This window comes from Anabrus simplex, chromosome 1 (genome assembly GCF_040414725.1).
Source record: "Anabrus simplex isolate iqAnaSimp1 chromosome 1, ASM4041472v1, whole genome shotgun sequence".
In the NCBI taxonomy this organism is placed as follows: domain Eukaryota; kingdom Metazoa; phylum Arthropoda; class Insecta; order Orthoptera; family Tettigoniidae; genus Anabrus; species Anabrus simplex.
In genome coordinates this window covers 1,095,636,746-1,095,780,924 of record NC_090265.1, presented here as the reverse complement: position 1 = coordinate 1,095,780,924, position 144,179 = coordinate 1,095,636,746, and the positions used below count along the sequence as shown (strand labels likewise).

Genomic DNA, 144,179 nt, shown 5'->3' with positions numbered 1-144,179 from the left:
TCAGTAGAAACACAATTAATTTTAAAATGCCACACCGGCTAAGGAACGGACCGAAGTAGGTGCAGGTTACATTACGAGTGACAACTCGCGACACAACTGCCAACTCAAGACAGACACATTCACGACTAACGACTGACGATACAAGACTGACTATACAAGACTGCCTATGCAAGACTGACAGGAGATAGAGGGAAGGCTGCGGCTGGGGTTGGGCGAGAGGGGAGTAGCCAATGCGGTGCTTTATTGAACCACATGACTTATGACGTATACAACGTATACACTATTACAGCTGTTTGTACGCGCAATGTTACATTTGTACTTTCTAGAAATAATATGAACACTTAACTGAATATATTACAAAAACCAAATGAGCCCTATAGAGAAACTGAAGTAATAGATGGTATTACTGATCATGAAGCAGTTTTCGTCGTAGTTAAAAATAAATGTGATAGAAAGGAAGGTCTTAAATGTAGGACTATCAGGCAGTACCATATGGCTGATAAAGTAGGCATGAGGCAGTTTCTAAAAAGTAACTATGATCGGTGGAAAACGGTAAATAAAAATGTAAACAGACTCTGGGATGGATTTAAAGAAATTGTTGAGGAATGCGAAAACAGATTTGTACCTTTAACCTTATTATAATAGAGAAATAAAGAGACTAAAAAGGAGATGCAAAAAGGAAAGAAATAGAGTTGGAAATGGCTGTGGAAGTAAAGAGAAATTGAAGGAACTTACTAAGAAATTGAATCTACCAAAGAAGTCAGCTAAGGATAACATGATGTCAAGCATAATAAGCAGTCATACAAATTTTAGTGAAAAATGGAAGAGTATGTATAGGTATTTTAAGGCAGAAACAGGTTCCAAGAAGGACATTCCAGGAATAAATGAACAAGGGGAGTGTGCATTTGTGATGATCTTCAAAAGGCAGAAGTATTCAATCAGCAGTATGTAAAGATTGTTGGTTACAAGGATAATTTCCAGATAGAGGAGGAGACATATGATAACAATGACTTTCACAATAAGATACAAAGTTGAAAACTAGAAAATCAGCTGGAATTGATAAGATTTCTGGGGTATAATAAAGACAATGGGTTGGGATATAGTACCATATCTGAAGTACATATTTGATTATTGTTTGGCAGGAGGAGCTATACCAGATGAATGGAGAGTTGCTATAGTAGCCCCTGTGTATAAAGGAAAGGGTGATAGACATAAAGCTGAAAATTACAGGCCAGTAAGTTTGACATGCATTGTATGTAACTTTTTGGAAAGCATTCTTTCTGATTATATTAGATATGTTTGTGAAATTAATAACTGGTTCGATAGATGGCAGTTCGGTTTTAGGAAAGGTTATTCCACTGAAGCTCAACTTGTAGGATTTCAGCAAGATATAGCAGATATCTTGTATTCTGGAGGTCAAATGGACTGTATTGCGATTTACCTGTCTAAAGCATTTGATAGGGTGGATCATGGGAGACTACTGACAAAAATGAGTGCAGTTGGACTAGACAAAAGAGTAACTGAATGGGTTGCTATATTTCTAGAAAATAGATCTCAGAGAATTAGAGTAGGTGGAGTTTTATCTGACCCTGTAATAATTAAGAATTCCTCAAGACAGTATTATCGGACTTTTATGTTTTCTTATATATATACATGATACGAGTAAAGGAGTGGAATCAGAGGTAAGGCTTTTTTGCGGATGATGGTATTCTCTATAGAGTAAGAAATAAAGTTACAAGATTGTGAGCAACTGCAACGTGACCTCGAAAATGTTGTGAGATGGACAGCAGGCAATGGTATGTTGATAAACATGGTTAAAATTCAGGTTGTGAGTTTCAAAAATAGGAAAAGTCCTCTCAGTTTTAATTACTGTGTTGATGGGGTGAATGTTTCTTTTGGGGATCATTGTAAGTATCTCGGTGTTAATATAAGGAAGAATCTGCATTGGGGTAATCACATAAATGGGATTGTAAATAAAGGTTACAGATCTCTGCACATTGTTATGAGAGTGTTTAGGGGTTGTAGCAAGGATGTAAAGGGGAGGGCATATAAGTCTCTGGTAAGACCCCAACTAGAGTATGGTCCCAGTGTATGGGACCCTCACCAGGATTACCTGATTCAAGAACTGGAAAAATCCGTAGAAAAGCAGCTCGGTTTGTTCTGGTTGTTTTCCGACAAAAGAGTAGCGTTACAAAAATGTTGCAAAGTTTGGGCTGGGATGAATTGAGAGAATGAAGAAGAGTTGCTCGACTAAGTGGTATGTTCCGATCTGTCAGCGGAGAGATATCGTGGAACGAAATTAGTAGACGAATGCGTTTGGGTGGCGTTTATAAAAGTAGGAAAGATCACAATATGAAGATAAAGTTGGAATTCAAGAGGACAAACTGGGGCAAATATTCATTTATAGGAAGGGGAGTTAGGGATTGGAATAACTTACCAAGGGAGATGTTCAAAAAATTCCAATTTCTTTGTAATCATTTAGGAAAAGGCTAGGAAAACAACAGATAGGAAATCTGTCACCTGGACGACCGTCCTAAATGCAGATCAGTATTGATTGATTGATTGATTGATTGATTGATTGATTGATTGATTGACTGATTGTTTGTTTGTTTTTGATTGATTGATTGATTGATTGATTACTAGTAATGAAGTTAGACACAACGAATAAATTATATAAAATATCAAGGAAGTTGAGAGTAGCGCAAAGTCGGAATGAATAAGATCGCAGTGGAAGTGACCAAGACAAAATAGATATTCGAATTGTTAAGATCAATATTGTTTAAATCACACAAATGAAAGTCTAACTCAAGCGAGTGGACGTGTTCCGATCAAGAGGCTGTAAATATCGAATAAAAATTGCTGAACGAGGAAAACTATTTATAGCATATAAATACACATACAATAGAAGAAGATATGAAGGATTAATCAAATACGCGTAAATATAAAATACGTGACATAAATTGATTCGCAGCGGCATATGAAAAGTGTAACGGCAACGCCGTGACTGCCAGAAAGAATATTCAATATATCGCAATATAAACGATTAACAACTAGTAAACCCATTCTGTACGAGAACAAATTGAAATAGTTTCAGACATATTGGATATCTAATAGAGACACTGATATATATGAAGCAATACTAAGCGGAATCAAGTAGGTAAATCATGTTAGAAGGCTTTGAAAATGTTATTATTTTACGGCTGATTTCATGAATGTACTTTGCTTTTCAATCGAGTTTTGGATGGAAACCATTGCTTGCTAAGAAGATTTGAAATCGGCTATCTAGATGATTCCGAGCTGGAACCACAAGGCAGAGATGACCCTTGGTTCCCGATGACATCACGATGACCGGCCAAGCAGAATGACCAGAATCCTGAGATGTGAATATGATGACCAAATGATAGATATCATTCCGGAAAGCGACGGAAAAGGATAGGTGTCTTTAATAAAGTGTATATATATCGATAAATAGCAAGGAGAGAACATTTGTAGATAAATCCTACATTAATAGGTATGTGTTTAGAATCTTCAGAATGAGTTAAATTACATTAGATTCCCGCGAGTGATAAGTCATGCCAGTGACATTAGGGAATAGGTACCGGTAGTCTTCATATAAAATAAGACAAACCCAGTTAGGAAATGTAATATGATAATAATATTCCAATGAAAGCAAGGAATCCCAATTAGTCATGTTATATTGTACCATATATGAAATGTTCATAAGATGGATAATTTTAGGATCTTCTATACTCTACCGTCATAAATTAGGATCTGTATTAAGCACGGATATGATGACAGATTGAAGATACGTTAATATTATTTGAGAATATATTGATCCGATACTACGAATATTTGGAAATAAGATTATTTTAATAAATTATAATAGATTTATTTATCATCAACAGGTTGTTTCCCAATTAAAGATGATTCAATAAACATAATATACTACAAATGCACCTTAAATAAATAACACAAATTTCCTAAAATAATAACCAAGTACAAACTAAATCTAGAGATCTTTATATATATATATGCAAATTTAAAACACCTTAAATAAATTAATTAATTAATTAATTAAATTCAGTGATGTTAGTGCCCTCACAAGAAAAGAGTTAGCCCGAGCCACAGTTCTCACTTTAGGCAGATGAAAAATATACCTTTGCCTAGTATTGCGACGAGGAACATGTAATGGAATCAGCTCCAGTAATGTTGAACAATCCACTCTATTCGTCAGACACTTATAAAGAAAGAGGGCACTGGCACATCTGCGGCGTGAGTGCAATGTCCTCATGCTCATAGTCTCACAAAAAGACTCGTAATCGGAAGAAGAGAGAGAAATACCCAAACCCTTGTAGCTGATCCATTTCATGAACCTTATTTGGACTCTTTCCAAGTTTTGTATTAAATACTGCTGAGAAGGTAGCCCCACCTCGCAACAGAATTCTAACGATGGCCTGATTAGAATACAAACCAAAGTTATTAGAGTTCTAGGAGAGACATATTCGGCACAGTTTCTTTTCAGAAATCCTGGTAACTTAAACCCTTTCCTAGAAATCTTATCTAAATGTTTCTCGAAGTAGAGAACCGTAGCAGTTTGAAAGTGTCACACCAAGATCATTTATTTCGTTCACACGAGACATTTGGAAATTGCATAAATGGTAAGGGTAATTTAAACGTTACAACTTACGTGAAAATGTAATTGCGTTGCACTTTGAAGTATTCAAACTAAGCAGCCATTTTTTTAAACCAGTTACTTAGGAGGTTTAAGACAGATTGTAGCAACTTACAGTCCAACTCACTATTGATAACCTTAAGATCTGTAGATCGTCAGCATAGAGAAAGCAATTACTGTGTTGTATAACTGATGTTATATCATTTATGAATATGGCAAAGAAAAGAGGGCCCAGTAAAGAGCCTTGGGGGACTCCTGAAGTAGGGTGGTCCAGCTTTGACATAATACCATCAGCTTTTACTACGAAAACCCTATTAGTGAGATAGCTTCTAATCCACTCCAGAGCATTTCCTCCTATCCCATATGCTTACAATTTGATGAGTAGAGCATCATGTTGGACTGAATCAACGGCCTTGGGGAAGTCCGTGTAAACAACATCCACTTGTTGCTTCCTATTCAGAGATTCTGAAATGAAATTGATATACACCGCCACATTGGACGCGGTAGAGCGTTTCTGTACAAAGCCGTTCTGCGCTATATTAATATACTGTGAAACTGAACTGTACAATCTCGTATACACGATCTTCTCCGCCACCTTTGAAATCAGGGACAATAACACAACAGGCCTATAGTTGAAAAATGAAAACCTACAACCTGTTTTCCAGCCATTGACCGGGTCATTGATGTAATGAAATGAATCATATATAGGCTATTAGTACGATGGGGTCGCCACTCCCAAAGTGATTTATTAATGACGGATAGATACTATGAAATGAGAATGGATTGAAAGCTGACAGGAAAAACTGAAGTACCCGGGGAAAAGCCTGTCCCGCCTCCGCATTGTCCAGCAATAATCTCACGTGGAGTGACCGAGGTTTGAACCACGGTATCCAGCGGTGAGAGGCCGACGCGCTGCCGTCTGAGCCACGGGGGCTAGACCTATAGTTATCATTATCAAACACAATTTTGTCTCCTTTCTTGAACACTGGTATGACGTAACCTTTATTCCACTCACACGGAGAATACTCTGACGAGAATGACATATTTGTTATGATGCTAAGTGGCCTACCTAGCTCAGATGCACATCCTTTCAATACAATTGCGGTTACGTCATCTGGACCACATCATTTGAGGTATCCAAAGATGCAAGAATTGAAGATACTTCTGCTGGAGAGGTCACTATTGAAGTTCGGCCTACATCCCACACAGACGTAGTAGATAGATTACACTGTATCAAAGGTATTTGCAAAACTGTCCAAGATGCTCCTCTTTCCTGTAATTCTTTCCCATCCTGAAGCATAGTAGATGACGTTTGTTGTTTAAAAACTTCGGGTTGGCAGCTAATTTCGATTCCATCGAAGTTATATAGTTTCTGTACGTTTTGAGCTGAAGACGCTTAAATTTACCGCGTATGGTCGAAAATTGCACATAATCACTACTATGGTCTGTTTTTTTTAATTTCCTTCTTGCCCTCTCCTTTTCTTTTAATTTATTTATTACCTCCGAGTCGTACCAGCATGGGTACTTCCAAGTATTTAACTATCTAGGACGGTACAGTGTTTTTTATTACAGCGCGAAGGAAGTCGTAGAAAAGTGTTAACGCCTCATCGACGGAGGGGGAGTCCTCGATTAAATTCCAGGGAGACAACGAAAGGAGATCTCTCATTTGAGGAAAATCGGCCTTAGTCCATGTGAACATAAACTTCCTCTGCGGTACGGGGCGCATAACTCGCGGTAAAGATAGAGTGAATTCTACAGCTCGATAGTCGGATGTAATTACCTTTTCCGTCTCAAGCCCAAGTGTCCACAGTATTAATCCGAGATTAGAGCAAGGTCCAGGAAGTTCCCGTTTCTTGTTTGGAAGTGACACATTTGTTGAAGTCCCAATTCACTGACGATTTCAAGAAGTAAGAAGACTTCCGTACATCTCTGTTTTATAACGGGACCTGGATTCCAAGCCAAATGCTTGATCTTAAAGTTTTCGCTGACTACAAGGATATCCTGCGGGTTTAAAACAGCTGTGATGTTGGCCAGTGTTGCTCGAAGATTACTCATCCTATCAGTCACTTCGTCCTGTGGCAGGTAGCAACACACTACAAACGCAGACCTTCCTGATGTTGGGGTTGTCTTGACACCGAGACACTCCCAGTCTCCCGCCAGCTCTAGCCGAGGAACTGGCCTTGGAGCAGAGTTCACCGCAATAATAGACCCCCCCCCCACTTTTCACTTTGCTACTTTGGACCTGATTTGAGCGTCAGATTAGATGTATATTTGAAATATATGAAATGATATGAAGTGACGTAAGGTAAAATGAGTTAGGATGAAGGCATAACGATGTTATATATTGAGAATGAAGAATGAATTGAATGCATATGTAATACTACGTCGAATTATGAGATATAAACGATTTATTTGAAGAGTAAGGATATTAATATTAACGTACAGTAGTATCATATATGTTTATTATGCAGTGACTGCGTATTGTCTGAGAATCCATATCCTATGTTTTGGTGACGTGATTATACATACAATAAATGATGTTGTAAATTAAGGTCGCCAAAGGAATTCTTATAAGATTTATTGATTATGCACTCGGATACTTTAACTCAACATTTCTATTTTGAAATCCAATATTCACCATGGATAATTATTATCATATTGTACGATAAATATAATTCAGAGTAGATATAACATAGTGTCTTCGAAAATGATTTTCCCTATGCAAGATACTCAGAATAACTACTCGTCCACGGTGCAACTAAAATGGCATACAAATTCGGTTTGAGCAAGAAAAGTTGAGTGACTTCGTGTAAACAGTCATGCAATTCGAAAAGTTGCACGTGCCACTCGAATTCTGCGCAACTTCCAAGTTGCTTGCAATGTCAAAAGTGGCATCGTGTACACAGCGGAAGAGAGGAAGTTGCGCCATCTGAAATTAGCGTGAAATATTTAGGTCATTATTGTTACGCAACTTTCACACGTGGTCGTCTGCTGTGGTATTATACTGGTGTTTGAGAGGTTCACAATCGGGAATAAATAAAGAAAAGTACATACCCTTATATTATTTATAGCAACTTATACATAAATAACAACACATAGTAACAATAAAGTAACATTTATATGCCTTTAAGTAGTATTCTTTCATCACGCTCTAAATAGCATCACAAACTTCATGTATTACACGTGAAACAGAGCACGTCGGTATCCGGAATAGTTACATCAATGAAAGGTAGCTCTCACCTGTAGAAAAAATGTAGGAAATAGTAATAAGCTAAAAGAAATGATTCCTTATGTTAAGCAAAGTAAAGCAAAGTCAGCTCCGTACATGCCATGACGGCCCTTGGAGGAATGAAAGGTAAAGCCTTCGACCATTTTTAACCTCCACACGTGAGATTCCTTATGTGTACTGTACAACATTAATATTTTTAAAAATCGGCTCACATGTTGCTATATATATATCAATGATATAGATGTTGATTCCCATAGAGAATCTGAAATATTTACCCTAAAGAGTACATTCATTATACCAATATAATTGGTCTGTTATTGTATATTATACATTTTCCGGCTAACCAATTCCTGGTTGCCAGCGTTTCGTCCACGTGTGCTGGGTTGGGCTCGTCAGTTGATACATAGCACACCTACCAAGACGCATGGCTAGTGCATACCTTGGAGGCCACTCCGTAGGCTACTTGAAGCCACCGGCGGTGCCAATGCACTATGAGAGACTTTGTCTAACTACCAAAAATTGATGCCTGGTTGGCCATCAGAGGATATAGATGTTGATTCCCATAGGGAATCTGAAATATTTGTCCCGAATGAGTAAATTTATAATACCAATATAAATGATCCGTTATTGGACATTATACATTTTTCCAGCTAACTCATACCTGGTTGCCAGCGTTTCGCCCCCGTGTGCAAGGTTGGGCTCGTCAGTTGGTACCTAGCTCAGATACCAAGACGCGTGGCTAGTGCATACCGTGGAGGCCACTGCGTAGGCTACTTGAAGCCACCGGCAGTGCCAATGCACTACGAGAGACATTGTCTTACTACCAAACATTGATGCCTGGTTGGCCATCAGAGGATATAGATGTTGATTCCCATAGGGAATCTGAAATATTCGTCCCGAATGAGTACATTTATTATACCAATATAAATGGTCCGCTATTGGACATTATAAATTTTCCAGCTAACTCATTCCTGGTTGCCAGCGTTTCGCCCTTGTGTGCTAGGTTGGCTCGTCAGTTTGTACCTAGCACACCTACCAAGACACTTGGCTAGTGGATACCGTTGAGGCCACTGCGTAGGCTACTTGAAGCCATCGGCATTGCCATTGCACTACGAGAGACTTCGTCTCACTACCACAAATTGATGCCTGCTTGGCCATCAGATGATATAGATGTTGATTTCCATAGGGAATCTGAAATATTTGTACCAAATGAGTAAATTTATAATACCAATATAAATGGTCCGTTATTGGCAATTATAAATTTTCCAGATAACTCATTCCTGGGAGCCAGCGTACCGCCCCCGAGTGCTAGGTTGGGTTCGTCAGGTGGTACCTAGCACACCTACCAAGACTCATGGCTAGTGCATACCTTGGAGGCCACTGCGTAGGCTACTTGAAGCCACCGGCGGTGCCAATGCACTATGAGAGACTTTGTCTAACTACCAAAAATTGATGCCTGGTTGGCCATCAGAGGATATAGATGTTGATTCCCATAGGGAATCTAAAATATTCGTCTCGAATGAGTACATTTATTATACCAATATAAATGGTCCGCTATTGGACATTGTAAATTTTCCAGCTAACTCATTCCTGGTTGCCAGCGTTTCGCCCCCGTGTGCTAGGTTGGCTCGTCAGTTTGAACCTAGCAGACCTACCAAGACACATGGCTATTGGATACCGTTGAGGCCACTGCGTAGGCTACTCGAAGCCATCGGCAGTGCCATTGCACTACGAGAGACTTCGTCTCACTACCACAAATTGATGCCTGCTTGGCCATCAGATTATATAGATGTTGCTTTCCATAGGGAATCTGAAATATTTGTACCAAATGAGTAAATTTATAATACCAGTATAAATGGTCCGTTATTGGCAATTACAAATTTTCGAGATAACTCATTCCTGGGAGCCAGCGTACCGCCCCCGTGTGCTAGGTTGGGTTCGTCAGGTGGTACCTAGCACACCTACCAAGACTCATGGCTAGAGGATACCGCGGAGACCACTGCGTAGGCTACATGAAGCCACCGACAGTGCCAATGCACTACGCAAGAGTTTGTCTCACTACCAAAAATTGATGCCTACTTGGACATCAGACGATATAGATGTTGATTCCCATACGGAATCTGAAATATTTATCCCGAATGAGTAAATTTATAATACCAATATAAATGGTCCGTAATAGGACATTATAAATTTTCCTGCTAACGCATTCCTGATTGCCAGCGTTTCGTCCCCGTCTGTTAAGTTGGGCTCGTCAGTTTGTATCTAGCACACCTACCAAGACGCATGGCTAGGGCATAGCGTGGAGGCCACTGCGAAGGCTACTTGAAGCCACCGGCAGTGCCAATGCACAATGAGAGACTTTGTCTCACTACCAAAAATTGATGCCTGCTTGGCCATCAGATGATATACATGTTGATTCCTACAGGGAATCTGAAATATTTGTCCCGAATGAGTAAATTTATAATACCAAAATAAATGGTACGTTATTGGACATTATAAATTTTGCAGCTAACTCATTCCTGGTTGCCAGCTTTTCGCCCCCGTGTACTAGGTTGGGCTCGTCAGTTGGTACCTAGCACACCTACACAGACGCACGGCTTGTGTATACCGTGAAGGCCACTGCGTAGGCTACTTGAAGCCATCGACAGTGCCAATTCACTACGCAAGACTTTGTCTCACTACCAAAAATTGATGCCTACTTGGACATCAGACGATATAGATGTTGATTCCCATAGGGAATCTGTAATATTTGTCCCGAATGAGTAAATTTATAATACCAATATAAATGGTCCGTTATTGGACATTATGAATTTTCCAGCTAACTCATTCTTGGTTGTCAGCGTTTCGCCCCCGTGCGCAAGGTTGGGCTCGTCAGTTGGTACCTAGCTCACCTACCAAGACGCATGTCTAGTACATACCGTGTAAACCACTGCGTAGGCTACATGAAGCCACCGGCAGTGCCAATGCACTATGAGAGACTTTGTCTCACTACCAAAATTTGATGTCTGCTTGACCATCAGATGATATACATGTTGATTCCCACAGGGAATCTGAGATATTTGTCCCGAATGAGTAAATTTATTTTACCAATATAAATGGTCCGTAATTGGACATCATAAATTTTGCAGCTAACTCATTCCTGGTTGCCAGCGTTTCGCCCTCGTTTGTTAAATTGGGCTCGTCAGTTGGTACCTAGCACACCTACCAAGACGCATAGCTAGTGCATAGCGTGGAGGCCACTGCGTAGGCTACTTGAAGCCAACGGCAGTGCCAATGCACTATGAGAGACTTTGTCTCACTACCAAAAATAATGCCTGCTTGGCCATCAGATGATATACATGTTGATTCCTATAGGGAAACTGAAATATTTGTCCCGAATGAGTAAATTTATAATACCAATATAAATGGTCCGTTGTTGGACATTATAAATTTTGCAGCTAACTCATTCCTGGTTGCCAGTTTTTCGCCCCCGTGTGCTAGGTTGGGCTCGTCAGTTGGTACCTAGCACACCTACACGAACGCATGGCTTGTGCATACCGTGCAGGCCACTGCGTAGGCCACTTGAAGCCATCGGCAGTGCCAATGCACTATGAGAGACTTTGTCTGACTACCAAAAATTGATGCCTGCTTTGTCATCAGATGATACAGATACTGATTCCCATAGGGAATCTGAAATATTTGTCCCGAATGAGTAAATTTATAATACCAATGTAAATGGTGTGCTAGGTCAAGGGAACATGCACTGAGAATAAAAACAATATCGTACAGTTATGTAATACGATTTCCAGTAATCGGGAAGGAATTCATAAGGTGGTCGAGAAAATGTTAGACAAGATCCATAGTGCAGTTGTGCAAGATACGGGGGGAATATATCAGTAGAATTGAACAGGTGGAAAAAGCTTTGGCTGATCGATGAACTACAGAACAAACAGGAAACTTTTTCACAGAAAGTGACAGAAAAAGAGAAGGAATTACAGGAATCAATCAATCAATCAATCAATCAATCAATCAATCAATCAATCAATACTGAATCAATCAATACTGATCTGCATTTAGGGCAGTCGCCCAGGTGGCAGATTCCCAATCTGTTGTTTTCCTAGCCTTTTCCTAAATGATTTCAAAGAAATTGGAAATTTATTGAACGTCTCCCTTGGTAAGTTATACCAATCCCTAACTCCCCTTCCTATAAATGAATATTTGCCCCAGTTTGTTCCCTTGAATTCCAACTTTATCTTCATATTGTGATCTTTCCTACTTTTATAAACGCCATTCAAACTTATTCGTCTACTAATCACATTCCACGCCAACACTCCGCTGACAGCTCGGAACACACCACTTAGTCGAGCAGCTCTTCTTCTTTCTCTCAATTCTTCCCAACCCAAACACTGCAACATTTTTGTAACGCTACTCTTTTGTCGGAAATCACCCAGAACAAATCGAGCTGCTTTTCTTTGGATTTTTTCCAGTTCTTGAATCAGGTAATCCTGGTGAGGGTCCCATACACTGGAACCATACTAAAGTTGGGGTCTTACCAGAGACTTATATGCCCTCTCCTTTACATCCTTACTACAACCCGTAAACACCCTCATAACCATGTGCAGAGATCTGTACCCTTTATTTACAATCCCATTTATGTGATTGCCCCAATGGAGATCTTTCCTTATAATAACACCTAGATACTTACAACCATCCCCAAAAGGAACTTTCACCCCATCAACGCAGTAATTAAAACTGAGAGTACTTTTCCTATTTGTGAAACTCACAACCTGACTTTTAACCCCGTTTATCATCATACCATTGCCTGCTGTCCATCTCACAACATTTTCGAGGTCACGCTGCAGTTGCTCACAATCTTGTAACTTATTTATCATTCTATAGAGAATAACATCATCCGCAAAGAGCCTTACCTCCGATTCCACTCCTTTACTCATATAATTTATATATATAAGAAAACATAAAGGTCCGATAATACTGCCTTGAGGAATTCCCCTCTTAATTATTACAGGGTCAGATAAAGCTTCACCTACCCTAATTCTCTGAGATCTATTTTCTAGAAATATAGCCACCCATTCAGTCACTCTTTTGTCTAGTCCAATTGCACTCATTTTTGCCAGTAGTCTCCCATGATCTACCCTATCAAATGCCTTAGGTAGATCAATCGCAATACAGTCCATCTGGCCTCCTGAATCCAGGATATCTGCTATATCGTGCTGAAATCATACAAGCTGAGCTTCAGTGGAATAACCTTTCCTAAACCCAAACTGCCTTCTATCAAACCAGTTATTAATTTCGCAAACATGTCCAATATAATCAGAAAGAATGCTTTCCCAATGCTTACATGCAATGCATGTCAAACTGACTGCCCTGTAACTTTGAGCTTTATGTCTATCACCCCTTCCTTTATACACAGAGGCTACTATATCAACTCTCCATTCATTTGGTATAGCCCCTTCAACCAAACAATAATCAAATAAGTACTTCAGATATGGTACTATATCCCAACCCATTGTCTTTAGTATATCCCCAGAAATCTGATAAATTCCAGCCGCTTTTCTAGTTTTCAACTTTTGTATCTTATTGTAAATGTCATTTTTGTCATATGTAAATTTTATTACTTCTTTGGCCTTAGTCTCCTCCTCTATCTCGACATTTTCTTTGTAACCAACAATCTTTACATACTGCTGACTGAATACTTCTGACTTTTGAAGATCCTCACATGCAATCTTCCCCTTGTTCATTAATTATTCCTGGAATTTCCTTCTTGGAACCTGTTTCTGCCTTAAGAGTTTTGAATTACCAGAGAGTACTACGGCAAGAAATTAGAGAAGGTCAAACTACAAGAGAAATAGTAGTAACGTGTGGTTTATTCAATAGGGACTAAGAATTCTCTTATTTTTCTGGAAAACAGTTCAATCCTATGGAAATTGTAAAATTCGTCGAGAAAAGATTTGCAAGTAAGTTGAGGGATAATATTATCGAATGGGAATACGTGTTGGAGATCTTCTCTATTGCCTTCATCGGTGAAAGTAAAACATTGTTTTAAGTGTACTATAATAATACGTGTAATTTAGAAGAAATTAAAGAGAAGTTCATTGACAAGTTTTGGGATGAAAATGTACAAGGTCGTGAGAGAGAACGTATTATGTTTGGTAAATATAGAAAACAGGAGGGAGTGTCCATGGTTGAATATTTTCTGCCACACGTGCTCATAAGAAAGAACCTCAATAGCACAGGGGCAGAAGTTGACATCTTAAGGATTATGTTAAAACAACACTCTGAGAGGATTAGGGAAGCTGGCTGTATGCAAAATGTCAGTACTATCAAATAAATTGTGGTATTATTAGACATTTTGAGGCTTTGAATAGTAGCGCAGGTAGTAATCGACCGCAATGTAGAACAATGGTAGAAGGTGGAAACAGGTCAGATAATGATCAAAGGAGAGGTAATAATTATGATCAGCAGAGGATTAATAAAAATTTCAGTAGTGATAGGAGTCAGCAAATTTACCAGAGACAATCCAAAACTGGATGTGTGAACATGTGAAATATGTGAGAAATTCTGGACAGAATAGTCAGAGAGATAATAATAGGCCTAATTCGAATGATATTCAGGAGTCATCATCGAGCCAGAGTACTTTAAACTGTTAGCGGACTGGAGTAGTAGGTCACGTGGACAGTCCGAATATGTAAGTTGTCAGAAATAGGTAGCTCGTGTAGGTAATTGTGGAATGAAAGTAGATTTAAGAGAACAACGTGATTGTAACCTAAGTAATGATAAGTCAAAAGTTTTTAAGTAATGACGTAGTCATGAATAATAAAGTAATTACTCGTAGTATAAATTTAGACATAAGGAGTGATCTGTTATTTATGTAAGTACTTATAATACTGAGGATATAACTAGTGAGGTAGTAACTCCGACGATAGAAATTAAATGGGGAGAAGGGAAGTGAAGGTACTATTAGATTCTGGTAGTGAAAGGTCATGTATTAGTTCAAAGCTTTACGAGGATGTTCTGAAAGAAAATCAGAATATAACGGAAATTCCTGTGAGGCAAACCTTCATTATAACAGCTGTTGGTAGTAAGTTACAGAGATTCAAAAAAATGATAGCGGTACCAATCACGATTGAGGACGAATGTAACTTTCAGCCATACCTTGTTGTACCTAGTCTTGTGGATTCGGTTATTTTCGGAGCTGATTGGCTTACAAATAGTGGAGCTAGATAACACTTATACTTTGATTTAGTTAGTGTTTGTTTGTCCTGGGAGAAAAGTAGCAAATATGTATATGAAAATTATGATGGGTCTGAGGTAGGTGTTGGTAACGTGTGTTCCATTAAAGATATAAGAGAGGTGAGTGAAGGAGTTCATAGTGAGAGGAAATGTTTTGATGTGTGCCACGTGTCCATACGACAGGATCCGAGGGATAGACTGTATGAGGCAGTGGCGTGAAATAATTTGAGTGAATTACAGGAAGAGCAATTGTGTTCGATGTTAGTTGTGCATCGGGACATATTTAGTGACAAGCCAGAAAGAGGATACGTATATGAACACAAATTTGTAGTACATGACCATTCATCATTTGTGGGAACTAAGTGCCCCCATTACACTTAAATATGCTAGAGCCGTCGAAGAATAAATAAACATTATGCTGGATTACGGAATTAATACTTTAATTGTTGTTGCCAAGAAGGATGGAGCTGTCAAGTTATGCATCGATGCCAGGCTGATGAATCAGAGAATTAAGGCAGACCAACAGAGGCCTGAAACAGTGGGAGAACTCATTCATCGATTTGAAGGAAAAAATCGTTTTCCATCATGGATTTATCTTCTTCATTTCGGTAAATTCCCCTCAGAAAAGAAGATAGGCCTCTCACAGACTTCGCATATAAGAACTATTTTTATCTATTTGCCCGGGGTTCCATTTCGGACAAAGACATCTTCCGCAGCGTTGATTCGTGCTATGTCTAGTGTTTCAGGTCGGGATACAGGGGATTTTATTACGATGTATATTGATGACGTGGTTATAGCATCTCACACTTTTGAGGAACTCATGGAACATTTGGTCATAGTTATGCAAAAAATTATAGAGGGGGCTTCACATTAAAACTGGATAAGTCAACATTTTTCACACAACATATTACATTTTTGGGGCACACTGTATCTGCACAGGGGGTGAAACCAAAACAAACGAGGTTAGAGAAGATTAACAACACGAGTACTCCACGTAATATTAAACAGTTAAAATCATTTTTGGGCGTTTGTAATTATTTTAGACGTTTTATTATTTAATATGTAGCGTTGTTAGGGCCATTTAGAGGATTATTGAAAGGCGGAGCTAAATAGAAGTGGACGGCTGAACATGATGGGGCATTTCTTAAGCTGAAGAAATGTTTTAATGAAGCCGTTATGTCAAAATACGATATGACTGATCGTGAGTTCGCACTCATGATTAATGCATCGGAAAAGGGTATTTCCGGATGTTTGGGTCATAGGGATGATGAAGGAAATTTTAGCACTGTTTTCTTGGCTAGTCGGGGTCTCAGCTTCACAGAAAAGGGGCATAGCATTACGGAAATTGAGTTCTTAGCTATATTTATTCATTGAGTAAGTTTAGGGTATATGTATTAGGAAATAAGTTTGAGATATGGACAGATCACTAGGCATGTAAGTTAACGAGTAATAGAAAGACAGGGTGGATTTTAGCTATCAGTGAATATGACTTTACTAGTCGACATATTAAGGGTAAAGATAACGTCTTGGCCGATTTCCTCAATAGGAATCTATCAGGTAATATGTAGTCCAGGTATGTACAGATAAGAGAAGGAATACTGATATGTGTGAGGATTGTAACAGACAATATGATAGATCAATTACGTCATCTCATGTTATAACAAGAGAGGGAGGATGAGATGTATGCTATTTTCACCTTGCTAAGAGTTAAGGAGGTAGATGTCGTGAAGGTAGGTAAACATGAGTACAAACTAAGAAGTGTTTCCTATCAACGAAGTGTCATTCTGATCAATGTAAAGTGTAACGTGCTCCCCTACGTCAAGATTTCTACTTTATCTTCTGCTCAACTTCTCCGGCCTGCTACAGCGTGTGCTTCGACCGCTTATCCAGCCCTCTATGCACTCGACTACTGCTTGCCCTCGGTCCCCACCCCCCTGCCGCTGCTTGTGTACGTCACGTCTGGTTCTCGTACTTTCAGGACTCTGCTCTTACGCTATAAATGGTCGCCCTGCCTCGAACTGGCAGTCAGATTTTCAGTGACGAGCTGTGTGGAGGGAGGCGTTCATATTCGCATTACGGCTGTCCTGTATGCGATATATTATCGTATGTACAACTTAACATCTGAACCTTCGACGGCTGGCTGGGTGAGCGAAAATTAATCCTATTGTGTTTCAATTTCTAATTCAGGAAACTATTATTTTCTTCCTATATGCCATTCTGGCTGAATATGCAGTGTTGCATTTGGTGTGGCTACTAAAATGTATCAACTAGTATCTTCATTTTGAACTTCACATGAAAATTTCCAAAACATTATTTAAAAACAACTAACTTCGTGAACAGACGTGAGAAGTGACAATCATACCTGGAATTTTCTGTATTTTGGAACTGTGTTTACGCCTGTTTGTGCACGTGACCTTACTGCTTTCTCAAAACTTATTTGCAGGGTGAACTTTTTCCTTTCCCTTCGCCAGCCCTTGGATTTCATTTTCTCCCTTATTGTTCCTTTATTCTCCTTTTTAGCCGTCCCTGGTGGTTTTCACATTTGTACAATGGCCTTCGTGGATCTTTCTGGATATAGTTCATATATTTTTGATAGGGTACTATTCATATTGCATGTAGTCAATCATTTGTTGTATCTAATCTTATTCATTATTTTGGTGTATAAACCTAGAATTAATATTTTTCTTCCCATCTTGTTTGAATTTATACTATTTAAAAATTGCCCCGTTTCATTGGTGTTACAATTTCTATATCGTTTGGTTTCAATTGAATATCGTCCTCTATCCTGTAATAATCAAAACATTGTCCATGTAATCACATTTTTTGTTTTATAATACATATTGCGCCGTTCCTGCGTCCAGGTAAGGACGCACAAGTTCCAGGCTAGCTTAAACTACAATAATACTTGCCGCTATTTTGTTATTTACGGGCTATGGATTCCGGTTGAATAGAAAGAATACCGAATTATGCTTGAGGAAACCTCTAACTCACGTAGAAGGACGTCTCCTACTCGCTTACTAGCTAGAATTCCCTATAGTTTACCAGATTGCCATGAATATAGGTGCTTATAACTAAGTCACTACTCTACAAAGTTATTAAAAGAAAGGTTGATGTTTTAACATACTACATTTTATTACAAGTTCTGTTCATTCCATAGAAAGGATATCATGATTTCATCTTTGGGAATAATAATAAAGACAAGTGAGCTATACCCTTATTCAAAAGTTCATCTTTGATAAAATTAAATTAACGTTCTCGAAAGAAATAAAATATCCAGTTAAGATGCTTGAAAAATTACATAATTACAATCTTAAAAGATCTCAATCACAAACAACTTGTCTGGAATGCATACTTTTGGAAAAGAAAGAAACTAAAATGAATGACGGTAACGGACAAAGAAATATTGGGTAATGATAACCTTAAGTAATTAATGTGTCCGATATTTGAAGTACTAAATGATAAAAATGTTGAACAAGTAAAACATTAGAAAATTAAAATATTCGCTGATTGAAATATTGATTAAGTAGAATATTAGATAATTAAAACATTCGATGATTAAAATATTGACTAGGTAAGATATTAGATGCATCTAATGAAGGAAAATAATATTTACAGTACAATATAATATATACAGTCTCGCAGATTGAGGGTGGTTTTAAAATATACAGGACGCTGGTTTGTATCTGGCATTAAACCCTTTTACGAAATTGGAATCACATCTTCTCTACATGAACTCTCACAACATTGAAGTTAACTGTTCTGTTTTTCTGATCTTATTTACGTTGATCTTCAGAAATGAAATAATTTTCCTTCCTTCTAATACTTTGTGTCTAAATACACAATCAGATTAACCTGGAAAATATCCTCGTAGTATTTATAACATTTGATAGGTGTTGTATTGCACGTAATGTTCATATTTCTTGACACATTCGGTTGCATAAACATCGATAAGTCCCTTTTAAATTAATGTATACTCTCAAAAAATGATCAAACATCACATTTAGAATATTAGGTAAATTACTCTCTTAACTTGAGTTTATTCATAAATTCAAGTGCGTATCCATGCTACTACACTATATTACCAAGTGTATATTATCATAAATCCATCAAAATATACGTCGCTTATATGGTCTACCTTGTGCGAAGACTCTACCTCAAAAATAGTTACTCATATTCCTGCAGTCAGTCATCAGTGATACTAGATAACGCCTTAGAAAGAACTTCAAAGTTCACCTAACACATGAGAAGAATCTTATAATTAGAAGATATATATGAAGGTGTCAGCTAGTTCAAATTCATCCTCCTTGTTAGAAATCATTTGGTGATTTTACGCATAACTGTCAGCATACGGATGTCATTTCGATCGCATTCTAACCTACCCTGTACTTACTCATGGGTAAATAATCAAATGAAAACAGAATAAGTCCACTAATACTTCATAATGCTCAACCTGGAATATTATGTCCACAACAACATGACCATGATTATATTCGCGAAGAATAACAACTACTACCAACGTTAATTACCAATCTCACATCATCACTTTCATTAAATAATCATTATTTCACATTTTAAATAAATAGCACACTTCAAATTACCACATATATATCTCATCATATTCTAATTCGACGTGTCTCTTACCTTTATCATGGTTCGTGAACTTACTTATTCAGTTATAGCTTTGATTCCTTCATAAATTTTTTTCAAAATGGCGCCCGGTAATGACGACGTAGTGTTTTATTCTCCGAGTAAATTAACCGTAAAATGTGACGAAAAGTGCGGAAAATGTCGAAGATTAGTGAAAAATGGAATGTTGTGTGATTCATGTGATCGATGGTGGCATTATAAGTGCGGAAATTGCCCTAGAGACGTAAAAACTAATGAAAATGTTGACTGGATTTGTGAGCAATGTGTTCGGAATGATGTTGTTGGGGACGGCGTTGATGAAGCACCGAAAACAGTCGATGAGGAATATAAAAGTGCATTAGAAATTATAAACATTCTAAAAAAGGACAATGAGAGTCTTAAAGTTGAAAATCAAGAATTAAAAGCAAGACTGCTATAGCTAGAATTTGGGACTGACCATTCTTCGAGTGATATACCAGTACAAGTAACAAACTCGAGCACGTGGTGTCAAGTAGTTCGTGGATGGCCGGCTAAGAAGAAATCTACAACTGAATTTCCGGAAATAAACATCAGAAATAGGTTTTCTGCCCTAAATAATTTAATTCTGGAAGAAAGTGATCGCGCGCGTGAAACCAAATCATCGCGATGCGCTGCCGTTGCCGTGCCGAGTTTAAAATTTAGGCCTAGAATTAAGATTCAAGACCCAGTTAGGCCTAAATCAGCGAGGGTAGCTGTGTTTGGCGATAGCCAAGGAAGGGGAATTGCGGGAGTGATTAACGACGAGAATATAGCAGCAACCGGAGAAATATATCCAGGAGCTTCTATCAGCAGTGTTCTGGAAAACGTAGAAGCAGCAACTAGGAACTTCGGGAGCGGCGATGCAGTGCTTATCATCGGTGGGACGAACGACGTAGCTCACGACGACGCCAAGAATGTAAGATCACAACTTAAACATACACTAGGGAAGCTGACCCACACTAACGTCTTTGTAGTGAACGTGCCCCACAGGCATGATTTGAGTAGAGACTCGTGTGTGAACATTGAAGTGGACAAGGTCAATACAGATATTGTTAAAATTTGTAAACATTTTCAGAATACTCAGGTTATTGAATGCAGCAGTTTTGAGAGATACTGTTATACAAAACATGGCCTCCATCTAAACAATTCAGGTAAACGAAAGATAGCAAATATTGTTCTAGATTTTATTAATCTTAAGATATGTACTGTAAAACAGGCAACTCCCTTGAGTTATAATACTGACCAGGAAAACTAGTAGAAAGAGCCAGCTGTACTTCAAGCTGGCTCAGTCAACTAGAAAAAGAAACTCAGGATAGTAAGGAATTTCAAGTTACCCAATTGCAACAGTCAAGTTTTAGGGAGGAAGGGGGTCTGAGATTGCTCTTGGTAAACTGTCAAAGTGTAGTAAATAAACAATTAAAATTCGGTACATTGATGGAATCTTATGAGACAGATGTGGTGATAGGAGTGGAATCGTGGTTGAAAGAAGGGGTGGGTAATAGAGAAGTATTTCCAGAAGGGTACACAGTCTATCGTAGAGACCGAGGAGATAAAAAGGGAGGGGGGTGTTTATTCTGGTGAAGGAAACTTACTGTTCACATGAATGGTTTACCGACGAAAGGGATGAAATATTAGGGATAAAATTAGTTTGTGATAATATGAAGGAGGTGGGAATTATAGGAACATACAGGCCTGGAAGAGAGGAAAAAGACATGGAAATCTTTGAGAAAATAATAGATTATACTCATAAAAACAATAATAATGATATGGTAATAATTGGGGGAGATCTAAATTTGCCTGAAGTTGAATGGAATGGAGCTGCAAGTGAAGCCCATGAACAGAAACTGGCAAATAAGTTAATTTGGGAGGGAGGATTTACACAAGTAGTACAAGAACCGACTCGTCTCAATAACTTACTAGATGTATTCTTGGTTAAACCATGGGAAATTGTTGATAAAACTGAGGTAATTGAAGGAATAGGAGACCATAAGGCTGTAATAATGGATGTAGTACTCGTACCAAAAAGGCTTAGTAAGAGGGTTACACAAGACAAGAAATTGTACAGAAAAACTAAAGTTGATGAATTTGGGACTTACCTTAAATCACAATTCAGTTGTTGGATAAGTGAAGGGAGTAACGTGGATACACTTTGGGCTAAATTTAAAGGAATCATTTGGGAAGGAGAGAAGAGATTTGTACCTGTTAAGGGTAAAATGACCTCAAACCCTGTTTATTATACAAAGGAAATAAGAAAATTAAAAAGAAAATGTAGAATAGGTAACAAGAAAATCAAAGAGGGTAGGGAGAGTAGAAAAACTAGAAAACAGCTAATGAGGGAACTGAATAGAGTGAAAAAGGAAGCAAAAGAGAATTATATGAATGGCATACTTCAAGAGGGTAATGACCACAAAGGGAAATGGAAAAAGCTGTATTCATATATCAGGAATCAAAAAGGAAAAGGAATCCAAATTCCTACAATGGTGGGAGAAGGGGGTGAACACTATTTAACAGATACTGAGAAAGCAAACCTATTTAGTAGGGAATTTAGAGATTCAGTAGATGATTGTCAAGAGTTGGAAACCAAAACAGAAGATAGCGAGGAAGACACACATAGGGAAACAAGAAGGTTCTCATTCACAAATGAAGATATTTTCAGAGAAATCCAACTGCTTCAGCAAGGAAAAGCAGCAGGAAGTGATCAAATTACTGGGGAGGTATTAAAGACAATGGGGTGGTACATAGTGCCTTATTTAAAATTTCTCTTTGACTATGTCATAAATAATAGTGTAATACCAAAGGAATGGAAGGAATCTATAATAATACCAATTTATAAAGGAAAGGGTGATAAAAGGAAACCAGAGAACTACAGACCAATCAGCCTGACCAGTATAGTTAGTAAAATACTGGAGAGTTTAATATCAAAGTACATCAGAGGGATATGTGATGATAAAAATTGGTTCATGAGGAGCCAGTATGGATTTAGAAAGAAATTTTCTTGCGAGGCACAACTGGTGGGATTTCAGCAGGACATATCAGATCAATTGGATTCAGGAGGTCAGTTAGATTGCATAGCCATGGATCTTTCCAAAGCCTTTGATAGAGTGGAACATGGAATATTATTAAAGAAATTGGAGGGAATAGGATTAGACGTAAGGGTTACACGTTGGATAAAAACATTTCTAAATTCAAGGGTTCAGAAAGTAGGAAATAATGTAGCTCAGGAAGAGAAAGTTTGGAAGGGAATTGCACAGGGTAGTATAATCGGTCCGTTACTTTTCTTAATATACACAAATGATTTAGGGAACAATATAACATCAAAAATGAGATTGTATGCAGATGACATAATTGTTTATGGGGAAATAAACAACATTGAGGATTGTTCAGAATTACAAAGGGACCTTAAAGGTATCCAACAATGGGTTGAAGAAAATAATATGAAGGTTAATGGAGGCAAATAAACTGTTACAACTTTTACAAACAGGAGCTTTAAAACTGAATTTGAATATACTTTGGATGAGGTAGTTATCCCAAAAGATGGCAAGTGCAAATACTTAGGTGTGAGATTTGAAAGTAAGTTACACTGGAAGGGTCATATTGATGACATTGTTGGGAAAGCATACAGATCGTTACATGTCATGAGGAGGCTACTTAAAGGATGCAACAAAGAATTAAAAGAAAAAAGTTACTTGAGTATGGTTCGTCCATTATTGGAATATGCAAACAGTGTTTGGGATCCTCACCAAGAATACCTAATAAAAGAAATAGATAGTGTGCAGAGGAAAGCAGCAAGATTTGTAACAGGGGATTTCAGGAGAAAGAGTAGTGTATCAGAAATATTAAAGGAACTTGTGTGGGAAACTTTAAGTAAGAGAAGAGAGAAAACTAGACTTATAGGATTATATAGAGCCTATACAGGAGAAGAAGCATGGGGAGATATCCGTGAGAGGCTTCAGTTGAAAAATAATTATATCGGCAGGACAGACCACAGGTACAAAATTAGAAGGAATTTTAGCAGAAGCGATTGGGGTAAATTTTCATTCATTGGGAAGGGTGTGAAGCAGTGGAACAGTTTACCAAGGGTAGTGTTTGATCCTTTTCCAAAATCTGTACAGATATTCAAGAAGAGAATAAACAGCAACAGAGAAAATAAATGAAGTGTTAGAGGGCATTCGACCAGTGCAGGTTATTGTAAATAAAAAAAAAATGTGTGTGAATAAATTAATTCCATCCCCTGGTCTAAGGAGTTCGGACAGCCAAAGTAGGGGACTGCTGTAGGGGTGAAGTACAGTGGGGACTTCGAGGGCCCTGGGACCGCTACGGTAGCTGTGAAGGCCCTTCAGGAACTCTGAAAAGTGGTGGCAAAAGGGGCTCTGGTTTAAGACGCAGCAGGTCGTTATGCTACTTAGGATCCAGAACGGGTAAAAAAATAGTAAATAAATAAATGCAATGTAAATATTAATCTTATACCAGTTGTATAGTATCATTTGAAGTAATTCCACATACTGTATATCAGTTGACTATATTTGTAAGTAGTACAGGAGATATTATAAGTAGAATTTTGTAAACAATATAAATTTATTTAGGATGAGCTGTGTGTTTAATAGAAAACATTGTTAGCGTAAATTGTATAATATTGTATTATAGGAAAATTTTCTTCTCTTGTTAATTTAATATTTAGTGCTTGACAATAATGTATTTTAGCGTACTATTTGCCACCGAGGTAGACACCTCATTTGCAAATAAAGAGATTTTGATTTGATTTGATTTTGAAAATAATACTACCACATTTATATAGCGAGCACTTCATATATACGACCTCTATCTTACAATTCTGCAGTCATATAACTTCTCACACGTGCCTAACTTCCATTCTGACGTCGTATAAAAATCACCAATATATTAAAAAGAACTAACCTTCTCTCACACTATATATGGCCAGCGTTACGAACGAAGGCTTTCTTATCACTGAATGACTGTTTCCTACATATGGATTTGATGTTTCAGGTCTGAAGATTACCTAACATCCTTTAACCTAACTTGTAATCCACTGCTCGTATTTCGTCGTCGCACTCATACTAGTTAGTTTAGCACTTTGATAAAAGGAAAAATGGATAATTTCTTACTTGTACATTGAATTTAAAACAGACTTATCTTTATTCAGCAACTCCTGTAGTCAACTCATGTCCGGGTGACTGGACATGCAGACATATCTCCTTTCGTTTCCCTAGGTATTTGGGAATGCTCGGGAACGTCTCATCTGGTTTCTGGTCATCCTGGGGCTGGCAACGTCATGCTACGGTGCGTTCATCTGTGTAGTCTCGCCTTCCATCTTCTTAGAACATCTTGATCATGGCTTGAGCAATTGGAACAGAATAATATGTGAATTTAGTCAACATCGTCATCTTAGGGCTATGTTATGTTATTGCCTGCTTATGTAGAATGAACGTCTTTCTTGGGACAGTTGATGCTAGAGATAATTAACAGTCTGGGATAGGTGAATATGATTATTATACTCAAAATGAGTAAATTGTGTTCTACATATCCCTTCTCAATATTCTTATCGAAATTCCAATCCTTTAGTTATCTAAAATTGGAAGTATCGTCTAAGACGTCGTCTAAGGAATGTCGTGACGTATCACCGTTGCAACTTCTGTATTTATTTTTGGAGTTCTTTAATTTCGCGGAGCGAAATAATATTTCTTGCAAAAATTGTGAAGTGTAGCCGTCAATGAAGTTTTCCTCTTGTCTTTAGTATGAAATACTGATACGCTGATATCTTCCTTTGGCGATCAACTATGTTGCTTCTCTTGTACGCAAGTTAAGTGAATGTAGTTTTTATAATTTTTTCTCAATAATAGCTCGTAACAATCTCCTTACTTCGTTCCTTTTTCCACTGCCTTCTATGTTTCGATCCTTTTCCGAGCGCTTGACGAAAATATTACCATCTTGGCATGTGGTAGTGTCTGACGTTTAAATATTCGTCGTTCTTGACAGTTCAGACTCCATTTTTGTTCCGGTCGTATCTTTAGGTAACAGTGAAATGGCACAATATATATTGTGCAAATCTAATTGGTTGTACCATCCTGATTGCCGTGTCACCTATCCTTAATTACTTGTCAACCTGTACCTACCACGTATGACTTCTGGAAGGGTCTCAGCATAATGCTTCGCGCCAGATTCTGCTCGTTCGCTGCGATTGGATTCTGAATACTATTTTGATGAAGAATTTTGTTAAATACTGGGCACGCATTATGTGAAGGTATGCATCGGTTTCCCTGTTTACATTACCTTGCTGATGTACTTCGCCCATGTTTGCTTGCGCCAACCACAATGGTCAGACTGGTGTCTTGATTTTTGAAGCATATTTCTGTCCTGTGCGTTATTTGGATTTTTGCTTATTTTGAGTACTCTATTTATCTACGATAACTAAACACTTCCTTATTTTTGAACAACACCAACGTGACAAAAGTTTGTATACCAAATTCGTTACTAAGAACTCGGTCATTTCGGGGCAAACAAGGTTATTTATGCAATTCAAGGGAATTTTATGTGGAAGAATATGGAAAGGAGTATTTGAAAATTACTTGCGACTTGTGATCTATGTCAACACAATAAGCATCCTAACAGGACGTTAGAGGGGTCACAGCAGGCCATCATTGTAGACAACCCAGGCCAACTTATATGCGTATATCTGTTCGGGATACTAGTAAAATTTCGGTATGGATACCGATATGAGTTCGTTTTGATTGATGTCTTCAGCAAATATGTCAAAATGTATCCCCTGAGAAAAGCTACTGGAAGGGGTTGCCTGAAGCAGGTTATTGACAGATATATTCCTGAGTTTGGATGTCCATTCAGAACATTATCAGATCATGGCAGTCAATTCAGTTCAAAGATATGGACTACCAAGTTAAATTAACCCGGTTTTAAGACCATGTATTCGTATATTCGATACCCACAAGGTAATAGGTCGCGCGGATCATGAGAGAGATCGGAAGAATATTTAGAGCCTACGTACACGACAAGCTCAGTTCGTGGTTTTTACGATTAGGAGATGTAGAACGATGCTGTAATACTACGATACATGTGTCTACGGGATGTACGCCTTATGAAATTCATTATTTTAGGAAGCCAACCAATCAAATTTGCAAGAATACTAGGTTTAGACTTGGGAGAGGGAAAATCTAAGGATTATTATATCCAGCTGGCCAGAAAAATTTCATCAAAGCAGGAAATGAACGCATTCGCCAGCAGAAAAGGGCAAACTTGGACGTATTATTCAGTTTGGGTGACAAGGTGCTACTCAGAGTTACATTTCCATCATCTACAGAGGAGTGAAATGAGTCTAAATTCTTTCTTTTGTGTCAGGGGTATTTCACGATTGAGAACCGTATCGGGAAGTGTACATATTCCTTAAAATATTAGGAAGGGAAGATTGTTGATACCTACAACATCAGAAATTTAAAGAAGTACGTCACGTGAGATTTGTTGAGATATTAGTAAGATCACTGTTTTTTCAAGAAGCTGGCATAAAATAAAGCTAACTTCTGTGAATTTGCGTGTGAATCAAGTGCCGTATTGGTGCACTGAATTCCAGTACGTGGAAAAATAAGTGCTATATTGTTGTGAATTGTATGATAAGGAGAGAACAGGATACTTAAGAGTTTTCTATGATAACGATGTGCGAGAAAAGTTCTCATGTAAGTGATGTTTTATAAAATGTATTGATGTGTTAAAAATAATTGTTGTATACTCATTTAACAGTGTTTTGTCAGTGTTACATATATAATGTTGCTCATGAATCAATCGATTCCTTGTTCTTCGATTTATTTATGAGGGAGGCGAATTGTAACGTTTCAAATCCCGTTACAAGCACTCATTATTATAATTATTATTATTATTATTTGTATTATTATTATTATTATTATTATTATTATTATTATTATTATTACGGTGATTCCGTGGTTGTTAGAGGTGACAGTGCGGGCATGAATGGATATATGTACGACAATCAAAAGATTAAATAAAAGTTTTTAATTCCGGGTTATATTTCTTTTCAACTGCTTTGTTTTTGGTTTTCAAATGCCATCTGTGAACAACCCACGTCGCTCAGCGACAGAACAAGATTTCAGGTACAGTAGTTCAAATACAAGGAAGGAGAAATAAGAAAATCAACAAAATTTGTCAATCATCTGAGATTCAATCTCCCAATCTTGCAAATGTTACTTGAGCACTATTGCTCCAAACACTCAAGAGTCGAGGAGATAGGTCTCCCAATTTCATTTACAGAGTATACTAATACCTCTACAAGAATAGAAAGAGCATCTATGCTCTATGAATTAATCTAGGAGACTGCGCTCCAAACACTTACTGCTTCATCAAGGCAACATTCAACAACCAGAGCATCTTTGCTCACTGAAATTTACAATTTCCAGTCCTCTCGAGGCATAACCTACATTTTATAATACAAACAGAATTCACTGTCTTAAACACTCAACAGTCTAACTACTTAACACACATGATAGAAATCTACAGAAGTATCGAATATTCAATCTACCGGGCCTTCGAAGGAAGAAAAAAAACACAGGTTAAAGTTACTGGCTCAAAAATCAAATTTCGTCGCCATAAGACCTATCTGTGTCGGCGCGACGTAAAGCCCCTAGCAAAAAAAATCAAATTGATGCGCAGGTGGACATTTGCACTTCTTGAAAAGTGCACAAAAGATTAAAACTCTATTTGGACTTCTGGCCCGAAGTTACAGAGGCTAACCCTATGCTTCTGGGATGACTAGATGGAGAAAATTTAAGTTACAAAACTACAGACAGAAAACGGTAACAAAAACATAGTCACCTCAAATACAAGTTGATAAGGAATTCGAGAGGGTGTCACACTCTCTATTGCCGAATTTCGGCTAAGGTTCTAGGCTAGTTTTGAGATTTACATTTGAAAATGAAGTTTACATTATTGAAGATTGGAAATTTAAGGTTACATTCTTAAAGACAGGAAACCTTCCCCACGAGCTAGCTTTCAGAGGCTTTCGCCTAGTTATTAAATGGCTGTCATTACCTTACTGCGCTGGACTGCTCAATGAAGGGTGAGACGCCCCCACCTCCACTCTTAGCTCACACGAAGTAGAGTGGACGATCAATAAGACTAGGTAGCTCGAAAAATTGCCTGTTTTTTATGCGAGAGGAAGGTTCCAGAGAGTTCTGGGCTAAGGCCCAACACCCCTACCCCAATTATTATTGAATAATTAAAGATGAACAAGAAAACGATGATTGGTGGAAAATTAAATACACAAAATTTCCTATTGGTTAATTTTGAAGTTGGCGGAAAGTGATCGAAGTATAGATAACTGTGATACACAAAAAGAACAAAGACAAATCAACTCAGTTTAGGAAACCTTAAAAGAACAAGTTATTTTGCAGTCTTAATCGTTCCTCTTCACACTAGAGTGCATAACATCAGTTTTTGGTAGTGATATCTGAAGAGAAAAGTCCAAACTCTTTGCACGAGTTGTTGCAAGCTTATATTGAAGATGACGTTTTTCAAGGCACTTCATTTGAATGAACGGGGCGGATGTACCCTCGCGGTGCAATTATTATTATTATTATTAGTAGTAGTAGTAGTAGTAGTAGTAGTAGTAGTAGTAGTAGTAGTATTGTACCTATATTACTATTATTACTATTATTGAAACTGTTATTATTGTGTGATTCTATTCTATAATCTGATTTCGCTATGTATGAATTAATTACCGCTTGATTTTTGGTATTTAATTTATTGTGTGTTGTCGTGAACGGCGGCTCACGACGCGCCTTCCGCGTATTAACGAGAGAGCGAACGGGTTCGAATGGGATTCGAATCCGCGAACTCCAGGATAGAAAGCCTCTGATTTAAAAGTAGCAGGCATATGAACGCATGTATATATGAAGGGAAATGATAGGAGAGTTTGTGTATATTCATAACTCATAATTCATAAATGACAGTAATAATAATAAGAGAAATAACAGAATATTTCAAAGAAGGATTTAGAATATTCGATGTCGCTTTGGGAGCTCGTAAGCCAAGAGCTTTGTGTCTCAATATTGTGAAACATTGTGTAAGTCAAATGCGCACTTCTTTTGGGTTAGAAATATACAGAGTCACGTGTAAGAGACGTAGAAACAGCTTCCAAATGTTCTAGAACAATGTGTGTAATGCAACGTGACAGGGTGGTTCCGTGCGCAACAACCAATCGGAGAACAGTGCAGTTGTGACGTGAACTAGTGACTTGTGGTGGTGGTATATGAATCAGTAGGATTATTCGAGAAAGAATAGAAGAAACTATATAACTGGGTAACTTGTAAACAACAGGGCTTTTTGACTCACGACACTCGAAGAAGGCTTTTTGACTGTGATCCCTCGAAGAAGACTTTTGGACTAGCTGACCTCAAAGGAGGCTTTTCGACAGTAGGCAGTATCGCGCAGAAGAGTGAATAGTTAATTAGGGAGAACTGTTGGAGTACTGGTAGACTTAGCATTCAGTCGCAGACGCAGTAAAGTGATAGTAAGATAGAGGGGTATCAGGCTCTTGAACTGAGTGTGACTTGTTGCTGAACAATCACAAAGATTCTCCACACCGATTGTCAAAGTAGGTGTTGGAATATCAGCTTATAGACTAGCAGCTTAATTGTAATTGGGATAATTCACGTCGCCGCGAAGATTAACGAGTTCCAGGGATACCTACGCAGAAGAGGAGAAGACAAGAAGAGAAGAGTGAAGACGTCAGCTGTACAAGAATCAGCTGTACTCCGTAGTTAAGTATTCAACAGTAAATATATGCATTATAAGTATTCTTGTGTGTACTAGGAACAAGACTTAAAGACATTCTCATAGATCTGAAGTTGAGAAGGGATTGAGAGTAAATGGTGTCAGAGATTTTATATTGTATGTATTATTGTATATATTGATGTGTGAATATCCTGGGTGTAGAATATAATTAGTGTTTAAACTTTCCCAATCTGACTATACGCTCCCAGAACTCCGAACCCAAGTCCTCAGCCTGTTGTACATCCCTTAGGGTCACGACAGTGTATATATATATATATATATGGGTGTGTATATTAGCATCAAAATAATGTAAAGTGAGACTTAATGCCTAATATCAGATATGGATATATTATTTGTGATAGTGCCTCATGTTGGAATACTGCTACCGTAACTGTCGAGTCGCCGTTCTGTCATTGTGTGCATTTAACGATGAGATCATAAATAAGGATTTCCTAGTTCGCTTCAGGCTATTTCACCACAGCCTCTAACACTTTGAGTTGGATGGGAGTGACATCATTGTTATTTTTTGAGGTTACGTATGTGTGACAAGTAGTGTCTATATATACAAGGAGCAGACTTCTCAGTCTGTCATTTGGAGAGTGAGGCCAAAAATGGTCAGTGAAGTCAGATGGATGGAGCCTTGGTCGATGAATAGTCATTTGGATGGAGAGGCCTCAGTCGGTCAGTCAGTAGGATAGTTCAGTTGCTTGTACAACAGAATGATCATTCATTGTGGACTGAGAAGCTACCACTCTACCAAGTATTCAAGGACAGATGGAAGTAGCCGCAACATTTAGCAGACGTAAACTCGGGGTAGGAAGATTTCATTAATTTTTAAGATACGCTAATTTTAATAAATTGATTATATTTGTAGGTAATGGACAAGGTTGACATTTTAATAAGACTGTAAATACAATAGTGTAGTTTTGAGTTTATTTATGACACATATTATATATCAGTTAAGAGATATTTAGAATTATATATGCGGTATAGGTTACAAGAAGACTTGTTAAGCATGTCATTTGTGTTTAATAATAAGTAAATAGGTCCTAGAGATATGTGGGTAGTATGAGAAAACCACTGAGAAAGAGGACAATAAAATCCTCATAACATGTACAGTACTGTGTATTATGTGATAATAAATAATTAATTAAAAACTATATATATTGACAAGGCTGTTTTCAAACATCAAAGTGTATTTATTGGAGTAGTGGTACATTAGTCATATTTATAATACTGCAATGTATTTAAAAGCTTGGTAACCAGAAAGCACCTACATGGTTCAACCTGGAAAATTAAGTTAATATTGTAGAAACTATGAAATGGCGTATGGCCTTTAGTGCCGGGAGTGTCCGAGGACAAGTTCGGCTCGCCAGACGCAGGTCTTTTGATTTGCCGTCCGGAGGCTATCTGCGCGTCGTGATGAGGATGCAGTGATGATGAAGACGACACATACACCCAGCCCCGTGCCAGCGAAGTTAACCAATTAAGGTTAAAATTCCCGACCCTGCCGGGATTCGAACCCGGGACCCCTGTGACCAAAGGCCAGCACCCTAACCATTTAGCCATGGAGCCAGACGTAGAAACATGGTAACTGAGTGACTTTGTCTCTGTGGTTTTAATTCCATGTTAAACTAGAGGTTGCATGACTGTGATCATGATATCAGCAGTCACGTAAAACAACTACAAGTTTGTTATCTTTTTATATTGATTAATGCGAGCTATCCACATTACTTTTTACAATTTGCTTTACGTCGCACCGATACTAATAATTCTTATGGCGACGTTGGGATAGGAAGGCCTATGAGTGGGAAGGAAGCAGCCATGTCCTTAATTAAGATACCAACCCAGCATTTGTCCAGATTGAAAATGGAAAACCATGGAAAACAATCTTCAGGGCTGCCAACAGTGGGGTTTAAACCCGTATCCACAGTATTGTATTAGCTATTGAACATATTCAATAGAATCTAGAAGAATATGATATTTGCTATTCCAACCCCTTCTCTTAAGTATTATATTTTTGCCACTGTAAAACGTTTTTCTTATAATGTGTGACTTTTGGTTTCCTATGAGGTCTGGGAAGTAGAATATGAGCTTTCTGCAAAGTTGGCTCTCCTTTAATTCCTTGGTTTGAAACAGAAGGCACTTAGCTTTGTATGTACAGTTGACAAGACAGGTGAGTTTTAAGTGCTCTCTTGGGTCATCCTTGAGGTTTTACCGTTTGAACTCCAGATAATCCTGGACCTAATTAATTTTAAAAATATAATTAAGACTTCACAGAAGCAGTTTCTCTGAAACACTTTTCTGCCTTGTCAATACTTTACATTTTATTATAAGTGTTTCATCAAAATTGAATATAAGTCAATACGGACAGGATTGAACCATCATGGTTAAAATAATCAATTCACAGGTGCATACGCTATGTAGTTTATGACCTGTTCACTACATCTCAACACCTTGCTAAGCTTTTTTATCAGTAACAACACAAAGGTGGAATTTTCAAGCTGGAATATGGTAAAAATCATCCAGTGCATTTGCTTTAGAAAAGTATTTAAAAGAGGTAATTATTTTCTCAATCTTTTGATTTGTGTTTTCCTTTCTCTTTGTCCCGTATTTGTAGTTTTATGGTAAAAAATTAATAAAATTGTAATGCAGCTGTTGATGTCCATTAATAGAGAATATAAATATGATTATACAGCATTTAGTGTTGTAAAGAAAGAATGACATTTGAATCTCTTACTTGTTACAGTTCTTTTGTATGTGATTTTCTCTACTACTCCTCCCTTCATCTATTAAACACTTTTGAAATATTACTTTATGATTTATATTTTGTATCACTAATCATCATGTATTATAAGAGTGGATAGCTATCTAATCATTTGTTTATAGTTTTTGCAAGTTATAGAGGAATATTTTACGGCACAGATTGCAGAAACCTGCATGTCCAAGGCTAAAGTGGCGATTGAAAACTAATCTTAAAGGATTGAATGCCAAGTGCAAGTTAAGAAATTGGAACACATGAATCATTTCAAATAATTTTTCTCGAGATAGTGAGAGATATATTGAATCAAGGTAATGCAAACGACAGGGGACATGACTAACAAATGGCAAATAAGTTAATATGGGAATGGCAGCTGATTCAGAAAGTGATGGAACCAACTAGATTATTCTGGATGTGGTACTGGTAAAACCGGATGAACTCTATAGAGAAAACGAAGTAAAATGGTATTAGTGATCGCGAAGCTGTTTTTGTCGTAGTTTAAAATATATGTGAAAGAAAGGAAAGTATTAAAATTAGGACTATTAGGCAGTACGATATGGCTGATAAAACAGGCATGAGGGAGTTTTTAAAAAGTAACTATGATCGGTGGAAATTGATAAAGAAAAATGGGATGGGTTTAAAGCAATTGTTGAGGAATGTGAAAATAGGTTTTTACACTCAGAAGTGGTAAGGAATGGTAATGATCCACTATATTATAACAGAAGTAAAGAGACTAAGATGGAGGTGCAGGTTCGAAAGAAATAGTTAGAAATGGCTGTGGAAGTAAGGAGAAATTGAAAGAACTTACTAGGAAATAGGATCTAGCAAAGGAGTCAGCTAAGTATAACATGATGGCAAGCATAATGGGCGGTCATACAAGTTTAGTGATTAATGGAAGATTATGTATAGCTTCTTCAAGGCAGAAACAGGTTCCAAGAAGGATATTCCAGGAAACATTAATGAACAAGGGGAGTGTGTATGTGAGGATCTTTAAAAGGCAGAAGTATTCAGTCGACAATATGTAAAGATTGTTGGTTACATAGGTAATGTCCAGATAGAGGAGGTGACTAATACTAAAAAAATAGTGAAATTTACCTATGATAACAATGGCATTACAGTAAGATACAAAAGTTGAAAACTAGAAAAGCAGCTGGAATTGATAAGATTTCTGTGTATATACTTAAGACAATGGGTTGCGATATAGTACCATATCTGAAGTACTTATTTGATTATTGTTTGCATGAAGGAGCTATACCAAATGAATGGAGAGTTGCTATAGTAGCCCCTGTGTATAAAGGAAAGGGTGATAGACATTAAGTTGAAAATTACAGGCCAGTCAGTTTGACAGCTTTGGTAAAGCATTCTTTCTGATTATATTAGACATGCTTGCAAAATTAATAACTGGTTTGATAGAAGGCAGTTTGGGTTTAGGAAAGGTTATTCCACTGAATCTCAACTTGTACGATTCCAGCAAGATATAGCAGATATCCTGGATTCAGGAGGTCAAATGGACTATACTGCGATTGACCTATCTAAGGCATTTGATAAGGTACATCATGGGAGACTACTGGCAAATATGATTGCAATTGTACTAGAAAAAAGAGTTACTGAGTGTGTGGCTGTATTTGTAGAAAATAGAACTCAGTGAATTAGAGTAGGCGAAGCTTTATTTGCCTCCGTAATAATTAAGAGGGGAATTCCTCAAGGTTGTATTTTTGGACCTTTATATTTTCTTATATGTTATATCAATGATACGTATAAAGAAGTGGAATCAGAGATGAGGGTTTTTTAGATGATGTTATTCTGTACAGAGTAATAAATAAGTTGCAAGATTGTGAGCAAATGCAAAATGACCTTGATAATGTTGTGAGATGAACAGCCGGCAATGCTATGATGATAAACAGGGTTAAAAGTCAGGTTTTGAGTTTCATAAATAGGAAAAGTCCTCTGTTTTAATTACTGCATTGATTGGGTAATAAATAAATGGTACAGATCTCTGCACATGGTTATGAGGGCATTTAGGGGTTGTAGTAAGGGTGTAAAGGACCCCGACTGGATTATGATTTGGGCATATGTGACCCTCGCCATGATTACTTTATTCAAGAACTGGAAGAGATCCAAAAAAAAGCAGCTCGATTTTTTGTGGGTGGATTTCGACAAAATAGTAGCGTTAAAAAATTTTGCAAAGTTTGGGCTGGGAAGACTTGGGAGAAAGGTGACCAGCTGCTTTATTAAGTGGTATGTTCCGAGCTTTCAGTGGAGAGATGGCGTGAAATGACATCAGTATGTAGGATGCTAATTAGTTTATAATATCACCTATTCAATACATTAGAAATATATTTAAAGAATACATTCTAATGTATTGAATAGGTGATTAAAATACATTTAAGAATTAATAGGTGATATAATAAACTAATTATCATCCTACATATAGTATCTTCAACACCAATTCATAATGATTCTTATCACTGCAATGACATCAGTACACGAATAAGTTTGAGTAGTGTCTTTAAAAGTATGAAAGATCATAATATGACGATAACGCTGGAAATAAAGTGGACAACTTGGGGCAAATAGTCGTTTATAGAAAGGAGAGTTAGGGATTGAAATTACTTACCAAGGGAGATATTCAATAAATTCCAATTTCTTTGCAATCATTTAAGAAAAGCCTAGAGAAACAACAGATAGGGAATCTGCCACCTGGGCGACTGCCCTAAATGCAGATTAGTAGTGGTTGATTGATTGTTGATTGGAAGTAGTTGGTTGGAAGGTGATGAATGGAAAAACTTGCCATGAGGTCAATTGGTGTCAATTGGAGTCAATTGGAAGGAGACGAATGGAGAACAGTGATATGGATACGTAATCGTCAGTGACAAACTGTATTATATATTCGGAGTGTGTTCATTGCATCTGTTCAGTTGAGTTCATGCGCCAGTTAGGTGACAGCCGGATATTGAGTCGTCGTAATGCAGACTAAGAGTTATGAGTGAATTACTTGTTAAGTTGATTGTGAAGTGTAAATACAGTATAATTTCAAGCCATACTATACTGTATTTCGTCTGTGAAACTAAAAGAATACATCACCAAATTAGGCTTGATATACCTATAGCAGATACAACCTTAAGGGGACCTGGGACAATTCTTTTTCGGTAAATGGATGAAATTGTCGAAATTTGAATTCTGGCATAAATACATATATTAACCTTCCTCTACATAACACAAGAGGTTTTGTGACGCTGTGACTATTTTTGACGTAGTTACGGCCGTTTTAAATAGCTCTGCATGGTGATTTAATTCTCCATCACACCCCCTTTCTTCTGTATGCTCGGCTATCCGTGTCCCTTCTGTTCCCTCTTTACAGTAGCATTGAAATTACACTGTTTTTGAATATTGCAATATATACTGCCATCTGTTGACTATGTTATGAACTACTTAAACCTACAATTTAGTCAACATAAAACGTTATATTTTAGAACATGTTTATAATTATATCCATTCTAGTGAACATGTTTGGCTTGAAAAATTCTATGTGTTTTTAGAAGTAGTGTTTTAATATGTTTGACAGTTGTAATCAAATGCATATATTTAATAAGTTAGTGGACAGCCTTACATCGGCCTATACACTTCCTTGTTTACACTAAAGAATGTGGAATGCCCTACACAACTGTGCTTTCTGATGGGGATGCCAAAACATTTCTCCACCTTTCAAATGAAGCAGTATATGGACCAGATGTACAATTGAAGAAAGAAGAATGCATTAACCATGTTGCAAAAAGTGTGGGGACGGGTTTGAGGAATTTGGTGAAAGACTGGAAAGTTAAAGGAACTACACTTGGTGGAAGGGGGCCTGGAAGTTTGAAAGAAGCAACTATTGTGAAGCTCACAAATTATTATACGCAGGCAATATGTGCAAATATTCCCTCAGTTGATAATATGAAATTTGCAATATATTCCACGCTATACCATTACACCTCCACAGATTAAGATCGTAAGGATATGAAATGCCCCCAAGGACCTGAATCATGGTGCTTCTACAACAAGAGTATCCTAAATGGACAAGCCCCTCAAACCCACAAAAATTGTCAGTTCAGTTCACAACTGCAATGCTGCTGAAAATTGTGCCTGTAGACCAAAGGCTAGCATCAACAGAACTTCTGTCTAGATGTTGTAGAGGGGCTACTCAAAATGCCAATGAAAGTCTTCATGCATGTGTATGGAAAAAGTGCCCAAAAGAGACCTTTGTGTCCTCAAAAAGACTTGGAATAGCTGTTTCTAATGCAGTTGCAGAATACAACATTGGATGTAGAGCAACACAAGAAATGAAAATGGCTGTAAGGAATTATAAACTTTTACCAGTATCCACCAAACTTGCCACACAAAGTGATGAAAGAAGAAAATTTGACAGTCAGCGGTCAGTCAACCAACAAAAGAAAACAGCCAGGAAAAAAATGAAAATCCTCAAGGTACACAGGGAAGAAGCCAAGAAGAAGCAGGAGGGTAGGAGTTATAGTGCTGGTGAATTTTAATACACTGACTGACAGAGCAAATGCAACACCAAGAAGGAGTGGTCAGAATTTTATGCCAATTGCAGGGAAGACTGACGTCACTGAGGTATGCTCATGATGTGAAATGCACCGCTGTGCTGCGCACGTAGCGAACGATAAATGGGACACGGCGTTAGCGAATGGCCCACTTCGTACCGTGATTTCTCAGCCGACAGTCATTGTAGAACGTGTTGTCGTGTGCCACAGGACACGTGTATAGCTAAGAATGCCAGGCCGCCGTCAACGGAGGCATTTCCAGCAGACAGACGGCTTTACGAGGGGTATGGTGATCGGGCTGAGAAGGGCAGGTTGGTCGCTTCGTCAAATCGCAGTCGATACCCATAGGGATGTGTCCACGGTGCAGCGCCTGTGGCGAAGATGGTTGGCGCAGGGACATGTGGCACGTGCGAGGGGTCCAGGCGCAGCCCGAGTGACGTCAGCACGCGAGGATCGGCGCATCCGCCGCCAAGCGGTGGCAGCCCCGCACGCCACGTCAACCGCCATTCTTCAGCATGTGCAAGACACCCTGGCTGTTCCAATATCGGCCAGAGCAATTTCCCGTCGATTGGTTGAAGGAGGCCTGCACACCCGGCGCCCGCTCAGAAGACTACCATTGACTCCACAGCATAGACGTGCACGCCTGGCAAGGTGCCGGGCTAGAGCGACTTGGATGAGGGAATGGCGGAACGTCGTGTTCTCCGATGAGTCACGCTTCTGTTCTGTCAGTGATAGTCACCGCAGACGAGTGTGGCGTCGGCGTGGAGAAAGGTCAAATCCGGCAGTAACTGTGGAGCGCCCTACCGCTAGACAACGCGGCATCATGGTTTGGGGCGCTATTGCGTATGATTCCACGTCACCTCTAGTGCGTATTCAAGGCACGTTAAATGCCCACCGCTACGTGCAACATGTGCTGCGGCCAGTGGCACTCCCGTACCTTCAGGGGCTGCCCAATGCTCTGTTTCAGCAGGATAATGCCCGCCCACACACTGCTCGCATCTCCCAACAGGCTCTACGAGGTGTACAGATGCTTCCGTGGCCAGCGTACTCTCCGGATCTCTCACCAATCGAACATGTGTGGGATCTCATTGGACGCCGTTTGCAAACTCTGCCCCAGCCTCGTACGGACGACCAACTGTGGCAAATGGTTGACAGAGAATGGAGAACCATCCCTCAGGACACCATCCGCACTCTTATTGACTCTGTACCTCGACGTGTTTCTGCGTGCATCGCCGCTCGCGGTGGTCCTACATCCTACTGAGTCGATGCCGTGCGCATTGTGTAACCTGCATATCGGTTTGAAATAAACATCAATTATTCGTCCGTGCCGTCTCTGTTTTTCCCCAACTTTCATCCCTTTCGAATCACTCCTTCTTGGTGTTGCATTTGCTCTGTCAGTCAGTATAGATTTTTAAAGGCCGTTATGAAAATTTATAATGGTTTCATTTAACTCAAAGCACAATTCCAATGATGCACGTCGTCGAGTGCACCGAAGTCCAAATGAAGCATTTAATCCTATCAAAAAAACGCACGTGGCATTTTTACAAACAAGAGCATGTGGAATGTTTCAAATTGCAATCTTCCACGAGCCTAAGTTGGCAACTATGAGGTTTAGCCCCGTCAAGATAGCGGCTCTGAGGTTAGCGATGCGTTGTTGTTTAATGATCGCGGGTGACAACTGTCAAAAGCACGCGGCTGACAAAAAAGCAGGTTGCTTTGTTTACAAACAAGTGCACGTGGCTTGCGGCGGAGGCCTCTGTGGAGGGACCTGCGGTGGCGGAGGCGGAGGAAGCCTCTCCCGAGAGCCTGTGGAGGTGGAGGTGGAGGAGGCCTCTGCGAAGGCCCGGAGGTGGAGATGGCGCCCGAATCCCTGACTTATACTACTCAACTGCATATATAAGAACTTTTAAGAAATCCCGCTAATACAAAGGAAACTAAATATTGGCAGCAACGATGGCTGCTACTGATGAATTTAACTATACTGTATCATGAAAAATACTTACATTCAGAGTTAGGAGATTTAGGTGAAGCATTATCTGAAGCTGTGCTGATTAAGAAGGGGGTTTCGCATGACAATATTATTGAAGACTTATGTAGTCTTATAAGCTCACCGGAGAAAAGAATATTCACCCCAATACGTACGCACAGATGGGTCGTTAAGCCTGTACAGATGGCGCAGCGAAAGAGTCCCATGCTCAACCATACGAGCACTGCCTCTTTGTGAGCAGAAGACCGTAGCGATCAGTGAGATATTGATATTTCAAGCGGACAGTTACCTCAACATGGGGCGATGTAAGAACGTGACAGAGTGGCAAAAGTGGGCAATCTTGTTTGGCCGTGTCCATGCCCATGCGGTGCGTGAAGTTGCTGGATTTGTTGGTCTTTCAAAGCGGAATGTTCAACGTATCTACAAGCAGTGGTGTACTTCACGTGTCCCCGAAGCACGACGCCAGAATTTTGCTCGGAAAAGGATCCCGACTGATAGGGACCGGAGACGTGTTTCACGGATTGTGAATCAGAATCGCTACCATACCCGACAGTAATTGCTGCAGTCAGTGAATGAAGGTCCATCCAAACCTGTTAGCGAGAGAATATTGCGGCGGGACCTGCAGGCAATGAACATTTGGAGTCGGTCACCTCGGAAGTAGCTCTTGCTCAAACAGGCACATAAAGCTCTGGGTTTTTAATGGGCTAGAGATAATCGAAAGTGGAATGTAGCTGACTGGCGAAATCAAACGAGGTCTGACAAATAACGTTTTTGCCTGTATTCCAATGATGCACGTCGTCGAGTGCACCGAAGTCCAAATGAAGCATTTCATCCTGGCTGTGTGCAGTCAGGTTCAAGCCGGAGGTGGCTCAGTGTTGTTTTAGGGGTGTTTTTCGTATCATGGATTGTGCCCGATCACTGAGGTAATAACTAACATAAATAAGGATGTTTGTTTACACAATCTGCATGATCAGATGTTGTCTCTTAGTCAACATCTCCGTGATAAGCCTGCTATTGATACTCCGATTTTTCAATATGTTAATAGCAAATTTCATCGGGCTGAACGCATATGTGACTGGTTTTATAAACACTTCTCTACTCTATTAGATTTCGATTGGTCTGCAAAATCACCTGACTTGAACCCTACTGAAAATCTGTGGGACTTGTCGGAACAACGGGTAAAACGCCGGCACCAGCATCCCCACAGAATTCAGGCAGTTACATAATCTAGAGGCGGAGTTAAACTGTATTAAATGTTGCTTGTAATGATTTCCCCAGGGGTGAGTGATTTTTGGCCTGGTGTGCTTATATTCAAACCGTTCTTTTCCTAAGCCCAGCTCAGTGGCACGATACTCATATAGAGTCGCCTGGGTATGCCACTGGGTTAACGGGTACCTTGATTCTTGACATTTCTGGCATCAACATTTTATAGGGTCAATGCATAAGTTTGTGCGGAATTCTTTTGGTTTGGCAACAGTGCGGCGTGTAGGAATTGCTTATCGTTATTCCGTTGTTGTAACTGAATTTGGGGTTTTTGTGTTGTGAAACACAGGTTTTCCTGATTGTGAACGTGTTATTTGGGTATATTTCAAACAAACGGATATGGACTATCAAGTTGAGGAAAGTGAGCATTTCCGACACATTTTACTCTTTGAGTTTAACCGAAGATCCAGTGCAGCAGGAGCTGCGAGATCAATTTGTGATGTGTACGGGAATGAATCAATTGCTGAAAGAACAACACAAAAATTGTTCTCCCGCTTTGCAGCAGGACTGTTTGATTTGTTTGATGATCCACGTCCTGGAAGACATTCAAATTTTGACGAAAATATCTTGAATGAGTTGCTTCATGAGAATCCTCGTCATACAACGCGGGAAATGTTGCAAGTTTTTGAATATGGTCATTCAACTATTGTACACCATTTGTATTCGTTGGGTAAGGTACAGAAATTGGAAATATGGGTACCACATGTGCTAAGTGGAACAAAAGTCAACGAGTAAAAAACTGTTCGTCATTGCTTGCCCAGCACCAGTTTATCTTGTGATAGGCACGAAGCATTACTTTCTAACATTGTAACCGATGACGAGAAATGGTGCCTGTATGTCAACATGAAGAAGAGGAAAGTGTGGCTCAGCCCATTAAAAATAGCAGCTCCCCTGGCCAAGAATAGTGCCCACCCACAGAAAATCAACTTGTGTGTTTGGTGGAACAAAGATGACATTCTTCACCATTAACTTCTTCCGAAAAACGTAACGATTACTTCTGCTGAGTATAGTGACCAGCTAAGATCGCTTGCCGTTGCTATTGACAACAAAAGCCAAAGAAATCAACCTGTCTTAAAGCTCGTCCTCATACAGCGCATTTGACCAAAGGTGTGATTGCTGAATTTGGCTGGGAACCTCTTGCTCATCCTCCATATTTTCCTGACCATTTTGCCCCCTCAGATTTCCATCTTTTCCGCGCTCTTTCTAAACAAATGTAGGGGCAAGTGTTGCTGATGAAGCTTCTCTTGACAAATGGCTAACAGATTTCTTCCACTCAAAAACAAAACAGTTCTAGAGGTGAGTCATTTAACTGCTACCTGAACGTTGGCAGAAGGTAATGGTGAGTGGAGGTGCATACATCACTGAGTGATTGTGATTTCGGATTACCGTGCGTGACAGTGACAGTAAAATAAAAAACAAAGTATAAGAACCTCAAGAACATATGCATCGACCCCATATTATGGTCATTTCCTCTATAGGTGAGGTGAATAACTAACCCCTCAGAAATAAAAACATTGGTCTATTTTTCTGGGAAAGATGAGTAATATATTCAATAAAATAAAAAACTTTATGAGAATGAGAAAAATGTATTAAAATTCATTAAATTATATAACTTAATTCACAACACGTGTATCTAAACAGTAATGGCGCTTAATAAATTTAAAAACGCATCTTAAATTTACGGGCCAGCTGCGTACCATTTAAAATGTTAAAGGGTTAGATATCCCCAACACTTTCAATGAACTCACTACATGCACCAGAAATGTCATATATTCACCAGAACAACATGCATGTTGTGGTAGGCCTATTCCATTTAATCCGCTTGCATGTATCCCGCATGCGATATTCTTAATTTTCCTTTCTCGCGGATCCCTCCTTCTATGTATTCAAATTCATTCAAATATTTATATCTATAACTGGAACTTAAGTACTAATGAACTGCTACCTGAACGTTGGCAAAAGGTCATAGAGACCTTAAATTCTTACGTGTAAAGTTGTTTTACATCTTAAATTATTGTGTTAATTGTTAAAGCTTTTTACTAATGGAGAAGAGCAATATTTTAATTCAATATATCTCAACCAAAGAATGGTATAGTTAGTCGAATAAAATGGTGTATGGCTTTTAGTGCCGGGAATGTCCGAGGACATGTTCTGCTCGTCAGGTGCAGGTCTTTTGATTTGACTCCCGTAGGCGACCTGCGCTTCGTGATGAGGATGAAATGATGATGAAGACGACACATACACCCAGACCCCGTGCCAGCGAAATAAACCTATTATGGTTAAAATTCAGACCCTGTCGGGAATCGAACCCGTGTTCCCTGTGACCAAAGGCCAGCACACTAACCATGTAGCCATGGAGCAGGACGATATAGTACTATACTTATACTAGCTATGAACTACAACGATGAATATGTGTGAAAAATATGACTCTAGGGACAAATATATTGCGACACGTCTCTCAGCCTCTTTCATCAAACTCAGTGAACAAGCCAATATTATGCACGCATCCACCCAATATACCAACTAACTTACGACCTGCTATGAGGCCAGTACCTCAGAGCGCGCATTTTCTAATACTAATTACTCCCATGAACGTAATTGTAGAAAATGAATCCGAAAATATAAAAGAGAGAGAATTTCAAACGAAGAGGTAGTTGACCTTACATTTCAAGATAGGTTCAGTATCTCTCATTTTATAACTCAAGAAGAATTAAGTGACCTAGTTCAGGATTTAAAACTCTCCATACTACTAACTTTTAAGTTCTAGATACGCACATCAACTGTTAGAAACATAACAAGCGTGAAGTAACACGGATAAGTACAAAATTTCACACGATTTAATGACGTAGCCGAAGAAAACGAGTGTTTACGCAGACGATATAGTCGAAATACACACGGATAGAGAATGCTTTAAATTAATAACACCAAGAGATATGTATCACAGAAGACTTAGAAAACGGTACGTGTAATGTGATAACTTAAGAAAATGTACACAGTAAGTTAGCAAACGGTTTACGACCAACAAATATATTTAGAGGAAACTTTAACAACACAAAAATTAAAATGGAGAGTTCCTTACAAATTCCTCAAACATCAAGGCAAACAAAGATTCCACATCACTGATAGAATGCCACAGACAATTAAATGACTTATACGGAGATAATATGAAACTCCCTCGGGATGTGAACATTGAGCGCGAAATAACCATCACGATAAATAAATAGAAACAAATATTAGGAATGCGCACTCCTTAATTACATATTTTGAAAGGACATTAACATTAATTAAATTGACTTTTTGAAGTTTCAGTTCACAAAACCACGCTCTGCTACCAACGATTACCTCTGCTCGTAGAAAAAGATGTGAGTTATGAAGCTGGTGTTTCTATGGTATAATTTACTTACCTAAACCGATGTAATGATTAGAATGAAGATATATCAACAGGTTATGGGCCCAGAGCTTTAGAGTGCCAGATATTCAGAACGCTGCAGTACATTCCGGACAATGTAGGTTGAAATGGAGTAACGAGAATTAACGGACGAAGCAAGTTGAGACACTGTTGATGGGAATATGGCGACCTCGCGGACGGTGAAGAAACACTGAATAGAAATGTGTCCAAACTTACAGTGGAGAACTATTGTTCGTGGGCACTAAAAGTGAAACAAGAGCTGTTGTTGAGAAAGATGTGTGGGAATCAGTAATAGGGTATGAGGATACACCATGTTGTCAACTGCCACAGACAGATACAAGACGACGAGCGCGAAACAATGTGATCGCGTTAGCGGTTGTTTTCAAATATATGGGAGAAATTTTTGAATGTGACGTTGCAGATATTGAATCAGCGAAAAAGGCATGGGAAAACCTCGACGAGGTGTGTAATGAGGGAGGGCTAGTGAATGGTGCTATGACCCTGAAACAGTTAACTCGTTGTTTAAAGCCCAAGGACATGAGTGTTCAAGAATACTTCGCAAAAATAAATTACCTGTGGAGAAGAACGAGTAATGCGGGATACGATTTCACACATCAACAAGTTGCAGGAATGATCATCGGGAACCTTACAGAGGAATATGAAACGATATATCAAGAAAGAAGACGTAGGACGAGGAAAACAGTATAGTTGCTACAATTGCGGTAACCAGGGACTTGCATCTAAATATTGTCGCAGTACCCAAAAGTGCTTCAATTGTGGTGAATCAGGGCATTATTATAAAGTATGTCCAACAATGAAGAGTGACGAATCATCACAGGAGAGTAAAACAGTGAATCCGAGTGAAAAAGTGTTAAGATCCGAAATTATACATGTAGTAGATAAAGCAATGAGCATTTTAGTTTCTGTAGGAACTGAGAAAATTAGAGATTGGCTGTTCGATTCTTGTGCGTCCCATCATATGTGTCCAACAGAGGAGATGTATATAGACATGTCAACAAATGTAACTGGGAATGTAGAAATATGAGATAACAGTAAGCTGGATATTAGATGCATAGGCAAGGTGAAAGTAAAAATATTAACAGGATGGACAGTTACATTTTCAGATGTGTTGTATGTACCAAACTTATGTGCGAATTTAATATCAGTTGGTAAGTTAACCAGCAAAGGTTTCAAAGTAGGATTTGCAGGTGAGAAAGCAGCGGTTGTAGATAAGAATGGAGATGTAACATCGGTTACTGCAAACAGGAGGAATTATGTGTATGTAGTACAAATAGTCGAAAGAAATGATATTGTAGCTGTGAGTGATTCTGACCAAATAATAGATCAAGAATGTAATAACAATGTAGCATTTAAATTTGTTGGGGAGGTTAGGTTGTGGCATTAGAGATATGGACATGAACATGCCTATGTTAGAATTGGAAAGAGGTAATGGTATTAATAGTAGTTCTGTATGCATTCAGGGGAAACTATATATCAAGGGAGAACCTAAGTTTTGTGAGCATAAGGGAGAAAACCCACTTGATGCTTTGAAACTGATGTAATTGGAAAAATTAGTCTACCATCACTTGGGAGACCACAATATGTTGTAACTACGATTGATGAATGCTCCAGATCTAATGTGGCTGTATGTGTGGAAATAAGGATGAAGTGTTCGAGGTGTTTCATAGGTATCAGGCAAAGGCAGAAAAGTTACATGGTGTAGAAATTAATGTATTTGAGTCTGACAACGGTACAGAGTGTACATGTAGCTGGTTTCAGTCACAATTGCAAAAATGTGTGTTACTCATAGGAGGTCTGTACCGTACACCCCACAAAAAATGTATTAGCAGAGAGTCAGAATAGAACGATGATTGATACAGTTAGTTGTCTATTGATCCAGTCAGGGATACCAAAAAATTTGGGGGAGAAGCGGTAATGACTGCAGTATATTTAAGAAATTGATGCCCATCCTCAATAATAATTTTTCAGATACCGTATGAACTGTGGTTCAATAGGAACTTGGATGAGGAAGAAATAGGTAGATTAAAAGCATTTGGATGTTAGGCATGGGCTGTGAGAGCAAAGAAAGGAAGTTAGAATCCAGAGCAGAATCATGCGTTATGATATGGTATGAGGCAGTTACTAAAGATGGATATAGATTTTGGAGTCTTTAAAGGAAAAAGTGATAGTGAAGAGAAGTGTGGTATTTGAGGATCGGATATTTCCCTTTAAGGTGAAAGGTCCTGTAATTGATATCATAGAAAAGATAAATGTACCAAAGGCAGAGGGTAGTGAAACATACTTTGACATACTGTGCAATGAAGATCCAGAGATAAAATTACGAACTGAGTTAGACACAGGGGAGGACGGAGAGGAAACATTGGCTTTTGAGTCAACGACCGGGGAGGAACAACTAGAGCTTGAGTCTATAGCAATGCAAGAGCCGGGGAATAATCTGAGAAGGTCAAGAAGACAGAGGAAAAGTAAGACTTCTGCAGATTGTAAGGCAGTGATGGAAGGTAGACATGTGAGTGTAGTGGAACCTAGAACAGTTGAGGAGGCTATGTCAAGTCAAGAGTCTGACAACTGGGTGAAAGCCATGAAAGTGGAGATCAATGAGATGAGAAAGAAGGATGTTTGGGAAATTGTAAGAAGACCAGAAAATATCAAGTTAATTAGTTCTAAGTGGGCGTTTTAATGAAATATGACAGTGAGGGTAACATCCAGAAATATAAGGCCAGGTTGGTTGCCCAAGGTTTTAAGAGGCAGATATACTTTAGAGTTGATGAAACATTTAGTCCTATTATAAAGAGGAGAACAATGAGGCTGTTAATAGGTATTGCATTACGTAAAGGTTGGACTGTAGAACATCTATATGTAACTAGTGACAACCTACAACCTGTTTTCCAGTCATTGACCGGGTCAGGGATGTAATGAATGAATCATATATAGGCTGTTATTACGATGGGGTAGCCACTCCCAAAGTGATTTATTAATGAATGATAGATGCTATGAAATGAGAATGGAGAGTGTTGCTGGAATGAAAGATGACAGGGAAAACCGGAGTACCCGGAGAAAAACCTGTCCCGCCTCCGCTTTGTCCAGCACAAACCTCACATGGAGTGACCGGGATTTGAACCACGGTATCCAGCGGTGAGAGGCCGATGCGCTGCCGTCTGAGCCACGGAGGCTCTAGATGTAACTAGTGCTTACTTAAATAGTGAAATCACTTGTACTACATACATGGAACAACCAGAATTGTTCGTAGAAGAAGATGTTCAAAATATGTATGTATATTGAAAAAAGCGTCTATACACTTCCTAATTCGAGTAAAGACTTGAATGCTTGTGTTCCTGGTATAATTAGAAGACAAGATTTAAAGAGATGTGTCAAAGAACCCTGTGTGTATGTAAAAGAGAGTTGTATCATTGGCTTTTATGTTGACGATATAATAGTAATAGGTGACAAAGAGGTTATTAAGTTGATTAAAATAAGGTTGGGAGATGAGTTCGGGATTAAAGATTTAGGGAAAGCAACAAACTAATTGTCAATAAAAATAGAACAGACAAAGAAGGTGTTATGTTGAGTCGAAGTTTGTACCATGACAAATTACTGATTTTTCCATGAGTGACTATAAACCGAGTAAGACTATTTTACCAAGCGGGTATTCGGCAGCTGAAAATGATGAGCAGGAATTTGATTGTACAATCTATCGCAGTGCAGTAGGAGATTTGCTTTATTGTCAAATAATACTAGACCTGACATTGCATTTGCGATAACTAAAGTTAGCCAGAATTGTCAGTACAAGTGTTCCGTGATGCCGATTTGGGAGGAGATACCGAGTCAAGAAGATCAGTGAGTGGGTATGTAACTACAGTGTCAGAGGGAGCAGTATCTTGCTATAGTAAGAAATAGAGTTGGATTGCTAGATCTACCATGGATGATGAATACATGGCAACTGCAGAGGAATCTCGAGAAGTAACTTTGATGAAAGATTTGTTATCAGAGCTAGGGCTAGAAAGGTTTACGGATATACCTTGTAAAGTTTTTGCTGACAATGCAGCAGCGAATAAATTGAGTAAAAACGATAATGAGAGTGAAATATCAAAACATATTGATATCATGTACCGTGTATGTAGAGAACTTGTAGAAAAGGTGTTCACTGAGTTTGTATATGTAGCCTCAGAAAGAAATGCTGCAAATTTGTTCACAAAAAAAATTATCGAGAAACAAGCTTAAGAGTTTCTGTAGGCTTATATGATTGGAATAAGAGGAATAATTGAAGTGTAGTTATTTTTGGTGAAAAGTGGGAGTGTTGGAATATTATGCACATAAAAATAAAAATAACATGTCATATAAGTATATTTCTTGGTAGTTATAAGGAAAACAACATCAAGGTAATGTGTTGGTAACTCAGACAATTGAAGCGACTGAAAATGAAGACATATCAACAGTTACATGTCCCTGGAGGATTTTTCTATGCATCCGGAAAACGAAAAGTTTATTGAACATTCCAAGAAATGTTTGCAGTCTCTTGAGGACTATGTGAAAAAGTGAACTCACATTGTATGTTGTCATAGCCGCGTTGTTCGGCTCCATGGCTAAATGGTTAACGTGCTGGCCTTTGGTCACAGGGGTCCCGGGTTCGATTCCCTGCAGGGTCGGGGATTTTATCCATCATCGGTTAATTTCGCTGGCACGGGGCTGGGTGTATTTATGGTTTTCATCATCATTTCATCCTCATCACGACGCGCAGATCGCCAACGGGAATCAAATCAAAATACCTGCACCTGGTGAGCAGAACATGTCCTAGGACACATTCGTAACTAAAAGCCTTACGCCATTTCATTTCATTATAGCCGCGTTTCGTGTGAGTAGGTGATTTCGTAGATGGCCAAAACTTGGAAGTCTAACTTAATTTTTCAGTCGCTCTCGTACATATAAAACACAATAAATAATTCGGCTGCCGTAACCAATGGCATAATAACCGGGTACAATATTTAGTTGAGGCTATTGACTATTGGGATGTCTTCGAACATCTGTCTTCACAACGAATATTCTTGCAATTGAACATTATGGGAAATTACATGGAAATAATTCACGAATTGTGTCTGCTTCATAACGCATGTACCGAAGACCCTATAAAAGTATGAAATAATTCAAACTAATAAATCAACAACAATCCTAACCTATACTAACAAAAATATATCAGGAATCTGAATAGAAAGTGGGAACCATCACAAATATAATACATCTGTGGAAAGGATCGCAAGTGTCTACGTATCTTATGTTGTCCTGATCTCGCTTCACATTGTTTGTCGGTAAAACAATCATATCCTGTCTTTCACTAGGTTAATAAACTTAGTAACTCACCACAATATATTTCCTAGGCATTCCACAACATGATTTCCTCTTTGATAATGGTGAACATGAAACTTGTAAGCATACAATACAATTATGCCACACGTTAGATATGATATGTACATTCTGATGAATTTCAACGTCTATGATTATTTAGTTTGGACGATTTTTCACGCAATCACTTCTTTATAATGTACTACAGTCCATTTTTTTTAATCTCACAAGTGTAGGAACCACTGTTTAATATTTATTTGTCATTGAGGATGTAAGTAAGTTCTTGGCGACTGGTACCAACTGATGTGATATAATTAGTTCCTGGTACCAACTTCACTTCGTGCTTAGTTCATAGTACCAACTTTGGCCGGGCTGTTTAATTTATTCGTGATTAGTCCAGAAATTTTTATGAACTGCTACAGCAAAACAGTGACCTTAAATGTGCATAGACCATTTAACCAGCGAAGTGAACAACAGCAAGGCTGAAAATAGTGCTCTCAAAGAACAAAATAGTCATTTGAAGGATCAAATCAATGATCTTGAACAATATTCTAAGAATTATAATTTCGAAATCGCCGGCATAACAGTCTCTAAGGATGAAAATATGTATGACATAATAATTCAAGTTGCAGGTGTAGTTGGAGTGGAAATTCAACCTGACCGGGACATTGAATATTGTCACCGACTCCCAGCGGCTACAGGTAAGGACGGAAGGAAGCCGATTCCTCTCAAAATCACGAAATTCTACTCGAGTAAAACATAAAACATGATCATGGACAAAAAAGAAAGTTTACGAAACTTCTCTGTGCAGATATTAAAGTCAGTGGGGACAAACCTGTATATTTAAATGAGCATTTCACAAAAAAGAACCAAAATCTATATTGGCTAGCCAGAAGTAAAAAAACATCCACAAACTACAAATTCGCTTGGACCAAGAAAGGGAAGATCTTCATATGGAAAAATGAGGACAGCCCGATACTGCAGATCAAGACTGCAGTTGACGTACCAGCATCTCCTACGAAGCAGAGAGATTGAGGATTCAAGTTAGGGTATGTATACCTGGGCCAAGTAATTCATAAATATAAAGATCTCTCTCGAAGTGTGCACCAAGCAATTACAAATAGTAATACTGCATATTAGGCTATGGATATGAAACCACATCATGAGTTAGGGCTTAACTTACAAGATGATATCACTACAGGCATTGTAAACACCCCTCATGACTTGAAAAAATTAATCAACTATACTGCAGGAATGATAACTATGCACCTGAATATAAGTGGCATGATAACAAATTTTGAAATCATGCTAGTTATGTTAAATCAACTGGACCATAAACCAGACATTATAATACAAGCTGAAACCCAACTCATTAAAGATATACCCTTCTCTATTTTAGTATATAATGAGTAATTCATACCCCCACAAAATTCTACACATGACAGTTGAAAATTATACACATATGTAACCCTCATACAAAATGTTGCTATATCTACTGTGAAAGCCCTAAAAGCAGCAAATGTTAGCCTACTCAACTTAAAATATAATGAAGAAAGTTACTTGATACTTGCTATGTACAGATCACCCTCCACAAGCCCGAAGATATTCATAGAAGAACTAGGAAACACACTTCAGCAGCTACCTGCAGCCACACATTGTATAAAAGTAGGAGATATTAACATAGACAAGATGGCCTTCACTTAAACCGCAGTGGTACATGTAAGTTAGGAAACTTGTTTAGAAGGGTTATATGCAGGTACATTCAGGGAAACGGGGTGGCCTAGGGAGCGGTGTTAAACGAACAGGGAACTGGAAATCAAGTAGGGATGACATAAAAACCTTGGTGCTCAACAATAGAAGCATTATATACAAAAGAATCGAATTAATTTAATAGATATATACTTACCAGATGTTGTAATAGGAGTTGAATCATGGCTGAAAAATGATATAATGGATGCAGAAATATTCTCATGGACCTGGAGTGTGTATCGTAGACATAGGATAGGGATGGTAGGTTGGCGGAGTATTCATTCTGGTGAGAGAAGAATTTGTAAGCTACGAAAAAGTTAAGGAAGAAAAACATGAAATTCAAGGTGTAAAGCTCATCTCTAAAGATAATAGGCAACTTGATGTCTTTGGAGTGTACAGACCGGGAAAGGATAGCGCTGACGCTGATTCAGAATTATTTGATAAGATAATCAGCTATGTTGGAAATGATATGGAAAGGAATGTGATAGTAACAGGTGAACTCAATTTACCAAATGTCAATTGGGAAGGTAATGCGAACGACAGGAAGCATGACCCACACATGGCAAATAAGTTAATATGGGAAGGGCAGCTGATTCAGAAAGTGATGGATCCTTCTAGAGGGAAGAATATTTTGGATGTGGTGCTGATAAAACCAGATGAGCTCTATAGAGAAACCGAAGTAATAGATGGTATTAGTGATCACGAAGCTCTTTTCGTCGTAGTTAAAAATAAATGTGAAAGAAAGGAAGGTATTAAAATTAGGACTATTAGGCAGTACCATATGGCTGATAAAACAGGCATGAGGGAGTTTAAAAAAAGTATGATCGCTGAAAAATGGTAAATAAAAATGTACACAGACTCTGGGATGGGTTTAAAGCAATTGTTGAGGAATGTGAAAATAGGTTTGTACCTTTAAAGGTGGTGAGGAATGGTAAAGATCCACTATATTACAACAGAGAAGTAAAGAGCCTAAGAAGGAGGTGCAGGTTGGAACGAAATAGAGTTAGAGCCTAGCAAAGAAGTCAGCTAATGATAACATGATGGCAAGCATAATTGGTGGTCATACAAATTTTAGTGAAATATGTAAGGGTATGTATAGTATTTTAAGGCAGAAACAGGTTCCAAGGAGGACATTCCAGAAATCAGGGGAGTTTGTATGCGAGGATCTTCAAAAGGCAGAAGTATTCACTCAGCAGTATGTAACGATTGTTGGCTACAAGGATAATGTCCAGATAGGGAAGGTGAGTAATACTAAAGAAGTATTAAAATTCACCTATGATAACAATGACATTTACAGTAAGATACGAAAGTTGAAAACTAGAAAAGCAGCTGGAATAGATAACATTTCCGGGGATATAGTAAAGACAACGGGTTAGGATATAGTACCATATCTGAAGTACTTATTTGATTATTGTTTGGTTGAAGGGGCTATACCAAATGAATGGAGAGTTGATATAGTAGCCTCTGTGTATAAAGGAAGGGGTGATAGACATAAAGCTCAAAGTTACAGGGCAGTCAGTTTGACATGCATTGCATGTAAGCATTGGGAAAGCATTCTTTCTGATTATATTGGACATGTTTGCGAAATTAATAACTGGTTTGATAGAAGGCAGTTTGGGTTTAGGAAAGGTTATTCCACTGAAGCTCAGCTTGTATGATTTCAGCACGATATAGCAGATATCCTGGATTCAGGAGGCCAGATGGACTGTATTGCGATTGATCTAACTAAGGCATTTGATAGGGTAGATCATGGAAGACTACTGGCAAAAATGAGTGCAATTGGACTAGACAAAAGAGTGACTGAATGGGTGGCTATATTTCTAGAAAATAGATCTCAGAGAATTGGAGTAGGCGTAGCTTTATCCGAACCTGTAATAATTAAGAGGGTGAGTTCCTCAAGGCAGTATTATTGGACCTTTATATTTTATGATATATATATCAATGATATGTGTAAAGAAATGGAATCAGAGATAAGGCTTTTTGCAGATGATGTTATTCTGTACAGAGTAATAAATAAATTAGAATATTGTGAGCGGCTGCAGGGTGACCTCGAAAGTGTTGTGAGATTGATGGTTGGAAATTGTATGATGATAAAGTGGGATAAAAGTCAGATTGTGAGTTTCACAAATAGGAAAAGTCCTCTCAGTTTTAATTACTGCGTTGATGGGGTGAAAGTTCCTTTTGGGGATCATTGTAAGTACCTAGGTTTTAATATAAGGAACGATCTTCATTGGGGTAATCACATAAATATATTGCTTATAAAGGGTACAGATCTCTGCATTTGGTTATGAGAGTATTTAGGGGGTATCGTAAGGATGTTAAGGCGAGGGCGTATAAGTCTGTTGGCAAGACCCCAACTAGAGTACGGTTCCAGTGTAAGGGACACTCACCAGGATTACTTGATTCAAGAACTGGAAGAAATACAAAGAAAAGCAGCTCAATTTGTTCTGGGTGATTTCCGACAAAAGAGTAGCGTTACAAAAATGTTGCAAAGTTCGGGCTGGGAAGACTTGAGAGAAAGGAGACGAGCTGCTCGATTAAGTGGTATATTCCAAGCTGTTAATGGAGAGATGGCGTGGGAGGACAACAGTAGACGAATAAGTTTGAGTGGTGTTTTGAAAAGTAGGAAATATCACAATATGAAGGTAAAGTTGGAATTCAAGAGGACAAATTGGGACAAATATTCGTTTATAGGAAGGGGAGTTAGGGATTGGAATAACTTAACAAGGGTGATGTTCAAAAATTTTCCAATTTCTTTGCGTTCACATAAGAATAGGCTAGGAAAAAACAAATAGGGTATCTGCCACCTGGGCGACTGCCCTAAATGCAGATCGGTGATTGATTGATTGATTGATTGATTGATTGATTGATTGATTGATTGATTGATTGATTGATTGATTGATTGATTGATTGATTGATTGATTGATTGATCGATTGATTGATTGATTGATTGATTGATTGATTGATTGATTGATTGATTGATTGATTGATTGATTGATTGATTGATTTTATTTCCAACTGGTCAGTACGCTCAAAAATTAAAAATGAATACATAAATACCTTAAGTGCATATGGTTTCATTTCATACATCAACTCTGCAACAAGGATAACCCCAAAATCTAGAACATGCATAGATCACATACATTTTAAATCCCATAGAAATAACAATTTTGCGTCATATGTTCTATATACTAGTATCACAGATCACATTCCTATTTATATCATACAAAAAATCCCAGAAATATTAAATACCACAAATGGAAGGAAAACTACAGAACAACACCAGAATAAATTATGAAGCTTTAAATAAAGCATTATAAATGGAAAATTGGGAATCTGTCTTGAATGAACATGATATCCACAAAGCGACTGGTAGTTTCATTGGGCTATTAACTCAACATATCTCTGAACACTCTACTAACACAAGACATGTACGATCAAAATTCAGAAAGATAACACCATGGATCACAATTGAAATCCTAACTTCCATTACAATAAAGGACAAATTACACCAGACAACTGTAAAACAATAGATGAGGTCCTCAGATAATGACAAGAACTCAAACACTATTAAGAAACATGAAACATACCGAAACTGGATAAACATGCTCATTAAAGTAGAAAATGGGAAGTACTATTCAAATAAAATTATGTCAAGCTCAAACAATTTTAAAATTCTGTGGAAAAACATAAATGATATAACATGTAGGAAGGAGAAAAGAAATTCAGATATAGACAGCATAAATCTTACAGTCTCACAAGAAACAACACAACCAAATATAATTGCAGACAAATTTGTAGATTATTTCAGTGGTATAGGTTTAGAACTTGCTAACAAAATAATCAATACCACCAAAGAACCTAATGACACATGTACATATGACATTCATGCAAAACCTCAACCACAATCAATTTTTTCTTCCCATAACAGAAACAGAAATAATGAATCACATACCTGCACTAGAAGATAACTCAGCCAATGGCTATGACAATATCTCAAGTAAAACACTTAAAACAATTAGTTCTCATATTCTACAGCCTCTGCATTATATTTTGATCTATCACTAATGAATGGACAATTTCCAGACCCATTCAAAATTTATATCATACTTCCAATCCATAAATCAGGCGATAAGAGAGAGTTAAACAATTATCGCCCAATTTTTCTCACAAGCCACCTTTCAAAATTACTAGAGAAATGCATTAAAACTAGATTACTTAATTACTTGAATATGTATAACATATTGTCTCAAAACAAGTTTGATTTTAGACCAACAGTTAGCGCTCGAGTTGCAATATTCTCCTTAACTGATTATTTATATAAAGTCATTTATAGCTCCAAAAAGACTATTTCTATATGATGGTATTTAACAAAGGCATTTGATACCGTAGACCACAATATATTTCTTGGAAAAATTGTAAAAGTAGGCATTCGTGGATTTCCTCAAAATCTAATTAAAAGCTTTCTTTCTAACAGAAGATGAAAGGTAAAAAATCAAGGATAACCTAAGTAAAAGTGCTCAATTAAAAATAGGATTACCCCAAGGAAGTGTTTGGACCAATTATTTTTCTGTTATATATCAATTATCTATGTTAGCTAAACTGAAATGCAAAAATTAACTCATATTCTGATGACACGGTAGCCACAGTCATGGGTGAAACTTGGGAGGACACATTCAACAAAGCTCAAGAAATCCTTGTCATAATTCAGAAATGGCTAAACAACCACCTACTTACTTAAAATGAAAATAAAGCAAAATTCCTCTGCTTCTCGCATAATAAAACAATGCAACCCTCAGACAACCTAACACTGAGATTCCACACACCGACTTGCAAAAATTCTGAAAACTGCAACTATTATACTTTACAAAAATCAATAAATGTTTGATACCTTAGGATAATTATAGATAGTTATTTGAAATGGAATTTTCATGCATCGAATTTGATCAAAAACTTCAGAAAATTATTTATATATTTTACAGAATTAGAAATGTTATTTCAACAAAAGCCTTGAAGTCTGTATACTTTGCCTTAGTCCAATTACTGCTGCAATATGGAATTAACAGTTGGGGAGGAATACTTGATTCACACTTGGCTCAGGTAAATACATGCTAGAACTACATGAAGATAGTCATATACAAAAGCCACTGATGTTTCCAACATATGAACTGTTCCAGCAATGCATGGTACTTAATATACGGCAGCTATTTGTGCAGTTAGTGACCCTATATATGCATAAAAATTTAAAGCTCTTCAGCAAAGAACACAACTCAAACATTCGCACTAGGCTGCAATACAGAACTGGAATAAGTATACCACGCCGGAACATTTTACTTGGACAAGGAAATCTACCTGTGGACGTGATCAATGGAAACCAGAATACCCTGAAGAAAAGGCTATTTACATGGCTCATTAACAATTATTACTAAGCAGATTAACTTATAAATTTCCATTATAATATTTAAATCAACTAGCACACTATTCCTCTCTAGTAAGAAACCAACCTTCTCCTTAACCAATGTCTTTCATTTCCAGCTTCCTGTTTATTACACCAAATGCAAAAAAACACTTCATATCAAAAATAAAAAAATAAAATCTCCTTATTTGCAAATGACTTTAGTACTGTAGTAAAATAACACCAAAATGATATTGGAGAAAATGATATTCACTACATGCCATGATGTATATAATCTAGCTATTGTATTTTTGAAGCTCACACACAAGTTTACCTTATGTGGGATTCACACTGTGTCTTTTAAAACCTCTGTATCTATATGTAAGGTATTGCTCGTGAATAAAAATGTTTAAAATAAAGAATATTTGCTACGGTCATAAATATACTCTTCATTGCTATGGTAATCAACAAGGCATTGTCAGACATGGATGTTGTTCCGTACGGAGGTTGCTATGTCAGAACTACTGATTTTCGAGTGAACGAATTACTCCAATTCTTTAGATGCTCTCCAATAATGTATGCTAAATTTTGATTCAAATCATCCTTCCTTCCCTCCTCCTATGTACGTTAAACTTTGTGTACATGTGTATATGAATTTTTTTTCGGCATTCGTCTACCCTGGATCATTATTATTACTTTTCAGAGGCCCGGATAGTCTGGAAAACATTTCACTGTATAGGTTAGGTCCGGCTAGTGAAAAAATCATTGGTCTGGATAGGTTTGATCAGGTTAGTGACAAAACCATTTGTCTAGATAGAATAGGTCCGGATAGTGAAAAACCATTGGTCAGGATTGGTTAGGTCCGGTTAGTGGCAAACCCATCGGACTGTGATCAATCAAAGGGGTCTGGGGGGGTAAGTTCCCACGTTAAGGCCACGAAGCGGCTTGAAGCTTGTTGACATCAGCACAATATACACCTTACTCTGTCGATTTTTACGTTACCGTCAGATCTGGGCCACTTACAAACGCTACCACTTTTCTTGTGTACATATAATTCTGTTTCAATTATTTGGGTCGTATGATTTCCAAGAGAGACAACAGCGTAATCTATGGTTTACAATGACGAGATCTGTAATTATTGTACGGCTAGCTCTGAACCATTTCAACATGTTTTTATTTGTTTTGTTTTTTTCATATTAAATCATACGAAGCACAATCTGTGCTTTGCAATGTTGAGATCAGTAATGATTGCATAGCTTCCACTCAAATATTTAAACATGTTGTTATTTGTCTTTGCTATAATATTAAAACATGGCTGGCGGTGGCATGAATGGATTTTGCTTTTGGTTGAAGATTTGACCTCTAAAAAGTCAATCCCATAATTCAAGACAGCTAGATATTATTATTCTTATTAATTTAACATGCTTACTGCACCATCCGTCGGGGAAATCATTTTCTTGCACCATGTCGGGCGACCAAACAAATGCTCAGGCTGTCTCCCCCCTCCGACTATATCTCGTCTGCGGATCAATTGAATGGATCAATGCATTAAAGAAAATGATGCTAAGTGTCGGTAGATATATTTGTTTCCACAAACCTGAGAATAAATAACTCACTATGCGAAGTAAGTTTCGACTAACGCAGATATCTCCATTCCACGTTTCACTATAACAGTCGAAATACATTCCGAAATGTCACGCGACACCACTCAGGGATAATTAACATGCATCAGTAAAGTGTATTTTTAACGTGAGGTCAACTAGGAAACCCGCATTTCTTTTCGTATTATCTACCAGCAATCATTCATTCGCAAATATCAGTGCAAAGTGATCGTCCAAATCCAATCATTCAAGAAATATTTTCGTAAAAGTTCAGTGTAAACTTATCTGCTATAATTATGTAAATAAATTGCAATAATACAAACTTAATTGTATAAATCCCTGATTTATTCATGATCATGAATTATTATAGAAAAATAACATTCATTATCATCAATCGTCTTTCCTTTTCCGAAATATAAATCAATTTTTTTATGATTGGACTCAATCAGTCTTCCTGCAAAATAATTACGTTATCCGCATCATAAGAACAAAGAAAAGTGTGCATAACTTCATAAGACGTAAATATCAGTCACATTAGATAATAATCTTCTTGGATATTCATTGAAATTGAAGTATCTCGAAAGTTGAAATGTAAATAAGTAAAATGACATTGGTTAAAATGAAAGTCCCTAAGCTTTAGGAAATTAAATATAAATGTGCTTATTTAAAGTCCCTAAGCTCTTGAAAATATAAAAAAATGCTTATTTTTATACCAAATTCATAATATTCTTGTCAATAATCTTTCTTTGATTATATTCCAAAATTATTCAAAAAATGCTATAGCTCTTATTTTAAATATATTTCTATAAATTAAAAAATCAATCAGTTTCATCATGTCATTTGATATATATGACCATGTTACATCCTAAAATTAAATGTAGGTATCGTCTAATAATAAGCTATTATCATTTTTCTATCAGGAATTATGTCTATCGTGATTCACGATCGCATCTATGTCCGATTATTATATCATAGAATTCATAGGAATATAGTTGGTGACACTATTTTATTTATTTATGGCAGAGATTTAAATTAAGAAGACGATTCTCTCCGTCAAGATATGGTTTCGTCAACAAAATACCAAGCAACACTCATTACCACGTTTGATATTCTCCAAGAAGACATCAAGTTTACCCTTAATTATTTATTTTTCGGAGATTTTATTCTGAAGACTGTTTATGGTTACCAATCTACGAATTCTGTGATGAATTTCATCGTATGAATATGTGATTAACCCAAAAGTGTCTTATATAGCTATCTAAAAATCATGCCGTACACGTCAAATAATATTAAAGATTAGTATCACATCGTAATTACTACCAATAAGTCGTAAGTATATCTATCTCCCCACATTCCAATCGTAAACATTATAACATCGCGTCATTCATAACCACAAATATATCCCAACGAATATTTATACACATTATCTCATCAACACGTCGTTCATGTCCTTATTTTCCCATATAAATATCATTAACATCCTCCTACGCGGCATATCATCTCAACATTTCATTATCAAACTACAACGTTGCATTTATGGGTTAAATTTCAATCATAATACATAATCATATTATTCTACAAAAGAAACACATGTATGAACAGAATTAGTTCACATTTACTCACATGTAGTCGTAGTGTAGCGATAACCAAGTCTTAATAACTTATAAAACAACTATATTCTTTCTGCATTACAGCTGGATTATATCATATTAAGTACCTACATCGCTTTTCTTTGATAATCGTCGAAACATCATCTTAAATCTCTCCATATTTAACTATTAGCATTCCTACGTAATGGCATTGATTTACATAATTGAAGATTATCTACTTCCATAGTTATAAATCAATTGTAATAACCTCTTTGCGAAGATACTGCCAATTGGAATTATATCTCGAAGAAATAAGTAACAACCTTCACACAACAATTTCATTGCTAATGTCTATGCACTTCATCTAACATTTATAATTACTGTAAATAAGTAACATATCTTGGGATTTAGCTTTCATATGCCAATGTTACTGAACTGGGCTAGATTTCGATGCGGTCATCCACGGTCTGCTGGCTGGCTTCAGGCATCTGCTGCGTCATAGATAGGCAGTAGCATCCAGATACGGGCTAGTATAATCAGCTGAGCGGCTTCCGTCGGTTGACAGTCCCATGTTCGATTTAGTTTTCCGTGTTGAGGCCGTTGATTATATGCGACATAAACGTATCCAACATCGTCATTAGTATCATAAACATAATCTTTCAAAAATATTATTCAGTATCTAAATTATAGTTCTATAACAGGTTATTCTACCAGGAATTCAACGTTAGCTCTCAGTAACAAACTTTAATAGGATAATCTTGTTAGTTCTTAGTTTTTCGTCAATATAGTCTGTATATGCGATGTCCTATTTCATTTAACGTCTCTCGACAACTTTCAGTTCGAGCTTCGGCTACCGATCAAATATTTAATCTTCTCCTTTCTTAATTTCTCTAACTTATTTGCTTCGATATTGAGTTGGATATCTTAAACATAACTTGATGTACAAATTTTTCAGCTCTAGGTCTGTAGACAACTTCTTTTTTCTTCACGCGATGACTTCTATTTCGTGGGAAAATCTCGTTCCGATGCTCAGTGTAATTTTTTGTTCACTAGCTATTTTAACAATTTAAAACCTTCTACTTCTTATCACGGCCGCATGGATCCTACATGGTCTGTATGTCTAAGTTCGTGACCATGGCTTATTTGATTTGCCAAATTAGCATTCTTTTCGACATATTGATTTTTTTACTTTATGCGTCCGTATCTTCGAGCATTGAAATAGATAGAGAGGCCGCTGCCAGCAGAACACGGCGCCAAGATACAAATCAGCTGATGTTGGGCACGTATGGTAAACTGCGCGGGCCATCGTCGTAAGCGGGGAGATTTCAAGGATTCATTGTCGACAAACCAGGCTTTTTCTATGCAATTTTAATGTGTTACAAATATGAAAAACACGTGTTTTCGTTGATGTGATAAGTGAAGTACACCAGTCTGAAAGAATATAGCGAAAATGGTAATATCTTGCTCTGCTTACAATTGTAGTCAGAGATTTGAAAAGGGGAGTAAGATATCTTTTCACAGGTAAGCATTAAATCCGTAACTGAAAAGACACTGTCTTGATTTCATACGGTATCTAGGCTGCCAGGGAAAACGAGTATCAGAAAATGACTTGTACTCTTCTCCCATAGATAGATATTAACATGTTTACTTGTACCTTTGGGACCAAATGGAATATTAGGCCTAGGTACATATAGTTTAGTTCTGACTTATAACTACATCGTGGACTTATCTTACTTTGAACTTTGTTAACACTCGTTTTTCCTGGTAGCTTAAATTTATTTCTGGACCACACAGCACAGCCGTAAGTCGCGCACACGACTATGCCCTTGAGCCGAATGCCCGGAGATAGAAGTTCGAATCCCGGTGCTGACTATCTTTAGAGTAGTGGTTTTCCCCGAGTTTTCCAATACTCCTTCCAAGAAAATGCTGGGACGGTTCCTTGTTTAAAGCCCCCACCTACATGAATCCTAGACCTTAAAAACTATTTACACACACAAGGTTACTGGTATCAGACAAATTCAACAAACACCTAAGTATACGGGGATGATGACCAGTCTGTTCCAAGTCACTGAAATGAGTAAACATAATTTATGTAATGTAAGATATAAATGTTGCGGGAGTGGGGTTGACAATGCGTTATTGTGGGGAACATTGCTGAATATCACCCTCTAAGCATAACTGATTATGTTATTCACTCATTTCAGTTTCCCTTCAGACCCCGAATTGCTGAAGAAATGGGTCATGAATATGAAGAGAGAGGGTTTTCAGCCATCAAAATATAGTAAACTTTCTTCAAAACATTTTGAACCTAGCTGCTTCGACAAAGAGAGGTTTGGCCATCCATTTCTTCTGAAAGGATCAGTTCCGACTATTTTTAATTTCCAGAACACCTGAATAAAAAATCCAGCCATCGAAAGCCACCTAAATGTCGAAACACCCCTTGCACTTCATCTTCACTTCCAGTAAGTGAAAGTAATGATAATTCAACTGAGCAGCAGACTCCATCCACCGAAAACATTCCCAGCACTAGCTCTAACATTCTAGGCAAGTCTAGAAAAAGAAAGCATTACATTGGTGATTTTGAAGAAAGTGGCATGAATTCCCCAAAAAGGCAAAGAGATGTCTCTTCAATGCACGCAGCAAGTTTTGTTCTCAAAGGAAAAGACTTAAAAACCTACTGAAACAAAATACAAGAATTAAGAAAAAATTAATTCTTTAAATTCAATGGTGGCTCATTTACAGAAGGAACTAATGATAAATGAAAATGCTGCAGCAGTGTTAAAGGTCAGTAAAACTTTTTTATACTCACTACATTTGTTGGTTTAACAGAAATTTGTGATCTTAAAAAACTTGATTGATTATTGTCCTATAACCAACAACTAGGTTCTTTTTATGTTAGGAACTTTTTATAGCCATGCAAAAGTTATTTATTCCTACTTACAATCTTTTTTACCTTTACAGGCTTCCTTCTCAGGTCCTGCTGAAGAACTGTTCCAGAAAATGCTGGGGAACAAACAGCAACAGTATTCTGAAGGCTTGCGATGCTTTGCCCTTACATTGCACTTCTACTCCAGTAAGGCTTATGACTATGTAAGAAAGGTGTTCAATGTATGCTTGCCTCATCCACGCACTCTTAGGAAATGGTACCAACATGTTGATGGTTCTCCTGGCTTCACAAAAGAAGCTCTAACAGCTCTAAAGCTTAAAGTGGAAGAGTGTAATGCCGCAGGTAAACTTGTTCTTTGTAGTCTCATCATTGATGAAATGTCTATCAGGAACAAGATAGAATGGGATGGAAAGGTCACATGTGGTTATGTGGACATGGGGACTGATGTTGATGATGATTCACTCCCAGAAGCAAAGGGGGCCCTTGTGTTTCTGGTAAATGCCATCAATGACCATTGGAAGGTTCCCATAGCTTATTTTTTAGTTGATAGTTTGTCAGGAGAAGATAAGGCAAATTTAGTAACCACTGCACTGACCATATTGCATGACACTGGTTTTCATGCAGTCAGTTTAACATTTGATTGGGCAGCCAGCAACTAGTCAATGATAACATTTATGGGCCTAGATATTCACCATGCCAATGAGAAAACCTCATTTGAGCACCCAGTGACAAAAGAGCCAGTGTTTATTTCCCTAGATGCGTGCCACATGCTGAAATTAGTGAGGAATTCTTTGTCTTCTTTGGGCACAATTTTTAACAGCGAAGGTAAGGCCATAAAATGGACATATGTAGGAAAACTAGTGGAAATACAACTAGAAGAGGGATTAAGGCTTGCTACTAAGATTCGTAAGCGCCACATTAATTGGGAATCAGAAAAGATGAAAGTCAAATTAGCAGCCCAAACTTTGAGTAACAGTGTGGCTCAGGCTCTCAGGTATTTGAAAAATTCAGAGTATGATTTATTTGAAGACTGTGAAGCTACAGCTGAATTTGTAGAAATTTTTAATAACATATTTGACATTTTGAACAGCAGGAATATATTACAAAAGGGATTTAAGTGTGCATTCTCTCCCAAAACAGAGGTTTTTATAAAGGATTTCCTCAGCAAGGCAGAGACATACATCATGCGGCTATCAACATTAAAGTTCATCAGACTCTTCTGTTCTTCACTCAAGAAAAAAGACTGGATTTCTTGGATTTTTGGTGTGCATAAGAAGTTGCCTTGGCCTCTATAAGTATTTAGTCCTCAATGAGCAGCCTAAACTGAAATACTTGTTACTGTACAAATTCAGTCAGGACCACTTGGAGGTCTTGTTCTCTGCCATTAGAAGGAGAGGTGGTGATAACAATAACCCTACTGCTGCTCAGTTTAAAGCTGCGTACTAAAGAATGCTGGTTCACCATGAGGTAAAAGGAGCAAATTCAAGCAACTGCATTGCCTTGGATCAAATTAATATATTAAGTGTATCTAGCTCCGAGCCCAGTTCAGATTTACATTGTCATGCAATTCTCGCAGTATCACAGGATAGGGTTGCAGATATCCCACTCATTCCAGATCTTGATCATGACTACTGTACTCATCCAGCATTTGAACAGTTGTCCCCATATGTGAGTGATGTTGTGGCATATATTGCTGGATTTGTGGTGCGGAACGTGGAATGCCTTATCAAATGTGCAGTATGCTTGAGTGCTCTGAGAATTGCCAGAGAGAACTACACAGATTATGCTTTATTCAAGGAGAAGATGTACTCTGGAGGTGAGGGATTAATTGTGCCCTCCAAAGATGTGATAGTGTTGAGTAAGTTGACTGAAAGTGCACTCAGAAATATCAATGTACTAAGGAGCAAAGAAGTTCATCAGAAGGTCCTCTGTAGGGTGCTGAGGTCAGTGAATGGAACCTTGTTTTATTGTATAAAGGATCATTTACTTGAGCAAGAATTTGCGCAGAGCCATGAAATGGACTTGTTTAAGTTAATTGTGAAGTGTTATGTGAATTCAAGAATGCGACATGAATGTGCCAAAGAAGAGGAGAAAAGAGATAGAAAGAAAGTAAGAAGTGTATTGAACAAGTACATATTGTTCAATCATCAGTGATTTAGGGCAATATTGTGAAGGCATGCAGTTCTCTGGTTTTCAAAACATTCCTGATCTTCAGCCAGGAGAAGAATGTTGAATAACTTACATGTAAATATTTGTTTCCTGCGTTCTATCATACATTTGTGTATTGATTGGCTGCAGCTGTTCTGGTGAGTTATAGCCTACATGGCTTCCTGTCTTTCATCATATTGTAAATTATTGTACATTTTTAAAGATAGTTTTGTGAATGTTACATCTTATCAGGCTTAACTATCTCAGAGTTTTGTGTTCTATCATACATTCGTGTATTAACTGGTTGCAGCTGTTTTGGTGACTTGTAGCCTACATGGCTTCATGTCTTTCATCATATTGTAAATTATGATATTGTACAATTTTAAGGATAGTTTTTTGAATGTTATATCTCATTAGGCTTAACTAACTCTGTTATAGTTTTGTGTTCTATCATACATTTATGTATTAACTGGCTGCAGCTGTTTTAGTGACTTTCAGCCTACATAGCTACCTGTCTTTCATCATAGTGTACATTGTTAAGGACAGTTCTGTGAATGTTACATCTCATTAGGCTTAACTAATTCAGTTATAGTTATGTGTTCTATCATAAATTCATGTATTAACTGGCTGTAGCTGTTTTGGCGCTTGTAGCCTACATGGCTTCCTGTCTCTCATCATAATTTACATTTTTAAGGATAGTTTTGTGAATGTTACATCTCATTAGGCTTAACTAACTCGGTTATAGTTTGATATAGCTTGAGCATTTAGAACAGTTGAACAACTTTTGGTGTATGTGGGTGCTTAATCATATCTGATAGTGGCCGGTAACCTAGATGTTAGGCCCTGTAAAACAATAATTATCATCATGCCTAAATGTACATCTATAAACTAAATGTGAAGGTCTGTGAATAAGGGTGATGATGGTGATAGCTGTTTTTTTAATGACAGAACCTTGAGGTTATCAGCTGCATTAAGTATTGGCACTTTCAAAGTTTCTTTGATCATAATTATTATAAGTGCAACGGGGACGATTGCGCTTTTAACGGTCACGTTTCTTGATTTATAAGGCTTAACCAGCATAAAATTGGCATTATTAGAAATGCAGCCTATTGGTAGGCCTATGTTTTGTTGAGTTTATTATTTGCAACACTGTGAAAATATTTTAAGAATAACTATTTTGGACAAATATTACGGAGAAAAATTAAACTTGTGAAATTAGAAGACAAGTAACTAAATAAGGTTAACAACACGAGACCTATTCACGTCACCGTATCGATGAACGGATACATCAACACATCAGAATATCACACATATAAAATGATACCGGTACTTAACAATTTTCATACAAAGAGGAACGGAAATATTCATAGGGAATTGCGTTTATCACGATCTTCAATAGTTTTAACCAATTAATAATAAGGAGCACGCTTAAATCGGGATTTAAAAACACACTGCAATGCTCTTCTTATGGGAGACACCTTTGTTTTGCCCTACATCAGCTGATCGCTCAGAGCTTGATGTTAGTGCCACGCTTGGCCGGTAGAAACATGCGGAGCGCCCTCTCTATCTATTTCTTCTTCTTCTGCTTCTTCTTCTTGATGGTGTGGTTTGGACTCTGTGTGAATTTCGTCCAGTCACTGTATTTATGGTATAAACTCAAGTGTCTTGGATATGAAATTTTGTTATATGCGTTTTATTTTGAATGTGAGATAGATAATATGTTATGGGACCAATTATTGTAAAAAAAATCACATGCTTTGTTATGATTCGCTTGTATTTATCTGTAGAGGTTGGAATAAATTTTACAGTGGAAACAAGAAGCATATTTTGACTATATGGAGGAGGGAATAGCTCACCTTTTATAAATGCAATTTGGACTCATCAATAAATTTATTTAATGTATCAATGAAAGTGGGAGTGAGAGTTGACAATAAACAGGAAACACTTGTAGGAAGGGGAATGGATAAATTTAGAAGGCGTTGCATAAATTGACGACGGGGAGAAACAAATTGTGGACACTGAAATAAAATGTGATTACTGTCACCATGTGGGTGGCCACACACGCAGGTAGAGAGGTTAGAAAGGTGGAAATGGTACTTGTATCGTGGTGTAAGTGCGTGGTTGAAACGAAGACGTGTGATATTTGTGATATGCCTACGAGTGTATGATCCATAAAAAACCAAGGTTTATGAGGAATATGCGGCTGAATTTTATAAAAAAATTGCCTTTTGTATGTGTGGAATATTGCCAATTCTCTTGCCACGAACTGTATGCTACATCGTAAAGTACAGGAAGGAAGTCAAGGGGAATAAGGGCTACAAGAATTGGTGCTTTATTTTGAGTACTAGCTGCCTTAGCTGCAGAATCAGCTCGCTCATTTCCAAAAATACCGGAATGCCCTGGGATCCACACTACTGTTATGTACACGCCTGATTGTTCGAGTTGATACAATAAATATTTCACATTGTATAAATACCAATTATAAGGGAGTTTGGGAGAGGTTAATGCGTGAAGTATACTTTGAGCATCCGTATATATAGTTGTTCGTTTATAATGCTGTTGCTGAACGTGAATAAGTGCGTGTCTAATTACAAATAACTCTGCAGAAAAAATAGAAAAATTATTTGGTAAATGGAAAGTTTCAATTATATGGAAATTGGGAATAAAGAATGCTGCTCCTACGCCTTTTTCGGACTTAGAACCGTCAGTATATATACTGATTTCGTTCTCAGATAAGGAAATTTTAATTTTTTTGGATTCAGAAGGACTATGAAGAACATTGTGTTCTAAAGGAGAAAGGTGAGTTGTAGAGGATGTTATGATCTTAGGTTGGAAAAGTAGGCTATTATAAGGGATAGAATACATAGGAAGTTTTGGCAAACGTAGAAATTTATCGCTGTGCGTGCACAACAGTTTGTATGCCTGATAGATAGCAGGGGTTCGTTCTCCTCTTGGGGGATGTTTCGTATAATATTCATGTAGAAGCTGTAATTTTGGAATTAATGGTGACCGAGCCAAAGCAAATTTCTTTAGAAGGTATTTACCTGCTAAAGACTTTCTACGAATCCACAAAGGATATTCACCTGTTTCTACAAGTAAGGCATTTGTAGGAGCAGTTTTTAATGCACCTATACATATTCGAAGCGCTTTGTATTGTATGGTATTGAGATGTGAAACTATGGAAGGTGCGGCCATATCTATAAAAAATGCAAAATAATCGAATACAGAGCGAATTGTAGCACGATAAAATGATAAAGCTACTAATGGATCTGCTCCCCAAATTCTACGTGTCACTGTTTTAAGGATTTGGATATACCCGTCCATTTTTTGCCGAATTGCATAAATATGATGTTTCCACGAGAGCTTATGATCAAATATGATACCGAGGTATGTGTGTTGAAGTGAGAACGGAACTAGAAATTCATCAAGTATTAAGGGGGAGTGGTCATACGATCTCTTGTGCGTAAAAAGCATTGATGTGCAGTTAGGAATTGATAGAGTTAGACCATGGGTATCCAACCACTTAATTACGTCACGCATTACACTAGCTAAGATCCTCCTGCATTCAGGGATGCTCTCATGGGAGATATATATAGTAAAATCATCAGCGTAAGACAACACTCTAGCGTATGGTGAAATTATCTGTTCTAATTCACGCATATAAAAAACAAATAGAACACCGCTTAAAAGGTCCCCCTGTGGTAAACCGGTCGAAGTCTGTCTACCCTCAAGTGGAGTATGTGGTGTTTTAACGATAAGAGTGCGGTATGTAAGTAATTGGTATAAAAGTAATATGAACTTATACAGAAATCTATCTGATCCAAGTTTTTCCCATAGTAAATGTAAGAGGACTGAATCATATGCACCTTTGATATCTAAAAATAGAGCAATTGTACTATGTTTGCGATATCTAGCTAACAAAAGATCAACGATGAAAATATTAAGGGGTTTTGTGTACACCTTCCTTTAAGGAAAGCATATTGTGATTTGGGTATGAGGTGATAATATTCCATAATCCAGACCAAACGATTTAATAGTATTTTTAGGAATGATTTTCTTACACATGAACCCAATACGATTCGTCTATAATGCGCCGGGTTGGTTGGCGTTTTTCCAGGTTTAAGTATTGGTATAAGATGAAAGATGTTCCATTCTGTAGGGATATTTCCAGCAGCTAAGATATTATTAAAATATTCGAGTATTATCTTATGGGTTGAAGATGGCAACAATTGAAGCATAGCATAGGTTATTGAATCTGGACCGGGAGCAGAACTTGTCGAAGATATAAGTGTTTGAGTTAATTCATGAAGTTGAATAGGTTGTAATAAAGTTGAATATAGAGTAGATTGAGAAACATTTTGAGGAAAAGGGAAGGGAACGGTATAATCTGGACTAAGAGAAATGAGAAACGGGGTAAGAATCTCTCGCGGAATGGGTGAATATGGGCGTTGTTGGACAGCACGCGTAAGAGTTCTAATTGCATTCCACAAACAGGCAGTGGACATTTATGAAGTCAGAGATGATATGAAGGTTTTCCAGGCTGTCCCTCTCTTTTCATGAAATACTTGTTTCATTCTTGCATTATGACGCTTTAAACATAAATAATGTTGTAACGTCATATCATTTCGGTACGTCTGAAATAAACGTTTTCGTTTTAGTACTAATTGGTGGCACTCACTATCCCACCAGTGCGTATACTGATAGGGTCGTAAATACATGGACACACAAGGTTTGTAAGGATGAAATGTATCAATGTAGGTATTAATAATAGAATGAAGTGTATTATACGAGAGAGGAGTTTGCTGAAGGTTACTAAGTTGATTGTGTATAAATGTGCAGTAAGTTTGCTTATCGAAAGTGTGACATGAGCAGATATTGCTACGGATTTGAGTTGCTCCTTGCGGTAAGCATGGTTTTCCAATACCATGCGTGATAAATATAGGATAATGATCACTAGAATATGTGTCTGATAGTGTTTGCCATGTGATTATGGGAGCCATGTGGGATCTACAAAGAGTTAGTTCTACAGCACTAGGAGGTGTGTCAGGAGGGGATATTCTCGTGGGAGATCCATCATATAATAATGTGAAATCATATTGCTGAAACTCAGATAGGAGATGAATTCCCTTTGGTGTATCATGCTGACTTCCCCATAACGTATGGTGACAGTTGAAGTCTCCGAAGTTAATGACGTGTTCTAAAGTATGAAACTGACAAAAAAATTGTGCCCATTTATTTGCAGTAATGTAAACATCAAGAGGGCAGTAGACGTTAATGAAATGGATATTATTGTGCGTAACACCTATGGCGAAAGTATAAGGAATTAGGTAAGTGATAGGTAAAATATGATAGGTAAGATTTTGTTGAATAAAAACCGCTACGCCAGCACTACCTGGTCCATCTTGTCGTTCAAGATTGAAACCCGGTAAACGAAATGTGGAAGAGCTAGAACACCATGTTTCCTGAATGATAATGATATTAGAAGAGGTTTCGCGGATTAATAATTGTAAGTCATGTTTTTAGGAACTATGCTTCTTGCATTCCACTGCAAAATGCGAATCATATAATGCCATCATATTAGTTATTTGATCCCTTAAAAGATATATAGTATGTGAAAGTTGCCTTTCTTCTCCGGCACTTTGTAATAGGAGTCCTATGATTTTTAGAATTTCTTGCTGAAGTTGACTTTTTTTCTGATGTAGAATAGTTGCCTGTTGTGATTGTGAATTGCTGATACTCTTAGAAGGGGGTGAGGTAGAAGAAGAAGAAGTGGAAGGATCAGTAGGGGTTACCTGGTGGAATAGATAGACTGGCCCCTGTGAGGGGGTTCGTTCATTACGTAAAATTGCCATATATTGCTCCTTGTCAAACCCGGGGGTTGGAGTGGGTCTTGGAGTTTGTATTACCACTTGGGTGAATTTTCCTTTTTTAGGATTTTCTGGAGGAAGGGGAGTAGAGGGGTCATTTCGTGGAAGGGGGGAAGTGATTTGGATGCTGTTGTGGATAGTAAATGGGTAGCATAACTTTCGCTTTAGCCTCTTCAAACGAAAGGTAATCCGTACTCATAACTTTTTTATTTCTTGTTGGTATTTATGCTCTGGACATCCGTTAGATCCGGTTGAATGACTACCCTTACAGTATGCACATTTTTAAACTCTTCGGTACACTGATTGTTGGGATGTGCAAGAGAACTTTTTCTGCATCTGACAAATTGAGCTTTGCACTGTTTTTCTGTGTGACCATATCGTTGGCATTTTCGACATAATATGGGTGAGAAAATGAACTGTTCAACTTGTAAATATACGCTAAAAAGAGAAACGTATTGAGGCAAAGCCTGGGTTCGGAAAATAATTTTAACAGACCCTGTAGGTAGATACTCAATATTCTCATTATTGACTACCCGTCTGTTGAGTCTTTGTACTGACTTAATGGGAACGGTAGATTGTATGTATTTGAGTATTTCATCATCCATGAGGTTTTTATCAACGTCTCGGATCAGGCCAACTCTTAGTATATTTGAGGACGGAATGTATGCTTTTAACTTTAATGTGTCGAGAATGGAATGGCACAAAAAATCGTTAGCTTGTAAGGCAGTAGTAAATGACACTTGTAAACGATTCCTCCCTTTTCGGGTAATGGATTTCACATTTAAAGCATTTTCGTGAAAATATCGCCCAAGTGCCATAGGGTGTAATTGTCCAAGATGCTGGTTATTATTGGATTCTACGAATACGTTAAATGGGCCATAATGATTGGGAGGGTAAAAATCCTTTTCTATTTGAACACTAGCACCGTTATCTACTTGGTTATTCTTTTGAGCAGGTGATTGTTCAGAGCTTTGAAGTGATTCATTTTCCATTAAATCTTCTACTTCCTGATTCATTGGTATTTGATCACTCAAATTATGTCCGCCTCCTCCGCTGGAGGCGGCCATCGTACCCACAAATAACTAACAATTAATATTGATTAAGTGATAAACACAGTATATCAAATGTATAGGAAGCACACGTGACACACTCAGTGCACTAGTGAACTTAAGCGAACAGCTTGAATGATCCGCACGAACTCGTAAAAAATCACTAACGCAATCGCAAAAACGTTATGCAGATCTCAGAAATCCTCAATGTACCACGCGGATACTAATAAATACTAATAACCTTTCTAACTATTTTCCGAAATTCAAAACAACACCTCTTTACGGTTGCTAAGGTAAACAATAACTCTCTATCTATTTCAATGCTCGAAGGTCCGTATTTTATCATTACAAAATCACGGCCTATTTAATTCGATATGTCCGTACATTCTTCAGATATTATTCTCAACTATATGATCTCTCTAATCTTACTACCGTGCACGGCAAATATAGATGCTGTAATGCCTCGTTTTTTTCTCATGACCAGGGCAATGAAACGGTACATTACTTTTTCCATTCTTACTACGGAATATAAGGATGATTATTTGTCGGTAACATTGCCTCATAGTTTTAGGTCTTCTAAACCGCGTAAGTTGGTCATAACTTTTCGCTGTCTTGAATTATGGAACAGAAGTTTCATTGACATAATCTTCAATCAATGGCAGAGTCCATTTTCCGCACCGTCAGCCATGATTATTATGTTATTATTTTATCCTGGTGAGGGTTATAAAGAAAATACCCATTTTGCTACGAGTATATTTTTGGCCACTACTAAATAAATGATTCTAATTGTAGTTCCCACAATTAACAACACGCTTTCATTAAAATATTTCCTCTTTGATAGTGGTTAATCAGAAAATAGTAAGCAGTGGCGGTGGGCTCTCAGGAGCACATGAGCACGTGAACACCCAGTTCAAATGCATATTCACGCATTCATGGATAATTCGAAAATATTTCCTTTGTTTCTACCTGAGTTCGTCAATCGATAGAAAGTATTCTACTTATATAGAAGCTCTGTTACACTGGCAGCTGCTCGTTTCCACTGACAGCGCAGAGAGCACACGGGAGATTTTGCTACGAGCCTGAAGACTATACGCATGCGCATGGAGATGACGTCACGGTTTATCCACAGATATCTCCATAAGCAAGGAGCACGGTAAAGTATGTGCCTTTCAGTATACAACTACCCTCAAACAAGTGATATTATTACAGGTGACTACAAGGGACCACAACCTCACCTGTTACTGTTGGCCACAGCTCCCAGAAGTTACTATTGCATTACAACGCCGGAAGGTTTCGCTAGTAGGTATTTCTGAACACGGTTCGTAATCACGGGAAAATATTTGCTTTACATTGAGTGTGGAGAATCGCCTCAATTTCAATTAATTTGAGTACTGGTAAATGCGGTAATAGCACGCACTATGTTTATGCTTCTTGTCATATTATGTGGACTTCGTGCTGTGTAAATCCAGGAATATTTTAGAATTGTACTGTATAGGCTTTTGGGCTTATGCCGTGTCAAGAAAATAAGGTTCGCATCTTTTAATATTCGCTACAATACAGCATTGTAGCAAAGTTGCTGTGAATTTTACTTTTACCGAGCTAGGTATTGAACCTGCCAACTGGGAGTCGGAAATCCGTCAGAATCACTCAGATCGGCAGTCGTAACTTTAGTTTTGTTGTATACTCGCTGATTAGTCTCGGAAAAATTTATCGTCGGTTATAGGGGTTCTACCACATTATGAGTGGAGAAGCAACCGTACAAGGAACTTTTAGTGAAATGATTAAAGTAAGTTATTTTGTACTGATTTGCATTCTACTTTGGTATATTTTAAGACACATTTTATCGTGAAGTCCGTGAAAAATTTTGTCACGAGCCACCACTTCTTGTAAGCACACATTACAATTATGCCACACAACATAATTTTTGTCGCGTTTATGGTTAATGCCAAAAAATCATGCCTCTACTTATCAGTGAGATATCATCCTAGGTTGAAGTTACGTGCATTGTTATGGAAGCGCATGGATAATTTTGCGAACAGCAATTGGAAGTATTTATTTAGTAATGATCAGGAATATTTTCTCTTGAAACTGGAATGCATTACATGATAAAGAAGTGATTGCTGCGCAAAAGAGTAGTGTTACAAAAATGTTGCAAAGTTTGGGCTGGGAAGACTTGGGAGAAAGGAGACGAGCTGCTCAGGCGGTCTCCTGAGTTCAGATCAATCAATCAATCAATCACTACTGATCTGCATTTAGGGCAGTCGCCCAGGTGGCAGATTTCCTATCTGTTGTTTTCCTAGCCTTTTCTTAAATGAACGCAAAGAAATTGGAAAATTTTTTAACATCTCCCTTGTTAAGTTATTCCAATCCCTAACACCCCTTCCTATAAACGAATATTTGCCCCAGGCACCACAAGAACAACATTCCAAACATTTCGTTTGGCAAGAAGCCTGGAGCGAACCCCTTTTCTTTGATACCATGCCTTAAAGATGTTTTCCAGAATATTAATGATAAGATATTTCTTTCCTGTTGATAAATCTTTGTTCGCTCTTCCTTTTCATTTCATACATAATCTTCGATAAAAATGTCAATTTCGTTATTCACTACAGATTTCGCTGTAATATCGAGCTTTTGCGAAATAATTTAATTTCGCTTTTAAAATGGCCTTATCGCTTTAATTCGCGAACATAATATCCATATTTGCTTAACTAGAAACATATGCTTCGTAAAGATATCGCAAAATCGCCCAGACCATGGGGGAGGTATCAATTACAATTACACACTGGGAAAAATCACATTTCATCTCTCTGTACAACCTCAGGACTACAGCCTGCATAATAAGCTTTGCCTTCCCTCTCAGTACCACGAACACGTACTTTCTTAAGAAGACACCCTGCCACTCAGGGCAAAATTGTACCATTCACTCACGAGCTAAATAACACACAAATACACCCCAATGCCATATCTTCATCCGTAGGTCCAGACCCTTAAATTATAAGTAGGAGAACTTTCCTATCAAATGTGTGAAGTACACAAATAAACAAACCGAGAATCCTTTGATGACTCATATTAATGTATGAAACGGTGATGATTGGAGTCGTCTTAATGATTATTTGAAACCCTTTTACTTTACATCATTCCACACTTAATTATCTCTAAGTTCTTAAAATACGCCATGCCCTACAAAAACCCTTGTTTAAATGGAAAAATAATTGGTTATCACAAACCATGAAGAAAATGTCTTATAAAACCCCATTAAATAAATTACAATCATCCCTCTGAAAAAGCGTATTTACAAGCTATATTTTGAACTATTTACATGCATAATTACTGATGAATGTGATACTAACTTCATGCCAAGGAAATATTAAAAGAGTACTCAATACATCTGCTTCACGAAACAGCTCCTCAGATGGGTAAAAGCATGGATTTACACGGAAATCATGATGGCTTCAGCGGCGTGGAGTCCCAGGTTCAGCTGCTGGTGAGTCGCCTGCATGGTGGCTGGATTCTCGTTCGACGAACTGGAAATTCTCCACCGTACACGATGAACATCAGGCAAACGGCTCGATATCTCGTTCAACACGACGTTCTCGCTGGTTCAGTTATGCAAATGAGAATAATCGATTTAGGGTAAATGTGTTAGTCTATGTTACACATTATAAATCACTTGGATTAGAAAGACTCACTAGTTCGAGTATTCTCGTCTAGCAACGGTCTTGTCCAGTCACCTGTTACTACTCTATCTCATTTGCCTGTCTCATCCATCCTCATCAAATTTGGGCCCTGAAGCTACACTTGTTCGTCTGGTTAACGTCACTGGATATACACTGACGATCCTTTCAGCATTTTGCGTACTAATAGCGGTAACTTGGCCTATTTCACTGCACTAGTCATAGATAAGACGAGCTATTCACTGCATTTTGGGACTACTTGGCAGACGCTGCCCATTTATAATACCGACAATAAGCCGTCCATTATTTCACCAGGTCTACCTCCTGACTAATATTGATACACAGTTAGTAATTCCTCAATCACTCCCTCACCGTCTTTGTCTGCGTACTTGGTTAGTCGGCATGCATAATTTATGGTAATTAATCCGCACTCGTTTCAGTCATTTGCGAGGTTTGACGCACAACCTCACATCACACAGACAACTAACAGCACAGTTGCGTGCCGTTTTATGAATTCCCTAGCGGCAAACTTTAGATATAATATACATGTAAATCACTTCAGTATACTTTGAATAATTTCACAGAAAATGACAACTAATCGCTACGGCATATCACCGTCCTACACTGTTCACAAGCAGAATAACATTTAACAAAGAACTCAGTCAACTGTAGTAACGCGCACAAGTAGCATGTGGACGTGATCATAGATTTAGTGATCATAAAGAGCAGAAAGTAGAAAGCAGGATGAAGTCTGTCTCGGAGCTCTTTCATATATAGGCAAGGAGTGAGGGTAAAAGACACCCCTTCGCGAAACTTTGCTCCGCTAATCCGCGATTCTCGACATTGATTGAGGTATCAACTTAAAGTTTATGCACTCCCATTTTCACTGATCGTATTTCATTACGATCGCATTGTGAGTTTTCGCGTAATCTTGAAAGCGTCATCTGGCATTTTCCAGTAGTCGGTGCTAAGCTCGTAGGATTCCTTGAGCTTGCTCGGGTTGTCAGAGTCCAACATCTGTTTCTTATTAAGTCACAGCCTCGTTTACTGCGTATTTATTGATAATTCAACTATTTAGAGCACTTTTGGTCTCATAATTTGGCGAAAAATTCCCTGATTCAGAGAAATGTTAACTTGTGAATATCCATCATACACTTCGCGACTTCAGTGATTGTTACTTTTATTACACTGACTGACAGTGACAATGCAACACCAAGGAGGAGTGGTCGAATGGGATGAAAGTTGAGGAAAAAACAGAGACGGCACGGACGAATAATTGATGTTTATTTCAAACCGATATGCAGGTTACACAATGCGCACGGCATCGACTCAGTAGGATGTAGGACCACCGCGAGCGGCGATGCACGCAGAAACACGTCGAGGTACAGAGTCAATAAGAGTGCGGATGGTGTCCTGAGGGATGGTTCTCCATTCTCTGTCAACCATTTGCCACAGTTGGTCGTCCGTACGAGGCTGGGGCAGAGTTTGCAAACGGCGTCCAATGAGATCCCACATGTGTTCGATTGGTGAGAGATCCGGAGAGTACGCTGGCCACGGAAGCATCTGTACACCTCGTAGAGCCTGTTGGGAGATGCGAGCAGTGTGTGGGCGGTCATTATCCTGCTGAAACAGAGCATTGGGCAGCCCCTGAAGGTACGGGAGTGCCACCGGCCGCAGCACATGCTGCACGTAGCGGTGGGCCTTGAATACGTACTAGAGGTGACGTGGAATCATACGCAATAGCGCCCCAAACCATGATGCCGCGTTGTCTAGCGGTAGGGCGCTCCACAGTTACGGCCGGGTTTGACCTTTCTCCACGCCGACGCCACACGCGTCTGCGGTGACTATCACTGACAGAACAGAAGCGTGACTCATCGGAGAACACGGCGTTCCGCCATTCCCTCATCCAAGTCGCTCTAGCCCGGCACCATGCCAGGCGTGCACGTCTATGCTGTGGAGTCAATGGTAGTCTTCTGAGCGGACGCCGGGAGTGCAGGCCTCCTTCAACCAATCGACGGGAAATTGTTCTGGTCGATATTGGAACAGCCAGGGTGTCTTGCACATGCTGAAGAATGGCGGTTGACGTGGCGTGCGGGGCTGCCACCGCTTGGCGGCGGATGCGCCGATCCTCGCGTGCTGACGTCACTCGGGCTGCGCCTGGACCCCTCGCACGTGCCACATGTTCCTGCGCCAACCATCTTCGCCACAGGCGCTGCACCGTGGACACATCCCTATGGGTATCGGCTGCGATTTGACGAAGCGACCAACCTGCCCTTCTCAGCCCGATCACCATACCCCTCGTAAAGTCGTCTGTCTGCTGGAAATGCCTCCGTTGACGGCGGCCTGGCATTCTTAGCTATACACGTGTCCTGTGGCACACGACAACACGTTCTACAATGACTGTCGGCTGAGAAATCACGGTACGAAGTGGGCCATTCGCCAACGCCGTGTCCCATTTATCGTTCGCTACGTGTGCAGCACAGCGGCGCATTTCACATCATGAGCATACCTCAGTGACGTCAGTCTACCCTGCAATTGGCATAAAGTTCTGACCACTCCTTCTTGGTGTTGCATTTGCTCTGTCAGTCAGTGTATTTATTATAATATAGGGGGGATATCATGTTTCTCCCATTACCATATCATACTGGGGTTACTAGCTTGAAAGTTGTCCATTATGAAGTGTGGCATAGTTTTAAAAACCAAGGCAACAGACATCTACAATAAAGGCTGTATACATTTCAAAAATAGCAGTAAAATGCTGTATTTATCATACTTGGTGTACGTTTGAACGTAATAAGTGATTTTTTGTGGTTAAGTTTTCTTGGTGGTGGGCGTTCCATTTCCTTTATTTGTAAATGTGAATGAAAATTAAATAGGGCTGGAAATGTACAGAGCATAAGCAACTGAATTGAGTGGGATACCATTTATCTCTTTTCGCCCTCACAACGCACTGTTCAGTTAATTCCTTGTTCTTTAAACGAAATCTGAAACAAAATCCGTACTTTCGCTAAGTAAACAATAAAGTGGATTTAATTACAAAAAGGATACTCGGCTATAATTCAGTAATACTTACTTAAAGTACGATATATCCTTGATTTTATTACTCCGATTAGTACAATCATACGCTGAGCTTACGGCTGGCATTCTTGAAAGCAAGAATCTATCTTTTCACTTCTTAAAACTTAGGGAATTAAATTACCATGCACGATCTCCCTGTCACCTCAACATATGCTCTCGCGCCAATTCGCTTTGTTTTGACAACCGTTAACATGGCTGCCCCTTATCAACTTGCTTCAAGCAGGGAGCGCTGATGTCAGGTATACAGCCCCTCTATGTTATTCTAGCTCGTTGCAGCACTCCAATTGTCGCCATTATGGACAGTTTCGATAGGTCGGGTAAGGGTTTTTAGAGTAGTCGACTGTTACGATAGTTTAAAGTATCGAATTTCTACAGTAGCTGGAAAACATTAAGCCTTTTGGGCAATATTGTTTCATACTGTTGAAGGAAAGTTGTTAAAAATGGCACAGAATAGACCAAAAGTTCTACTGGGTTTTGAGGATGAGACCATTACTGATAAACACAAATCACTCGTTAATTTCATGACTAACAAAATCGGAGGGAAGCCCGTGAGTTAGCCTATCTATTTCTAATGTATTTTCACACTTCTTTTCTGTCATTTGAAAAAGTTACCTTGATATCATCAGTCTTGTGGGTACCGCAATTCAAGGTTGTCAAGGATAAGGTATCCTTGTAATTTGATGTCTGAATTCCTCCTCCGATAACATAACCTTAAATTGTTTGGAAAGTGGAACTGTATAACCTAACGTTACAGTGAGACGTTAACTACGTGGTGAGCGAACTTCGATTCTTGTAACCTATTTTTAATCTGTCACCAAAGATACTGTCCCGATTAAAGCATTCGGATTATTTAAATTGAATATTCACATTCCTGTGATTCGTGTTTCACGTTGTGCTATGGTCCTGTGACCATGACCACGAAGTCAACAATCGCTAAACACGTGCTCCATTCTGATCGTTTGTTTTATTTGTTAAACCGGAGATTTTGTTTACTCTGTACGGAATATAGTCTGATTTTAGGGGACTTATTTCATTATAAATATTTCAAGTAGTTTGATATTGTAGCTGGGCTGGTAATAAATCATACCTGACGGTAAAATTTGCCATTACCGAGCTTGATGGCAGCAGTCGCTAAGTGCGGCCAGTATCCAGTATTCCGATCCCATCGTCACCATAAGACCTATTTGTGTCGGTGCGACGTTAAGCAATTGGAAAAAAAAAAAGAAGGTCATTGAAGATACGATCCGTCATATTGGCGAGTTAGAGTATTTTTGGTGTGGAGGCAGGAAAACGAGAGAGAGAGTGAGTGAGTAACGGTGGGGGAGGGGTTGTCTCCTAGTTGTACCCCTAGAAGTTTTGTATTTGTCACTCTCTTGTGTTTGTAAATGATATACTGTTAAGAAACATTGTGGAATGTTAATTCAGAAAATAGCAACTTAAGAACTGCTAATCAGTACATAATTTAATCATTATGATAATGATAATTTCCCGTTAGCCTTACACAGGCAGGTCAGGGTTAATATGATTTTTTTTCCACTACTCCTCATTCATTACTAAATGCCATACATTAAAATTCAGAATTTTGTCTGTAGAACTAGTTCTGGCTGTTACATCATAAGTAAATATATATATCTGTGAGATAGATTTATAAAAGAAATTTATTTATTTATTTATTTATTTAGCATATGGCAACACATTGGAATATGCAACAATATATAAATTATATACTAAAGTGACTAGAGCATAGTACTTATATAGTAAGAGTTTGTCTGTCCAGTTAACAGCATCTGGAGTCAATGTTAAAAAGTCCTTCAGATCACCCGAGTATTACGTAATACTACACTGCTGCACACTGTGTTGGATGGTCTGGGGAGTCGTTCCACAAACACAAGATGAATCAGAAATTTTGTTCCGTTTGTAGAGGAAGTCATTACATACCGGTACTCTTTGGTTTTTACAAATCCTGTTGGCAGTTTTCCACATATGTCAAGGCAGATCAAAACCATCTGGTTTAATTTGGGTATTTAAAACAGTTATAATGTCTGGTGGTGCATGTTGGATCCACTTTTCTTCCCAACGATCATTTAAATTGAAGCTCGTATTGAAAAGTTCAACATCAGATTTTAATGCTGGATGTCTGGATTTTAACGTGCCAGATATTGCACTTGGAATGTAGTCATGAATAATAATAAATTATCTGTCCTCCACAGAAACTGTAATACTATTTTTTCTATTTTGCAGAATGGAACTTTCAAATTTTGAAGTATGGTTGAGGTCTGACTAGGGAGGGTGCCTATTGCTTCAAATAGCAGGCCCCAGACAATCAACCTTTGCTGACAGGTCCACATCCTGAGCCTGATTCGAGTCTCTTTCAAAGCAAATGGTGGGGTCTAAACCCATTACTTTACTGTCCTCTTGGCTATGATGTCAGCTTTCCGATTATAGTCATTGGTAGAGATGCAGTGAACCTCATTTTGGTGGCAATGGGTTGTGTTGAATGACCTACCAGGAACTGATTTGACTGTGGTGAGGTTGCATGACATCTTCACTGCGTTTAAGTACTGAGAAGAGGACAGAGGTGATTTATGAGTCATCCAGGAGTTCGCTTTCAGGCAGTCTGAGTTTAACACTACTCTGTTTCCTTTATGCAATAACTGGCACCACGACTGAAAGGATCAATTTTCAGTTGGATTCCCTGTCCCCAGTTGTCTTGACACTGCATGTTTATCAGTAATGCCTTATAATAGTACCTGTAGGTAATACCTCAATCTATTGTTGTTCAAGATTTTGCATGGGTTTGTGCTCTGTGGCTAAGTATCATTTAAAAAACAATCTTGAATGTTGGCAAAGTTTTCCTGACCGGAGAATACAAAATAAGAAGAGACAAGCAAAGTTGTATTGCTGCTTATTATTCACCATTGTGTACCATTTCATTACATTTCAGAACTTCGTTTGTAGGACTTCTTTGAAATAGCTCAATGAAGAGGTTTAAAAATACATTTTCAAAGAATATTTCCATTACAATATTAAGGCATGAAAGGAGATAGTGTAAGAAGTATTAGTGTCTTGTTCAGTCTAATTTGGCTGCTGCTGAATTGAAAATGCAAGAAGAAAGAACAAAATAGTGCAGTTTACTGTAGTCACTTAGAAAAGCCTGTTCAGATTGAAGTATGTGAACGAATTGATGATCATCATCATTATTCCATGACACTTTCCTGCAATCTTTTCAATCCATGGAAACCATCTCCTAGTTGTAATATTTTAGACTGCATTAGTTTCCATATCTCAGTACCAAACATTATTTCTGATACTACTAATGTTTTGCATTACTTACCCAGATTTCTTGCTCAAGGAATTAAACATTGTAATTTTGTAGTAGCATTTATTAGCATTGTAGTTTTGCCTGAACTAATTTAGGGGAGTCCTTGGGGTCTGCCTGAGGCTTATTCTTGCACAAAACTGTCGCTTCAGTGACATCAACTATTACAATGAAATACAAAAGGACATGAAAAAACCCACTTAAGTGGCAAATCCAGTGTATCAATGCATACTAATTTAATTTCTTCTGTAACTACATTCTTAAACAAGCTAGGGATGAACAATTCTGTATACTCTATCAAAATCAATATTCTTCATCATCACCATATCCAGTTGGCCAGTTCTGCTTGGAGCATAAACATCTCCATTTCCTCTTGTCTTCCCACCACTTTCCCCCACTTCATTCTTGCCTAGTAGTCCTCTCCTCTGCACACACTCTTCCGCTCCTTTCATCCACCTGTATCTTGGTCTTCCTCTTTGTCATTTTCCTGTTATCTCCATTTTGTGCATCCTCGTGAGGATGCTTTCCTCTGTCATTCTCTTCATGTGTCCAAACCATCTAAGTTTAGATGCCTCTGTTCTGTTCTGCAGTGGCTCTTCCTGTACTATATCATTAACGTTTCTCATTTCACATCTTATCCATTCTTATCACTTCTATCTCACTTCTCAGAAATTTCATTTGCCTGCATCCTAGTCACAGATCTCTGCCTCATTACTTCAGTTTCTGCTGCATACGTCGTCAGAATAGGTACGTAGTAGGCTACGTCCTGTACATCACTCTTTTGCTTCTCTGAAGGACACCCTTGCTCCAAACCACTGACTTACTTGACTTATTTCCTGTATCTCCTAAGTGGAGCATAGGGCATCAACGAACTTCCACCACCGGACTCTGTTCTGCGCCATCGTCCTGATCTCTGTCCAGGTCTTTCCTCCTTTCTCCATCCCTTCTGCTATTACACTCCTCCTCTATGTGTTTCTTGGTCTGCCTCTTCTCCTGCTACCTTGTGGGTTCCATTCCAGGGCTTGTCTTGCTATGTTGTCTTTATCTCGCCGTAATGTATGCCCGATCCACTTCCATTTCCTACGACGCATCTCAACATCAATGGGTGTTTGATGGGTTTTTTTCCATAGTTCTTCATTGGAGATTACTTGTGGCCACCATATCCTCAGGATATTCCTCAAACTTCTGTTCACAAATGTTTGAAGTCTGCTAATCAGTTGTTTGTTAGTCTTCCATGTTTCACACCCATAGAGCAGTACTGACTTGACATTTGTATTGAAGATGCGTAGTTTGGTATAGGTGTTAAGTTCCTTAGATTTCCAGATTGGTCTCAGCATTGCAAATGCTCCTTTGGCCTTATTTATTCTATTTCCTATATCCTCTATATTTCCTCCCTCAGGGGTGACTATACTTCCCAGGTAGCAAAACTGATTGACTTGTTCGATCTCTTGGTTTCCTAAAAATAATAGTGCCTTGTTTCGGTTATTATAATGCATCTCCTTGGTTTTCTTTCCATTTATCTTCAATCCCACCTCTGATGCTTCGGCTTTTAAATCATTCAGCTTTGCTTCCATATCCTTAAAACTGTTGGCTAACAAACACAAGTCATCCGCAAAGTCCAAGTCCTCCAACCTGCCTGTCAGTCCCCATTGAATTCCTCTTCGGCGATTCATTGCCTTCTTCATCATAAGATCCAGCACCATCAGAAATAGTATTGGTGACAGCAAACATCCTTGCTTAACCCCTGTGTTTACTGGGATGGGCTCAGACAACATCCCCTGTTGTAAAACTTGACATGTGTAGTTCTCATACATTTCTTGGGTTATCTTTATAATTTTCTTTGGAATCCCAAATTCTTTCATGGCTTTCCACATCTTCCTTATTACATTATCAAATGCCTTTTCAAAGTCTACAAATAGCAGATACAGTGACGACTGCAGCTCCGTGGATTGTTCTATAATTATGCGCAGTGTGTTGATCTGATCTGTACAGGAGTAACCTTCTCTAAATCCTGCCTGTTCTTTCCTCAGCCTTGAGTTAACTCGCTTTTTGATCCTTTCTAACATTATTCGTGAGAGTACCTTACTTGGTATCGAAAGGAGGGTAATCCCTCTCCAGTTATTACATTCCAATAAATCTCCTTTCTTCGGAAGCTTAATCAACAATCCTTTCTTCCAATCTGTGGGGATCTTCTCTTCTTCCCAAATCTTCTTGAAAAGTGGGAACAGAATCTCGACTGAAGTACCCACGTCCGCTTTCAAGGCCTCCGGTGTGATATTGTTCATACCTGCCGCTTTGCCATTCTTTAGTTGTTTAATGGCCCTTTGGATCTCTGTTCTTGATGGCGGTTCTGTACTCATAGCAACATCTTCCTGCTCTTCTACGGTCATCACCTCTGTCTCTTCTTCCTCGATTGCTTCACGATTCAAGATCTCCAGAAAGTGTTCTCTCCATCTTTCTAGCTGTTCTTTTTGTGTGGACAATAATCTCCCATCTTTGGCTTTCACTGGCTTGTCAGATCTAGAAAACTTTCCTGTTAGCCTCTTGGTAATGTGGTAGAGGGTCTTACTATCATTGTTTTATGCTGCCGTCTCAGCTTGTGTTGCAAGATTATTGATAAATGCTCGTTTGTCACGTCGAAATCTCCTCTTCACTATTTTGTTAAGTTCATTAAAGTTAGTTCTAGCTTGTGCCTTCTCTTCTTGTGTTCTTGCGGTATTGAGTCTTTTCTTACATTCCTTCCTTTGATTCACGGCTTCCCATGTCTCAGAAGTAATCCATTCCTCTCTTCCTCTCTCCCTTTTGCCTAGGACCTTTTCACAGGTATTAATGTAGGTACTCTCTGTGCTCTTCCAATTATGTTCAATATCCTGTCCTTCTTCCTCTCTTAGCTGTTGGAATCGGTTATTCAATTCTAGTGAAAAATTTTGTTGCACCTCCTTGTCCTTCAGTTTATCCCAGTTATACTTTATCCTCCTCTTCTGATGAATGTGCCTAGTACTTGCAATCTTAAGTCGGAGCGTAGCTACTACTAAGTGATGGTCACTTCCCACATCTGCCTCCCTCTTGTTCCTCACGTCCAAAAGGGAGGTTCGCCATGTCTTGCTGATAGTGAAATGGTTGATCTGATTCTCCGTTCTATGGTCAGGGGAAACCCACGTCACTTTATGGAAATTCTTTTGGGGGAAGATAGTGCCTCCTATCACCAACCTGTGGTTACTACAAAATTCAATAAGCCTTTCACCATTCTCATTTCTATTACCGTCGCCATAAGACCTATCTGTGTCGGTGCGACGTAAAGCCCCTAGCAAAAAAAAAATAAATTCTATTACCTATACCATGTTTTCCCATTATATTTTCTATTCCTTGGTTATCATTGCCAACTTTCGCATTCAGGTCTCCCATCACAACCATTATATCCCTTTTCTTTGCCTTTAACAGGGTTCGATGTAGCTGACCATAAAATTGCTCTTTTTCTTCTTCTTCTCCTGCCTCTGTTGGTGCATAACACTGCATCACTGTAATTGGTCTTACTCTTGATGCAAATCGAGCTACTAGAATCCTTTCTGAGACTGGGTACCATTCTATCAAACTCTTCCTTGTCTTTTGAGTGATCAATAATCCAACACCCTCTCTATGTTCTTCTCTTCCTGAGTACAGCAGCGTGTCCCCTTCCTGGGTCTTTATCTCACCAAACCCAGTCCATCTCATCTCATCTCACTCAAGCCTAATATGTCCAACCTGTATCGCTTCATCTTCCTAGATACTTCAGCCAATCTTCCTGCCTGCCACATTGTCTGTACATTCCACATTCCAATTCTCGTGTCCGATTTCATGCTAAAAGTCAAATCCATTTTATCCATCCGGCTTCTATTCGTTGATGTTTCTGTAATAGGTTAATCTCGGGTGTGTAGGTTATTGGCCTTCAGCACCCAAAGCCTGGTGAAGGGGCTGCCTTCTAAGTAGCCAGGCCTACTGATTTTCTGTTGGGGGTTTCTTCCCTTAGCCTTTGAAGTTCCCACTTCTGACCACAAGGCAGCAGTTCCTATTCTATTTTCCCCGCATAGGAGGGTTGCCTCATCCGTCAGTTCCACCGTTCCAAAGTCCGTCTTCTCCGCCTTTACTGCCGGTGAGGTCTTCACTGTAACCCTGGCAAGGGACCCTTACATGGGACTACCAGCCGGGTCAGCTGGACCAAGGTTTTTTAAAGAGGTGTTACTCCTCTATCACTCGCCCTTTGTCCTGACTTGTGACAGGCAGAGCCTGGCTTTCCAAACATTGGGCCCAGGTTGGTGGGTTTTGCTCCAAACCAGGCTTCTGACAATTTTTGGGGAAGACTCCAGCTTGTAGTCCATGCTCGATTATTTCTTTCAGTTTCCTTTATGAAACTCTCTCCCTTCCTAAGCTGTTCCCCTCCAAGCCTTATCCCTCTCATAGGTCTCTCCTACTTTCTAGTTGCGATCATGATCTCTCTCTTTTTGGCATTAAATTTCATTGTCCCACCTCATCTTCCCATGCATCTAACTGTTCCTTTTCTCCCCAGATTAACAAATCATCTGCAAACATCACTTTCATTTTTCCTTCCCCAGTTTTCCTTGCCACTTTTGTCATTAACTCGTCCAATACTGCAATGAAGAGCAAAGATGACAGAGCATTTCCTTGTCTTAATCCTTTCTTTTTTTTTGAACAAGCCAATCTGTTCTCTCTCCTCCTACATTCACACAAATGACACTCCCATGGTACATCTCCCTCACACTTTCTATTGTCTGCTTTTTGACACCTTTCTTCTGTAAGGCTTCCTATTCCTTGTATCTGCACACCCGATCATATGTTTTCTCAAAGTTCAAGAAGGCCATCAGTAGATTTTTTTTTTTTTTAATGCTATTTATTCGCAGCGTTGACCTAAGGAGATCGTTTGCCCCTACTTTGCACCATATGTTGTGAACCTGCGTGTATTTGGAAATGGCGGAAGTGTAAAGTGTTGAATGTGAGGAAAGGAACATTAAGGACGACACAAACACCCAGTCCCCAGGCTAGGGATATTAATCATTTACAGTTAAAAACCTCTGACCCGGCTGGGAATCGAACCCGGGACAGGCGGATGCGTTGCCCCCTACACCGTGGGGCCAGACCAGTAGATCTTTACCCCCATTCATAAAGATGCTCTTGCAGTTGTCTTACTGGGAATATAAAGTCTACTGTGGATCTTCCTGATATGAAGCCATACTGCTCTTCTCTTAGCTATTCTTCCACCCCATTTCTGATTCTGTTCTCCAGAATCTTCTCAAACACTTTTGCATAGTGACATATCAGTGTGACTCTGTTATCGATTTTAAAATCTCTCCTATTCCCTTTTTTGAAGATTGGTATGATTATTCCCTTTGTCCAGTCTTCAAGGGCCTTCCTCTCCTTCCATACTACTTTCAACACATGATAAAGCTGCTGTTCCACTACCTCTCCTGCTGCCTTAACCATCTCAATACTAACTTCGTCTAAACCTGGGAGTTTTCCTCGTTTCATCTTGTCTAGTGCTACCTCCACTTCTCCCCATGTTAAGTTTTTTTTCCAAGTTTCTTTCTTCCTCCATGCTTATACTTTCCTCCTCAGTGCATCCTTCTGGGTTTAGTAAATCTTCAAAATACTCCTTCCACAATCCTTTTAGCAGGCCTATATCTTTCTTCTGCACTTCATTTGCATTTTTATTTATCATTATAACATCCTCCCTCATGCCTTTCCTCTTGACCATTCCATGCAGTACTTTTTTATTTTGTTTGCTATTTTCTTCCATCAAGTTTTTTCACCTTTCCATCCATTTTTTATTCTCCTCTTTCAAGTTTCCTCCCTTGTGGTCTTATATTTTTGTCTTGTCTCCATTGTCTGCTGTTGAAACCACACTCTAAAAGCTTTATTCTTCTCTTCAACTGTCACTTAGACTGTGCCATTCCACTATGGGGTTTCCTTGCATCTCTTCCTGGTACTAGTTCTCCCACAAACTTCCTCTGCAACTTTTACTAATGTCTTGAACCTGTTTCATTCCTCCTTTCCTGCTTTTGTCACATCTATTGCTAAGTTTGGTCTTATTTTTTTTCCTGGTATTCTTCTGCTTTATTTTCCATATTTTAATCCGTCTTTCTTGATTCTATGTCTTCTTTTCTTCACTGTCCTCAGTTTCATTACCAGTAGTCTGTGGTCACTATCTAGGGCCTCTGATAGTATTGCCCTTGCACCTGTAATACTCCTCTTCATTTCACAATCGTAGAGCATGTTTTTCACAATGGATTTCCTAGACCAGTTACTGCTGTACCAGGTTATCTTACGGTTTTCTCTCTTCTTGAACCATGAGTTCCCAACGATCATCCCATTTCTTTTGCACAAATCCAGTAGCCTTTTCCTCTCCTTATTTCCATTTCCCCATCCTTCTGCTCCAAGTACGTTATCATATCCCTTCCTTTCCATGCCTACATAGGCATTCAAGTCTCCCATTAGTATGTTGTTTTGGCCATTCATCTGTCTTTCCAATTCAACTTCAAAGTCATCTTTATCGTGTTGTGTGCAGCCCACTTGTGGAACATGTACTATTTCCCAGTTTTTTCCTTTAACTGTTATTTTTACTTTCATCAACCTGTCACTTTGACCATTCCATACAGTACTTTATTTCCTTTTCTATCTTCTTCCCTCTTTCTCTTTCAATCCGTTTCTCACTACCACTCCAATTCCATTTCACTTTCCTTCATCATTTCCTATCCAGTACAACCGAAAACTTTACGCAGCTCTCTCTTATCTTTCCCTCTCCATTTAGTCTCTGTCAGCCATAATACATCCAGTTTTTTCTTTCCACCTCTACAACCTCTTATACTTTTCCAGTCAATGTTTCTATGTTCAGTGTTCTATTACATCCGTCCAGCTTATCATTCCTTGTTCCCTTGAAAACGAGTTAATACCCATCACTGACTTGCTAGGCCTGTCCTGACTTCACCAGAGCCCTGTTAGTCACCATCTTTTTCAAGGTTCTGGTAGGGCCTTCACAGCTACTGTAGCAGTCTCGGGTCACACGTCCCCACTGTACTTCACCCTCACAGGCTATTCTCTACTTTATAGCGTTGCCCATCTTCCATGACATGGACGAGGGGTTGGTCTTTAAGAAGACAAAATCAGTATTATTATTATTATTATTATTATTATTATATTTATTATTATTCTCCTCATTTGTTACCTACTGGGCAAGTTGGCCGTGCGGTTAGGAGCGCGCAGCTGTGAGCTGTCTTCCGGGAGATAGTGGGTTCGAACCCCACTGTCGGCAGTCCTGAAGATGGTTTTCCGTGGTTTCCCATTTTCACCTTAATTAAGGACATGGCCACTTCCTTCCTTTTCCTAGACCTTTCCTATCCCTTCGTCACCATAAGACCTATCTGTGTCGGTGCGACGTAAAGCAACTATCCAAAAAAAAAAAAAAAAAACTGTTACCTTTAATAGCCTAATATACTGTGGCTTAAAAGGGGAAGTCCCAAACACCTCAGTTCTAATAATCTCCTGTTTGAAAGGCATGCTTTGTCTGTCACTGAGCCTAAATAGCCAGTGCTGCTGGCTCGTGCATGTTGAGTGCTCCACTGAATTAAGTGTAAAATGCAACTTGAATGTAACTTAAAAGCTTTCCAGTCCGTTGAACACACAAGTAAAATATAATATTACACTATAACGTACCTGTAAAAGAATACATTATTAAACAAGTAATATTAATACACACTATTAAACAAACCACTGCACTGAGTGCAAGATTTTTGTGAAGTCATTGTTGGAATATATTATTTTATCCTATCGCAAGTATATTATCTCTGTTTGTTAAGTAATGGCAAGTGTTGAAAACAAAGTAGTTCATAGTGAAGGGAGAGGGATAGGAAGAGCACGTTCACTGTCTACTCTCTCATACTTGCCCTGCTCTTTCTGTCACACCAACTGATGGAGCTAGCGCTTATATTGCTTGCTTCCAGGGTTTTACTTCACCTTGTCATGTGTAATGTGCTGTGACCTGAAAGGGTAAGTCCCTAATACCTCAGTTCTAATTACTTCCTGTTTGAAAGGATGACATTGAAGTAGTGGGATGAGATAGATATGTCAAGATGTTATAAACATCTGAAGTTCCACGATATCCCATTTTTACATCAGGCAAATGTTGGGGCTGCACTTTAATTAAGGCCATGGCTGCTACCTTCTCAAACATAAACAGTTGCAAGCTACACAACGAAATATATACAAGTTTACAGGTGTGTTATTGATATAATCTTATCATCTCTGGTGTAGCATCCAGAAAGGTTGTGAGGTCACCAGGGTAGGAGTTCAGAGGCCACTCTTCAACAATGTGTTTGACTGTCTGCCTTGGGAAGCTGCACTTACATTCCGCTGCAGGAACATTTCCCCATTTGAAGAGATTACCACACCTGCCACTGCTGGACTGTATCGTATTAAGTGCTGACCACATGTCCTGCAAGGAAGATCTAATTCCCAAGGCTTGTTTCTGGCTCAGAGAAAACTATGGTACTGTGTTCAGGCCTCTTTAAGATTAAAAATTATGCTCCATGACGCTGCTGACTGTTTTCAATGGTGGACATCTGGAGGAGTGGAGCCTGTTGATTTCTACGCTGCTGATGTCCTCGTGGATTGGTAGCTGTTGATTCCTTGAAATTTTCTGTATTCCCTTGTGGGGGCTTTTTCTCTTCTTAGGTGGGGAGGGGGAATAAAGCCCAGGACCGGCAGCCAATCAAGAGTTCAGATTTTCATTATGATAGAGGTTCTCCAGCAATCACAGTTCAGATTTTCATTATGATACATCTGTTTGACCAATTAGGTAAGGATAGCATCACACCTGCGCTCAACACACTAGCTTCGCACTTGTTTCCAAAATCAAATATGTTGGACACATATATTAACATCAATGCACCTTCTACTTCCAATATTCCACAACCACACAGCACATTCCTGCAAATTCACTTCACCAACTGTACAATGTCTGGCCAGTTAATCTACTATGGTAATGGAGTAAACCAGACAGCCAGTGTCTCCACGCTGAGTGTTGGGTGGCGGTAAATAGCCTGACCCACTATAAGGACCAACGGCTAAGGGCGGAGGAGTCCTTATAGAAGGGAAATGGGCCCTCAGTGGAGGAAATGCCACTGAAACGCCATATCAACTGTAGCGTCTGTACTCCAGAGGAGCGGCTACAAAAGACGTCTGTTCTCCATGTTAGGAGTGACCTACAAGTTTTGGCTGGCTGTAACTCTAAAATGCCTTGGGAGTGGCAAACCCATCGTAATAAAAGCTTATATGATGACAAGTGTACTGAAGCCTCGGAAAATGCTAGGGCATTCCCCACAAGTGATGTGCAAAATGCTAAGGCGTTCCCCACAAGTGACATGCAATTCTTGTGATGCTGGGAGAAATGTGAGAAATGGGCGACCAGCAGCCAAATACATCAAGACAGCGACCATCAATGTAGTGACACTAATAGGGAAAGTGGAAGGAATTGTAGATTTTATGGTTGACAAAGATATAGCATTGCTGGGAATCAGTGAGACCAAATGGAAAGGAAAAGGTGAGAGGAAACTAAAGAAAGGATGCACCGTATACTATAGTGGAGGAAGAGAAGCCGAAAATGGTATAAATAGGTCTCATAATTAGAAAAGACCAAAAGGAATACCTAGAATTCATGGAAAACATAAACGACAGGTTGATTAAGGTCAGGTTGAGACTAGAAACTGGTGTTAGATATAATTCAAGGGTATGCTCCACAAACAGGAAATACAGATACACATCTAGAGGAATACCTTGAATATCTGGAAGGCCATATACAGGACAAACAAGTTGTGATCATAGGAGACATGAATGACCACGTAGGTCAACTCGCCCGGTTTAATGTACTTTATGCTCGACGATGCCAAAATATAAATATCATTATAGTTCAAGAAGAGAAAGTAGAATCTTGTAAACAGTTGAGTTCAGTCATGATATAAGTGCAGTACCACAATACACAAAAGAGCAAGTTTCTTTCCTGACCTTTTGATTTCAGCAAATACTTATATGCATGTGAAATTGAAGGATCTCCTGGCTTTATTTTTATCAGTCAGACAGAGGTGTAAGTATATATAAAAGTAGAACACATCCTGAAATACAACAAAAGGAACTTGTTGCCAGGAAAATATCCGGGGCAACTCCATAGCGCAATCTCTACAGGACAGCTGTCAGAACCAGAGGCTTCCTTCCAAATCCTAGACCTTTCCTATCCCATCGTCGCCATAAGACCTATCTGTGTCTGTGCGACGTAAAGCCCCTAGCAACAAAAAAAAAAAGTACATTAAAATATACCTTGGTCATGAGGAATTATTAATGTCTAAGAGGAGATGTGTTCGGCCCTTGTAGGTCCATAAGAGCAGTACTGTTTTCTTAACATGGAAGGATCTACATGTCCTAGGTAGTATAGTGGTCAGTATCCCTGCCTGTCACATGGAATGATCTATAGAAAAAGAAAAAAAGGTATCACTTTATGTCCCCTTTTTGTTGCATTCACCTTTGATTTTATATTTACTGAATGATTTTGTTGTCCGGCTCTTTGGCTGAATGACCAGCATGCTGGCCTTTGGTTTAGAGGGCCTTGGGTTTGTTTCAGACCAGGGCTGAGTATTTTAAGTGCACATGGTAAATTCCTCTGGCTTGTGGAGTTGGTGTTTGTGTTAGTCGTGGTACATTTCTCCTCTTATACATGAAGCACATCACACTACAAACCGCCAACATAATACGTAATAGTGAATACATTCCTCCATGTAGCCATAAGACCTATCTGTATCGGTGCGACGTAAAGCCACTAGCCCTCCATACAGGGTTGGTATTAGGAAGGGAACCCAGCCATAAAACTGGGCCAAATCCACACCAAGTGCTGACTCCAATAAATTTGAGGAAAGGCCAGGAAGAAGAAGACTGAGTCATTTGGTTTCATGCCGAGCCTTGGTTCTGTGGTTTTAACCAAGTCGCTTGGTTTCACACCCATCTTTGCCATTGCAGTTTTAACCAAGTCGCTTTGTTTAATATCAGCTGCCTCACTAACATCCACTTCCAGAGCGTACAGTCTATCAGTAGATCAAATCAGAACTCCATCTTTTATCTTCACTTTAGCTACGCGGGATACACCGTCATGACCAGTGTCAAGATTCTCACTAAAGGCCATCCCATCCTTTTCTGATCCACGTAACACAGTATCTTGTTTCTTTAACATAGTCACCTTCTTTCCTTCAGATTGTTATACTAGGTGCGAAAGATATTATTTCCTGAAATGTTGTTTCAGCTCTTCAGCAGGTGTTGCCAGTAATGCAGGCGTAACTGGAACTTACCTTCCTTCAGCATATCCATGTCTGACAGTTCTGAGGCATTGATCTCATGCAGGAACATAGCTGGTGTTAGAGGGTGTAGGCAAATACAGTAGAGACAATACACGACACTTACGGATTTCGCCTTGCTAAAATGGGAGACAATTCGACGGTGGCGCTCCTAGTGACTTGACCTGAACAAATCGCGCTAAATTCAAATATCAATGGAAATGTATGTACGGAAATGGATAAATAAATTACGTCTAGAAAGAAAGTGGTATTGAGATATTAACTTCGAAGTTGCTAAAGCAATTCTGGATAAATGAATGAAGAATTATTTAAAAGGTTATCATTCAAAGACTGAAATTAGACATATAAACAAGGTGTGAAATGGACTGCTGTGAAATGGCTTGATCTTTCATTTATGCATTATTTTTTTAGCTTTAGCATACCTGCCTGAAATCTTAAGGTTGGATTTGTCTTTTTTCCTCATTTAAAAACATTGTATCATCACATTAAGACATTTGTCAATAAAAATATCGGCACATTCCTTACACATATGCAATTAATTAACATTTAATAGCTGGACAATTTTCCTCTTAACATGAAGCCTACTAACAGAAAGAAAATCTATAAAATCCCGGCTTTAATTTGAGAAGAGGGATAAAAAAAAGAAAAGTTTGAAAATGTTGTCGATAGTGATGCTTTGAGGAATATTTACGTACAATTAGAGTAAAAATGTAACATACCCTTGGCTGTATGGTCGAGGATTTTTAAAGTCGCTGGCCTGGAAATGATCTGAACAGATCTTATAATTCTTATACAAGCGTAACGTCCCTTCTTTCTTGTACACTTTATCCAAATCGCTTCTGTGACATTTCAAAACCCACAGATCACACCTACAACAACACATCGGTATTGAAGGCTAACTGCTGCACTATACAATAAAATATGCGTATTATATTTTAAGCCCGTTAAAACATGGGTCGAGCAGGTCAGAAGATTATGAAATACTATAAAAATCTCTGTCACTGGAAGAATATATATGCAAACACAATATTACTTACACGTTCTTGTCACGAGGGAACCTGAAGAACGAGCGCGCATTTTTCTCTACTTCGTAATTACTGCAGCCAAACACAGCACATACCTTTCCCCTCATGTTGAGAGGAGATATCAAGGAATGACACACGCTACTATTTAATTATGTCATCTCACTGAAAATGCGTAAATAACACCAAAAACTTCACACAAAAATACACGTGCTCTCATGACAGAATCATTACCGTTCAGGTCTATCCGCTAGAGTGAGCTCCAATAGCTGTCCCTCGATATCTCGCTCAGTGTCGTGTATTGTCTCTACTGTATTTGGTGTAGGTCTTTGAGACTCGTTCTTTGACACATATATTGGTTGTCCATTGATCACCGAGTCTGCATCTCATAACAAAGTAAGCAATTCCTTGTAGCTTAAGACAGACTTCCCAAGCATCTTTTCCAGTAGTTCTTTGATGGAACGTCCCAGATGTTGCCACCAACAGGCTGTTGGAGGATTGAACTTCTATTCAATCCCTTGTTTATGTTTCGGTTTGAATCCTCTGAATATCAAAATCTTTTTAACATATTTGCAGCTTCAGTAAAATTTATGCCACTGACAGGCGACCTCTTCTGTCTACAAATCTTCTTAATTACAAAATAAATAATTCTGTACTGAGGGATGGTATTAGCTTTAAATTAATAGCTCTGTATACTGCATATGTGTACACCACAATTCACACCTCCAAATTATTCTTTAGAAACAATGGTCCAGTTGGATCAGTATCAACAACTTTGAAAACAGCAGTCTTTTACACAATCTTCAGGTAATGGGGCAATGTCCAATCTACATTTTTGTTCTTTGAATGCTTGCTGCTCTTTTATCAGAGCTTCTGCTGCAGAAAGTTTCTTTGGCAGTAATAGGGGAAACCTTAAACTAGAAGGGTCATTGCTCATTACAATTTTTTTTTTTCACAGGCATCAAATCCTTTTCTTCCCTTATTCCTTTTAGACCTCTGAACATGTCTCCCTCTGGAGGAAATATTTCTGATTGCACACCTTTAATAACATACAGTTCTGCTTCATTCAGTTCAGAAAAAATTAGTTCACCATAATAATTATCTGCTCTGATCTTTCCGATGCTGCAAAATCTCAACACACAGGCTGTAATTCTCACTGTTTGAGAGAAACTGTAGTCCTTTCCAAAGCTAATGCTCGTCATTCTAACACGGCCTTCTGTGTGTTTCTGTTTCTCAGACAGTATAATTATCTTCATTAATTTCTTCCCTTAGAGGCTGATGATCTGGATGTTAGGGACCTTTAAACAACAACAATAATAATAATAATAATCATCATCATCAATTTCCTCCTCCATGGACTGAACTGGCCATTGTCATTCAGGATATCTCAACCAGGTGGGTCTGTCCCATTATTGGAAAGTCTACAGTTCAACAGGATGTCATCATCTTGATAAGTCTGGAGGATTGTGTGTTTCAGAAACATGCCTGCCATCTTGGATGTCCATCAGCTGTCTTATTTAGTTTCACATCGTTCGCCACAAATGTTCCCCATGTTTCATACCTTTTCCAAGCTAGGGCAGTTAAGGAATCATTCCAGAAATACTCTTTACTTTCTTCAGAAGGAGTAACAGTCTAACCTATAAGGCACGACGACTTCCAACCAAACATTGTGTTAATTCTAATCTTGGGATTGTAGCACCTTTCTGTGGTGACACCCAAGTTTTGGCTAACACTAGTTGTACCAACACCCTGTTTCGATCCTCAGTCCTAATAAAATACTGCAGTTCCCTAAGCATGTTGACTGGCATCGAAAAGAAGTATGTAAGCAATGAGGAATGCTTGTCCAGGCAACATCATTTGAAATCCTTTTCAATAGCTTCTGGCAGAGGAGAATCCCAATCTCATGTTATCATCTTCCTACGTGACCTTCAGTCTTGTATGATTCCTGTAATAAAATCTTCAATCATCAATGATCTGCACTAGGGCTGTCGCCCAGGTGGCAGATTCCGTATCAATTGTTTACCTAGCCTTTTCTTAAATGTTTTCAAAGTAATTTGTAATTTATTGTACGTTTTCCTCTATTATTCCAATCTCTTATCCCTTGTCCTATAAATGAATATTTGTCCCAATTTGTACTCTTGAATTCCAACTTTATCATTTTCTTCTTCTTCTTCTGCTTTTACAGCCTCAATGGACCACTTCAATCAATCACTTTCTGGTCATCTCTTTTGATAGGTTTTCTTTCTGAATTGTCCAGTAGCTTTTCATTCGTTCTGATCTTTTCTGTCATTCCTCATCTGTAAATACCCTTTTCATTGAATGACCCTGAGTCGACACAATGTTTTGCCGCTCGTTGCTAGGTTACCTGGAATGCCAGGGCTTTTGTACTTCTTTTCATAAGTGCTGGTCCCTTCCGGAAACCGAAAGAAACCAAAAAGGTGTGTTTTAGTTTCTTTCTGCGTGGCAAAATTGCTCCGTTTCCTTTACAGTGGAAAGCAGTCGTGTGAAGCAACATGGCGGCGCACAGTCTGACCGAAGCTGAGATTCTTACGTCCATTTCGGCTGATTTTTTTAATAGTGACCATGAAAGTGATGAAAATTTTGAATCTGGCTATGGAAGTGATATATCTATTAGTGATTCAAATTATGATCTTGATATCAGCGTCGCAAGAAATCATGGAGGAGGTGATAGTATTTTGACTCATCATACAGTGCTGACTTCAAACATACCTTGAAGATCGCGGAGAACGGGTGATGCAGGATTACTCAAATTTCCTTACAGATTAGTCAGTGTATTCATAAATTGTGGCAATAGACTTAAAATAGATCTAGAGTACTGGTAACTATTTTTTACTGATCAGTTGATAACCTCTATTGTCCACGAGATAAAACAAATTTGCCGAAATGAAATTACAGCAAAATACTCCACTTCAGAAGAGATCTATCTGGTTTTCTTGGAAAGCTGTGACATTAGAAGAGCTGAAGGCATTTATTGGTACAATTATCAACATGGGGATGAACAGTAAGGCAGAAATGCAGGATTATTTTAGTGCAGACTGGTTGGATAAGCAAGCAGGGCTCCATCCAAGCATTTGCTTTGAACGCTTCCACACACTCGAGACATATCGTTAAGAACGTGAAAAACATGATTTTGTGTCATGTAAATACCATAATTCATTAATTTTGTAGTTTCTTCCTGTATATATTGTTACAACCAGTACTTAACACCAGGTTTTAAAATATGAAGTTTGCTGACAGAAATAAATGCGAGTTGGGAGATATCAGGACGTACAAATAATTCGAGTGGAAAGGGTTAATCGTTCACTAATGTCATTCCACTCCATCTCTCCACTGACAGCTTGGAATATTCTGCTTAGTTGAGCATCTCGTCGCCTTACTCCCAAATATTTTTCTTTACAATTTGCTTTACATCACAGCAAACAAATAGGTCTTATGGCGATTATGAGACAGGAGTGTGAAGAAGCGACCACGGCCTTAATTAAGATACAGCCCCAGTATTTTCCTGGTGTAAAAATGGGAAACATGGAAAACCACTTTTAGGGGTGCCAACTGTGGTTCGAACCCACTATCTCCGAATGCAAAGTGACAACTACATGACCCTAACTGCGCAGCCACTCACTCAGTAACTCCCAAGTCTTCCCAGCCCAAAGTTTGCAACATTTTTGTAACATTGCTGTATGGAAGATTTAATACACTGTGTGTTGAGAGTATTCAGATCTTAATAATGTTATTTGCTTTACGTCTTCACTAACTACTCTTTTACGGTTTTTGGAGATGCCGAGGTGCCAGAATTTTTTTCCCCGCAGGAGTTTTTTTACCTGCCAGTAAATCTACCAACGCAAGGCTGACGTATTTGAGCTATTCAAATCTTAGTGGAAGCTGAGATGCAATGGAGAAGCTGGGAATCAACTGTGGAAAACCACAGCAGAAAGAGAGATTACAGCACTCGTGAATTTTGTGCATATGACTTGCAGTTCTCGGGAACATTTTCCACAGATGACTTTGGGACACTTGTTACAGACATCACTGGACTTGTTGCCTTTACACAGACCAATTAGGCCTTTTTTCTTTTTAAATTGACATGGTGCTGTAGCCTCCTTTCTTGATATTGTCCTTGCTCTTTCCCTCTTTTCAGTTCACTTGCTAGCTGAAAAATGAACTTCCATTTAATCTTTCTATCCATTATAATTATTTGCTTGTAATTGACCCAGGCATGGATGTTTAGTGTTTGAAGTTCTTATGAGTTTCTTACCACTATCAAGAATGAATTACAAATCAACCAGTTGAACAGCAAAAACTGTACTGACAGGAGTCCACTGCACTCATGTGATGGTTGCTCCAAGACATTCAAACAAGAATTAAGCTGAAATGCCTTTGCTAACTCATACTGGAGGACATATGTACATTATAGAGTATTTAGTAGTATGTTTACTAGGAAATATAACCAAAAAGATGTTCATTATATCACCCTGGAGAATGCCTACATCATTGTAATGATGGTGGTAGTATTTTTTTTTTCTCAGAGAGTTTTACATTAAAACATACCTATGGCATTCAGATAAAAGGCCATTCGTTTGTAATATATGCATTAATGCATTTTTCAGAATTCACAACTATAAAAAACACCTAGCGATTCACTGTGGTGAAGGGTTGTTCTCTTCTAATAAATGCCAAAATAAATTTCTTCTGATGTCCAACCTGACATGACACAAATTAACCCACTCTAGAAAAAAAGGCGCTGTTATTGGAGCGAGACAGTTTAAAATTTTATCTTCCTGATGAACTGTTCGCTTCGCTAAGATATTCATCAAAGCACCCAAGAGGAAACTGTTTCCTGTTCTCAGTCTGTGTCAACCTATCATGAAAGTAGAATCTTGTAAACAGTTGAGTTCAGTCATGATATAAGTGCAGTACCACAATACACAAAAGAGCAAGTCTCTTTTGGACCTTTTGATTTCAGCAAATACTTATATGCATGTGAAATTGAAGGATCTCCTGGCTTTATTTTTATCAGTCAGACAGAGGTGTAAGTATATATAAAAGTAGAACACATCCTGAAATACAACAAAAGGAACTTGTTGCCAGGAAAATATCCGGGGCAACTCCATAGCGCAATCTCTGCAGGACAGCTGTCAGAACCATAATGAGACAGATGACTGTCGTGTTACCCCTGCTCCACTAGACAAATTCACACAAGATAGAACTCGTAGAGTGGCAAAACCTTCGAAGACAGCGTGTATGTGATGAAGATTTTTAATGCAGAGGTGGACAACTGGATTAACTTCATGTATTCAACAATTTATTTACTTCTAGGTCCCAGACATTCAGCCTGGAAATATTTTGAGCATAGGAAAAGGAACCAAACCACTGATAACCAAAGGAAATACAGGCAATCAACAAACCCTGAGCGCACAATAAAACAAGACCGGGAGAAAAGAAGAGAAAAATACAGACATCAGCTAACAAAATTCCAATATTATAATTAGTGCAGGAAAGCCATAAGATCTGTATTGAATTCCAGAGCCATATCCTGTAAGATACCTGTGGAGGATATATCCAGACAGTGTTTGGCGATATTGAGCAAACAATGCAAGGACCAGATACCAACCAACCTAAAGTAACAGAGTCTGAGAAGAGCAATATTCAAAGCACATATGTAGCTGAAATAAGAAGAGATCAATTCAGCTACTCAAAGGATTTCAGTGGACAATTCCTCAGGTCCAGATCATGTACTTATAAGGGTGATCAGAGGCAATGTGGCTGCTGAAATAATAGCTATCATTGCAATACGTATGCTACACACCACAATAGTCCCTCAAACACTAAAACAAGCTCAGACTGTCCTTATTCACAAAGGTAGTAAAACTACCGACCTGAGAAACTGGAGGCCCATGACAATTTGCTCTGTAATTCGTTTCATGATGGAGCACTCTTGACCAAAGACTTTGAGAATTCATCAGTCTCAACAACAGTCAGCGGGGATTCTCAAGCTCTTCAGGTTCGCATGTCTATATGACTACTTGAATTGATTCATCGTGAGGCCAAATTTAAATAACTTGATGTGTCAGTTATATTTCTTGATTAGAGAATATATTTGATACCATACGCGATAGACATGTAGAGGAAACATTAAGAGCATCACAGGTTCTCTCTAAGCTCAGTAATCTTGTCATTAGTCTACTAAACAAAAAACATGACAAGGATTCAAACAAGAAGAAGATCAACACAACCCATTGTTCTGAAAAGGGGTGTTATTCAAGGATCACCACAGTCACCTTATCTATTCAGTCTCTCAATAAATCATGTGATGGATGAATTGAATGAAAATTCAATGACCTCTCACTATGGCTTCCAGTTGAGTCTGGGACATAAGCCGTTAACAATGATGAAGTTTGCAGATGACTAGTTATTGTCAATAACAGCAGGATTTTGGCACTGACATTTGCTATCCAACTGTTCAATGAGGTAGGCCTTGAAACCAACACAACAAAATTCAAGGGAATATGCATTAAAAAGGGTCAACTTCATGGCCATCACAATTATGAAAGAAATCTAGTGCCTAAAGAAAAATGACTTGATTCGCTACCTTGGAGTTATCTATTCAACTCAGAGGAAGTACTGAACATTTGCAGTCAACTGTGCAGGTCCTTGTATCTTCACCACTTTTTCACGTGTATTATATTCTTTCCAAACGGTTTATCCTAACAAAATCCTGCAAATATTCATGAAAGATTTGGGCATCATGATGAGAGAGACACTGAAATAACTGCTATCACTGCCAGCTGACATTCCCAATGATTGTATATGTGCAGACACAAAATTCAAAGGCTTGGGTCCATTTTGTACAGCCTGGGAAGTCCTATTGCAACATACCAAGATTCTTCACCATGCAGATAATGACATCCTCAGTACAACTAGAAATTTCTTTCAAGAAACTTCTGATGATCTTATATGATTGGGTATTACAGATCGTGTAAGAATTTGGGTGAAGTGGCTTGGTTGGGATGATGCAAGGGAAGTAAGACAGGAGTTACAGCTCAGGGCGCTTGAGAATTGGAGTAATACACCTCATAAAGGAATGGCAGTAATCCTGTTTAGGCAACATACACCAGCTAGCAAATGGATTAGGGCATGGTATGCAGTGAATGGAGAGAAGCGATCAAGATGGCTACAAATGTGTCAGCTATACACTGTGTACCGGGCAGATCTCAGGACAATAGCTTGTATCGATGCTGTTTCAAGAGAGATAGAAACACTTGCGCATGTCTTCAGATCCTGTCCATATGGTGAATTATTGTGTAATACCATCTTACACTATGGTCTCTCCAATGATGGGAGCAACAGATGTTAAAGACAAATGAAGACAAACGCGAGGAAGTTGACCCTTAAAAACGGTGGATCTATGAAACCATAGTACTTTACAATAAAGACAAATATAAGTTTGAGTCTCTAAGCATCACTGACCTCATGATCGGTGCTTGAGGGACCATTCCCCAGCTACTCGTAGATTTCTTGAAAAGATTTGGTTTAAGTACTGACCTTTTCCATGCAATTGTGACAGCCACTTTAAAGAGGTTGATGATTGCCATCTTCAGAAACTACACCTATGGACCTTAACAGAAACCTTAAAGCTACTCAATATCTTCCCTGAAAAATTTTGTAAAATCATATATATATATATATCATATTGTCCTTGTGACAGCCTGAAAATGTTGCAGGGAAATATCTAATATATCTGCTGGGAATATCAATCCACATTATTGTCAGAAAAACTGTTCATCAAGCCTTTTCATTAATCCTTGAGCCATAAGACAGGTTTCTAATAACTGATTTTTCACATCATTGCTCACAGACTTGAGGTTTAGTTTGATCTTATTCTATCCATCATTTAATGCATTTACTGCATCGGCTTGTGTAGATCACCTAGTATTTCAAAGCTGTTTCACCACTTTATGCTGGGTTCCTAAATGTGAGCACAGTATTTCCCAATGATGTGGGAATGATGAAAAGTATTTTAAAGATTTTGTATGAAATCAAAATAAAAGATCTCACAATCAGTTGAAACACAGCTTATAGCATGCACTCGTACAAAGTTAAATAAATGCGTAGCACATGGCATATACTCTGTACACTTTAGTTTCTCAATCCTGGGTTGTTATCCTGAACATTGTCCGGACATATTTGCTGCATTGTCATTGGACTGGCCACTTCATTTCAGAATATCTAAGTTATTAGATTTTTAAGCATTTGTGAAAAACCTCGACAAAATGCTCTGACGACTTGTCCATGAGAAGGAATAAATTGCAAAAATCTCTCTTTTGGTACAGAGTCACATATTGCATGATGAATATAAGCTTACTAGCTGTAGTACTCGGTGTTGTCCGGATAGTTTTTGAAAGTTTATCTTTAATATTTGTATTAGGTGCGAAGTGAATTTTATACAATTCTATATTGAGATGTTGATTGATTTTTATGACCTATTTTGTAGTTTTAGAGTTATCTAGATGTGTTTGATTGATCAAGTTTATTATTATTATTTAATTTTCAAGTAAAACTTTGTCCTTGTGGAAGCTTGAATTGTATGAAAAGTATTTCATCCTTTCAAAAAAATAATGAATGATAACTATAGGGCCTATGTATTTACCCATTGCGCTGTAGATGTGATGTGCACCATTCCAACTGTCACTGAGACTGTCACCAATCAGCCTTGAGACCCCAAACATAGTGGATTCAACACTAATCTCAGTCATTTTAGACTTTTAACCCCATTTCAGTCCCCGTCCCACTGGAGTCTGAATGTGTACTTAAACTGTATCCAGAGCATCACAATACATCTCAGCAACACATTAAAATTAATGAATGTAGGTTATTTTCCATTATTTTTACATTTCCTTCCATTTTCATAGTGCTTTTTTTCCAGATGGTAAGTTGTATGTGCATCAAGTTTCATTGAGAGCTATTCTGGAACATACCCACACATATCCATAATCCTGGATATTTTTACGTTCATTTTCACCCTTTCTCAACCTCCATTCTGACTGTGGCTGAAGTATACCTTAAGCATCCAGAGTGTCCTAGTTCAACTTGGTGACATTGTAAACCATGGATTCAACATTAATATCAGTCATTTTCATATATTTGTATATTTCACCCCCTCCACCAGGAGTGCTAGGCGTGTTTTACCCCCATAATATTTTTTTTCATTCTGGAACATACATACATCCGTAATCTTGGTAATTTTGCACATTTTCTCTTTCACCCTTCTCAACCCCCATACCGATGGGGACTGAATATGGACTTAAATTACAACTGCATTGCCACTATTCATCTCAGTGACCCCGAAAACTATGGATTCTACATTAATATTGGTTGTTGTCTTCACATTTTTCTGTTTCACCCCTTTTTATGTAATTTTTATAATTCATTCCCACCCGTAGGGAAGCTGGGGTATCTTAGCCCCATAGTAATTTTTTCCAGATAGTAAGTCATAGGTGTACCAAGTTTGGTTGAGAGGTATGCTAGAACATACACACGTACATACATAATCTCGGTCATTTTGGGCATCTTCTTTTCTTCACTCCTTCTTAACCCTTCCTGCCCATGTTGATTGGGGCTTACAGTATTCAGAGTGTCACTATTCATCTCAGCAGCCCCCAAAACTGTGGATTCAACACCATTTTATATCTCACCCCTCCCATCTCCACCCAAGGGGCACTAGGTTGCCATATCCCCTCACAGTTTATCTCCTGATAGTCATAAGTGTACTGAGTTTGGTTGAAATCACTCCAGTAGTCCCAAAAACTATGGATTCGATACTAATATTGGTCGTTTTTAGTTATATTTAAATTTCATCCCTTCCCATAGGGGTTCTAGGGGTGTCTTGAACTCGCAGTATTTTTTCCAGATAGTAAGTCATACTTTCGTAACAGTTTTAGTTTATAGCTATGCTGGAACATATACACATATATGCCTCATCTCAGTCATTTTTGTCATTTTATTTTTTCACCCTTTCTCACTCCCTGTGCTGAAGGAGGCTGAGTGTTGCTTTTCATCTCAGTGACCCTGAAAACTATGGATTTGACATCATTTTCAATTATTTTTGATATCTTACCCTCCTCAGCCCCATCTCTAAGGGTGCTAGGGGTGTCTTAACCCCACAGTGCTAGTCTCCAGATAGTAATACCAATATAAATGGTCCGTAATTGGACATTATAAATTTTCCAGCTAACTCATTCCTGCTTGCCAGCGTTTCGCCCTCATGTGCTAGGTTGGGCTCATCAGATGGTATCTAGCACACCTACCAAGACGCTGGCTAGTGCATACCATGGAGGCCACTGCGTAGGCTACTTGGAGCCACCGGCAGTGCCAATGCACTATGAGAGACTTAGTCTCTTTACCAAAAATTGATGCCTCCTTGGCTATCAGATGATATAGATAGTAAGTCGTAATTGTACCAAGTTTGGTTGAAATTGCTCCAGTGGCTTAGGATGAGATGTGTCATACACATACATACATGTATCAATTTTTATGTATACACTGAGTGGCCAAAAGGGGTGTCCCATTAGAAAATGTGCGGCGTATGATCCCTGAGCATTGTGGCTAGCTGCGTCGTAGCTGAGCAGCCTGTCACAGACACCAGTGTTGTGAAGATGGCAACACGTTCAGAGTTAACCGGCTTTGAATGTGGGATGATCATCGCCGTACGGCGCATGAGTCATAGCATTGCAGAAATTACATGCAAATTCGGATTTCCGATGTCAAGAGTCTCGAGGGCGGATCTTCAATATCGCAGAGAGAATGTTACCACCCACCTAAACCGCCACACTAGAAGACCACAGGTGTTTAACGAACGCACATCATATTGTTTCCGCAGAACCATACTGGGCACTCGACAGGCTACCGTGAGTCAGATCACCGCCCAGTTGAATGTTGGGAGTCAGGAACCCATTTCCACCAGGACTGTAAGGAAGCAACTGCACCGCATAGGCTTCACCAGCCGACGACCAACTAATGTACCTTTGCCGACACCTTGAGACAAAGCTCAACGATGTGTATGGGCCCACAAACATTGGCAATGGACCATGGAACAGTGGCGGCGCGTGGTATGGTCTGATGAATCCCGGTTCCAGTTGTATCGAGCTGGTGTGTGCATGAGAATGTGGCATATGTCCCTTGAAGCTATGAATCCTGCATGTCAACAAGATTGTGTCCAGGCGGGAGATGGCTCAGTTCTGGTTTGGGTGGTGTTCTCTTGGTCGCAATTAGGTCCCATTTGTCTGGCTGCAGGAAGTACTGACAGGTGCATCTGCATCCCGTTCTGGCCCTAGAGGTACCCTGATGGAGATGCCATGTTTCAACAACAATGTGCCATGTCAGCGCTCTGTGGTGGCATGGAGGTGGTTAGAGGAGCACTCCAGTGATGTTACGACCATGGATTGGCCCTCCATATTCCCCGATCTTAATCCAGTTGAAATCCTGGGCTTCAAGCCCTCGCTTTACATTTCCTGAGCTCCTAGCTCAAACTTATACAAGGGCAGAAATCCCCTAATTCAAAGAGCACTTGTTCCCAAAATTACAACATCTAGCCTTCAAGAGGCATTCATAAATCTTACAAAACTTTGAAAAAGAGCGAACAGGCTCTCAGTTTTCCCAGCCTACTCAAGGCAACCTCATCTTACAATTACAGGCCTCTCAAGGCACTATTTACAAATGGAACTTATTTTTACAGGGGTATTAAATACCCAACCTACTGGGCCTTCGTGGGATAAGAATAACAGGTTAAATTAATGGCCCGAACATAAAATGAATGGAGGCGAATACTTGCACTCCTAGATATGAACACTTAAAACCTAAAGGGCACTAGGCCGATGAAACAGGGGGTATTCCCAAACTACTGAGGTGACTCGTATAAGGATAAATTAATGCATTATGGAAAGGAAGAAAAACAGTTACAAAACGTAGTCACCTCAAACCAAGATGAAGGGGAGCTCGAGAGGGAACATCACTCTGTATCCCCGATTTACAGTTAAAAATTTATGTTTTTACATTTGCCGGAAGAAAGTTACATTTTTAGAAAAGAAGGTTACATAGTTAACGATTCGGACCTTTCCCTCGGGTTAAACTGCGGAGGTAGCTACAACAAGAAAGATGGAATTATGTGGCCATACCTGGTAGCAGTTGTAGCTGCCGACGAGAAGGCCGCCCGCCTCCTGCTTTGACACACACATTCGGTAAGATGACGATCAATTGGCCAAGAAACGTGAAAATCCGCAGTTTATAAACCCTCAGGGAAGGTTCGAGACCATTCAAGATCAAACTAGCCACACCCTCTCAAATTTATTGGTTAATTTCAAAGTTACACTCAGAATCGAAGAAGAAGCCGGTGATAGGTGGAAAATTAATTACAGAAATTAGGGATTGGCTATATTCAAAACTGGTGGAAATAAAAAGGAAATATTGACAACCCAAAAATAAATGAACATCAATCAGTAAAAAAACCCTTATGAATACAGAACTTCTTTGAATTATAAGTTCTTACACCTCGCACCAGGGTGCATGATCATAGTTTTTAGTAGTGTCATCTGTGAAAGAATGTCCAAACTTCTTGATGGATAGCAAACAAAACTAGTAGAAATTCAGTCAGTTCAGGAAACTTCACAATAACAAAATTACTCAATATTTAGGTGGTGACATCTTCTGATTAAAGATCCAAGTTGGTGTAGTTAGATCCAAGTTGGTGTAGTTCACCGTTTCACCAATAGAGGAGTTCATTTAGGCGCTAGTTCTAAATGCGCGGCATTGAGGTGTACCTCTCGGTACAGTTGCAACTAAAATAGTTAATTAGTTTTAGAATTTCCTTTTTCTTAATACTCTCTTCTCATTCTGTAGTTCTCTTTCGTGTATCACAACACTTACTGAATGCCCCAATACGAACATGAAATTAATTGTATGTATGTTGGGTATTCAGCCCGAAAGGTGGTTGGATCCTCCACAGCTCCACCAAAAGCTATCATAGAGGGCCTAGGCATCACTGAAGAGGCATACTAGGGAAATGAGTGAGGTAGTTTCCCGTTGCTTTCCTCACTGAGCCAGAAGTTGCTATTGCATACCAGTCTGCCAAGCCCACTGAAATGCGTGCACTAACCGACCCTATGAGATATATTTTCACACCATTCATAACAGGGACTGGCTGCATAAGGAATGGTATTACTAGTATCGCTCATACCTCGGTCTCTTTCATATTGTCAAAGCCAAGGATGAGACTGAGACAGACAGATAGGTCAATGTAAGTAACAAATAACTCTAGCTTATACCAGAAGACATAAAAAACCAAACCAAACCCCACGGCACTTAACGCCATTTCCTGCCCAGCGACCACTGCTCAGCCCGAAGCCCTGCAGATTACGGGGGGTCGTGTGGTCAGCATGACACATCCTCTCGGTCATTATTCTGGTTTTCGAGACCAGGGCTGCCATCTCAACATCAGATAGCTCCTCAATTCTAATCACGTAGGCTGAGTGGACCTCGAACCAGCCCTCAGGTCGAGAGAAAAATCCCTGACCTAGCCGGGAATCGAACCCGGGGCCTCCGGGCGAGAGGCAGGCACGCTACCCCTACTCCACGGGACCGGCTACCAGAAGACATAGCGCACTGTAAACACTACATCTTGCCAGCAAGGGTTGGTAAAGGGTTAAAATAAAACTTTGTAAATTACCATACTAGACTTGCTCACATGGTTTACTAATACGAAAGTCAAATGGATACTGTTGACCTATATCTTAATGTGCAGCATGTGGGGGGAGGGGGGGGGGGACAACCTACTGTTGATGAGATTCCATTGTTGAGTGCAACAATAATATGAAAGGGAGCACATTGACTCGGTTAACAGTACCACAGTACCGTATGTCACAACTCATAACAATAGCAACAATGATTATAATGTTGCTACATACAAGGCCCCAATGGTCTCTAGGTTTGCCCATGCATTAAAAATCCACTGTTGCATGTACTGCAAGTAGTTAATGTAAATTGCTGAAAAAAATTAGTTGTGATGCCGTATGATTCTGTGGTGCAAAAATTCACCATCCTCTGAATTGCAGGTAATTTGAAAGCGGCATAAAAACTATGTTAAGTAATGATTTTGTGCATCTGTACATTCTTATTTTGAAAAGTGGTGACAATCAAATATACCTATAGTAACTTCTTCTGTTGTGATGCTAGTGTTGACAGCTACTAGATGTCAGGTTTTTTACCGGATGAGTTGGCCTTGCAGCTGTGAACTTGCATCCGGGAGATAGTGGGTTCGAATCCCACTGTTGGCAGCCCTGAAGATGGTTTTCTATGGTTTCCCATTCTCACATCAGGCAAATGCTGGGACTGTACCTTAATTAAGGCCATGGCCGCTTCCTTCCAACCCTTGGACCTTTCCTATCCCATTGTCGCCATAAGACCTATCTGTGTCAGTGCGATGTATGTAAAGCCACTAGCAAAAAAAGAAAAAGAAAGATGTCAGATTTATTGAATGTAAGTGATTGAAAGCTTGGACAGTTTTAAAAGACTCTCTTCATCAAGATAATATTCATGCACTATACCATCTGTAAACAATTATAAAGGTTACTTACTTACTTACTTACTTACTTACTTACTTACTTACTTACTTACTTACTTACTTACTTACTTACTTACTCACTCACTCACTCACTCACTCACTCACTCACTCACTCACTCACTCCTTGGTGCTACAGTCCATGAAGTACCATGACCTCCTGACCAATCACTGCCAAGTAGCCGGGCTGAGTGGCTCAGGCGGTTGAGATGCTGGCCTTCTGATCCCGACTTGGCAGGTTCGATCCTGGCTCAGTCCGGTGGTATTTGAAGGTGCTCAAATACGTCCGCCTCATGTCGGTAGATTTACTGGCATGTAAAAGAACTCCTGCGGGACTAAATTCCGGCACCTCTGTGTCTCCGAAAACCGAATCATTATTATCATCATCGTCATCATCATCATCAACTAGTCAGATTTGAGGTGAAAAACCTCGAGAACATGTTGTACTTTAGATACATTTTAAAACCAATTTAGACATTCTGAACAGCAATTGATGTGAATTATGTTGCCATTGTTTGAGGTTATTCTTTCTCCATACATCTTTGATCATCAAAATTCCTAAACTATACTAACCTTACACCTTGTACCTCACAACAAGTACGTATTAGTGGCATAACTCTTTGTCGGGCTGAGTGGCTCAGATGGTAGAATGCTGACTCTATGAGCCCAGGGTGACAGGTTCAGTCTTGACTCAGTCTAATTATATTTGAAGATGATGAAACTTATCAGCCTTGTGCAAGTAGATTTACTGGTATGTAAGAGAATTCTTACAGAAAAAATTTCTGGCAACTCGCCATCTCTGAAAACTGTAATAGTAGTTAATTGGGTGTAAAACCAATATATTTTTATTATTGGCAATCTCTTTGAAGATTTGAATATTAAGTTTATTTAAGTTCATCTGAAGCATACATAAAGTTGGTTCGGTGAAAAAAAATAATTACTTTTTATAAAGCATATTGTCCCTTAACGATGGTCTGTTTTAATTTTGCACATGGCTTAGTGCGGGGAGTGTCTGAAGACATGGTTGGCTCACCTGATGCAGGTCTTTCTATTTGACGCCTATGGGCGACCTGTGTGTCTGGGTGAGATGATGATGATGATGATGATGATGATGATGATGATGATGATGATGATGATGATGAGGTAAGGAGAGGGTAAAACCTGGTTCCGGCACATAGTCTACTGTTGAATAACACCAAGGGGTCTTACAGTAACTGACACGTTGTGCAAGAGACTAGAGGTACTGTATTTGAAATGTGGACATACCAAACGATTCTCAAAATATCATGGACAGCCAAAATGACCAATGTGGAAGTTTTGAATTTTATGAACAAAGTACCTGATTGTTGCCATAGGTGCTTTCATGGCCTGTACTTATAGACGTGATATAGGCTTCTGGGCTTATGCCGTGTCAAGAAAATAAGGTGAAATACCTAGAAATCCTAAAAATTTCAACAGGAATACTGGCTATCAATTAAGTAATACGTGGTTGCCAGCCATTAAGGGTTTACGTAGGTAGTTCGCCTCCCTTGTCCCTTCACTATTGTTATTTCATTTCGGTGTTTTCCAAATTCGTACGTTCCTCACCGCCAGATGTTTCATTCCAGTCTTGTATCTATGTCATGCTTTCATGTGTATGTATTCCTGTTGTTATGTGACTCCCTCTCTCCCTCTCAGACTGATTCTGATGGTTCCGTCAGCTTCCGCTTCAAACGCTAGCAACGTCTAAATTCAAACCTTATTCCTTGAGAAGCCTTTCTCATGACCAGTCGAGATTTTCTTCTGATGATGCAGAGCTAAATTCTCTGCGAAACGTAAAGAATTTCACCTTATTTTCTTGACACAGCATAAGCTCAGAAGCCTATATGTCTAAAACTACCTGAAATTCTCAATACCGTCAAGAGAAGAAAATTTGAATTCTTCGGTCATATGATACAAAAAAAAAAAAAGAGTACCATCTAATACAAGTAATACTCGAGGAGAAACTTAATTGAAGACGAGGTCCTGGGCAGCAAAGAATACCTTGGCTCAATAATTTAAACTGATGGTTTGAGCTAGATATGGTTTCTTTGTTTAGAACAGCTACAGATAAGAAACAGATGTTACTGATCGCTAATGTTCTGGGAGACCAAGGCACGTAAAGAACAAGAATAAAAAGAAGTTCTGCTGAAAGCTTAACATCGCCATCTGATGGACGAATTGCCATCAACAGCATCATATACCCTCACTCCATATGAACACTGCAGAGAGGTTTGAAATTGACTCCAGGCTTTTGGCACACAATCTAGTGATTCAAAATCATATATCACCACCTCTCCTACTCCGCCAGCCAGCATTCTGATGGTGATATTCTTTTTTTCCACCAACAGGACTCAAACAGGCTTGATGCCTTAATGATCATGGCCACAATCTGTAATGCTGTGGTGTGGAGATTGACTTGTTAATATTGTTTATTTTTTCAGGATTGGTATTTGGATGGAATTCCTTCTCCATGCTGCCAACTGTGTGGATTAACTTTGCCACTTGTGCTTCAGGTGTATGCACCACTGGAAGCATCTCCATATCATAGAACTTTGTACCTCTTTGGCTGCATCAATCCAAACTGTTGGAATGAAAGGGAGAGGTAATGTACTAGTCACTGTTGTAGTTGTTAAATGATTATTTCTTGTCAATTTTCTTTAGAAACTACTTTGTCTAATAAGCGCTAGATGACCGAGCTCGATAGCAGCAGTCACTTAAGTGCGGCCAGTATCCAGTAATCGGGAGATAGTGGGTTCAAGCCCCACTGTCGGCAGCCCTGAAGATGGTTTTTCGTGGTTTCCCATTTTCACACTAGGCAAATGCCGGGGCTGTACCTTAATTAAGGCCATGGCCGCTTCCTTCCAATTCCTAGGCCTTTCCTATCCCATCGTCGCCATAAGACATATCTGTGTCGGTGCGATGTAAAGCAAATAGCGTAATAATAATAATAATAATAATAATAATAATAATAATAAGAGCTAGATGTTTCTTTGGTGAGTATCCAAACCAAACCCCATGACACTACAGCCCTTGAAGGGCCTTGGCCTACCAAGCGACCGCTGCTCAGCCCGAAGGCCTGCAGATTACGAGGTGTCGTGTGGTCAGCACGACAAATCCTCTTGGCCGTTATTCTTGGCTTCCGAGACCGAGGCCGCTATCTCACCGTCAGATAGCTCCTCAATTCTAATCACGTAGGCTGAGTGGACCTCGAACCAGCCCTCAGGTCCAGGTAAAAATTCCTGACCTGGCCGGGAATCGAAACCGGGGCCTCCGAGTAAGAGGCAGGCACACTACCCCTACACCACGGGGGCCGGCCCTTTGGTGAGGATAACAGTACAAAAAAACACATATTACAAGAAGATTGAAAGAGAACACATTGGAAACTGACCAATTTGCTAATGATGCTGTCATGACCTATAACATAAATAAGGTTTTGTAATGTTTATATGAAGGTATGGTAAAACATACTGTGTTCGTGGTATAATAAGTAATAGTAATAATATTTTTTTTAAATAATATATATATAATATGAGTTTTGTCTGTACATTGCTCAGAATTTAAAAAGAAAGGTATTTCAGTATCGGTCGTGTCCACAGTAACAAGGAAATGCACCTATTAAGTTTCCATCATTTCTGACTGTATGTATGTACGGGCATCACGAGAAGATGGCTGAAGAGAATTTAATGAAAATCAGTATGTAAAGTCGGGGAATGATGCACTACGATCTAGGCTATAAATTATTTTATTCACGCTGAGTGAAATGGTAGTTTAGGGGAAGGCCTTAAATTTAATTCTCAAATATTCATGTTATTAATGGTCCTATCGATAAATAGTACATAACTAAAGTTAGCCTATATGGAATTAAATTTCTGATCATTTATGTCTTATACATTTTTACTGTACCCGCTATGATAACGTCACTTGAAGAATAAGACAAGAGGGGATCCTGAAAGAAGGAAGGACTGCCTTTACATTAGATGCTCTAATATCCCAGAGTCAGAAGGAAACTGAATGTGAAGGCCTACAATATCGAAAGCTCATAAAACTGACCAACCGAGCTTGGTAGCTGCAGTCACTTAAGTGCGGACAGTATCCAGTATTCGGGAGATAGTGGGTTCAAACCCCGCTGTCAGCAGCCTTGAAGATGGTTTTCCATGGTTTCCCATTTTCACACCAGGAAAATGCTGGGGCTGTACCTTAATCAAGGCCATGGCCGCTTCTTTTCCCCTCCTAGTGTTTTCCTATCCCATCATCGCCATAAGACCTATCAGTGAAGGTGCGACGTAAAGCAGATTGTAAAAAAAAAAAAAAAAAAAAAAAAGAATGATCAACAATAACATTATATTGACTATTGTTGTGATGTGATTTGTCTCTTTTGCTGCCACTCATCTCCAATAGATGCAATTACTGCTGCATCCTGAGTAAAACAGCTTGCCTGAATATTGGCGGAAAGTGGCTAGGGAGTTAGATAACTTTGCACATTCTATATGATTGCCCTGTCAACGACGGGTACTGCAGCTAGTAATAATAATAATAATAATAATAATAATAATAATAATACCCTTGGCCAAAGAGAAGAAATATCCATGGTGGAATAGTGTGCAAAATGTGTTAAGCAGTGTAAATGCATCAATTTCAGTGACTTGTCTGTTTTTGTCTGATGCCTTACTCAAAAACCTGCAAAAATAATGCATAGTTTATTGAGAGTTTGGTTGTCCTGTACATTTATATTTTAAAATTTTATTTAGCTAAAATTTGAGCATAATATCCAGTTGGCATGGCTTATTAAGTCTGATATCCTGCATTTGAAAACAAGTTGGTGCATAATTGCAGGTTCTAAACTCGTAAATGATGGTCAAGGTAAAAGGTATGAGACAAGTGAAATGAGGAAAGTGAAGTAGTACAGAGAATACATCAATAACATTTAGTAATTTATAGATTGGACATAGTGTCCACATTCTGGAAAGTCAGGGAAAAACATTTTGGTCAGGGAAAGTCAGGGAAATAGATTAAAAATCTGGAAAGTCAGGGAAATCTTCCCCAGTGATGGATTTGAGGGGATATTATTAGGCTCTAGTCTGTTGTAACCCAGGCTATTGTAGCATTTCTTTTTCAGGTAATTTTTCACAAGAAGTGCATAACAATTCTACAATTTTTGTAGTGCCCTAGTGTCATTTCTTTCAACCATTTTTAAATTTTATTTTTTATTTTTTATTTCAGTTTGAGGATGCTTCCTTGAAACTCATGACAATGGCTAACAAGCAGTGTACATTTAATAAACTTTGGCTGGACATTAAAGTGTTTCCTGAACTGAGTGGTTGGTTGGACATATTGGTAAATGATGCAACTTCAGCATATTTTAAAGTGTGTTGTAAATCATTCAAACTTAGTAATATGGGCAAACAAGCAGTCACTTCTCATGCCAACAGATCTACTCATATAAAATACACGAAAGCTGAGTCTTCCCAGCCAACAATGTCTTTCTTTGCAAATAATACCTTTACTCCATCTCCACTTAAAGGTACACAGCCAATAGTTAGCACTACATCCACAGCTACAAAGGAATTGGCAGTGCCAGGAACAAGTCAAAGCAATTTAAAGACTTGCAGTGTGAATAAAGATGTTATCTTAGCTGAAGCCATATGGGCTCTCCAGGTTGTTACTGGAAAGATGTTTCTCAACTCTTGTGATGAAACCTCCGCAATACTCAGAACAGTGTTCCCAGATAGTAAAATTGCTCAAAACTGTACTATGGGCAAGATAAGTCTTCCTATTTTATAAATAATGGATTAGCCCCATATTTTAAAGAAAGTTTGCAAAATGACTTAAAACAGTGCTCGGACTACGTTGTTTGTTTTGATGAGTCATTAGACAAATTAGTCCAAAGAGGACAAATGGACTTATGTGAAAAATTTAGGGATGTAAATCTTCAAAAGTTGCAACCAGGTATTGAAATGGTGTATTTTTAGGCAGGGCAACTGCGGATCACTTATTAGATGGGTTTATACCTGGACTGTTCTTACCTTTAGGCAATATTTTGCAAGTGTCAGTGGATGGGCTGAATGTTAACCTCAGTTTTATTAAAAAACTTGAAAATCATTTGTAAGTTCTAAACCCCGAGGCCAAATCTCTTCTTGATATAGGCATATGCAGTTTGCATATAGTGAAATGAGCCCTGAAAACTGGAATCTCCAAAATTGACTGGGACCTTTTTAATTTTTTCCGATCTCTGCACAATCTTTTTAAAGATAGCCCTGCTTGACGTGCTGAATACTGTATATAGACATAACAACAAGCACCGCATTTCCGTACAAGTTCACTGCAATAAGATGGTTGGAAAATGGATGCTGTGTTGATCAAGCTCTTAAAATATATGATCACATTGACAAATCCATGAAAGTGTACACTGTAAAAAAAAAAACCTTCAATACCTTAGAGAAGCCATGAAGAATCCACTACTTAAGGCAAAATTAAGTGCTTTTAGAAGTATTTTGCCAGATGTTGAACCTTTCCTCACAAGATTTCAAAGTCAGAAACTTGATGACTGATTTGTCTTCAAATTTGAAAACTGTTTTGAATATAGACCTATACTAATTGGAATTCATTATATTCACCTACATTAGAAACACAAGTTAATTACATTTGATCTCAAGAGTGCTTTAAATCCACATGAATTGGTATTAGATTGATGTAAAATAATTGTATTTTCGTATTTGAATTACTCTATTAATAAGTTAGTTGTACTTTGTTCCTTGGAAATGCATGCTACGGATTGGGGTCGAAACCGGTACCGCTTCCGCTTATAATTAAATAGGAATGTAACTCTACATTCCGTATTTATACGTATTGAATAGGTTGAACTACCTTATTTATTATTTCAATTTAATAACGGGCTTTACGTCGCACCGACACAGATAGGTCTTCTGGCGACGATGGAATAGGAAAGGCCTAGGAGTTGGTAGGAAGCGGCTGTGGCCTTAAGTAAAGTACAGCCCCAGCATTTGCCTGGTATGAAAATGGGAAACCACGGAAAACCATCTTCAGGGCTGCCGATAGTGGGATTCCCTTGGAAATGATATGATAGTTATATATGTTAGGCCTACATGTTACCTTTAAACAATTTATATATATATATATAAAGTGCCCATCAATGTAATTGGTTTTCTATAAATAATTGAAAAAAGGGAAGTGGAGAGAGAATTACATCAGCTATGGGAATTGTGGAGGCTGGCATTTCCGTCTTTTGTTCCTTGTAAAACATGCTGTTCAGCAAATCAACTTGCCGCTCAGTTTTTATGAGTCAGGGAAATTTTTCTTAGTAGGTCAGGGATGTTGGGGAAAGTCAAGGAAACCTGAGAGAACATTTCTATGGACACTATGTTGGAACTTGAAAAGGATGCAGGAAATGTAGGATAAGAAGAAAACCAGATAAAGATGAATACAGGTGGTGCTGGACAGAGTATCTCAGATGGTAGAGCACAGGCCTTCTGAGCTCAAGTTAGTGGGTTTAATTCCTACTCAGTCCAGTGATATTTCAAAGCGCATAAATAAACCAGCCTCATATCGGTAGATACTGGCATAATACCAATATAAATGGTCCGTTATTGGACACTATAAATTTTCCAGCTAGCTCATTCTTGGTTGCCAGCGTTTCGCCCTCGTGTGCTAGGGTGGGCTCATCAGTTGGTACCTAGCACACCTACCAATACGCTGGCTAGTGCATACCGTGGAGGCCACTGCGTAGGCTAACTGGAGCCACCGGCAGTGCCAATGCACTAAGAGACTTTGTCTCATCACTAAAAATTGATGCCTGCTTGGCCATCAGATGATATAGATGTTGATTCCCATAGGGAATCTGAAATATTTGTCCTGAATGAGCAAATTTATAATACCAATATAAATGGTCCGTTATTGCACACTATAAATTTTCCAGCTAGCTCATTCTTGGTTGCCAGCGTTTCGCCCTCGTGTGCTAGGGTGGGCTCATCAGTTGGTACCTAGCACACCTACCAATACGCTGGCTAGTGCATACCGTGGAGGCCACTGCGTAGGCTAACTGGAGCCACCGGCAGTGCCAATGCACTAAGAGACTTTGTCTCATCACTAAAAATTGATGCCTGCTTGGCCATCAGATGATATAGATGTTGATTCCCATAGGGAATCTGAAATATTTGTCCTGAATGAGCAAATTTATAATACCAATATAAATGGTCCGTTATTGGACACTATAAATTTTCCAGCTAGCTCATTCTTGGTTGCCAGCGTTTCGCCCTCGTGTGCTAGGGTGGGCTCATCAGTTGGTACCTAGCACACCTACCAATACGCTGGCTAGTGCATACCGTGGAGGCCACTGCGTAGGCTAACTGGAGCCACCGGCAGTGCCAATGCACTAAGAGACTTTGTCTCATCACTAAAAATTGATGCCTGCTTGGCCATCAGATGATATAGATGTTGATTCCCATAGGGAATCTGAAATATTTGTCCTGAATGAGCAAATTTATAATACCAATATAAATGGTCCGTTATTGGACACTATAAATTTTCCAGCTAGCTCATTCTTGGTTGCCAGCGTTTCGCCCTCGTGTGCTAGGGTGGGCTCATCAGTTGGTACCTAGCACACCTACCAATACGCTGGCTAGTGCATACCGTGGAGGCCACTGCGTAGGCTAACTGGAGCCACCGGCAGTGCCAATGCACTAAGAGACTTTGTCTCATCACTAAAAATTGATGCCTGCTTGGCCATCAGATGATATAGATGTTGATTCCCATAGGGAATCTGAAATATTTGTCCTGAATGAGCAAATTTATAATACCAATATAAATGGTCCGTTATTGGACACTATAAATTTTCCAGCTAGCTCATTCTTGGTTGCCAGCGTTTCGCCCTCGTGTGCTAGGGTGGGTTCATCAGTTGGTACCTAGCACACCTACCAATACGCTGGCTAGTGCATACAGTGGAGGCCACTGCGTAGGCTAACTGGAGCCACCGGCAGTGCCAATGCACTAAGAGACTTTGTCTCATCACTAAAAATTGATGCCTGCTTGGCCATCAGATGATATAGATGTTGATTCCCATAGGGAATCTGAAATATTTGTCCTGAATGAGCAAATTTATAATACCAATATAAATGGTCCGTTATTGGACACTATAAATTTTCCAGCTAGCTCATTCTTGGTTGCCAGCGTTTCGCCCTCGTGTGCTAGGGTGGGCTCATCAGTTGGTACCTAGCACACCTACCAATACGCTGGCTAGTGCATACCGTGGAGGTCACTGCGTAGGCTAACTGGAGCCACCGGCAGTGCCAATGCACTAAGAGACTTTGTCTCATCACTAAAAATTGATGCCTGCTTGGCCATCAGATGAAATAGATGTTGATTCCCATAGGGAATCTGAAATATTTGTCCTGAATGAGCAAATTTATAATACCAATATAAATGGTCCGTTATTGGACACTATAAATTTTCCAGCTAGCTCATTCTTGGTTGCCAGCGTTTCGCCCTCGTGTGCTAGGGTGGGCTCATCAGTTGGTACCTAGCACACCTACCAATACGCTGGCTAGTGCATACCGTGGAGGCCACTGCGTAGGCTAACTGGAGCCACCGGCAGTGCCAATGCACTAAGAGACTTTGTCTCGTCACTAAAAATTGATGCCTGCTTGGCCATCAGATGATATAGATGTTGATTCCCATAGGGAATCTGAAATATTTGTCCTGAATGAGCAAATTTATAATACCAATATAAATGGTCCGTTATGGGACACTATAAATTTTCCAGCTAGCTCATTCTTGGTTGCCAGCGTTTCGCCCTCGTGTGCTAGGGTGGGCTCATCAGTTGGTACCTAGCACACCTACCAATACGCTGGCTAGTGCATACCGTGGAGGCCACTGCGTAGGCTAACTGGAGCCACCGGCAGTGCCAATGCACTAAGAGACTTTGTCTCATCACTAAAAATTGATGCCTGCTTGGCCATCAGATGATATAGATGTTGATTCCCATAGGGAATCTGAAATATTTGTCCTGAATGAGCAAATTTATAATACCAATATAAATGGTCCGTTATTGGACACTATAAATTTTCCAGCTAGCTCATTCTTGGTTGCCAGCGTTTCGCCCTCGTGTGCTAGGGTGGGCTCATCAGTTGGTACCTAGCACACCTACCAATACGCTGGCTAGTGCATACCGTGGAGGCCACTGCGTAGGCTAACTGGAGCCACCGGCAGTGCCAATGCACTAAGAGACTTTGTCTCATCACTAAAAATTGATGCCTGCTTGGCCATCAGATGATATAGATGTTGATTCCCATAGGGAATCTGAAATATTTGTCCTGAATGAGTAAATTTATAATACCAATATAAATGGTCCGTTATTGGACACTATAAATTTTCCAGCTAGCTCATTCTTGGTTGCCAGCGTTTCGCCCTCGTGTGCTAGGGTGGGCTCATCAGTTGGTACCTAGCACACCTACCAATATGCTGGCTAGTGCATACCGTGGAGGCCACTGCGTAGGCTAACTGGAGCCACCGGCAGTGCCAATGCACTAAGAGACTTTGTCTCATCACTAAAAATTGATGCCTGCTTGGCCATCAGATGATATAGATGTTGATTCCCATAGGGAATCTGAAATATTTGTCCTGAATGAGCAAATTTATAATACCAATATAAATGGTCCGTTATTGGACACTCTCTCTTAGTGCATTGGCACTGCCGGTGGCTCCAGTTAGCCTACGCAGTGGCCTCCATGGTATGCACTAGCCAGCGTATTGGTAGGTGTGCTAGGTACCAACTGATGAGCCCACCCTAGCACACGAGGGCGAAACGCTGGCAACCAAGAATGAGCTAGCTGGAAAATTTATAGTGTCCAATAACGGACCATTTATATTGGTATTATAAATTTGCTCATTCAGGACAAATATTTCAGATTCCCTATGGGAATCAACATCTATATCATCTGATGGCCAAGCAGGCATCAATTTTTAGTGATGAGACAAAGTCTCTTAGTGCATTGGCACTGCCGGTGGCTCCAGTTAGCCTACGCAGTGGCCTCCACGGTATGCACTAGCCAGCGTATTGGTAGGTGTGCTAGGTACCAACTGATGAGCCCACCCTAGCACACGAGGGCGAAACGCTGGCAACCAAGAATGAGCTAGCTGGAAAATTTATAGTGTCCAATAACGGACCATTTATATTGGTATTATAAATTTGCTCATTCAGGACAAATATTTCAGATTCCCTATGGGAATCAACATCTATATCATCTGATGGCCAAGCAGGCATCAATTTTTAGTGATGAGACAAAGTCTCTTAGTGCATTGGCACTGCCGGTGGCTCCAGTTAGCCTACGCAGTGGCCTCCACGGTATGCACTAGCCAGCGTATTGGTAGGTGTGCTAGGTACCAACTGATGAGCCCACTCTAGCACACGAGGGCGAAACGCTGGCAACCAAGAATGAGCTAGCTGGAAAATTTATAGTGTGCAATAACGGACCATTTATATTGGTATTATAAATTTGCTCATTCAGGACAAATATTTCAGATTCCCTATGGGAATCAACATCTATATCATCTGATGGCCAAGCAGGCATCAATTTTTAGTGATGAGACAAAGTCTCTTAGTGCATTGGCACTGCCGGTGGCTCCAGTTAGCCTACGCAGTGGCCTCCACGGTATGCACTAGCCAGCGTATTGGTAGGTGTGTTAGGTACCAACTGATGAGCCCACCCTAGCACACGAGGGCGAAACGCTGGCAACCAAGAATGAGCTAGCTGGAAAATTTATAGTGTCCAATAACGGACCATTTATATTGGTATTATAAATTTGCTCATTCAGGACAAATATTTCAGATTCCCTATGGGAATCAACATCTATATCATCTGATGGCCAAGCAGGCATCAATTTTTAGTGATGAGACAAAGTCTCTTAGTGCATTGGCACTGCCGGTGGCTCCAGTTAGCCTACGCAGTGGCCTCCACGGTATGCACTAGCCAGCGTATTGGTAGGTGTGCTAGGTACCAACTGATGAGCCCACCCTAGCACACGAGGGCGAAACGCTGGCAACCAAGAATGAGCTAGCTGGAAAATTTATAGTGTCCAATAACGGACCATTTATATTGGTATTATAAATTTGCTCATTCAGGACAAATATTTCAGATTCCCTATGGGAATCAACATCTATATCAGATACTGGCATGTAAAATAATTCTATGGTACAAAATTCCAGCACCTTGATGTTTCCAAAAACCTTAAAAGTAGTTATGGGATGTAAAATCAATAATAATAATAATAATAATAATAATAATAATAATAATAATAATAATAATCATACAAGAATCCATCTGAGAAAAGCTTGAAACTCAAAAACTCATGGACACAAGAAAGACAGCAGGCCCATAGTGAAAGGATGAGGAAGTTGTGGGAAGATAAGAAGATGAAGAATACCAGTGCTGTTTAATGTTTTCCACGTGCTCCTTAAGGGGCTAAACGAATGTTATGATATATATATATATATAATAATACAATATTACTGGTCAAACAGAAGAAATACCTAGGGTGGTATAGTGAATGTGAAGAGACCGTACGGAAACGTTCCAAAGCCTGGAATAAAAAGTGTTTGAATATAAAACATTTTGAAGAATTCAAGGAACAGAGAAAATGCACGGCCAAAACCATCAGGAATGTTAAGCGTAGGTATGAAAAGGAAACAGCTGGACAGAATTGAGGAAGAATTCGGGAAAAATAATACAACAGATTTCTTTTGAATGTTCAGTAACAAGATCGAGGAGTCACTCCTGGGAGTATATGTGTCAAAGATGAAGAAGAGAAACTTATCAATAATAACAAGAAGAATTGTGAACATCTGGCCAGCTACTTTCGGAAGCTTGTTAATTGTGATCCTCTGGAGGACAGGTTAGTACTTGAAGAACGTAACAAGGGAACTGCCCATATTGTCATATCGAAATTGACAATGAAATTTGCTATAGAGGATGAGGGGTCCATAAGAAAGCAATGTACAAACATTTAGCTGCCATTTCGATCTGTAAGGTCCTGAAATTGATACGGAAATGTCTAATAGAATTGCACGCATTAAGGTATAGCTCAACGTGGACAGCCCTGGTGACCAGGTGAAGCGACCGGGTTACCTTTAGCTTTCTGCGCTAACCAGTAGACACATGTTCCTTTGAAAGAGCATTCATGAATCCGGCTAATGTTCTAGAGTATGCTTTATGTTATTTCCTTGAAAATGGTTTCTCCTCTTCCCGTGGAATAACTTTGGAAGCAAGGGTGATGGGTCGACATGTGATCAAACTAATTGAAAATCATCCCATGGATGCCAGTATCGTCCAATATCATCTTGGGGTCGTGCCTGGAGAGAAATAGTGACAGTGAAAGTGATAGTAGAACCAGCGACACCTCATCTGCATTATCTGAAAGAGAAGGCAGCACGCCATTACCAGGAACAAGATGTGTTATAGATCTGATTTTGAGCCCCGAGTCTGATTCCCGCCAATCCAATGAAGAGACACCACAGTCACCTAGCAAATGTACTAGTTCAGGCTATGCTTCCAGTCCACAGAAGAAAGTGAAACTAACTGTAGATCTTGCATACAAGAGAAAAGCTGTAAATTTATGGTTAAATATTGGGGGTAAGAAGCGGTTTTCATTAACCACTCTTCGCAAAAGTTGTCATAAGGTTACGTCACTACGATAACTGTACAGGTGGAAGAACCAATTACAATCTACATCAGTAAACCCCATTGAACACAGAAAATTGATGCACACAAAATTATTTTCTTGCTTTACAGAAGCAAGAAGACTGAAATGGAATGTATGCGATGAAGAACTGCGACTGTGGGCCTTGGAAATTTCAAGAGAAAGTTCAATGTGACAAGCTAATTTCAGAGCATGTGCTAGTTGGTTGAGTCGTTTTAAGAAAAAGTACTGAATAAAAAGTAGAAAAATTACAAAATTTGTATCCCGTACATATTTGCAAGAAGAAGACAAAGATAAAGTCACAAAGAAATTTGTAGAAGCAGCTACAGAGCGATTTTTAGACTACACCCCTTCTTCAATATACAATACTGATCAAGGTGGTTTAGTGCGCGAAATGAAAGCGAAAAGGACTCTTATCATTTGTTGGTGAGAAACATACAGAAACAGTTGCTCAGTCAGTTAGTGCACTCGCCTATTTGTACACAATCATGCCTACAATTAGAATGCCCGGTACTCTTTTCCCAAAATTATTCATTGTACTAGAGGAGGCAACTGGAACTTTCGGTCTGAGAGTTTCCAAAGAAATGTTTTATGCCAAAAATATAATTGTAACAGCAGCAAAATCAGGGAAAAAGGGGAAAAAAGAATTCCCATTTGCGGAAGAGAAGTGTTTGCTACTGCTAGATTCCTCCAGGCAAAGTATAGAAATTCTCCAGATTCCTCCCGGCACTACAAGGAAAATACAGCCCTTGGACAAGTTTTTCTTCCGGCAGTGGAAGGCTTTGTATCGCCGCTTAACAGACATTGTGCTGACTTGTGAGGACTTTCAGTTTGATGTTTATCAGAGAAACAGCATACTGAAAATGCAGTTCTTCATTCATTTTCAGTTTTCTTCCCCATGATTCAAGGACATGATTAAATGTTAGTGATTCGCAACCAATTATACAACGGAGAGACCTCCCGAGTTTGAAGTGCCTGCGAATTATTTCCTTCAAACAAGTAAAGAAAACTCTGAAGAACAATGTGGTCTCAAAGTGGATATTCGTTGTGCATGGTGCCAAAAATACTTGTGTTTTTATCATGGGATTAATGCACCTCATTTATGTTTCACATTCGTTCTTTAACAATAAAGTGACCTTGGCGCGTGGTAGCCTGTCAGTTTGTTCTCTCTCTCTCTCTCCAGCACAACTGCAACTCAACTCCGCTGTCCGCCGCGCGAGCTAGCAAGAAACAAGGGTTGTCCAATAAGCTGCGTTGTTACACGGATTTTGTATCAAGATTTAGAAACCTGCCAGTTCGAAATGGCAGCTAAATTTTTTTACTCGCTATTTTATGGGTCTCCTCATGGTCTCTGCGAAATTGTATTGTCGATTTCAGTATGACAGTATGGATAGTTTCCTTGTAAGAATAAATTATTCCCTGCCACCAGATAAGAGAGAAATTAAGGAGATAATAAAAGAGCTAAAGAACAATAAAGCTTCAGGAAAGGATTTCACCTCTGCAGAACTATTTAAGTACTCTGGGAAAAATGTATTTGAAAAACTAGAGGAACCTTTTGCAAATATTTGGGAGATAAAAGTAATCCCTTGTGAATGGAAGAATGTACTCATTCACCCATTGCATAAGAAGCGGGGGACAGAACTAATGCCAACAACTACACAAGTATTTCCCTTCCTCCTATTGCATATAAAATCCTTTTGAATAGAACTGAAACTCCTCTAGATAAAGAGTTGGGTAAAATCAGGCAGATTTTAGGAAAGGATATCACTGTGCAGAACAAATACAGGGTCTTTAACTCAAAGTGGGGCTGGCACAGCGCAGCACAGTGGATAGATGGGTGAGCTGAACGTCAAACGAGCACATGGCAACTCACTGAGCTTGGGACCGGGAGAGCGCCCCGTATGAATCCCTTGCAAATTACAAGCACACATAATAACATTTCTCACTTTGTCTCAGACTATGTTGAAAGTGTCCTCCACCTGCATCTACACATTTCTGACTTCATAGCCTCATTTTCTCTCATGACATTTTGTTCTGGGTTCATCTAGAATGTGATGGTTTGTTGCATAAACCTAATTTTTCAATTTTCCCTATAAATAAAAATCTGGGGATCTTGCGGGCCACAATGGTTTAGTAATTATCCTGTTGTCAAAAATTTCCTCAATTAAACTTAATGACTTGTTAGCCGTATGTGCGGTTGCTGAGTCGTGCTCTAAATATCCAGATTGGCATTCATTGTCCGTCAATTGTTACAAAGCCGAGCTCGATAGTTGCAGTCGCTTAAGTGCGGCCAGTATCCAGTAATCGGGAGATAGTGGGTTCCAGCCCCACTGTCGGCAGCCCTGAAGAGATGGTTTTCCATGGTTTCCCATTTTCACACCAGGCAAATGCCAGGGCTGTACCTTAATTAAGGCCACGGCCGCTTCGTTCCACTTCCTAGGCCTTTCCTATCCCATCGCCATCAAAGACCTATCTGTGTCGGTGCGATGTAAAACGAACAGCAAAAAAAAAAAAAAATGTTAGAAAATGGTACAAGAATGTCATTCCTATATCTCTGCCCAGTGATTGTGGTTTCAAAAGCTATAGGCCCTATTATCCTGTCTGCAGTTTCTGTCGCCAACATTCCCATTTTCACACCCTAGATCAATAACTTCCAACCAATCACTACTAATCTGCATTTAGAGCAGTCGCCCAGGTGGCAGATTCCCTATCTGTTGTTTTCCTAGCCTTTTCTTAAATGATTGCAAAGAAATTGGAAATTTATTGAACATCTCCCTTAGAAGTTATTCCAGTCCCAAACTCTCTTTCCTATAAACAAATATTTGCCCCAATTTACCCTCTTGAACTCCAGCTTTATCTTCTTATTGTGATCTTTCCTACTTTTAAAGACACCACTCAAACTTATTCGTCTACTGATGTCATTCCACGCCATCTCTCCACTGACAGCTCGGAACATACCACTTATTGTTCCCAATGGGAATCAACATCTATATCACATACCACTTAGACGAGCAGCTCGTCTCCTTTCTTCCAAGTCTTCCCAGCCCAAACTTTGCAACATTTTTTGTTTTTGTTGGAAATCACCCAGAACAAATCCAGCTGCTTTTCTTTGGATTTTTTCCAGTTCTTGAATCAAGTAATCCTGGTGAGGGTCCCATTCACTAGAACCATACTCTAGTTGGGGTCTTATCAGAGACTTATATGCCCTTTCCTTTACATCCTTACTGAAATGGCATATGGCTTTTAGAGCTGGGAGTGTCGAAGGACAAGTTCGGCTCGCCAGTTGCAGGTCTTTTGAGTTGGCACCCGTAGGCGACCTGCGCGTCGTAATGAGATGAAATTATGTTGAAGACGACACATACACCCAGTCTCCGTGCCAGCGGAATTAACCAATTGTGGTTAAAATTCCCGACCCTGCCGGGAGTCGAACCCGGGACCCCTGTGACCAAAGGCCAGCACGCTAACCATTTAGCCATGGAGCCGGACTACAACCTTACTACAACCCCTAAATACCCTCATAACCATGTGCGGAGATCTGTACCCTTTACAGTCATATTTATGTGATTACCCCAATGAAGATCTTTCCATATATTAACACCTAGGTACTTACAATGATCCCCAAAAGAAACTTTCACCCTATCAACGCAGTAATTAAAACTGAGAGGACTTTTCCTATTTGTGAAACTCACAACCTAACTTTTAACCCCATTTATCAGCCTTTGCTGGTGAGATGTAGTGTTTGCAAAGGCACTATGTCTTCTGCTTTGGGCTAGAATAAATTTGTTACTTTCATTGACCTGTCTCAGTCTCATCCTTGGCTTTGACAATATGAAAGTGACCGAGGTATGAGTGATGCTAGTAATACCATTCCTTATGCAGCCAGTCCCTGTTATGAATGGTGTGAAAATATCACTCATAGGGTCGGTTGGTGCATGCATTTCAGTGGGCTTGGCAGACTGATATGCAATAGCAATTTCTGGCTCAGCGAGGAAAGCAACAGGAAACTACCTCACTCCTCATTTCACTAGTACGCCTCTACAGTGATGCGTAGGCTATCTATGAAAGCTGTTGGTGAAACTGTGGAGGATCAAACCAGCCTTCGGGCTGAGTACCCAACATACAACATCACAACATTATCGAGGTCATTTTCCAGTTGCTCGCAATCTTGTAACTTATTTGTTACTTTGTTACTCTGTTCAGAATAACACCTCCCCTGCGAACCATGTGACCTTGCCGTGGTGGGGATGCTTGCGTGTCCCAATGAAGCAGATAGCCGAGCCACAGGTGTAACTATATCGGATGGATATCTGTTGAGAGACCAGGCTAACAAATGTTTCATCGAAAGGGGGGTAGCAGCCTTTCGGAAGTTACAAGGGCTGATATGGCCTTGTAATTATACTCAGCATGGTTTAGCTCTATTGATACTGCTACACGGCTGAAAGCAACGGAAAACTACAGCCGTAACTAACTCCCAAGGACATGCAGCTCTCTCTTTATGAATGATGTACTGATGATGGCTTCCTTCCGGGTAAAATATTCAGGAGGTAAACTAGTCCTCCATAATCAATACATTATACATATAATGTATTGAATAGGTGATATTACAAACTAATTAGCATCCTACATATAGTATCTTCAATACGGATCCATAATGATATTTATCACTTGCAACTAGTCCTCTATTCGGATCTCCGGGTGGGGACTACGCAAGAGAAAGAAAGATGGATTCATCAGAAAGATGGATACTGATATTCTGCGAGTCGAAGCGTGGAATGTCAGAAGTTTGAATAGTTGTGGTAGATTAGAGAGTCTGAAAAGGGAGATGGATAGACTAAAGTTAGACGTAGTTGGTATAAGTGAAGTACGTTGGCAGGAAATAGGAAAAAAGAATTATTTCAGGGACAGATAAAGCTTCGCTTGCTCTAATTCTCTGAGTTCTGTTTTCTAGAAATATAGCCACCCATTCAGTCACTCTTTTTTCTAGTCCAATTGCACTCATTTTTGCCAGTCGTCTCCCATGATCTACCCTATTAAATGCCTCAGATAGGTCAATCGCAATACAGTCCATTTGACCTCCTGAATCCAGGATATCTGCTATCTTGCTGGAATCCTACAAGTTGAGCTTCAGTGGAAAAATCTTTCCTAAACCCAAACTGCCTTCTATCAAAGCAGTTATTAATTTTGCAAACATGTCTAATATAATCCGAAAGAATGCTTTCCCAAAGCTTACATACAATGCATGTCAAACTGACTGCCCTGTAATTTTCAGCTTTATGTCTATCACCCTTTCCTTTATACACAGGGGCTACTATAGCAACTCTCCATTCATTTGGTATAGCTCCTTCATGCAAACAATAATTAGATAAGTACTTCAGATATGGTACTATATCCCAACCCATTGTCTTTAGTATATCCCCCAAAATCTTATCAATTCCAGCTGGTTTTCTAGTTTTCAACTTTTGTATCATAGTGTAAATATCAATGTTGTTTAATACTTCTTTAATATTAGTCACCTCCTCTGTCTTTACATCTTTGCACCAAGGAAGAACAGCATTCCATAATTTTTTTTTTTGTTTTCTGAGAGTGTACCAGGAGCGGAAATTCATAGAAGACTTTCAGCACAGTACAGAGACAATGTTTGGCCACAGCAAAGTTTTTACCAGTGGACTGAACAGTTCAAAAGGGGTCGCACGAGCATGAAGGAAGAGGAAAGATCTGGGCATCCATCTGCAGCCATAACTGATGCCAATATTGAACAAGTTCGTGATATGATCCTGAATAACAGACGAGTGACTGTTGATGACGTGGCAAACCATATGCACATTAGCCATGGTTCTGCATATGAAATCATGCATAACAGGCTTAACTTTCACAAAGTCTGTTCCGAGATGGGTTCCAAAACAACTCAATGAAGAGCAGAAGTGCAATCGTGTGTAATCTATCAGCACGTACTGGACCGTCATGCTAACAAAGGTGAAACATTTCTGAAATGGATCATCACTGGAGATGAAATGAAAAGGCATATGGCTTTTAGTGCCAGGAGTGTCCCGAGGACATGTTCGGCTCGCCAAGGTGCAGGTCTGTCTCAAGTATTATTACAATATTATAAGTCCACCTGTTCAATACAATACAATACAATACAAGGTGCAGGTCTTTCGATCTGACGCCCGTAGGCAACCTGTGCGTCATGATGAGGATGAAATGATGATGAAGACGACACATACACCCAGCCCCCATGCCAGAGAAATTAACCAATGGTGGTTAAAATTCCCGACCCTGCCGGGAATCGAACCCTGGACCCCTGTGACCAAAGGCCAGCATGCTAACCATTTAGCCATGAAGCCGGACATCACTGGAGATGAAACATGGGTTCACCACTTCGAACCAGAGTGCAAACATCAGAGCATGGAATGGAAGCATCTGCTGTGGCAAAACATTGTCCCCGTATTGTGCTGAAAGTCTCCTTTGAATTTCTGCTCCTGGTACACCTTTAGACCACATAAAAACATATTACGGAGCGCTGTTCTTCCTTGGTGCAAACAGAGAGTGGCGCGGTCATCTGTACGTCACATAAGTGCAAGCTGTGCTGATCTTATAAAGCTGAAACCTACCACAGACATACACAACGGTGCCATCTAGCAGCTGGTGAACACACAACACCATAGAACCAACCCAAAGACAATTAGAGCAAAATGGCAGATACTTATTGACTTGTCCTCGTACATACATTATTGTTGAAACTCTGCAATAAATCTGAAGTGGTTTCATTATGTAAATGTTCAATATAGGGAAGAACCACAGACAAATACACCTATAATTCTTAATCCACAGAAATAACTTTCTTCCATTTCTTACTTTAATGTTGATCAGTGCCAAAAATCTGTGTTTGAATAGTATGTTTTGAAAATTTAAGTACAGGAGTATAGAGAGTGAATAAGTGAACAACATGTCTCTCGAGCATTCCAGTGGTTTATATACTTTCTGGTAGGGTCCAGGATCCATCAGAATAGCTCCCTAGCACTAGCATTTGAAATCCTTTTGAATATGATTTGCCGCAATTTTCCACAGGTGAACCGAAATGCCATGAATCAAAAAAGTTTGAGAATCCCTGATGTAGAAACACCAAAGATGGTCTAGCAAATTGCCCAACATTGACGTGCTATCCATTTCATTGATTAAAGGTCAGGGTTTGGTCCAGGGGGTCTGGAAACATACCACACTACCAATCACCACTGAAACACACCATAGTTAATACATCCTTCCACTTAGGGTTGGTGTAAGGAAGTCCATCTGACTGTAAATCAGGGCTGAGTCCACATGTGTGACACAGCTCACACTTGTGACCCCACCAGGGTGTGGAAAAAGTGGAAGATGAAGAAGGTGATGTGTGGGACTTTATATTGTTTTTAATAGAGCCTTAGCTCCTTCTTTGAATTAGTGGTAGAGAATTTGCCTCCAGATTCTAAGGTTGCAGATTCAGACCCAGCAGAGTTAAATTCATGAAGGGCAAATAAAGTCAATTCGGCACTCCAGGTCGTACAATGTTGGTATGTAAATGATTTCTGGTGATGTATTAGTGACCACTTTTCAGTTTAAAAATCATCATAAATGTATGTGAGGAATCAAACTGTTCTTCAGTTGGTGAATTATGTATAGAGTTGCTGTAAACAGTAGCAACCCTGGGGCTAAATTTGTTTAAAATTAAAATGCCATTGTTTAATTCAAGATTTTGTTTTCTAGTCATTTCCCCCATGACTGTATCTCTCATTATAAATGATATGCCTATATTATTTTCTGCTGAAGTTGTAGTATATGTAGAAGAGGATTTAAAGTTTCCAGATGTACTACTAACTCCTTTGAAGTGCTTTTATCATCATCATCATCAGGATTCTCGGACAATCGCCATACTTTAGAATATTTGATAGAAGCAGCACATTTTTTAATTCCAACTTGCTCCATTTGTCTGCTCAAGCAGAAGCACATGGGTTGCAAATACTGCTGTTCAAATAGTTATGTTTGTACTTGTTGCAGCTGGGTGTGTTTACGAAGTCAAGGTTTGGAGACAAATGCTGAGCAAGAGGAGGTGTCCTCTACCACAACTAATACTATTTCTGCAACAGACTGGTGCTGTGATGCTGATGACTGGGGTGATGAGGACAATAACATAAACAATAATGAGGAGAATGGGAATGTAATAGGATGCATTGAAAGTTGCTGCGATGAAGACGACGATGATGATGAAACCGAAGAGTATGAAGAAGCAATCAGAGTAAATTTAGGCAACTTGAGTGTTGATGAATGTAATGCTAATGTCGAAGGTGGAGCTGTGGGAAGGCTTCATTCACCATCTGCTACAGCTGAAATTGAGGGAGATGAGAGTGGAGTAGTGAGCATCGACACTCCTACGGCCCCTCAACGAGATTTATTGATGTTACTGCAGGAAGCCGCTCCTGTTCCAACAGAACTACGAAACAAAGGGCTGCCTCAGTTCGCTTCTGCATTTATTAGTGTTGACGAGGAGGAGGAAACACCTGTCCCAGAACATGTCCGAGACTTGCTCCAGGAGTACCAGCAGCATAGTCCACAACATGAGAAGAGAGAGGACCTGACGTTAGAAAAGTACGAGAAAAGTATTCCTGCACATGGTGACAAAATGTTTCATTATTTTCTCACGCGAATACAGAAACATCCCGGCCAGATAATCAGGTGAGTCTTTTTCCCTAGCGTTCAAGACTGAGGTAACATTCAGATACATTGTTTTCTTGATGAGCCACTGTAATGAGTTGGAAGGGAAAGAGCACCTAACAAGTTATCAGGTAGCAATTGGGCTAATATTTTATATCTGAATGTTTACCATTGACCTTATGGGAAAAGCAGTGGGGTGAAAATGATATTCTTGAACATTATACAAGTTAATTATGAAATACTTTGTTAATTAAGGTCAGCCTAATCAATACTTGTGTTACTCATGATGAGTTACAATTGATCAGTACATGTTTCAGCTTGTTTCAAGCCATCATCAGGTGACAAACAATGGTAAAGAATAATAATTCTCTTATAAACTAAAAGACATACAATAAAATATACATTTAAAACATGTGGACCTTCATGAGGATCCTTTAAATTAATATCTACTGAAAAAAAGTGTAATGTAAATTTGGTTTTAACATCACCATTTTTTAGAGATATTCATTAAGAATTCCTGTCTGTCTGTTAGGTCATCAGCCCAGAGGTTGGTTGGATCCTCAAACAGCACCACCAAAGGCTATGCAGTTACAGGAAAACCACAAAAACCAATGGCAGCACCAAAATGATATGTACTAGGCAAGATGCAGAGTGAGGTAGTTTGCCATTGCTTTCCTCACTGGGCTATAAAGTGCTGTTGTAGCACAACTAACCCTACGAGCAACACCTTTCATAACACTCAGATACACTGGTCGTGCTCTGAATGTCATTACTCAGCACCATCCATACTCAAGCAGCTTCCATATTGTCACAGCCATAGATGAGACTGGGACTTCGGTGGAAGCTACACTTTGCTCTGACCCGTACCAAGAGATGGATGCTAAAGTACTGTATCTATCAAGAAATGACAGCAGGCAGAATAATTCCTAAAAAGCGTAAATTATTTTAATATGCATTGATTTTAACATAACATTCCACTTTTTTCAGTAGACATAAATTTTAAGGATCCTCATGAAGGTTCATATGTTTTTTGATGTAGATTTTATTTATGTCTTGTAGTTTGTAAGAGAATGATTATTCTTTACCATTGTTCGTCAGCTGATGATGGCTTGAAACAAACCGAAACATGTACTGACCAATTGTAACTCATCATTAGACATCGGATTTATATGCTGTATAAATTACCAGTATAAGCATGCGACTATGCTGCAAAAAGTGGTGAAATATGCACATATTTCCATGCTATTAAACACTTTTATGAACTACAAACGTAAGATTCCTCTACTAGACACATGCGATTCACCCACACTAATACATATAATCATGATCATGAATAAACAAGTGAAAGAGAACAAAAAATCACACTCTAATTACAGCTGGGCTCTTCTTCTAGTACAGACAATCTCTGCATACTTCGTGAAATGTATCAACTTATCAGTGTTTACTTTTAAAACATATGCACACATCTCCTAGATAAGACATGGTGTGTTAATTAACGCATGTGATAAATCATAATTAGTAAGGCTGTAAGAAAAATGAGTAAGAAAACACAAATGTGAAGAAACACACTTAAATACACATTGTTCTTTCATTTTACACTGCACACCCTACTTTTCCTGTCCATAATTTTCTTTGTAGTTCACTACAACAATCTTCTCCAAGTTTTCTTGTTTAAATCTGTGGCATTTGTTAAAATTAGCTTCAATGCAGAGAATGATCTTTCTACATCCATGGATGTGACAGGACAGAACTTGAATTCGGGAACGCACACTGTGTTCTTGTCTTGATTTTTCCTTGAAATCTTACCACAGCTCAAGGCCACATTAATTACTTTACATTTTCTTGAAGACTGCTTGTAAAACATATGCATAATAAAAGTTGAAAATATGCACATTAAATCCAAAATTTAAAATGTAATTGACTAATCTCAAATATATGCAAATATATATGTGTGTGCACCATTAAACTTAATAATTCATCTAATTTCACCTTCAAATGCACTTCCTTGTTGATTTTAGAGGTCTACATATCAGCAACAAAATATGCATTTGCATACAAATCCAATGTGTACTCATCGTAATACAAGTATTGATTAGATTGATCTTAATTAACAAAGTATTTTGTTACTGATAACTGTCAGTACGGATCATAATGAAATTTGTAATTATTATACAAGTTAGTTTTAGTCAAATCACATTCTGATGTACGTATTGTGCTGTATTCCTGTATGAACAAAAATGACATGATTTAGTAAGTTAATTGCTAATATGTTATCCTAACTGTAGATATTTCACACTCACTACAGGTACCTTGTTTTTTAAGCCCTGGACCTTCCACCCGTATCTCAGGACTAAGTAATTAAGTACTCTCATTACTAGGGTTCAAATGTTCAGGAAAGGTCATCTTCTCCCCCTGTCTTCCATTTTGGCTATTTGTTGGAATTAAACAGTAATTGGACATTTCCAAGCCTATTTAGCCTTACTTTATGGGGCATATGAATTCATATTTTAAATTTTTTTATTGTTTTGATCATATTTCAGTCATTTTAGTTTGTCATATTTTGGTTATAGCCGGGCAGTGGCTCAGACGGTTGAGGCTCTGGCCTTACGACCGCAACTTGGCAGGTTCGATCCTGGCTCAGTCCAGTGGTATTTGAAGGTGCTCAAATACGTCAGCCTCGTGTCGGTAGATACTGGCACGTAAGAGAACTCGTGCGGGACTAAATTCCGGCACCTCGGCATCTCTGAAAACCTTAAAAAGTAGTTAGTGGGACATAAAGCAAATAACATTATTATTTTGATTATATTTTGCAAGCAAATAACATTATTATTTTGATTATATTTTGCATGGAAAAGTGTAGTGTGTTTTGAATGTGATGTCCGATGTTGCTTGTTTGTGACATTGTGACAAAACTTAAAGCTCAGGCTTCAAAGCTGAATAGTTGACATTTATTGTATCTCGTATGAGTTTACTTTGCTAGTTTTAGAACAACTTCCCTTAGAGTACGACTTGTGGTGCTGGTATTTACATCCACTGGAATTTCACCCTTGTTAAGAGATGAAGAAATACAATGGCGTATCTTCTTATCTGTCTTAGCACATGTGGCTTGTAACCACTTCAGGTAGCCCCTAAACTACCTTTCTCTCCTTACATTTCTTTAAAATTTCAACAGAGGTCATTTTCAAGGCTTCATAGTTTGATTAACAGTGATAGAGATGACATGAGGATACCTAAAGAAAGTGTTAAATTAAGAAATTATGTTAAAGAGTTTGAGGAGGAATGCTTCTTTACTGAAGGAAAAATCCTCTTATGCAAAGGGTGCGAACTTAAAGTAAGTGCTGTGAAGCGTTTTAATGTCCAGCAGCATAGTGACACTGCTAGATAGAAAATTGCTAAGATGGATGGGGAATAAGAGGTATGTATTTATTTTCTTCATTTTATTTCAATTTTGGAATGATCACAGAAGTGGTTAATGGGACTCTGCTGACTGGCAGGTGATGGATGAACTCAACAGTTGAATGAATGGTCAAGTCTGATTCTTGGTTAACAAGCTCAATCTGGATTTGCATCAGGTGGCAATTGGCTGTAAAACTCCTGCCGGACAAATCTGTTCGTGACAGTACAGTACATTGGAAGGAGGATATAAGATAGGTTGCCTTTCCCTAGAAGTGAGGCACAGGATAGGTTAACTGCCTGTGAAAGTAAGGCAAAAGATAAGACACCTGTTCATGGAAGACGCAGGAAGGCAATGAGCCCATTATCATAGCGAAAATCGGCGCGTAGAATATAGATACACTTACCAGCAGCTGATGTTCTCAAGCGCAGTTTAGATATCTCCACTGTTCAGGAGACGAAGTGGGGAGGGAGCAAGGTGAGAAACATCGGCCATGGATTAAAAATTGTTTTACAACAGTGAAAGCAACCTGAGGAATGCCTTGCCTTAATTCTCACTCAACACCTTGTCAGAAGAGTGATTCCAGTCAAGCAGTAAATGACCAATTGACGATAATGAAGCTTGCAAAGGATGATGACGTCGTCTGTCTTCACATGATCTCTGCACATGCTCCTCACATGTGCTGCAATAGAATCATCAAGCCGAAGTTCTGGGTGGACTGTGAACATCTGTTGCAACAACTACCACCAGATTAGCACATCATCACACTGGGTCAAGGACCATCCTGAATGTCATGGAGGCTTGGTTTTGGAACTGAAAATGATCAGGGAGAGAAAATCCTGCAGCTCAGATCAGCATATAATCTGCTGATAGTGAACACTTACTTCCAGAAAAAGGATGAACACTTTGTCACTAGTTTAAGGTCATCCCAGGTTCAAGGCAGACTGAAAAAATTCATCATATGTAGTCAGATTAATTACATCCTTTTCAGCGATGACCTGCTCATACAGATAGTTGATTGTCAAGTCATTCCAGATGAACCTCCCACATTACAGCATACGTGTGTGATCAGCGAGTTAAAGCTATGACATCATGGTTTAAGCCTTGAATGCTCAAATTATTTATATTTGAATATTTATGGATTTTTGTTAGTTGATAATATAATCAAAAGGTAACAAGCTACCCAAACCACTTTTCTCTGAACTGACTGATTTAGTTTCTTATGTGTAACGCTTAGGTGCTTGTGTAGTCAGAACTACTCCAAGCGAACTGGAAATGGGTAAATTATAAGATGTTTAATGTCTGTATGTATCTTTGTTCATTCCAATTTACTTAAAATATCACATTTACACTAGAGAAAACTTGAACAATTATAGAAAAGCATTTAAACATGAAATATCATCATGTCGGATATCACATATCAGCTCGCATGTATGTTACTTTCTATGGTGAGGTGCGAACACAGCTTTTTTACACATTTCACTGGGACACAGCCTTCGTTTTGCTGGAATCTCAATGGCCAGAAGATTCTGTCTGTCATATCACAAGTCATTAACATGCCCTACCCCTGCACAACCCGCTGATGGGCATCCAGCTCCCTTTGGCTCAACCCCAAAAGATTTCACACAGTACTGAGTCACTTCTCTCTTAAATTCCAGCCATGTTGTCCTCGATCATGACATAGTGCTAAGGTACCTTGCATTTTGGGGAGATACATCAAGAAGCCAGAAAAATATGGCTCATCACCATTTCTGCTTCTTATTGCCACACTATACCTATTGACACTTTCATCCGTGAGGTCTGTTTCTCCCATAAATTTGTTGTAAATTCCAATCAGGAAAGGACAGGGAACCGTAATTACTCTCTTGTCAGCGTGAGAGTACCACTTGACTTGACCCATGAGGAAGACAGGATGGGTAGTAGAGACTAGTTGATACACGTCAAAATTTATTAGATATCCTCCCCTTGGGTGTTACGGCATCATGCTTTATAACCAAATCTGATCAGTTTTCCCCCTGATGAATTGTTTGCAAGGATGTCATCCATAATATGCGACAATCATTGATTCATTATTTTAACTATAATGGTCAACTAATTAGGTCCTTATTGATGATGTCATTATTACTTGCCATGTAATCAAATATCTCTCTCTTTACTATATATCTTTTGCAGGAATAAGTTTACATTCTTCGGGGATTTTGTTCTTTCTAATAGTTCCTGTTGTGGAATAACAGCATGACTTCAGGTAGGAGAGCAAATTCATTCCAAATCATTCATCAAAGATGATGTCAAATGGAAGATTTTTTTTTTTTTATGTCACAAGGAAATTCATCTAGTAAATAAACTAGTTGGGAACTTGATTCTGTCATAATCGTCTTCAAAATTAGAGTTTCTGCCTTGATACACATAAAAATTTATTAGATATCCTCTCCTGGGTGTTAAGGCATCATACTTTATAACCAAATCCGATCAGTTTTCCCCTTGCTGAATTGTTTGCAAAGATATCGTCCATATATAAGGTGTGCCGCTCTTTATAGGCCCGTAATCTGTAAATAGTGTTAGCAAAGCAGGTACTGGTACATTATCAGTCAGTTTGCTGTGGAGGAAAGGTAGGCATAATTTATCACTGTCACTTTTGAAATATTTATGTATCCGGTTAAATGATACACTAAATATCCTTTGCCAAAACTCTGCTGACTGAAGTCAGGTAAATTGCTTTCCCAGTCTGGTATTTGAATTTCATCTTCAAGATTCACAATTCTTTCCCTGATTTTATCTTCAACTTGTGCTTTCACTGCGTAACTTTTGTACTCTAGTGCTCTTGCAAGAATATGCATACGATTAAAACGAGACATTAGAATCGGCGCAACAGTTTATGCCAGAGGATAAAGCAATTTTAGTTGGTATGTTAACGGACTGCAGCTTATGTAAATGTAGAAAGTCAGTAGTGGACGGATGATTGTCACAACTAAGTGATCGCAGGATACCAAAATGACATTCGAGGGGATTTAATTAAATCAAAACATAGCTGTAATTGTTTTACCACAAATATTCAGACACTTCTAAGGACCCAGTGTACTTTGCGAAGCAAATGTATTTTGAGTATCTCTGAGGGTATTCTGCCACTTCACTAAAGTGCCATGTGCCTGTAATCCTTTATACAGTGCTTGAATAGGGGTGGTTGAATTTAATGTGTCTATCAGGCAGTTTAAATCACTTGTGAAATTTTCTGTTGCTTCACTGTCTTCTGAACCCTCTGAATCAATACCCTGATGAATTCAATACCATTAGCGACAAAAAAATTGAAATGACAGCCTAAAATTCATTCATTATGATAAATTAGAATCCAAATGGGCAGAGGTGTGGGGTTTACAGCAATTTATCAATCCAGAAAATTCAGGAGATGTGTCGCATTCATAAACTTCCCTAAAAAATGAATAATCGACAATATCACCATTATATAACCTTTACTTTCTCATGGAAATTATTTCTTATACACTTAAATGTATGAGGCACATCTGAAAATGCCTGCAGTTTTCTGCTAGATTCAGTTGGATTGAAAATTGAACACTTTAGATTCTTTATGTTGCCGGATACTCCTAAACATTTCCATTTTATTTGACTGGCTACCATCTGATGTGAAACCAATGATAATTACACCCACTTATTCTAACTGTTTGATGGCCTGAATTAGAATTTTTGCAATTATGTCACCAGGGGTGGTGTTCCGGCTAGCATATATTGCTATGGGTTAGATCCAGTTGTACAGAATGGGAATAAACATGAAAACTAGAGCAAGATTTGCCAACTGATCCTTGCTTTCCTCTGAAGTAAATGTTCCCAAATCAACAAAACCATTCACTTGTAATGAATCCTAGTTAAAGCAAATTTCTTCTCTAAGCTTTACCTCATCAAATATCAGCATCCCTAGGAGTTCATGCTCCTTTCCACTAAAAAATTGTGGTATAGTAGTAGTAGCATGATCATTTATGCCATATGAACATTTAAGGTCCTTCTGTTTTCTTGAAGGAGCTTCAGAAGGCAAAGGCAGCAAGTCATGATTTAAGCAGTGCTGATAACCTTTGGGAGATTTCATTTTAAAAAGAAGGGAATCCAAAAGAAATCACTATACCAGTATCTCATTTCTTTTTTACATTTTACTGGACATTTCTTTAACATTGTATCAAATATAACTTTCTGCATTTTGCTGAGAGAGGCAAATTCTTTTTATTTTGTGAAACTGCTCTTTGATTTTATATTTGAAAATTCAAAAAATATATTAAAGCAAATGTATTTTACCTTTAGTGACATTTAATGTATTGGGTGTTCTAATGAAATAACATTTGTGATTCTTCAGTCTCCTCTTTAACAAAGCAATTGTTTTCTTAGCATTTGCTGCATCAGGGCTATCTTCAGCTGCTAAACATATGGGCTGATCATTGACATTTATGTTCTAATTAGGGCTTTTAATAGAGACATCTGTTCACGGAGATTGTTTCTTCAAGGGAGAGTTACGTTTTTTAACTGTCATAGAGAGATACTTGGGCAGATTATGGAACATATGTGGGAATGCTTCTTGTTTCAATTTCCATCGCTGTGTTGGCATCTCTTCGCATTCACCATAAACGAGTCTACTTTTATTAAGAATATTGCATAAAAATGAATATCACACACGAAACAATTACGAGTCAGTTTTCTGTCTTTTCTTCGGACAGCCTTCCCCCATTTCAGGAGAACACTACTCTCTTTAGGGAATCTAAAGAAATGTTTACTTAAAGACATCTGCACCAGGTATGAAGCACATGAGTATGTTGTGGCAGTACCTCCCACCCAAGCACAACTGCGATGTAGGACATAACACAACTGGCACTATTCACTAATGAATACACCAATAAACTGCCTAAACTTCTTAACTGTAGCAATGGAGAGCGATATAAATTCCGATAACTTGACACAAATGCAACATGCACTAATAATTTTTATTTTTTATAACTGCTAGGTTCCTTCAGTTTGCCAAAACTAATTTTGAATAACTAAGCAATTATAAATTAACTGAGTCAAATCTGAAAGGAGATGGCTTCAGATATCACAAACTAATGACAAGTCTCATCTGCTGCAGACTCCGGCAATTATGCTGCCGCTGGTGGAAAGAATACCACTCTCTTCATTCGGCTTGTGGGTGAAAAGAGAAGAGCGCACACTTCCTCTTCTTTACACTGAGGTACTATGATTAAGTCCTTTCTTTATGTTGCAAGTGGGATTTTCATTTTTCTTTTTATCTTCATCGTAGTTTCTGTTTAAATATCTAATATTTTGGATTTGCAGATTCTACAGTAATAATATTGATTTTGGTTTTATGTCCCACTAACTACTTTTATTGTTTTCAGAGACTCCTGGGTTGCAATGTTTTGTCACGCAGGAGTTATTTTATGTGCCAGTGAATCTATCAACACTAGGCTGGTGTATTTGAGTTCCTCTAAATACCACCAGACTTAGCTGAGATACAATCAAAATCCTGTGAAAGAAAAAAAAATTAAAAATAAAATAAAGATTCCTCAAAGAAAAAATATTGTACAATATGCCTAAGAAAATTGTTTTGAAAATATTTATAGTAAGTTACTAGGGACTGTAGTTTTTGCCAAGTTTTGTTGATGTCTTGGAGGTCACGTAGTGGACTGAAAATTCCAAATATTTATGAAAATGAATTCATCATCATCATCATCATCATCATCACCACGAAGTCCTGAATTTGTTCCTGAGTAAACAATTCTCTCTGTACACAAGGTAGTGAGAGCAACATAACATTGACCTATGTCATGCTCTACAGTTCATGTTTCTCATTCTTATTTTACTGATTACCATAAGATGTGCTGTTCCAGCCAATAACATTTTCCCACCATCAAAATTGGCCACCAGAAAATTTCACAGTGATCATTTCTTAGATTAGTTATACTCTGTTTAATTTTTTGAAGATTGAAACTGGCCTTAATGAATAGGAACATTAACTGACTTAAGTGACACTATATTTTGCAAGTAAAATTGTTTTGTACAATTCTGTGTGATTATTTATGAATAGGTATTGTCGAGAGGGAAGTTCCCCTCTACTGCTCTATCCAGTCCAGGAGCTACCTGTACGGTGTAACTACTGTTGTGGAGATGTTCTTTTTGAGATGCAAGTGTTACCTACACTTATACCCAAGTTGCAGTTGCTGAATGCTTCAGAAGGTACACATCTGGAATTTGGTACTGTGCTGGTGTTTACATGCCAGCGAAGTTGCTGGACTGCTGGAGACACTTATCGCCATGAGCATATAGTGCTCCAGGCTGAGAAAATATGAGCGTAATTTGAAATCATGATTTTTGTTCATGTTACTTTACTCTTATTGTCTTTATATAGATGTATTCTTAGTTTGTTGTTAAATATCTCAGCAGTGTAGAAGCATTCCTAGCTCATTCTCAGCAAGCTGGAAATCCTTACCATATTTAGGTCACACAACATCAGTGGTCAAGTGCATAAGTAGGAGTTGTACTTTGGAAGGTTTGAAACAGTTATGTCCCTTGATGGAATAATGCAGATTGTTGTCCTCCTAAGATTCTTGTGCTCTTGAGTGAGTCTGTTATGTAGCTTCTATAGTTCCCTCTATGGATTAGTGGTAGTATGCTGACCTCTGGATCTCAAGATCTCAGATTCAGACCTGCCAGAGATGGTCAAATGATTGAAGAGTGGGATAAAATCCATTCAACACTCCATGTATGATTTTGGGATGTAAAGGATCCCTGGTGACACGTTTGGCATTTACTCAACAAAATAAACTAAAACTTATCAGTACAGTCAGTTGCCCAGTGGTATATGGTAGAGCAAAAGAGAATGTTGAAATTGATACCATGCAACAGCCTAAATGGCATCAAATTAAAATGTGTGCATCATGGTAACTGAAGCTAGATGATGATGATGATGATGATGATGATGATGATGATTATTATTATAATATTGTTATTATTATCATCATCATCATCATCATCTCAATATCCTGATGGATGCTTTCAGTGCTGTGAGGGCAATGCATGAATGACCATTGCTGATCCTGAGTCTGTTGCAAAAGTTGACAAAGAATGGCATAATCGTGCCTCTAGCTCCAACAATAACTTCAAGGTTCTTGAGGTGATATTCAAGATGGAGGGAATGAATGGGTTGTTGTAGTTCTCTTTCTCTTTGTTTACCTCTACTGGCTGTGTCACAACTGTCTCAAATCTGACAGTTGGATCGATTATATACCCGTTATTTGCTTTTTCTGCCTGATAGAAGTTGTATTTAGTTTCCTTGTGTCAGTATTTTGTAATTTAAACTTAAGAAAAATATTTGACCCCCTACCTCTACACTTACCAGTGGTGTTTTATATATAAGCATTTAGTCACCATAGTGCAGTTATTCTTGTGATACAAAACAGATGTAGAAAACCTATGGAATATGTTAATCCATAGTGATTCTGTCCTAAGAATTTAATTAGTACCTGTGAGGTTTTGTCAGTGAAGCAGTTATTTATTAGAAAGTATTCAAAAACTGAAGATGAATGGCATCTTATGTACTAAAATGTAAATGACTGCAAGTTTATGGATTATACTGTGTATTGAGAGTGTGATAGACATTTATCCAAAGGAACAATGTGATTATATGATTAACAGATTCTATTTAATATTTTTAATGTTTAGGTTTTTTAGTATTTTTATTTATATTTGTTATATTTTGTTTGAAGATGGCTGTGATGATCTCATCTCTGTAATATTTTTTACATGTGCATAGTGTTTCTTCTAATTCATTTTAATTTATTCTTTCTTGAGTTTGAATAGAAGTCCAATATTAGATCTGTATTTACTCCATGTTTTACATTTATGCGTGGGTGTTTTTTTTTAAATCTCCACAGATTATAACTACTTACTTACTACTTCCACTCAAAATGTCTTGACCTGGATGTTTGGTTGTGAAGTAAATCTGCTTCCTACAGCCTGAGTCAATTGGGAAGCATTTTGGCCTTGAGAGGGTAATCCGAATTGTCCAAGCAAGCAGCTGCTGTGTTGTCACGTAATCCCACTCAGTGAGTTGCACTCTGTGGAAAATTGCACTTCGTAAAGTATCACTTGCTCCAGGCCAAACCATTTCTTCTTCATAAAATGACCACAACTGAAATAGCTTTCCATTTGACTCCAACTTTAATTCCTTAACCCTACATTAGTTGCAAGGAGAATGTTTTCCTGCATTAAAATACAATATTCATATTTTAATTTTCAATTGAAACTACTTCATCTTTGTGGCCTACAATATATTTTCATTCTCTCACAGGCCAGTTTAGTTTTTGTTTTAAATGTGTGGTTTTAGAGAGAAGAATTCTCTGCTTTGGTTATAACTAATAATTTTCATATGTACATTGGGCTGACAATAACTGAATTGTCATAATGTTTAAATATCTTCTCAAATGTGACCGATTTTCCATATTATCACAAAGGTGGATCAGAATTGAATAAGAAAGAATGAAATATGTATTACTCAAAGTTGTATACTCTTTACTAAGCCACCAGCGCAGTAAGTCACTACACTAGCGATTAGCAAACATGCACCGGCCGGTACTACCTATAAACTGGTGTTAAATAAACAATGTTTATTAAACAAATTAAGGAAATCAGTCACAAGGATAGGAAAATAACATCCAACAGTTACTTACCCAGCAAGGCCCAAATAAAACTCCCAGAGGAAATGGATAAAAATTCCTTGTTCCGGCGTCGAACCACACAGATAATAAAAGGAGACACTGGTTTCAATCAAATAATCTTTTAATTAAAGAATGAAAACTTAACATGAAACCAAAAGAACATCGTCCTATCTGAGGGAATAAAAGTATTTTAAGTAGTTCAAAAACAATTAGTGAATAATAGGAAAAAAACACGGATGAAACTGAAAAACGTAGTCCTTTTCAGAAAATGATACTGATGGAAATCATTAGCTTAAAAACAGAAAGTTGTACTAATTAAAGACACTAAATCCATTACTAGAAATAGTACACTTCGATAACATTACCATAATAACAGAAAATG

The 144,179-nt window shown here is 38.8% G+C and overlaps 1 protein-coding gene across 2 annotated transcripts; it reads left to right on the top strand.

Moving 5' to 3' along the window:
- Window positions 1–79,324: 79,324 nt before the first annotated feature.
- Window positions 79,325–143,656, top strand: trus (programmed cell death 2 like trus). Of its 2 annotated transcripts, XM_067137264.1 has the most exons (5): window positions 79,325–79,485; window positions 111,748–111,908; window positions 131,045–131,719; window positions 140,212–140,313; window positions 141,169–141,184. In XM_067137264.1, the coding sequence occupies exons 1-4, from the start codon at window positions 79,378–79,380 to the stop codon at window positions 140,273–140,275; spliced, it is 1,008 nt and encodes a 335-aa protein (XP_066993365.1). In that variant the 5' UTR covers window positions 79,325–79,377; the 3' UTR covers window positions 140,276–140,313; window positions 141,169–141,184. The 2 variants fall into 2 exon arrangements, with proteins under 2 accessions (XP_066993365.1, XP_066993364.1); XM_067137263.2 differs by lacking the exon at window positions 140,212–140,313 and having other exon boundaries at window positions 141,169–143,656.
- Window positions 143,657–144,179: the final 523 nt, after the last annotated feature.

Coding starts and splice junctions, on each gene's coding strand:
- trus (XM_067137263.2), top strand. CDS start 79,378: ATGGCACAGAATAGACCAAAAGTTCTACTGGGTTTTGAGGATGAGACC. Junction 111,909..131,044: donor TGTTGGAATGAAAGGGAGAG/GTAATGTACTAG, acceptor TACTTGTTGCAG/CTGGGTGTGTTTACGAAGTC. Junction 131,720..141,168: donor CATCCCGGCCAGATAATCAG/GTGAGTCTTTTT, acceptor ATTTATGAATAG/GTATTGTCGAGAGGGAAGTT.